Source organism: Lissotriton helveticus, chromosome 5_1 (assembly GCF_964261635.1).
Source record: "Lissotriton helveticus chromosome 5_1, aLisHel1.1, whole genome shotgun sequence".
NCBI lineage: Eukaryota > Metazoa > Chordata > Amphibia > Caudata > Salamandridae > Lissotriton > Lissotriton helveticus.
The window spans coordinates 995,405,776-995,549,954 of NC_136065.1; positions in this window are offsets into that span (position 1 = coordinate 995,405,776).

The window sequence follows — 144,179 nt, forward strand, 5'->3', positions numbered from 1 at the left end:
TTTTCTTCCCCTGCAGAGGCTTGAAGAAGTCTGGTGTGATAAAAGACTATTGTCCAACAGATAACCAACAGAAGAATCCTTCCCTCCTGAGGCGGAAGCCGGGAGGTCTCTTTCTTTCACTGTACTTGGCACCTTAGAATCTGTGTTTTACTTTGTTTGTTGCTCGTGCTTGACTAAAAAGCATTTTTAAATTGTGCATTTTACTAGCGTGCTCGATAGCGCTTGAATAAAAAGCGCCCGAGATTAGAGACCCCCTCAGCGCTCCTAAGCACTCTGTGCTCTTCCCCCCCCTCCCCTACCCCGGACCGCCCTCGGCCGAGCATCGATGCCGAGGGCTGGGATTCGAGCTTGGCGGCCATATTGGTTGTGGGCCAGGCGAATCGCGCGCTCTAGCAGCGCTATAAAAAGAACGGTCATGACTCCGCGCAGCGGACGCGTACTGCGGACGCACCGGACCTGCGCCAGAGTCGTGCCAGAGTCCTGCCCGTTTGCGCCCGTTCGCGCCCAGGCGGGCCCACGGTCCGGGATCCCTGAAACATCAGCCCCACTTCCACTAACATATACACGCTTGGCACTCCTTACTTTAAAAGGGGTACTTCCATCTCCCTGTAGCCACTCTGTGGACCTTGCGCTTGGATGCCTCTCTTGCAAATACTGTTCCTTTAGGGGAACTGAGGCTACCATTAAAACAACACAGGGTCCTAGAAAAAGTAAAGCTGAGGTCATTTTAAAAATCAAAACCTTTGCAGCAGAACTCTGGTGCAGAACCAATCGCACAGCTTCTAGAGAGCACATCACATCCTTGTTTTTGATTAAAGTTTGTTTTATTCAGTCGTTTTTCTCCATATGTAATCACACTTGTCTTGTTTAAACACGATGAAAACAGTCAAAATGTTCTTTTTCGCTTCACATAAAATAGTTGTGCCAATCCAGGCTTCGTACTACTTCACGTTAAGAACATATAATTTATGACAACAGCTATAGTCAAATTCCCAATGCATTTCGAGCCCCTTTTTTTTTTTTTTTGGCCCTTCGTCAGGGGAAGCTGTTCAGATTAAAAAAGATAAGAAAAAGCCCATGTTAATCCTCCATACAACAACGATATCATGAATATTCCCCACAAGTTATTTAAACATTGTGAATTGTCAGTTTTCCTGATTTCACCCAATAAATAATAATAAACGGACCCCTAACCCTCAGTGTTTATTCTATAAACATGCATGGTTTACCGAACGCGCTAACCTCCCCTACTCCTTCCTCGATGTAAAACCTGCCCATATGATCGCGTTACTAAGTAAACACTAAACACCCCATTTGTTTTAAAAAAACGTGTACCTCATACCCTTTGTTTCTAGAAATCAATACTTTCCTTAAATCCTTTTACCTCGCGCCCCTCCTGTCCCTTCATCCAACAATTGCATTACCCTAGGTTCTCAAAAGAGCTCAGACCCACCTGCTTCTCAACATTATCGGCACACCGTCAGTGCTACAGCATTTATCACGCCCTTAAACAACTCTGAGGCTGCTAGCTGCGCTATTTAAACATTTAGATTCGCGCCACTATCTTCTTTTTAGTTAATCACCTCAGCTGGATTGCATCTAATTCAGTGTTATGCACCCGTGCCTCTATCCAATAGCCTGACTTTCCTTCCTTTATCCTCTCCAAAACTACACCTCCCATAATTCTCTATCCCTTTACAACACCATATAAACTATGAAAAAATATATGGACATTCAGAAGCAAATTAACAAAAATAAAACTAAAGGTGCTGAACTCCAGTGATCGTTAAATGTTAAAAAATGTACATGACTGAAATAAAGGCAAAACGAGGTTGCTGAATTGATGGTACATGCATATTCATTGTGGTTTCAAGTGAAAACAATCGCTGTTCATGTAATTGATACGTTATGATATGGTGAAACAACTTAGTGTAGACAAATTCATCAGTCTCTTATAATCGTTCATAAATGATGACGGTTTCCATCGTGAAAATGTTGCTTTTCATTGTTGTTAATCTGATTTCCTGCGGGTGCACACTGCTTGTGCGGCAAGCAAGTCATTGACAATGTACAAGGGGGAGCAATGGCACACCTGTTACTCGAAATTTTATCCAGTTTGGGGGAGAGGGAATCCATTTATGCGTGCAGACTGGTTTACATGCCTTGCCTGGGTGCATGTGCATGAACTCAAATCAAAACCTTTGCAGCAGAACTCTGGTGCAGAACCAATCGCACAGCTTCTAGAGAGCACATCACATCCTTGTTTTTGATTAAAGTTTGTTTTATTCAGTCGTTTTTCTCCATATGTAATCACACTTGTCTTGTTTAAACACGATGAAAACAGTCAAAATGTTCTTTTTCGCTTCACATAAAATAGTTGTGCCAATCCAGGCTTCGTACTACTTCACGTTAAGAACATATAATTTATGACAACAGCTATAGTCAAATTCCCAATGCATTTCGAGCCCCTTTTTTTTTTTATTTTTTTATTTTGGCCCTTCGTCAGGGGAAGCTGTTCAGATTAAAAAAGATAAGAAAAAGCCCATGTTAATCCTCCATACAACAACGATATCATGAATATTCCCCACAAGTTATTTAAACATTGTGAATTGTCAGTTTTCCTGATTTCACCCAATAAATAATAATAAACGGACCCCTAACCCTCAGTGTTTATTCTATAAACATGCATGGTTTACCGAACGCGCTAACCTCCCCTACTCCTTCCTCGATGTAAAACCTGCCCATATGATCGCGTTACTAAGTAAACACTAAACACCCCATTTGTTTTAAAAAAACGTGTACCTCATACCCTTTGTTTCTAGAAATCAATACTTTCCTTAAATCCTTTTACCTCGCGCCCCTCCTGTCCCTTCATCCAACAATTGCATTACCCTAGGTTCTCAAAAGAGCTCAGACCCACCTGCTTCTCAACATTATCGGCACACCGTCAGTGCTACAGCATTTATCACGCCCTTAAACAACTCTGAGGCTGCTAGCTGCGCTATTTAAACATTTAGATTCGCGCCACTATCTTCTTTTTAGTTAATCACCTCAGCTGGATTGCATCTAATTCAGTGTTATGCACCCGTGCCTCTATCCAATAGCCTGACTTTCCTTCCTTTATCCTCTCCAAAACTACACCTCCCATAATTCTCTATCCCTTTACAACACCATATAAACTATGAAAAAATATATGGACATTCAGAAGCAAATTAACAAAAATAAAACTAAAGGTGCTGAACTCCAGTGATCGTTAAATGTTAAAAAATGTACATGACTGAAATAAAGGCAAAACGAGGTTGCTGAATTGATGGTACATGCATATTCATTGTGGTTTCAAGTGAAAACAATCGCTGTTCATGTAATTGATACGTTATGATATGGTGAAACAACTTAGTGTAGACAAATTCATCAGTCTCTTATAATCGTTCATAAATGATGACGGTTTCCATCGTGAAAATGTTGCTTTTCATTGTTGTTAATCTGATTTCCTGCGGGTGCACACTGCTTGTGCGGCAAGCAAGTCATTGACAATGTACAAGGGGGAGCAATGGCACACCTGTTACTCGAAATTTTATCCAGTTTGGGGGAGAGGGAATCCATTTATGCGTGCAGACTGGTTTACATGCCTTGCCTGGGTGCATGTGCATGAACTCAAATCAAAACCTTTGCAGCAGAACTCTGGTGCAGAACCAATCGCACAGCTTCTAGAGAGCACATCACATCCTTGTTTTTGATTAAAGTTTGTTTTATTCAGTCGTTTTTCTCCATATGTAATCACACTTGTCTTGTTTAAACACGATGAAAACAGTCAAAATGTTCTTTTTCGCTTCACATAAAATAGTTGTGCCAATCCAGGCTTCGTACTACTTCACGTTAAGAACATATAATTTATGACAACAGCTATAGTCAAATTCCCAATGCATTTCGAGCCCCTTTTTTTTTTTTGGCCCTTCGTCAGGGGAAGCTGTTCAGATTAAAAAAGATAAGAAAAAGCCCATGTTAATCCTCCATACAACAACGATATCATGAATATTCCCCACAAGTTATTTAAACATTGTGAATTGTCAGTTTTCCTGATTTCACCCAATAAATAATAATAAACGGACCCCTAACCCTCAGTGTTTATTCTATAAACATGCATGGTTTACCGAACGCGCTAACCTCCCCTACTCCTTCCTCGATGTAAAACCTGCCCATATGATCGCGTTACTAAGTAAACACTAAACACCCCATTTGTTTTAAAAAAACGTGTACCTCATACCCTTTGTTTCTAGAAATCAATACTTTCCTTAAATCCTTTTACCTCGCGCCCCTCCTGTCCCTTCATCCAACAATTGCATTACCCTAGGTTCTCAAAAGAGCTCAGACCCACCTGCTTCTCAACATTATCGGCACACCGTCAGTGCTACAGCATTTATCACGCCCTTAAACAACTCTGAGGCTGCTAGCTGCGCTATTTAAACATTTAGATTCGCGCCACTATCTTCTTTTTAGTTAATCACCTCAGCTGGATTGCATCTAATTCAGTGTTATGCACCCGTGCCTCTATCCAATAGCCTGACTTTCCTTCCTTTATCCTCTCCAAAACTACACCTCCCATAATTCTCTATCCCTTTACAACACCATATAAACTATGAAAAAATATATGGACATTCAGAAGCAAATTAACAAAAATAAAACTAAAGGTGCTGAACTCCAGTGATCGTTAAATGTTAAAAAATGTACATGACTGAAATAAAGGCAAAACGAGGTTGCTGAATTGATGGTACATGCATATTCATTGTGGTTTCAAGTGAAAACAATCGCTGTTCATGTAATTGATACGTTATGATATGGTGAAACAACTTAGTGTAGACAAATTCATCAGTCTCTTATAATCGTTCATAAATGATGACGGTTTCCATCGTGAAAATGTTGCTTTTCATTGTTGTTAATCTGATTTCCTGCGGGTGCACACTGCTTGTGCGGCAAGCAAGTCATTGACAATGTACAAGGGGGAGCAATGGCACACCTGTTACTCGAAATTTTATCCAGTTTGGGGGAGAGGGAATCCATTTATGCGTGCAGACTGGTTTACATGCCTTGCCTGGGTGCATGTGCATGAACTCAAATCAAAACCTTTGCAGCAGAACTCTGGTGCAGAACCAATCGCACAGCTTCTAGAGAGCACATCACATCCTTGTTTTTGATTAAAGTTTGTTTTATTCAGTCGTTTTTCTCCATATGTAATCACACTTGTCTTGTTTAAACACGATGAAAACAGTCAAAATGTTCTTTTTCGCTTCACATAAAATAGTTGTGCCAATCCAGGCTTCGTACTACTTCACGTTAAGAACATATAATTTATGACAACAGCTATAGTCAAATTCCCAATGCATTTCGAGCCCCTTTTTTTTTAAAACAAATGGGGTGTTTAGTGTTTACTTAGTAACGCGATCATATGGGCAGGTTTTACATCGAGGAAGGAGTAGGGGAGGTTAGCGCGTTCGGTAAACCATGCATGTTTATAGAATAAACACTGAGGGTTAGGGGTCCGTTTATTATTATTTATTGGGTGAAATCAGGAAAACTGACAATTCACAATGTTTAAATAACTTGTGGGGAATATTCATGATATCGTTGTTGTATGGAGGATTAACATGGGCTTTTTCTTATCTTTTTTAATCTGAACAGCTTCCCCTGACGAAGGGCCAAAAAAAAAAAAAAAAAAAGGGGCTCGAAATGCATTGGGAATTTGACTATAGCTGTTGTCATAAATTATATGTTCTTAACGTGAAGTAGTACGAAGCCTGGATTGGCACAACTATTTTATGTGAAGCGAAAAAGAACATTTTGACTGTTTTCATCGTGTTTAAACAAGACAAGTGTGATTACATATGGAGAAAAACGACTGAATAAAACAAACTTTAATCAAAAACAAGGATGTGATGTGCTCTCTAGAAGCTGTGCGATTGGTTCTGCACCAGAGTTCTGCTGCAAAGGTTTTGATTTGAGTTCATGCACATGCACCCAGGCAAGGCATGTAAACCAGTCTGCACGCATAAATGGATTCCCTCTCCCCCAAACTGGATAAAATTTCGAGTAACAGGTGTGCCATTGCTCCCCCTTGTACATTGTAAATGACTTGCTTGCCGCACAAGCAGTGTGCACCCGCAGGAAATCAGATTAACAACAATGAAAAGCAACATTTTCACGATGGAAACCGTCATCATTTATGAACGATTATAAGAGACTGATGAATTTGTCTACACTAAGTTGTTTCACCATATCATAACGTATCAATTACATGAACAGCGATTGTTTTCACTTGAAACCACAATGAATATGCATGTACCATCAATTCAGCAACCTCGTTTTGCCTTTATTTCAGTCATGTACATTTTTTAACATTTAACGATCACTGGAGTTCAGCACCTTTAGTTTTATTTTTGTTAATTTGCTTCTGAATGTCCATATATTTTTTCATAGTTTATATGGTGTTGTAAAGGGATAGAGAATTATGGGAGGTGTAGTTTTGGAGAGGATAAAGGAAGGAAAGTCAGGCTATTGGATAGAGGCACGGGTGCATAACACTGAATTAGATGCAATCCAGCTGAGGTGATTAACTAAAAAGAAGATAGTGGCGCGAATCTAAATGTTTAAATAGCGCAGCTAGCAGCCTCAGAGTTGTTTAAGGGCGTGATAAATGCTGTAGCACTGACGGTGTGCCGATAATGTTGAGAAGCAGGTGGGTCTGAGCTCTTTTGAGAACCTAGGGTAATGCAATTGTTGGATGAAGGGACAGGAGGGGCGCGAGGTAAAAGGATTTAAGGAAAGTATTGATTTCTAGAAACAAAGGGTATGAGGTACACGTTTTTTTAAAACAAATGGGGTGTTTAGTGTTTACTTAGTAACGCGATCATATGGGCAGGTTTTACATCGAGGAAGGAGTAGGGGAGGTTAGCGCGTTCGGTAAACCATGCATGTTTATAGAATAAACACTGAGGGTTAGGGGTCCGTTTATTATTATTTATTGGGTGAAATCAGGAAAACTGACAATTCACAATGTTTAAATAACTTGTGGGGAATATTCATGATATCGTTGTTGTATGGAGGATTAACATGGGCTTTTTCTTATCTTTTTTAATCTGAACAGCTTCCCCTGACGAAGGGCCAAAAAAAAAAAAAAAAGGGGCTCGAAATGCATTGGGAATTTGACTATAGCTGTTGTCATAAATTATATGTTCTTAACGTGAAGTAGTACGAAGCCTGGATTGGCACAACTATTTTATGTGAAGCGAAAAAGAACATTTTGACTGTTTTCATCGTGTTTAAACAAGACAAGTGTGATTACATATGGAGAAAAACGACTGAATAAAACAAACTTTAATCAAAAACAAGGATGTGATGTGCTCTCTAGAAGCTGTGCGATTGGTTCTGCACCAGAGTTCTGCTGCAAAGGTTTTGATTTGAGTTCATGCACATGCACCCAGGCAAGGCATGTAAACCAGTCTGCACGCATAAATGGATTCCCTCTCCCCCAAACTGGATAAAATTTCGAGTAACAGGTGTGCCATTGCTCCCCCTTGTACATTGTCAATGACTTGCTTGCCGCACAAGCAGTGTGCACCCGCAGGAAATCAGATTAACAACAATGAAAAGCAACATTTTCACGATGGAAACCGTCATCATTTATGAACGATTATAAGAGACTGATGAATTTGTCTACACTAAGTTGTTTCACCATATCATAACGTATCAATTACATGAACAGCGATTGTTTTCACTTGAAACCACAATGAATATGCATGTACCATCAATTCAGCAACCTCGTTTTGCCTTTATTTCAGTCATGTACATTTTTTAACATTTAACGATCACTGGAGTTCAGCACCTTTAGTTTTATTTTTGTTAATTTGCTTCTGAATGTCCATATATTTTTTCATAGTTTATATGGTGTTGTAAAGGGATAGAGAATTATGGGAGGTGTAGTTTTGGAGAGGATAAAGGAAGGAAAGTCAGGCTATTGGATAGAGGCACGGGTGCATAACACTGAATTAGATGCAATCCAGCTGAGGTGATTAACTAAAAAGAAGATAGTGGCGCGAATCTAAATGTTTAAATAGCGCAGCTAGCAGCCTCAGAGTTGTTTAAGGGCGTGATAAATGCTGTAGCACTGACGGTGTGCCGATAATGTTGAGAAGCAGGTGGGTCTGAGCTCTTTTGAGAACCTAGGGTAATGCAATTGTTGGATGAAGGGACAGGAGGGGCGCGAGGTAAAAGGATTTAAGGAAAGTATTGATTTCTAGAAACAAAGGGTATGAGGTACACGTTTTTTTAAAACAAATGGGGTGTTTAGTGTTTACTTAGTAACGCGATCATATGGGCAGGTTTTACATCGAGGAAGGAGTAGGGGAGGTTAGCGCGTTCGGTAAACCATGCATGTTTATAGAATAAACACTGAGGGTTAGGGGTCCGTTTATTATTATTTATTGGGTGAAATCAGGAAAACTGACAATTCACAATGTTTAAATAACTTGTGGGGAATATTCATGATATCGTTGTTGTATGGAGGATTAACATGGGCTTTTTCTTATCTTTTTTAATCTGAACAGCTTCCCCTGACGAAGGGCCAAAAAAAAAAAAAAAGGGGCTCGAAATGCATTGGGAATTTGACTATAGCTGTTGTCATAAATTATATGTTCTTAACGTGAAGTAGTACGAAGCCTGGATTGGCACAACTATTTTATGTGAAGCGAAAAAGAACATTTTGACTGTTTTCATCGTGTTTAAACAAGACAAGTGTGATTACATATGGAGAAAAACGACTGAATAAAACAAACTTTAATCAAAAACAAGGATGTGATGTGCTCTCTAGAAGCTGTGCGATTGGTTCTGCACCAGAGTTCTGCTGCAAAGGTTTTGATTTGAGTTCATGCACATGCACCCAGGCAAGGCATGTAAACCAGTCTGCACGCATAAATGGATTCCCTCTCCCCCAAACTGGATAAAATTTCGAGTAACAGGTGTGCCATTGCTCCCCCTTGTACATTGTCATTTTAAAAATGGCATTGGTTAACTGCCGCTCTCTACCAAAACATGCCACTGAAATCTCCTTACTAATCAAAGACCTGGACGTGGACATTCTTTTTCTAATAGAAACGTGGCTTGGATTGACTTACGGCCCCGACATTGTCCGAGCACTACCCTCCGGTTATCTGATCCAACACAGGGATAGAGGACTGAAGGTTGGTGGAGGGATCGCTATACTATATAGGGAACACCTAATTTGTCGCTTGACTGACAGTGCCATCCCAGACTGTGAGAATACACAATTCTCCATTACACTATCTTCAGAACTGTCACTCTCTGGTCTCCTAATTTACCGTCCACCTGGCCCGATAGGTCAATTTGTAGAAGGGCTAATTGAAAACACTCTGGAGCTAGCCAGTACGGTCTCTAACTTTATAGTGTTAGGAGACCTGAACCTCCATTTTAACAATCCTTCGGATACCATTGCACTGGAATTAACGAAAGATTTAGCTGCCTGCGAACTACACCTGATTGTCCGGCATCCTACCCACTCCAAAGGGAATCTCTTAGACCCCATATTTTCCAACGTCGCAGAATTGACCACAGCTGAACCATATCCAATTCCTTGGTCAGACCATATGGTAATCCCTTTTTTATGGAAAACAAATAGACCCAGCTCCATTAAACCCTCCCATAAAGTCTTAGGTAGGCGCTGGACGAAATTAGAATCCAATGATTGGATAGAATCATTAAAGCAGAACGAACCCCTGGCCAATCAGAACATCGATAAGGCGAACACAGACTTCAACCGATGGATCGAGCAATCACTTGATAGTGTGCTCCCCAAAAAATGTATTACAAACAAAAAAGGTCCTAATAAACAGCCCTGGTTTAATTCAGACCTAAGGTCCCTCAAACAGGAATGCAAACGGGAGGAAAGGCAGTGGCGAAAACACTTCGACGAGGAGAAGAAAAATAAATACAGATCTACCTTAAAGAAATATAAATCTGCCCTCAATATAGCCAAGTCTACCTTTTATGCTGAAAAAATTGAGAAATCTGCTAATGCCCCTAGAGAGATGTTCAAGATAGTAAAAACTCTGGTAAAAGCCCCTGATCCACCATCATCTGAACTATCACCTGAGGAATCTGGTGTTCGCTGCAATAAACTAGCAAGTTTTTTTGCCACGAAAATCCAAAATATCATTTTCTCTCTTCCTCCCCTACCGATGGTCGAATCAAACCCTTCTCAGATAGGTGATATTGATTCTATCTCACCTTGTCTCTCATGTTTCTCTCCACTTAGTGCCGAACTTTTACCCCCTCTGTTCAACTCTATAAAAAGCGGTTCCCCACTTGACCCTGCTCCCATGACCATACTGAGACTGGCTTTACCCCATGTCAGCAAGCACATTACTAACCTAGTTAACACCTCGCTGGAATCTGGTATAGTACCACAAGACTGGAAGCTAGCCATGGTAAAAGCCCTGTTGAAAAAACCGAATCTTAATCCTGATGATTTTTCCAACTACCGCCCCATTTCCCTTCTTCCCGGCATCAGTAAGCTTACCGAAAAATGGGTGAATAAACAGCTAGCATCTTATTTGGAGACCTATGATTTGCTGCACCCCACTCAAACAGGATTCCGGAAGGGACAGGGAACCGAAACAGCTCTGCTGAGGGTGGTTGAGGTCTCCAGGAGGATTTTGGACGCAGGTGGCAGCGCGGCCATTGTCCTCCTGGACCTCAGCGCCGCCTTCGACACGGTTAATCACCGTGTCCTTCTGGCTCGCCTGGAGAGGGTCGGAGTCACGGGCAAGGCCCTTAAGTGGCTCGGGTCTTTTCTCAGCGACAGAGCTTTTAAGGTTTTCTCAGAAACCAGCTGCTCCCTCTCAGAGCCATTACAGTGTGGGGTACCACAGGGTTCTTCCCTTAGCCCCAAACTGTTCAATGTGTACATGGCACCCTTAGCAGAGGTAGTAGCCCCCTTTGGCATCCAGTTGGTAAGCTACGCTGATGATACTCAGCTAGCGGTCTCCTTAAATCAGGTGGAACCCCTTCTAGCCAATCTTTGCAGCTGCCTGGAGGCGGTTGCGAAGTGGATGGATGCGTCCCATCTGAAGTTGAATGGGGGGAAAACCGAGCTGATGCTACTTGGGAAAAGAGCCACTTTTAATAACTCAACCTTGTGGCCCTCCTGCATGGGGCTCGGGCCCACCCCAAAGTCCGAGATAAAAAGCCTCAGCTTCTGGCTTGATACGGAACTGTCTTTTAAAACCCAGGCAAGAAAGACAGTGGCTACCTGTTTTGGCCTACTGAAGACAATTCGTAAAATCCTTCCCCAGTTACCCGAAGCCGCCAAGAAAACCATAGTCCAGTCCCTTATTCTATCAAGGCTGGACTATGGGAATGCGCTTTATCTAGGAGCCCCCACTTCAGTCACTCGACAACTCCAGATTGCCCAGAACTCCGCAGCAAGGTTACTTACTGGTACCAGCCGCCGCGCATCAGCTGCACCTTTGTTAAGGACCCTGCATTGGCTTCCAATACAGGAGCGGGTCCACTTCAAGACCCTTTGTCTGGTCCATAAAACTCTTTATGGGAAGGGCCCTCCCATTCTAAATGACATGGTCAGACCATATAAACCATCTAGGGATCTTCGTTCAAACCAGCAAAACCTTCTAATAATCCCCAGGACCAACAGGGCCCGAACAGGGGGCCGTCTCTTTTCGCGAAATGCGGCTAAGATGTGGAATGCTCTTCCCTTACCACTCCGTCAAGAGCCCAACCTGCTCGCATTTCGCAAAGAGTTAAAAACAGCGCTGTTCCCTAAGATTTAGATAAGTAGGTCCTCTCTACTTTAGGCTCCTGATCTCCTTTCCTCTGTTTAATATCAAGCGCTGGGATGCTTCCGAGTAGCCATGCGCTATAGAAAAACCTTTACAATTACAATTACAACAATTACAATTGTCAGGTTCCTTTGTGGATGTGTCCTGGAGATAGGCCTTTAAACATGTAAGTGGGGCAGGGAAAAGCTCTTCCCTCAGCCATTCTGACAGGATGGCCCATCCTTCCCACACATAGTTCATTAATAGGCTCAGGCAGCCTGAAACTTCTAAACTGCCTTAGAAGCCTTTAGGACAGGAAAATGCTAGCTTTCTAAAAATTGGCATTTTCAACACTGTAATTTAAGATCCAATGTTGCCATTAACGGGGATTTCGAATTGCAGTTCATTGCAGTGAACTTCATCTTTTCCAGTTCAAGTAGGCCATCAATACATCAATGGGTCCACTATTTGAAATACGTACACAGTTAGATTAGGCAATACATTAAATGCAAGGAGTCCAAACATGACATTTCTACCTGCTCTTAATCAAAAGGGAGTACTTATTAAATGTAATAAGGTAACCCAATATTATCCTATGGGAGAGGTAAGCCTCACAGTAGTGAAGAATGAATGTAGGAGGTTTTCTCTACCAGATCAAGTGAAACTTAAAAACACAGGTCACACTTTTTATTACAATGCACCCTGCCCAATGGGCTTTAGGGCCTATCTTAGGTGTGACATACATGTTTTAAAAATGAAGGTTCAGGTCTGGCAAAAGGTTTATTTTGTCAGGTTTAAATGGCAATTTAAAACTACACTATAGGCAACAGTGGCACCCCTGAAACATGCCTTAACGAGCTACTTTTGGGGTGGCACAATGTGGGCTGCTGCCCACTAGTAGCATATAATTTACTGACCAAGGATATCCTCAGTAGCATATACTAGGGAGTGACAAGTACATTAGATGTACCAATCAGGCACAGGATAAATTTACCATATTTTATGGAGAGCACACAAGCACTTTAGAACTGGTTGGCAGTGGCAAAATACCAACAAAACATGTTCAGCAAAGGAAGGGAGTGAAGGCAAAATGTTTGGGACTCAAAGTTTAAATGGCACACATGACTAAATTGCCTGGCATGAACTGGCTGTACTTCCCAATTTAAAGGCATCCCTTCCAGAGATAACACCAGTACAGATATCCAAGTACTATTCCAACTTCAACTAAGACAACATTGAAAGAGGAAATCCCTGAAATCCATAATACCCCACTTAGGAATATTATCAATGGAGCAGCATGCCCCATCAAAGGCCTGTGGAAAGTTGAAAAGACAACACAAACAGGCTGAGAGCTCCATTGTCTTCCTTTTTCTGCCTGTATCACCTTCAAAATGTGTTGCCTAATCTACAATTAAAGTACTATTCCTAGCATCCCAGATAATAAAAATTGAAGGACTATGCTAAATACTTAGCAACAACATCACCAAAGTCAAAACAGGATTCTATGTACCAAGAGAACACATTTTCTCCCTGCTGTAAATATAAGACAACTCACCTCTACTTCAGGATAAAACTCAATAGCTCTTCAAACAACACCTCTTTCACACCTCATTATATACAACGCCTCTGGTTCATGATGCCACAGAAGAATGTCATCATATTCACACCCTCTCTCCCCATCTCGACTGGCTGAGTCTATCTCCCCTTCTGTTGTCATTCTTCATCTTATTTGACATAAGTGGAACCGCCCAAGTCAGGCATAAATCTCCACTTAATTCTGAATAGTCCTGATACATGGACGTATTTGTGAAGCCAGAAGGTAAAAAAAATACAATCAGCGTGGTCATTGAAGAGTATACAACCTGGTGATCACTGGCACTAGATGTATATTTTGAGGTGAAATAGTGATAAATAATATCTATATATGAATTGCATGATAAAGAATGTTATTCATGTCATTGTCTGCCCCTGTGTACTAACATATGTGGACAAAACAGCCAGAAAGTGAAGCCTGCATTACACAACACAAATCTCAGATCCTGTACAAGAAAATTATAACAACCAAGATGGGATACTTTCTGGAAAATAGACATAGCAACAATGAACAACTACTAATATGTTGAGAACCATGCAAGTTCCTTCAACTATACATAGTGAAACCTGATCTAATTAAATGAGTGAAACAAAGCATGTTTGAATTGTTCTCTCCAGAATAAGCATCATCTGAAAGTAAAGCAAAACTACAAGGCAACAGCCTAAGTGCACTTCATCTTTACCGGTTCAAGTAGGCCATCAATATATCTATGAGTCCACCATTTGAAATAAGGGCACAGTTAGATTGGACAGCACATTCAATGCAATGCTTCCTTTCAGAGACACTGACAGCTTACACCTGGTTGGCATATAACAAAGAAATGGATAAGTGTACCTGCTCCGCTAATTTCTAGCCTTGATGACAAATTGCTAAATACGCAATCACAACCTCCTCTGTTGGATTGTTTCAAGCTTTTAGGAGAACAGCCCTTTGATGGCCCAATCATCCTTGGATAAAAGTTCCACAACATGGTACCCCATACATGTTAAAAATTTTATCAAAAGATAAACTCCACTGATAAAACTATGACCCTGAATTAACAGACCATAGTTTCCGGTAAGAAGATGCTATATTCCACCCTATCTTGCTGCTCCTTCAATTAACAGAAAAGACAAATTAATGCTAATCCAGAAAGGAGACTTTGTGGCACATATCAGCATTAAACCCTACCTTTAAGGCTCCAACACTAGGACATCATGCAGTAGAGATCAGTTCCTTAACAAAGGACTCAAATATCTAGGACTCTCAAGGTGCTCTCAAAAACATGGATCAAAGTGTGCATGTACATCGTTACAATGACAATGTGCTAGAACTATCATCCTTGCTACAAAGGAACTGGTCTGTCTCAGTTCTTCTGTTTGAACAACTAATACCTGGTAATTGTGAAAAAACAAAATAGGAGTTGAATGAATGTTCCCTGCATCAATAGAGAGATATCCTCATCCAGAGCTTAGCGAATACTTCTGAAACTCAACCAGAAGAAAGAAGAGAGCTAAAACCCCAGTTTTGTGCCTCCATGAGCAAAATGAGATCATATGCATTATTAGGAATGACATCGGATGACTATCCTTTTGAAGTCTTAGTGAAGAAGGCATTATGGGGAACCTATTTTCCTAACTTTAAACAATGTTAAATAAGAACCCCTAGTGTTATATAATATGGTGTGTTAAACCCTCAGTGATTGCACTGTTCATTTAGTTTGATTTAACACAGTTGTGGCACAACATTCCTGGCACAGCAGGCCCGGTAATTCCTCTTTGTTGATTTTTATCTTGCCAGAATAACTTTTGCCTTATTTAAAGAAAGACAATAGAATGTGTCTTACCCTGTGACTAGGAACTAACTCTGGCACTTGCCCCGGGTCCCTCTACCTCTCCTACCTCCTATTCCACTGTGGATCTTGTGCCTGCACTCCGGTGCCTTCCTTTCCTCCTGGAGTTCTCCAGTTGGCCTGTTATACTGCCTCCAAGTGTCCCGAGGGAGCGCCCACGGAGCCTTTGCCATCATGGCCGCTGGCTCGGCGGTGAAGCCTCACTGCTGGGGACTTTGAGCGGGCGGCTCTGCCCCCTCTGATCGCCACCCTCCTCTGGGATTTTTCCTCTTGGTCCACGCACTTTGGGTGGCATGGAGTTTGACGGGCCGATGGTGAATGCAGAAATGATGGCGCCGAGATCCGACGACCTGAAATGGCTGAGTGGGTCGTTCTAAAAACAGAGGGATCTGGTGGCTTGTCGGAGCCCCTGATTGTTTCGCCAAGCATTGGATTTGTGAGTTAATGGCCGGCCCCACACTCGATGAGGTACTTGCATCTTTTTCTCATCTTTTTGGGGGCTTTTGCGGTGTGTGTTTGGGGAGTGCTGCCTGATTCTATAATGGAGGCCACATGCATTACGCGGAGCTTCTTTTACCAGCTCCGCACCTCGATTGTATGCCAGCAAAGTGGTGACCAAGTGTAAAAAGTGTTGGTTGTGGGTGAGGAAGAGTGATTTCAATGGGGTTTGCCATGGGGTCGTGTCGACCCCCAACGGAGCTGTGCCTGACTCTAAAATGGCGGAAAATTTAGATGAAGTGATCGGCTTTATCTACTCGATCTACTTCAGCGTCTTCGTAAGAGCGTGAGTATTGAGGGGAGCATCGCCTGCATTGCATGAAGAGCTCTCAATGTGTACACTGCATAGCTGATTTGGCTCCCACATCATTTTTTTATCCTTGCGCTGAGCTTACAAGGGGCCAATTCAAAGGCCTCCCCTCCAAGACTCGACCTCATGTTCTGCCTTCTGTGGAGCCTGCCCGGAATGACCCGCAAGGCCTTCACTCGTCTACTGCGGAACCCCCCTCCCCAGTTCAAAGATGGCTGCCTCAGTGGTCCCTTCCACCCTGTACTACTACTCGGGGTCTAAATCTGGACTTCAAACAGAACTCGAATCATAGCCTCTTTCTGGCCTACTCTTCTAGTCACTGAACCTGCGAGTGTCCATGGAGACCTTACTGTTTGGTCGAAGCTCGGTGGAGCTACATGATAGCTATAGAGGAGATGGGCCGCGGACTTCCCCTCTGCCCTCACCTACACACCCGGACTTTGGGCAGACTTTCCATTGTCTCCTCGTCATTCTCGCCCTACCACCCCTTGATCCTATCCATCCCCCTCTACTTTCCTTTTAACCTATTCGCTTTGCTCTTTTGTTTTCCCACAGAAACCTAGTGTTCTGGCCGTTGCTTGATGGAGCTATCTGATGGCTAAAGAGGAGATGGGCTTTGGACTTCCCCCTCTGCCGTCACCTACTAAGCCGGTCTTCGGGCAGATATTCCTTTGTCTCCCTGTCCTATCTTCCCCTACACCACCTTCCCTGCCCCCTTACCCTTCTTCACATCCATGCTATCGAAATGTTTTTCTAGCAACTGATGTTACCCAATTCTAATGTACTGTGTAATTTTGTGGAACCTTATGTAAACCTCTCTGATACCTTCAGCACTAGCCAGCGCTGTATAAAACTCTTTAAATAAAAAATGTAAAATAATTAATGTTGTTGTCGTTAGGATAAACCTGTGTAATAAAGATCACATCAGACTTCATGAAGACTGATATCAGGATAGATAAGGATGGTATGTGCACTGCACAAACTTGGTGAAAAATTGCAACTCTCCTATGTCCACTTGGATGGACCTGTTTATCTCTAACTGAGGCTAAAATCACTAATTCAATTACATTTCGATGATACCAAAGCAGATTTTGCCCCACTGTAATGAATAAGAGGAGTAATGTTTGCAAACCAAGAATGTTTAATAGCAAACCAGCTGTAGCGGCCCACGGTGGGAGTGCTGCTGGGTGCTGACGTGGGGCAGGGGAGGGGCAGGGTGGGGGGTAGTAAACTACGGATTATGGCCAATTAGAGGTAAGTAAACGTATAAATAAATGTAACTAATTTTGTTGCGCGGGCTGCATCGCATTTGGCGATGCAGCGGCGCAACGCAATTCGTTTTATTTATTTATATGATAAATAACCCCTAAACTGCCGTAATCTGTAGTTTACTACCCCCCACCCTGCCCCTCCCATGGCCCATATCAGCCCCCAGCAGCACTCCCACCACGGGCCGCTATTGCTAATCAGTAAAGTTACAATCTCAAGTCAAATTAATGAAGCATACATCTATAGTCATGTGAATACAGAATGTAAGCATATCATCCAGGCATCTCAAATTGGCAAATGCAAGTAAACGTTTTTAAAGACATCATATGAAAAAATATATAAAATTCCGTTCACATAAAGGTTGTAGGTAAGTCGGGAAATTTATAAGAAGCAGGTGTTAGATAATATAAAATAAATTTAAAACCAAATGAACGTTCTGATTAGATAGAGAAGGAATGTGCTAGCTCTAGAGAGTTACTAAAATAAGGAGCATTAGGTCTCAAGAGATAGAAAGGGATATCTTCCTGCAAAGGTACACTGGGCAATGTCTTCTCACTCAAAAGATTCACACAGTTAAAACATCGCATTTCATCCAAGTGACACATTCTACATGTTCCCTTCGATTATGAACTAATTAAAAACCAGTGTTCCCACTGTGCTTGATGTTGGCCTTTTCCCACTAATAATACAATGCCAGCTCCATCCCTCATCATGGCCTTCAAAATAGCTCACCAACGAGTATTCACTTTCCCTATCTCCCATCCCATGCAGGTGCTGAGATTTATTGTTAAACCAACTATCTAGGACAGGCATTCCCTTTAGACAATAAGCTAACAGAAAATACTACATTTAATAGAAGCATGGAGGCGACTCTGGTGTCTGAAAGGAAAAGAAATTAATGCAAAGCAAGCAGAAACGCAACAATGGCTTTTCTAGTTGGAGTTGGGCACTTAGGCCCACTCATGGCCATGTAAAATACATACACCCTAAATATAATTAGACAAAACATAGATATCAGTTGTTTTTCTAACTCTAAGTGTAAAATAATGTGCGCACACATGTAATTAATGGTTATGAGTTACAGGTTAACATTTCATTAAACACAAAAAATGATGATGACACTGCATCACCAAGACCACCCAAAATATTAATATACACTCAACAATTACAGAGTTCAACTATTAACTGAAAAATGTATTTTGCATGAACTGGATTATCCCAGGTGAACTTTCAAATGTGACAATGACCATTTAAATGCTTGTGGCACTGTCCATTGTGCAATAACTTATAGCAAACTATGGTCTAGCATTGGTTCAAAAGGAAGGGACCATTACCTCAATTTGATTTGATTGTTACTCAAAAGTATCATGATTTATGGCATCATTACTTTTAATTTGAGCCTGATATAAAAATGTAAACATTGTCCTCTTTTAGCAACTATATTTGTTTGGGACACGCAATATGATCAGGGGTGAATTTATTTTTGGTGAATGAGCATTATCATATACTGAACACATTTACTATGCCGCAGCACAACTCCAGTAGTAGGATAGTGGAGAGTGTGGTGGTCTGGGAGGAGCGCCATTGCACCAAGGTGCTGGACTGGCTGATTGATCAGTGTGGGTGGCTAAGCTTTGCTGGAAGAGGTATGTCTAGCCATGGCGTCACCAGGTACCATATGCCCGCAACTACAGCTATGGAGTATACCGAGTTCAAGGGACGTGTTGGTTAATCATGACCTGAGACTCCATAGTGCGAGGCAGGGGTGAATCAAGTAGGTTACTCATATGCAGAGGGATTTCTGCATCCCTTTCAGGATCTGCAGTCCACCCATCACCCGGGGGCAGGCTTTTTCCTGGCACTTGACGCGTTTGTGCTGGTGGTGCAGGACTTTTTCCTGGCACTTGACGCGTTTGTGCTGGTGATGCAGGACACCTGGGGTGCTAGCCAAGGGGAGCCAGTGCTGCATGCAGAACTGCAATGTGTTCTAACTCATGGACTGGGTACAAGGGTGGTCATGGTGTTGTATGGCTTATTGCTGGCTGTGGGCAAGAACAAAGCACTGCGTAGTGAACCCAATTGGGAAATATGCCTGGAAGTGGCCCTTTTGGATAAACAGTGGGGGAAGGCACTTGAGCATGTTAACCAAGTCTTCTATATTGCCCATGTGAAATTCATGCAATTTAATTACCTGCACCAGACCTACCGTACGCTGCTGCTGCAGGCACCAAGATGAAACATTTGTGCATATGGTATGGAAATGCCCTATGCTAGTACAGATGTGGGTGCGGATGGTGGTGCTTGTCTCGGAGGAGATTAATGTTCAACTGGCCCCAGACTCCTTGCTGGGCCTACTTAGGATAACACGGAGGAGAAGACAAACTAAACAATGTAATAAATTAGCAGTCTTGGTTATGATCTTATTCAAGCTCCAGATAGTGATGTCCTGGAAAGCTGCTGCATCTCTCTGGAGCTGAGCTGACTCAGGACAGTACATAAGTTGGCAGTTGTAGAAGCTGATGCAATGTCCCGTAATGTAGAGCAACAGAGAGCGGCAGGGGCTGCCATACTGTGGGATACATACATGCTTAGATTAATGGATAACCCAGAGAGCCCCAGTGTTAGAATCAGTGGGGGAATATACATAGTAAGAGTCGAGGCCCAGTTTAGAACTCATCCCATGTGTCCTATCCCTTTTCCTACTTCCCCCTGCTTTATTTGTGGCCTGAACCCCCAACCCCATGGGACCCCCTTGATATGCTGTGATTATGATATGAAGATTCTCCTCAACAAGTGGTGCTGCTCCCCGGAAACTGTTTTGTTTAAGTTAAGAAGCATTTGATATGTCTATCTGTGTTTGTCTATCCCCAAGGTGTGTTTGGACACTGCTGGGCATGTAAGTTGCTACACCTTGAAAGCATTGACTCTGATGGAACACCAAACTAATAAGTGTATTGTCTATATAAGAAACACACAAAAGGTGATGGGAGTCTACTTGCAATAAGTATAACCACTGACAATCAATCGAGGTAGGATTCCAAACCATTGTTCTTTTAACCACAATGCCACCTCTGTTTGGACCCAGCCAAAGGCAATTCAGCCTTGACCCTGCTCCTCATGGCAACAGCCCAGTCTGAAGTACCAAGCCAGGTCCTCCCTGAACCGGAGCAAAAGCAACCCAGGATGGGTTTACCCCTAATTATTGGCTCATCAGCCAAGTACAGCTTGGCTACAGTGACACAGTGAGCAAGGGATCTACCTCTGCACATACCCTTGCCACTTAGAGCGGTACATGAAACACACAAAAGGTGATGGGAGGCTGCTTGCAATAATTCTAACCACTGGCAATCACGCGGTGGCAGCACCCAAACCCATCGTTCTTTTGCTCACCATGCCACCTCAGTTTGGACCCAAGCTGTACCCAGCTGATGAGCCCAGAACTAGGGCGAAACCAGTCCTAGATTGCCTGTGTTCTGGTTCAGAGAGGATCTGGCTTGGTAGTTTGGGCTGGACTGTTCCCATGAGGAGCAGTCAAGACTCATTTGCATATGGCTGAGTCCAAACTGAGTAAGCATGGTGAGCTAAATAATGATGGCTTGGGATGCTACCCCAAGCGTTGGTCAGTGGTTAGACAAATTGCTAGCATTCTTCCCAAAACCCTTTATGTGTTTCTTGTCTATATAAGTACTGATATGTGTTGTCCAAGGTAATCAATGCTAAAGTATAAAATGGAATTTCTATGCAGACTGTATTACTATGCAAATGCAAATGAAGATGTATTTTAAAAAAAATATATATATATATATATATACTGAACACAAAAAGCATGTTATGATTGTGTTTTAATGTATTTCGGTTATGTGATTAATGGTTATGTATTTTATGCTATTTACATGACAGAACAAATGGAATATAAATACACTTCAACATCAAAATAAGTACGTAAAGTAGGAACATTCAGAAATAGTTAATGATTTATGACCAAATGTGGCACCTATACTCATAGTTCGTTTATTGCTCCAGCCTCACAATCACTTGAAGAGCAGAAGCCCCCCACACACACACTTAAGACTTCTCCCTCTTATTGTACCAAGCTCTACTGCTTTGTAACAAGGTTCGCTCAATTTGAAACAGCACTCAATTTCTGAAACTTGAATTTGCACCTAAAGTTTATATCACAGCACAATCTAAGCAGAACTTTTGCATTGCCACTCATGTAATAGCAGCGGATTACTGAATGAAGAGAACTCTGCTATTACAGCATTGTTTCAAACAAATGAAAGTTCTTCATTGCCAAATAAAATTTAATTAACATGTGATTAGCTTAGATTTAGTATTATTTATGCTTCTTCTATGCAAACGTTCACTATTTGGAGTAGGAACAAAGGACATTATTAAATGTCCTTGCGTTTTTAAATCTTGTTCTTTGCATAGAATTATTTTTGGGCTGTTTTCTATTCTGGGAAGAAATTAAAGATTCAATAGAGCTTGCACAAATAATTTTGATCACGCTACTTTTGTTCCCCTCCGATTTTCTAATATTCATTTTGGGTTGTTTTCAATGAGCCTTTGAATTTGTTTTACAAATTATTACACTTGTAACAATTGTATTAACAAACTATATAGTTACAATGTGTTTACTTTTGCTTACTTACTTTTCAAATCAGGAAGGAACCCTACCAGTTCGGGTTGGATTACTTAAAATGTTCCTTATATAGTTTCAGATAAAACACTGCCTTTCCATGTACATTCTGTTGCAATGTTCTGCAGAATGGAGCTAAAGTTTACAATAATATGGAAGAAATTTTAGGTGAGAGAATAGTTGTGTGGCAAAGGGTTAAACTGGATGAAAGCTGCAGTATTTGTCCATTTCAACAAACAAAAGCCCATGAGGTACATCACTAATCTTCAGGCTCTTCCTCTGACTTTGTACTGCTGCCAGCATCACGTCTTGAGAATGCAGCACCGTTAAATGGAACTTTTGATACTCAGAGATTGCACTCTTATCACACAAATACTCGGCTCGAATATCCAGCTTCAAAACGTTTAAAATGAATTGTTTTTGAATGTTTTGTCGTTTGCATTTTTGCCGTCTATCTGAATATTTAAGAGTGGCTGTAATTGTGGGATAGATATTCTAACCAGACTTAATATAACCTTTATATGCAATATAAAATTATTTTAAGGAGAGTGAGAACTTGTATAGAGCCAGTATTTAACCTTCCTTTCAGAAGTTTTCAGTTTTAAATATTTCACTCTTTATGTAATGTTAAAACTCTAATGTGAAGTGGGGATTTTCTGTTAGAGTAAAGTACAGTATTTGTCAAAATAATAAGTGGTTTTAAAATGGATTTCAATGTCTTTGAGAGCCAAAATGAAGTAACCAAACCATACATCAGTGGCAGCTCTACGCCAGAGAGCATTACAAGAAGGATTTAATGTATAACTTTTCTCTATCAATATCTTAGATTAGTGAATTTCTAATGATGTCATACTGAATATGGAGTATGCCGCCTGAGTTATTGTACGAGCTTTGCGCCAAGAACCCAGAGCTCACTGTGATTAGTGACACATCCATTTTATTTATTTGAAATGATTTTCAGAAGCTTTGCAATAATTATTATTGCCAGCAGTTAACGGTGATAGACTCGACTAGGCCTGTTCCTTCATGTGAGGATTCAATCTCGTTTGTATTTTATAGAGAATTTTCATTTTCCCACCAAATCATGTGTCATTTTGAACTAGTAACTAACTCAAGTAGAGTTCAAAGGCTCTTTGTGACTAGGTCTCAAACTATCTGTATTCATCTTTCTTACCTCTGTCTTTGTATATCGTGGCTAGGCCTCAAACCATCGGTATTCATCTTTCTTACCTCTGTCTCTGTATATCGTGGGTGGGCCTCAAACCATCTGTATTCATCTTTCTTACCTCTATCTTCGTATACCTTAGTACAACTGGCAAACAGAATGAGGGGATGGTATGGCATTCCAAGAAAGTGAGAGACACATATTCCCAGCAAATCCATAGGGTAAACGTCATTTTTTTTCTAAACTAACTTGGGGTATGCTTTTTATATCAGTGCTGACAGGTTATATTAGACTAGTTCAGACTTTTGTGAAAAAGGATGAACGTGTCGACATTGCCTGAACCGACGTTTGGCTTCAAGCAATGTCCGAAGGCGGTCAATTAGTATCCGATGTTTCTAACCCCTGAATGGCATCACCGAAACAAAATATGCTAGTGATAAATCGTATTTTTCTTCAACAACCTGGAAAGGACCTGTTGGGGCTCGGGAGGACGGCAGCCACAAAGTTGTGCTCTTGTGGTCTGCGCAGTAGCAAAAACATTCATATTGCAGTGCAGGGACCTTTCTTGCAAATCTTTTTTTTTTAATTTGTCAATTTGAAACGTAGTGACACTGGTGATATATTTTAACAAAATTCACAAAGTTTAGATGCCGCAAGCGTCATAACTAAGTACACCCTAAAATGCCTGTCAGGGGTATTCTTTCCTGGATCTCAAGTTAGAAATACTTGCTGGATTTAATCACGGTCCTCACGACAAACGTGTATAAAAATATATACAATATGTTAAATACTCATTAAAATACCACATATAAGAAAAGTATTGTGAAAATTAAATTTATTCAATTTTCCGTGTTAAAGAAGGGCTAAATATATGGAAAATCGACACTAAAATCAATCACTCACTGTAATTTAAAAATGCATAGAACACTTGGGACATCAATTACGCAGGTAAAGCAATCAATGGGTTTCTCCTATTGGAATATATTGTCTGTCACATCAGCTAATCTACTTGAAACAAATCCACAATTTATGGCATAGAATATAAACACAAATAAAGAAAATCATTGCTTTTACAGAAATGGTCACTCACAATAGCAATATACTGATCATATCCCTCGCCCACATCCTCATTAGTTTGCAACTTGCCAGGCAAAAATTTACTATTATGAATCGGAGGTCAACATATTAAAGCATTATTTGTGCAAATGACTGATATGCTTAATGAGATGGGTCTACAAACCAAAAACAAACGCAAAATTGAGAGTCAATATTACCACAACCTCAAAGCATGGTCGGAAAAGTTAGACACATTTAAAAAATATCAGCCAGTAAAGGCCTATACACAAAACTAAAACTTTTTTAGAACTATTTGATTATGTAAGTCATATTCACATTTGCAAATAGACTAATTTATGAGTGCAAAACCGTTGTTCTCGTTCATTTGTAAATTGATTGATACGCAAATAGATTTGCATGTGTCTAAATCTACTTCTGTGGGTGGACAGTGGCTGCTCCAGGAAGCGAGTGTCCTGGAAGTTTGTTGGGATTCACAAACTATTTTGGTATTTTATGACCCTTTCTTACCATGAAATTGGCAAGACATTCGCTCCTGTCATAGGCAGGAGTAAATCCCTTTCCATGGTTTAAAGGAGAATGGGCCCAGTCCCCTCAAAACTGGTAAGTGTATAAGGGGAAGTATTTTCTGGATGAGAAAAGTATTTTCTGAAAAATATTACCAAGATCATTTGCATTTCCTTTTTTCATGGAAAAAAGTAATTCACAAAACATTTGTAAAATAGTACACTAAAATCTGTGGGACAAGTAAATGTACATGCATGTGAGGTTGGACAGCCTCCAGGTGTAGATTTACCTATATCTTTCAGATTGTGACTGGCGAACCCTGCTATTTGTTCTGCCCTTAGAAAGCCCAGTTCAAAAATGCTTTTGCATATTTGCCATGAATTGCTCCTTTTAAACCCAAATATAATTTGTCTCTAGCATCAAACTAGGCAAGCATACATTTTAGTGTTGATTTGGGTTGAGGTGTTGCACATTTTATTATCAAGAAACACCAAAGGGCCTTGATTCTACTCAGTAAGGCTGAGTCAAAATAACAACAAACCAAAACAATTGCCAATACTGAGTACTATCAACTAGATTACCTAGGGCCAGATGTAGGTCACCAAATACCGGTCGGTAATGGCCGATTTCGGCCGTTACCGACCGGTATTTGGTTTGTGACATGTAGGGGGCCTGAAATGTACCGATTCGGTAAATTTATCGATTCGGTAAAATACCGAATCGGTAAATCTACATGTAGGTGGCACTGAAAACAGTGCCACAGGCCCTTAAGAATTCGTTATTTACCATCAAATACTATTTGATGGTAAATTTTCAATTCCTGTGTACATGCTCTGTGCCATGTGGCACACATACATGCCCTAAGGGCATGTATGAGTGTCACATGGCACACAAGCCTGAATCAGGGGTGCAACAGGGTGTCAAAGTGACACTCTGTCCCCCTTGTCAATTCAGTAATTTTACCGAATCGGTATTTACCGATTCGGTAATTGCCATTGGTTCCTATGGGCCTCAAGGCCCATAGGAACCAATGGCAATTACCGAATCGGTAAATACCGATTCGGTAATTACCGAATATTGCCGAATCGTTAATTTATTCGGAAAATATACCTACATAGCATTTACCGATTTGTAAATACCGAATCGGTAAAATTCGGTATTTACCAATCGGTAAATACTAATTACCTACATCGGGCCCTTAATGCTAAGACCTCTGAAAACCAATCATCAGGTCCACACTGTTTAAAGTGCCATTATTTACTTTTATTTGGCAGCAAACCTTTTCCATATATATAATGCATGTGAAAACATCTCAATACAAAATGTATATTTACAAAACAAAATCAAAACAAAATGTGTGATGCAAATAATTACCCATAAAGACACCCACATTCATTCTACACATCCCTTCATTCACTCCTTCATACAATCAAGCCCTTTCAAACCACAACTCACACACTTCGCCTGTCAGGTGTTGCCGTCGCTCCTCATGTTGTCTTTTCCAATTTCATATAATCCCCCAGGCTCAGTTTCCGGGGATCAGTACGCGTGTCTCAATCAATACCAGAGTTTGACGCCGAGTTTCCGACAGTCTTCTCGGATCTCGGGGCCAACGGGAACTGAGCTCATATGAAATTGGAAATGACAACATGAGGAGCGACGGCAACACTTGGGCTTTGTAGCTTCAAGGCACCACTACGTGATTAAGCCTCTCTGTAGACACCACACTACACCCCTTCACTTTGAGCTTCTGTGAGACTAGCAGCTTTATTCCTGCAGTTACATTGAGATTCAGTGGTCCTGATGAGAACCTCTGAACTTGTTGGATTCGAAACGCGTCGACCCTTGTCTTTGGTTATTATCAAACAAACCTAGTTGTTATATAGGTCTGTCTAATGGTGCATTTAAATATTTGATGGACATTGTGTATTATTAGATTTTGAGCTAGGTTTTGCGCCATTGTGAGATTGTTATACGATTTGGTGATTTGTTGGTTGTTTGACTGTGGAGTAGGCCTTCTTGGCTAGTGGCCAGCCTGAAATTTGAGTAGCTTGAGGCGGCCCTGCCCTGACAGGCGAAGTGTGTGAGTTGTGGTTTGAATGGGTTTGATTGTATGAAGGAGTGAATGAAGGGATGTGTAGAATGAATATGGGTGTCTTTATGGTTAATTATTTGCATCACATATTTTGTTTTGATGTTGTTTTGTAAATATACATGTTGTATTGAGCTGTTTTCAAATGCATTATATATATATGAAAAAAGTTTGCTGCCAAATAAAAGTAAATAATGGCACTTTAAACAGTGTGGACCTGATGATTGGTTTTCAGAGGTCTTGGCATTAAGTAATATAGTTAATAGTACTCAGTATTGGCAATTGTTTTTGTTTGTTGTACATTTTATTATGTCATGTTTGTTTCTTTGTCAAACTATAGAGGTTTCATGTGAGTTAATTACTATATGCTTCATTTGTTGCTTACTGTGCATCCAATACTATGAAATAATAGTACACATGTGTCATAAGAACTTAGCATTGAAACCATGTTTCAATACTCAACGAAGCAAGATTAATATGAAGAAAATAACATACTCTCCACCCTACTGTAAATTTTATTTTTAGATTCTGTTCTACTTTTTATAAAAGCACCTTCCCAACTATTCGCATTACGGATTTCCACGTTGTAGACAACTATTGAATATTTTGACAAGCTTGTTATATGGCCAATTGGAAAAATGATCTGTTAAAGTCTGTACACAGCACTCACAAGATACAGTTGGTCTAAATATTGTTAGTAATTGAAAGTTCTTCTTCAACCACATGCATCCGCATACATGTGGTTTAGTGGATACACGCTTGTATGAATGTTAGAAAGATTCAATAGTTGAGAGGAAAGTGTGTGTTAGGGGATGAATGTATGAGGCATGGATGAATGAGTTTGTAGACTAATTGATAGGTGTTATCCAGTTAACCATAACCAGGCAACCACTTACATATTCACATACTTATCACTCTAACCGCTTAACCGCAGAGGTAATTCCGCCGTGATGTGGTGGTTTAGCTAAGTGGGCGGGGCTGCGTCAGCCAACGGACGTGCGCAACACTACAGAGGTAGTGCTCGCTACGGCTGTTGGCCGAGAAACGCATGGAAGGGGTTAACAACCAACATACAATCTATCCAATCCATGCTCCCAGTATTTGTACCGTACAAAGGTTGTGTAAACATCACCTAATTTTCCCAAACTCATACATTCAGGTCAGGCAGTTCAATTAAACTTTTTTCAGCCATAAATTGCCATAAAAGCACACAGATAAAAGTTAAGACAATTCAAAATAACATACAATGAATACAATACTATGTTTAAAAAGTTAATTATGCAATATTTCATCACTAAAACGATTTTATTTTACAAGTAAATAATAATAAACACTTAACACATTAATGTACTCATTCCTCTGTGTTTATGTGAGCATGTATGCATTTGCTAAGTTATTCTTTATGTGCTTGCCTATCTGTTCCTTGGCCTCATATATGCCCTTCTATGTGTGCTGTTTGTATGGATATGAGTGTATATATGGTGGTCCATGCTTTAGATGTCAGACTGGAAGCCGTCATATGCCAAATTCATTGCAACTTTATTTTATTTTGGGCAGGTGATTTTTATATTCACTGCTGCTCCTTAACCTCTATGCAGGTTTGTGGGTTTTCAAATTCGGATGGTACTGACAACTTGCATTTTTGCCATAATGATTATGGCAATGCGATGATCTTATTCATTTTTAAATATGATCTCCTTATGCTTAAGAGTAAAAGTGGAATGAATGGGGAGCGGATCCCTTATTTTTCTGGTAGAGCTGCCTGTATGGTAATTGATCACATGCTGGTGTCTGCAGCTGTTAGTAATACAATTGGTACCCCTTGCACTATCCCACCTATATTAAGTGACTACAATCAGATTCTACTACCTGTTTCTTTTTGGGGTCATAAAGGGGTGGACCCACCATTAGCCACTAATATTATTTCAGCTAGGCCAAATGGTGTTTGAATTAAATGGGCTGGAATCTAATCGAATAGTTTTTTACAAAGAATTGTTAAGAGGAATACAACAGAGATCCGCTATTGCTTGGGTGACTTAGTAACCCAGTAGAAAACGCTAAATACTTTAAAAAGTATTATCTGTTGTGTTAATACCCTTCTGCAAGCAATTCCGGTTGGGCATGAACTAAATGTAGGGGTTGGGTTTATCAATCATGTACACAGGCACACACCACCTAACAGTGGCACTACATAGATCGCCGAGGGATGCAATGTTAAATAAGACCCATCATTATAACTATGAACAGGTACTTACAGACAGGAACAGGCTTTACAAGAGGAGGTAGGGTCTAACTTGATGCGAGATCCTGAAACTAAGAATAATAAGTTGTTTTGGGATACAATGAATGCCCCTTTTCTGAAAAACAACAAGATCCTGGAGTTTAATTCTTTTGTTCCTTGTGAGGCATGGATTGACCATTTCTCAAGAATATTTAATGACAATCCATTTGAGGGCAGTGAATTAGGGCTAGAAACAACTTGTAGTTGGCATCCTCCCCATTAAATATTTCTATTGCTGAAGTTATTCTTGCCATAATATCTACTGCCAGTGGTGGGGCCCCTGGTCCTGATGGGGTCCCAGTAGATATTTTTTAAGGCATTCCAGGAACTATGGGGACCTATTTTAACAAGGGTTTTTAATGCAGCTACCGAAGGTATAATCCCAAATTCTTGGACTGTCTACATTATCATTCCCATTTATGAGAAGGGTGATAAATTGGATCCTAAATGTTATCGCCCTATTTCCCACCTGGATTTCTCTGTAAAACTGATGAGCAGGGTTTTGTTAAGGAGCCTGGAGGAATGGGCTCAGGATAATTCCATTTTATCACTGGCTCAATATGGATTCAGGAGGGGTCTAGGGACAATGGAGCAATATGTTAATCTAGACTTGTTAATAGGGAAATATACCAGGGCTAAGCAGGAATCTCTTTATCTCTGCTTTGCAGATCTTAGCAGTGCATTTGACTAGGTTAATCATTCCATCATTTGGTCAACCCTGATTACACTAAGTGACCCTTCTGCAAATATCTGTTTCTAGGCCTGGCTCTCTGAGAATCTATTGAGCAAAGTTTGCTATGGTCCCTAGGGTGAATGCTCCCCTACTTTTAGAGTATGGAAAGGCATTAAACAGGTCTGTGTACCAGCCCCTTGATTTTGTTCACTTTTTATGGGGTGGTTGAGGCCTTACAGGCCATACAGGCATATGCACTTCTTATTTCTGGACTCTGTATTCCAGTGTTTTTATACAGCAATGATGCTGTATTCATATATAGGACCCCCCATTGGACTGCAGCAATTGACGGACGTCGTTGGGGAGTATATGGCATATAGAAATATGATAGTTAATAAAACTAAGACCTTCACAATGATATGGGAAAATCCGACACATAAATGCAGACCCTTTTATATTGAATGCTTCTTAATAAATAGAGTGAATACATTCTGTTATTTGGGTGTCCAGTTTATGAGTAATAGCTCATAGGCACAACAGATTTCAAATGCTAAACTAAAAATGTGCTGGAGCTGTGCAGGGATTTTTAAGCTTTCAACTAAATTGGGTAAAGGCCCAATCAAGGATTTTGGTCTATAAGACCAGAGGACTATCAATTGAACATTTGGGGCTGGACTGTGGGGCTACTCTCCTAGCAATTCACTGTAAGTTGAGGAAAATTCCTATTTAAAATGGCTGCTCTGTCTTCTAGTTTTAGGCTCGTCTTTGATTGTACATAAAGAGGTGGAGTTATCTTATCTAGAGGACCTTCTTTTAATGAAACCATTGCTGTTTTGGCTCTCTATATGGTCAGAAGAAGAATCCAGTTTTACAAACTGATTATACTTCATTTTTTTTAATTGGATTATGTTTCTCGTATTCCATGGTTGACTTATATAGACTCTATGTTTAGCTCTATATTTAATCTGCCAGTAGGAGTGGAGCCATCCCAGGTTCTATCACTAAGATTCTCATCAAGGTCACTTTTCTACAACATAGGTCTGAACTTAGATTATGAGACTAGATGATGAAAATAACGGACAATGCGCACCTCCGGGGGCGGGACAGGATGCGCGCCCTCCTTGGCGCAAGTGATGCTGGGGGATGTAGTCCCCGAAACCGCCGCCTCGCCGCGATGGCCGGGAGGCGGCAGACAACTGTAGGCAGAAGGGCTGCAGGGAACGGTTACTTTTTACATGTCTGTGATAGATAGGGAGGGCTGCCAGGAGTATGTGATGTATGTTAAGAATATCCAACATCGGTTTGCTCTAACTGGATTTAGATGTGGCATGGCTCAAAATGTATGAAATCCTGACCCCCTCAAAAAGGATTCCTTGCCCATGCGAAGGAACGAGTAAACAATGCTAAGACCACTTTAAACTGTTTTATAAGGAATTGCTGTGCCAATATTTGAAACCCCTTTTTGCTGCACAGAATATAAGAAATAATAAAAATGCACTGATGTTTCTGTATGTACAAAATGATCATTTTGTGGGATTTAATGTTGCCCTTTTTATTCCAAAAGCCATTTTTATAAGGAAACTTATTCTATAAGAAATTGTACAGGGCGCATGATTGTCTATGTATTCTATGTAATGTATAACCAAGCTGGTTTACGAAGGAGTTTTATTTATTGTATTTTATTTGAATTATATTTGATAATGTATGATCATTTTTATTGCACTTTTATGGCAGTTTTACTAGCCAAATACATGTCTGAATGAATGAACGTGCGTCCATATGTGTACTAATCTGCATACGACAGAGTGTAGGTGTGTCTATGGCGGATGTATGACGTTACAACGCATACTTTTACCACGCCTACCATTACCACGCATTTTTTACAACGCAGGATCCATTACAACGCATACCATTACCACGCATGTATTTACAGCGCATATACCTTTACAACGCATACAATTACAACGTAAGTATTGGTAAGTATATAATATTTTTAAATATGTAATTTAATTAAAATTAATATAATGTAATTTAATTTAATTTAATTTAATTTAATTTAATTAATTTAATTTAATTTAATTTAATGTAATTTAATTTAATTAATTTAATTTAATTTAATGTAATTTAAATTTAATTATATTTAATTTTTACCCTGTACCCTTTTACCCAAAAACCCAAAACTGACCCTGAACCCAAAAAATACCCCTTTTACCCAAAAACCCAAAACTGACCCTGAACCCTAAAAATACCCCTCTACCCAAAAACTGAAAACTGACCCTGAACCCTAAAAATACCCCTTTACCCAAAAACTGAAAACTGACCCTGAACCCTAAAAATACCCCTTTACCCAAAAACTGAAAACTGACCCTGAACCCTAAAAATACCCCTTTACCCAAAAACTGAAAACTGACCCTAAACCCTAAAAATACCCCTTTACCCAAAAACTGAAAACTGACCCTAAACCCTAAAAATACCCCTTTACCCAAAAACTGAAAACTGACCCTAAACCCTAAAAATACCCCTTTACCCAAAAACTGAAAACTGACCCTGAACCCTAAAAATACCCCTTTACCCAAAAACCCAAAACTGACCCTGAACCCTAAAAATACCCCTTTACCCAAAAACCCAAAACTGACCCTGAACCCTAAAAATACCCCTTTACCCAAAAACCCAAAACTGACCCTGAACCCTAAAAATACCCCTTTACCAAAAAACCCAAATAATATTTTTAATAAAATAATATACTTACCAATACTTACGTTGTAATGGTATGCGTTGTAAAAGTACCTGCGTTGTAAATACATGCGTGGTAATGGTATGCGTTGTAATGGATCCTGCGTTGTAAAAAATGCGTGGTAATGGTAGGTCGTGGTAAAAGTTGCGTTGTAAAGGTTGTATACCGTCTATGGCTGCCTACTTCTGTACTTGTACCTGTTCGTCTGTTGCTCTGTCCAAACAGTAAGGAGTCAAATTAAGTGTGTGTGCCTTTCCAATTAGAAAGGAGCATATCCAGCTGAGAGTGGGTCCATGGGTTCCAATTTCATGCAGTCATCAATGGGGATGTGGTGGGATACCATGTTGAATGCGATGGAGAGGTGCAGGAGGATGAGGGCATCTGTGTCTCCTATGTCCAGGATCATCTGGATGACATCTGTAGCAGCGATGAGGACTGTTGCCATGGTATGGCTGGGCCTAAAGCAGGACTGAATGATGTCTAGGAACTGGTGGTCATTGAGATGGTTGGTGAGGCAGGTGTTGATAAGTTTTTCCAGGGTTTTGGTTAGGTACAGAAGCAGGGAGATGGGTCTACAGTTGACATACGTTGTTGGGTTCGAGGAAGGTTCCCTGAGCAGGTGGAGTGCTATGGCATGTTTCCAAATAAACTTGAAAGTGGCACATATGACAGAGGTGTCCATAATTGGGTGAGTGCTCCACTGATGCATCCCTTTGAAGATAAATACAATAGGTTTAGGTGAAAATGGCAATATGATTTAAGTTTGAAGACAAAAAGTGATTGAAAAGTAAAGCATCATTGAACAATAGCTGGGGACTGGGACCTAGGTGTGACTTCAGGCTGACTGTGATAGAGCAAAGTTACAATACACAAAGCAGGTCCACCCAGTCAAAGATTTTACCTTTGGATGTGTTCTCAGAAATGGAAGTCTAAAGCTTCCAACGGGGCATGGTCCAAGGCTGTGGCTGGGAATAGTCTGTCAAAATGTAATCAGCTGTAATGAACCTCCTACTAAAGCTGTTGGTTTTGGTGCCAAAGGTTCAGAGCCAGACAAAGTTGCATTTGATAGCCACTGAGGGTGCTTTTCTATCTTGCCCTAGTCTAGGATTTTAACTTCCGATTTAGACACTTTTTTTAAAAGTCAAAATCCTCCAGCAGGGCTGGGCTGGAAACTGTAGCTCTCTATTTAAACAACAAGGGGACCCCAATTAGTATCAGCGAGGGACCTCGGGGAGCTTATCATACAGAAACAACAGTGGTCCCAAGCAAGGAGACAGGGATTAATCACAATAAATATAGACCCAGTCAGTTCTATATTGTCGAAGACATGCCCAGCCGGGCAGAGGTCTTCAAGGTTTATATTTAAATAAAAGTTTTGAAAGACAGAATTACGCCTTCAACAGTTCACGTGCGTGGGGCACAAGCCTGTACCCAACCACGACAATACATAGACACAGACAACATGCACAAAAGGGCTTTGTAAGGCAAAATCGACAATCTCTGGAAAGTTATAGAATTGAACAGAGAGATTCTAGTTGGTACCATTACATAATTCAGTGTAGTAAATCATTATATAAGTATATGGTACACAGAGTCGACGACGTTTCGGACCCCCTTACTAGATGACGGGGTCCATCATCAGGACAAAACAATAGTTGCCTTTTTAGAATATGAGCCTCTTTAGCCAAAGGGTAGTAGACTTAAAAGCTCACAGGCGAGCTTGGGATAAGAATTGGAGCAGGACCGGTATTTAAAGGAATTATCCGTTTGGAAAAACGAGAGAATTGGGAACAAGAATTCATTGGTCCGGGGGCGGAATGGAAATATTACCACGTTTCCGTTTGTACCGAATGGTCCCGGGGTTATCGGGTGCGCCGAGTCGCGCTGGGGTACTGGAACAATAGTCCGGAGGCGGAATGGGTAAAATCAGCCGAATCCGCTAGTACCTTAAGGTCCCGAAGTAACCGAAAGCGCCGAGTCGCGCTGGGGTCCTGGAACCAGGGGGTGACCCGGCCATTCCGCCTCCGGACTATTGTTCCAGTACCCCAGCGCGACTCGGCGCACCCGATAACCCCGGGACCATTCGGTACAAACGGAAACGTGGTAATATTTCCATTCCGCCCCACGACCAATGAATTCTTGTTCCCAATTCTCTCGTTTTTCCAAACGGATAATTCCTTTAAATACCGGTCCTGATCCAATTCTTATCCCAAGCTCGCCTGTGAGCTTTTAAGTCTACTACCCTTTGGCTAAAGAGGCTCATATTCTAAAAAGGCAACTATTGTTTTGTCCTGATGATGGACCCCGTCATCTAGTAAGGGGGTCCGAAACGTCGTCGACTCTGTGTACCATATACTTATATAATGATTTACTACACTGAATTATGTAATGGTACCAACTAGAATCTCTCTGTTCAATTCTATAACTTTCCAGAGATTGTTGATTTTGCCTTACAAAGCCCTTTTGTGCATGTTGTCTGTGTCTATGTATTGTCGTGGTTGGGTACAGGCTTGTGCCCCACGCACGTGAACTGTTGAAGGCGTAATTCTGTCTTTCAAAACTTTTATTTAAATATAAACCTTGAAGACCTCTGCCCGGCTGGGCATGTCTTCGACAATATAGAACTGACTGGGTCTATATTTATTGTGATTAATCCCTGTCTCCTTGCTGTGGAAACTTTAGCTCAGCACACCTCCTCAATGCCTGATACCTTCCCTGCTAGGACATGATGAATCTGTTTTTGGTACAGGAAAACCCCTGAGTGGGTCAAACCTGGAATTCCTCCCTGCTTACGGTGCCTCATTCATGGCAAGCCTCAGCACCTTATTATGATCCTCACAAGGTAGAAAGAATGACTAGGTTCCAGTCATGGGGGGACTTGCCATAGACACAGACACCGACCTGGGAGGCCATTGCTTGGGCCGTTGATGGACGCCGGGTTCCCTGCAGCCCTTCTGCCTACAGTTGTCTGCCGCCTCCCGGCCATCGCGGCGAGGCGGCGGTTTCGAGGACTACATCCCCCAGTATCACTTGCGCCAAGGAGGGCGCGCATCCTGTCCTGCCCCCGGAGGTGCGCATAAGGCCAGCGCGAGCCCCGGGGGAGCGGGGGACTTGCCACAGACACAGACACCGACCTGGGAGGCCTGGGAGGCCATTGCTTGGGCCGTTGACGGACGCCGGGTTCCCTGCAGCCCTTCTGCCTACAGTTGTCTGCCGCCTCCCGGCCATCGCGGCGAGGCGGCGGTTTCGGGGACTACATCCCCCAGCATCACTTGCGCCAAGGAGGGCGCGCATCCTGTCCCACCCCCGGAGGTGCGCATAAGGCCAGCGCGAGCCCCGGGGGAGCAGGGGACTTGCCACAGACACAGACACCCACCTGGGAGGCCATTGCTTGGGCCGTTGACGGACGCCGGGTTCCCTGCAGCCCTTCTGCCTACAGTTGTCTGCCGCCTCCCGGCCATCGCGGCGGTTTTGGGGACTACATCCCCCAGCATCACTTGCGCCAAGGAGGGCGCGCATCCTGTCCCGCCCCCGGAGGTGCGCATAAGGCCAGCGCGAGCCCCGGGGGAGCGGGGGACTTGCCACAGACACAGACACCGACCTGGGAGGCCTGGGAGGCCATTGCTTGGGCCGTTGACGGACGCCGGGTTCCCTGCAGCCCTTCTGCCTACAGTTGTCTGCCGCCTCCCGGCCATCGCGGCGAGGCGGCGGCTTCGGGGACTACATCCCCCAGCATCACTTGCGCCAAGGAGGGCACGCATCCTGTCCCGCCCCCGGAGGTGCCCATAAGGCCAGCGCGAGCCCCCGCGTCGCGGGATCGCGCGCGGGTCAGCGCCCGGGGCTAAGCCCGGGCAAAGGGCGGGCCCTCTGTGGCCCTCAGAGGACCTGAGGAGGATGGGGCAGGCCACCCCACTTGGTCCCATCATAAGAAGAGGTACAGAGACATTATACCTTATACATTATTATGTTCAATTGCCCAGTGTCGTAATCGGGCCTTTTGTAGTCCAACCACGATGTCTATTTGGGAAGAGCTTAATGCCGTGTGTGGCACAAACTATGCCCCTGATATATTAACCCCACCCAAAGTGGGGAGAGACACTGATCTCATAAACTGTACCACCCAGGCTGTACCCTTATCCCCTGAATAATCCTGTTTCAAGCTAATACACTATCCCGGGAGTCACCCAACAAAATGAACAACGAGGAGACTCCATTAAATGTCGATCTAATGTGCTGTAGCTCATCACCTTCCCCTGCCAATCCAATTGTATTAACGCCATATAATGCGGGGTCTACATTAAATGACTCTGTTCTCCCCCTTCAATCAACCCTACTGGCCCAAATTGAGCGATTGTTGAACGCAGCTCTATCACCCCTGGTCATTAAAATTAAGGAGTTGGGAGACAGGTTGACCAGTGTTGAACAAATAGTAAAAAGGATTTACCCACCAACTGTAAATTCTGCTGTTTCCCCACGATCCACGCTCTCTACAAACCCTGACAAGCCTACTTCCATTAAATACAGGAAAGCACGAACAATTGATTCTTCTCTGAGCACACCCTTTCCAAGGGACCGTAATAACACTTCTAAGCCTACTCGAGCCCCTTTTAAAGCCCCTAGGTATCCTCAAGTAAGAAGGCATCAAATTAATTTACCCCCTGAAGCTGCCCCCTACGTGTCCGTTCTCTCCGGGGTCCCTGAACTAGGTCAGGGCAATCACGAAACAAGCGAGGATCTGCTAAATAAGACCATCTTTTGGCTTAACAACAACAGACCGCTGCCGCCTGCCTTAGATGGCGGAATCCTGAGCGTCAGGAGGGTGGGGTGGCTAGGCAGATTGCCTAAAGACATTTCGGGAGACCTGATATTAATCAGATTTAAACACAGGAACATTGTCCCCTATTTAAGATTTTCTCAACCAAAACCTGGAGATGGCCCTATTTCTACTTGGGACTTGTTTGATTTTTACCCTGGCCCTAGAGTACCGAACAATAACACTTGGTGAAAGGGGACTCTGTCTACCACGTGTTATTACTCTGCACCAGATTTGATCTTAGTTTGTTTTTAAACAACTGATGAATCTTATACACAGGCATGTAAAATGGAAAAGCCTAATATGTTCTTAATAATTGTATTTATGTATCTTGTCGTACATGCTATGTTATTTCTGAGTATTTTATGCATGATTTTATTCTTGTTGTAGCTTTTATGATTTTTTAAACTTACAAAAATCGAAATAAAGCTTTAAAACGGAACAGACTAGGTTCCAACTGCTAGGAAAGATCATTCTGGTCAGTCCTGCAGTTTCTAGCTCCTCGTGGCAGGCTTCAAGGCACCAAAGCTCTCTAAAGCCAGATATCCTGAAGAGTGCAGTCCTGCAGGAGTCCACTTGTGTGTGTGTCTCTGAAGCAGGCAAAATGGAGACCAACTACATGACCTCTTGAGGGAGAAGGATGTCAGGGATGAAGCCGACACAGGAGTTGAGGATGTGACAGGCCATGTGGAACAAGACAAGACAGGCCTTTTATTCCAATGGGCATTTCCCAGCTGGACCTGAGTCTTTGGAGGTCAGTTTTGAAAATCCAACTCTTGTTGCCTCTGTCACTCAGGCCCGGAATCGCCGATGCGGGCACCGCGCAATCCCCCGGTGCGCCTCAAGGGTGGGGGCCGGTTTTGAGCCCAGGGGGGCGTTTTTGTTACAGGGCCGTTTTTGCAGCATAGCTGCAAAAGCATAGCTGCAAAAGCAGCCCTGTAACAAAATCGGCCGAAAACCGGCCCGACAAAGAGCTCGGTCGCAACCCCAGGGGGCCGACCGAGCACTTTGCCAGGGCCGGTTTTGGTTCTCAGTCCGGCCCTGCTGTCACTTTGTCCATCTCCCCGAAGTTATTTGGATCAGGCACGATGAGGCTTCTAGAGGGAGATAAAGAGAGGGAGGGGAAAGGTTGAGAGAAAGTAATGAGAGAGAGGAGAGAAGGTGAGAGAGTGAGTGTGAATGGATGAATGGATGGAAAGCAGAGATTGTGATAGGAGATGAAGGGAGCAGTGCTTGTTTGAGCATTTTTGTCAGGGCTGTTTTTGCTTCCCTAGTGCTGCCCTGCTGTGGAAGACTGTGTATTGGCATGCTGGAAGCTGGTTCAGTGTCATTGACAGGCACTCCAAATCAGTCAGGCTGCTGGGGGTTTTGGAACAATGGAGGGGAGGACCAGGGACTCCAGTCCTCTCCACCCTCCTCACATCCACTGCCCTGGGCAATCTGAAATTACTGTTTTTTTCTTAGCTACTCCTTGAAACAAATTTTACGCCCGTAGAAGGTAAGCAAAGTTGTGATCCATGACTCATCAAAAGCCATTATTTTACATTCGGCTTTTTGCTTTGATCCTTTTTTATGCCATAAATGATAACAGATTTGTGCTGCCTGCAACGATCTTGCATACTAGGACCTTCCACAATGGTAAATACCCATGTAATAGCTGAAAGTGAAAATATTTTTAAACTTAAAGCGATGTTTTGTTTGCAAAAATGAACAAGAAGCAGCCGCTACATGCGTGCACTTTGTTACTGTCTCGAGGGGTTTAATATTTTACGACAATGAATGAGATCTCAAAAAACACTCCCATATGTGCGTGTTTTTGCTAAAATGTAGGCCATGTGTCTTTTATCCAGATCTATTTTTCTTGTATTGGTTGCATGTTACCTGTATTATGCAGACCAATGCATCTTCTCGGTAGAAGCCAGTCAGCACGTCCAGACAGATTGGTGTTCTGTTGAAAGCAGTCCACATGAATCATGTATTAGTTCATTTAAAAGCACTTTGTAGACAAACATGCTCACAATATCAGCAGGCAAAAGGATGCAAATACTTCACTCAGAGCACATGAGTCCTGACAGTGCATCCATGATATATGGAATAGGAAGCGACTGGCTCCATAAGAGCAGACAACATCACGCAAATGGCTCACAGAAATTGTAATGTTCACCTAACCATTAACTTTACACTGGAATATGCTTGTAGCCTGATTGTTTAGTGAAAAAAGCAAAAAGCTTCAACAGCTGAACATCGTATGTTTGTTTAAGCCTTTCTTAGTTTTAAGGTAAAAACAAGTTTATAAACAGCCAAATTCATTTTTTCGATTAAATAAGAACCCCTTTTGTTGAGTTGAATACCAGGCAGCACTAATGTTCTACCAACAACAAATGATCACATTAGGAAACAGAGAGTAAAGGTATTCATAAAAGCAAAACAAACACTTAGCAAAGTGAATAGGAATCTAAATGGTTTTCCGTTTTAGGGAATAGTGTGTCTGTGTGTTTTGACAAAATAATATACATTATAGTAGTAGACAATGCCGCATGCAAAAGCATTCTATCCCCCAAATGCACATGGCATCAGGAAAATAAATACTTTAGCGCCGCGTGACTATGGGGTAATACTGAGCATCATAAAACATTGGCACAATTTGCACCTGTTTTAATTTTTAATAATTTACCTGGTCAAACTTCTTGCAGTGAGCTATAAGTAGCAAATGAGATATAGATTAAAGGGTGTAGCATGGTACTTTTCCAAAGCTTTACTGGGTCCCGTTATTAATCTATAGTTATTGGATTTTCAATTCAATTTTTCAGTATAAAACATTTATAAAGAGCCACATGGGTTAAACAATTTTTCAATATTGACAGAACTTGCATTTCAGTTATTTCATGATCAGTGGAAATGGATTCATCGATGTCAGATGTGACTAGGATAGACACCATATTGGGAAATGTATTGAGGACAGTCTTTAGCTGCTCTGGAAACAACATAATTTGTCAAACAGTAATATTTTAATGTATTCCAGGGCTGAAGGAGGTGGTGCACGGAGAGTAGTAGATGTAAGGAGCACGTCATTCCAGACTTTCCAGTGTGCACCGAGCAGGGTAGTGCCTATTTTGAAGTCATTTGCCTACGGCACTCTGGATTTTCAATTAGAAAAGTTTGAGATTGCAAATAGCACTTGTACCTCATGTGTTCGTAAAGTGTGAGGTATTTTCTTGACTCTTATTTGCCTTTCCTTGGCCGGCTCTTGGGATACCTTTTTCACTTGTTGGCCATGTGATGCTGTCTCTTTGCAATCAACTGGTCATTTTATGGTATTTTGTAATCGGTATCGCTCATTAAGAGTCCAGTTTTTACACCCTATTTTATTGCACAACCATTTTATCTCATATAAAGTGATTGGAAAAAGTAAAGCACCATTGAAACAACAGCTGGGGACTGGGACCTAGGTGTGACTTCAGGCTGACTGTGATAGAGCAAAGTTATTATACACAAAGCAGGTCCACCCAGTCAAAGTTTTTACCTTTGGATGTGTTCTCTGAAATGGAATTCAAAATCTGGGATATATCTGCAATCTAGCTACTCCGGACATTTGTTTGTCTGTACTTAGTTGCATTATTGTTGCTATAAAGCTACGAAAAAATTGAGGGGCCTATTATCAAGGACAGACGATACATTATCGCCGCTTTAATCGGCAGGAAACTGCCGATAAAACGGTGATAATGGGGTTGATAATATGCTCTATAGAATTCCTATCGAAGCCCATGTTAGATGTGAAGACATCTAACATGGGCTTCAGTAGGAATTCTATAGAGCGTATTATCAAGCCTATTATCACCAATTGTGGTGCTTTAATATGCTGTTTTTTTAGGATTTGTCACATTTTTATTTTACTGATATTTTTTATCTCTGCTATAAATGTGAAGATTGTATTTATTAATGTACTTTTATGGCCTTTAATTTGCCCGAATAAAGATCTTTGGATTGAGTGATTGACTCTTCGGTCAATAGGTGATTTCTGGTCTATAACAGTGGTGAGTATTGTCTTTTAACACTGCCATCCCACAATATTCCTTTTGTACACAGATTCTTCACAGGTAGGTATTCAAAAGACAAGGATTACTCAAGATAGGATGCTTGGAACTGGGATACAGTCACAGAATGCACATTTTATAGCTTATAAGAATAGTACTTTTTACACATCGGAAATATAAAGCATGTTGTGGGGTTGATAAACAAACCAAAGATTGTTATAGCTCTTTTAAAGGAATGTACAAGTCAAATACATGTATATTTTTTAACAATGTTATCCTGTAGGGACAAATTGTGAGTTCACAGTTATCCTAGGATATGTTTGAGTCTTCTCAGGGAGGATTTGTTCACTTTTGCAGATGCGTGGAACAAAAGAGGCAATGATTATTGATTATTGATAGGCTTCTCAATGGTGCAAGTTTACATCTGGACCAGTCTTCTTTAGAAAGTTAGCAGCTACTCTGACAGACTTTCAAGGACTGTGCTCATACAGGAGCACTACTATTGCTTTAATGAACTCTCATCTGTGTTAAATTTCTCCGGGGACCCCAGGCTTAGGTTACCATTGTTTTGTGAATGTAGTGTTGTTATAAAATTGTTTATGCAATAGGTCTGCCCACAAGAAATGGCAACATCTGGACCCTCTGGGTTCCAGAGCTTGCAGGGAAACTGGGATTTAGAAATAACAACATGTCCTAATTTAGAGTGTGGTTGCTCAGAAACCTTAAGAACTAAAGAGATGGTTCCTATGATTCCAGAATTAGAATAATGTGCCTTAGACACAGGAACATGAAAGCAAGACACTGGTAAAAACAGACCAACATGCTAGTTGTATTCCTAAATATCTGAAACAAAAACATTGACACAAATAATCTTCTCCCAAATATCAACTTCTCTATTTACAAGTAAAATTACCAAAATATATGCTACCAAAATATCCACATTCAAAAATATATAAAGTTTTAAAATTAATAAAGAATCAATGTTACCAAGTGGCTTGACATTTCCTGGAAATGCACAGCTCCAATGTAGTGTGTCTGATGTTTTTTGTGATTGATGAAATCCTGCCTCAAAGGAAGGGTTGAAGCAGAGGGAAGATCCTAAGAAAACAGGAATCAATATACATCCTCGAAAGCTATCAGTGCTGCTGTTTGGGCCGGGGGAGCGCTCTTCTAAGGACTTCAACCTCCAGCCCACCTTGTTCCAAGTAGGTGCCGGGCCAAAGTCATCGACCGCATTGCCGCTTAAAGTGCTATAAAGTGCTTCCTTACATCTCATGGCGGGGATATGCACGGATGCGCTCGGGACACGCCCCGGTGAGGACTGGGCCAAGATGTGCCCATCTTCACCCGTCATCGCCCAGAAGAGGCCAGGCCAGGCCTACGCTTTTGAGTCATTTCTTGACTTGTGGCCCTCGTCACTGACAATTCTCTGAGCTCAGCGATTTCCAATAAATGCCTTGGCACATTAACCGGAGTAGTGTTTCTAATGAGAAGCCCAGCAGTATTTCCCAGAGTAGGTATCTCACTCTGGCTTGCAGACTTAGCAACTGTTGATACCTGCAATTTTGATAAAAACCTGTAAGTTTTCAATTTCATTCATACCATATTGATGTGATAATTATGGTGAAAAGAAAAAATCCGGACACAGAGAACAGCCAAAAGGGGAAGATTGTCAAGAAACCTGCCAACGGCAACAGCACATTAGACACAATTATTGTACTAATGGAAGCAATGGAGGGCATATTAGCTGATGAATCAGATCAGACTGAGGGGCTGGGAACTCAGACCAAAATAACGTTTTATTTTTAGCTGAGTAAGAAGAAGGTCACTGGAAGAGAAGGCCCTCAACGTTTTCTTACTACCAACATCAGCTTGCCTTTGTAATCAAGGGTTTTTGTCCAATAGCCACCCCAATAAGGTACCATCACTGCCCGTCTGCCCAAACCAAGTACAAACAGAAGTTGATCCAGTAATTAATATCCCCTGTCTAAATCGGTACTCCCCCTTATGAATATAGGGGAAGAAACTGAGGAGGCCATAGCCTCTTGGCTATCCAAAGAAAAGGGTGCGAATTTGAACTGTCCATAGAACAGATCAATTACTTAAAAACGATCTTAAAGCCTTGACAGGGGCTGTGCAACATCTGAGTTCCACAAAACAGGAGCTACAAAAATCTTATCTGAAGCTACTGCAGAAACAAGATTTACTTATTGGTGGAAGGTGTGTAGATAAATGAAACCAGGCAAAGTGGTAGCTATGCAGATGTCCTCCCTTTGTGGAGGCAGTGGGAAGAAACCTTCCCTAAACCCCCCCCCCCACGCATTTGCTGAAACACCACAGCCCGTCTATTCCCACACAAGCCTAGGTGAACAAACATCATCAAATATCTCTACCGGAAGAGGCAGTGTCCAGTACTGAAAATCAAGTGATGGAAATAATGCTCCTACTCCAACGCCCATCACTTATCCATTGCCTGGTAACCCTCAGTGGTCACAAACTGATAGATTTATCCAGTGGTCATTGCCACTTGCACAAACAGCTCGGCCCAGCTCACAAAATGGCAACTGGCATCAGTACAATCCTTCAAACCTGTATTCTTTCCCTAATATACCAACACTCCCTTCAAAAGGGTGCTAACATACACTGCTACCAAACCTGCAGGGTGAAACTCTACACATAACAAGGGTCCCTAGACTAGCACCTGATCAGAGGGAGACTCCCTAATTAATAAGATCACCCACTGGATTCAACACAAAAGCAAGTGCCTCTCAATTAAACACTCAGATGTGATTTCTGCCCAGCGCATATCTAACAACTTTTCTCCCCACGGCTCCTCAGTCCAGTTCAAAACTGTGCCAGATTGTGCAAACTTTACCATAGATTCTCCTCATAACCAAAGTTGTACAACTTTGTGCTCATTGATACGGCATGCTGAGCACCTCCAGAAACAGTTCTACATCACTGCTACAGGGCCAAAGGAGCAGGGTCTTACGTTCAGTTGGTGGACCTTCAAAAAACATTGGGAATGAGGGTCATATACATTCCTCGATGAAAGAAAATGATTGTGTATTAACCCTAACAACATCTGAATCTTGCTAACTCAATTAGTCCAGCAACTGCCAGTCATGCTGTAGGACCAGCATCAATTTGTCGCAAAACTCATCAGGAGGAACCACTGAGTGCCCCCCCGGAACGGGCCCGCCACCGCAACGGAAAAAAGGGATCGCCCGCTATAAGTGTGGCGGTCCCGCCATGCCAATCAGGATGCGACCGCCACCATGGTGGTCACATCCCACATTTTATTCATTGGGGCGGGTGGTGCTGTCAGCAGCACCCACGGCAATGTGAAAATGCATGTTGTGCATTTGCATGCTCAACGGGACAGGCACCGTGCGGTGCCTGACACCTTGTGCATGCAAATGTAGGGGGCTACCATGGGTACCCCCCATGTGCACCCCCCAACACCCTGGGGGCCCGCAACAGACTACCAAAAGCAAGTACTGCAAGCCTTTCCATGGCGGCATCGCCTCCATTGAAAGGAGATCTTCCGCCTGCATCATAATATGGATGGCGTTGTCTTGCAGACACTGCCACCATATTGTGTCCCTTTTCCGCCCGGTCGAGCATTCGACTGGCGGAAAAGCGGCGGACGGGTCTTTCCGTCCACCACGGTGCTCCCTGCCATACTAATATGGTGGGGGAGAACCAGGGACATCAGGCGGGAGGATCGCCACCGCCGGGCCAGCGGTGAGCACCGCCGACCCGGCGGTGGTGAGCTGCCCACCATCATAATGGGGCCCTAAGTTCTCTGCCCCATAAAGCTTCTATAATAGTGTCCATAGATTTTAATGTGACAATGGAACTATTGCATAATTGCATTTCGTCCTTAACTGATGAGGAGGACATCTTATGACATATACCAAGAGTAGGCATTTCCCAAGCAGGGAAATGCTTGAGCTTGTCACTACAGCTGTTTGGCAACACATTGAGATCCGGATTAAGCGCTTACAATGAGAGGTCTCCATCAGATCAAAAAGTAGCTATGACCTACAGGTGCTCAAATAGTACAGGGAGGATAGACTACATATTTCTATTCTTGAGTCTCTGGACTCATATGAGTGATATGACTGTAATAACATGGGGGGGGCAGTGACCACAATGCCTCGAAAATGGAACTTATTGGGCTAATTAAATTATTTTCAGAAGCAATAAACATAGTTTTCTGGGGAATGTAGTCCTCTTTAATAACAAAAAAAATGGGAGGATGTGCAGGCACAGTCGGTCATCTTGAAACATGTGTATGTAAATGTGGGGAATGCTATTGAAATATGGAGAAACTGCTTATTGAAGGGGTAGTTTCCAGCCAAACTTCAAAGGTCCATGGGAACCTGTTTGCATTTATGAGGGATTTTTTTCAAGAGAACACAGGAAAATAACAAGAAATTGTCACAAACAGCATTCATGGAACAATGCTTAGTGTAGGTCAGCAAAAGCCTCACTCTTCAGTCGCATATAAGCAGCTGATCAGTGTAGAATGCCAGAGGCTTTGAAAATCTACAAATATAAGCTCAAACAAGCAAGCTAGAAATGCCTGGAAGGCGTAAGTCTGGGCTGATTTAATACAATGCTTCAAAATTGGAGGACTCTAAAGCATTCTGTGCCATGGTGCTGAATTGTAGTGGCTCCACAGTTACTCCAGTAGCTTTCCACATTGAACCATATAAGTGCGTCAACCATTTTGCAGGGTTGTTTTCCACAAAGGACATTGTTAGTGATGCTGGTGGGAGCAGCGATAATCTTTACAAGCAGAAATGTTCAAGCAGAGAGGCTTGAAATTTAGGGGCATTATAATCAGTTGTAGCTAATAAGCCCCAGTTCCTGACTGTAGTGATTTGTTTTCTATGTCTAAACTTAGATCAAGAGTCTAGCTTTAGTAGTAGTAAAGTTAGACTTTTGGTCTAAGTTAGATATTTGGCCTAAACTTAGACCAAAAATCTAACTTCAGTAGTAGTAAAGTTATACTTTAGGTCTAACTCAGACGCAGGTCTAAACTTAGACCAAAAGTCTACCTTTACTAGTAGTAACGTTAGACTTTAGGTCTAAACTTAGACTTCAGGAATAAACTTAGACTTTTGGTCTAAGTTTACCTTTGTGAACCAGGCCCTCTGTATTTTATTCTAGTAATGTATTTTTTAATATATGTATTGAGTATTTAGATGTACGTTTTATGGATCAATAATCACAAATGGATACACACATACATCCTTGAATTTGAAACTTAAAACCCTGATGAACTTAACGTTGGGGAAGAGCTAGCAGGACATATTGGCTGAATTATTTGAGTTGTAACTGTAATGGATGTTATGTGACACAGCTACATTTACACATAGGCTGGACTGGAATTTAGGTTGAGTTACTTGTTGGTAAATACACTTGTATTTGAAGGCCAGGAGAATACATTTATGAATAATTTAAGATGAGGCATGAGCTGTGGCATGGAGCTCACTTACTAATCCATGTTAGGTCCAATTATTAAATGACTTTGCTTTACTTTGGGGGAGCAGTTAGCCCACTGGGGCAGTTGGATTTGACCTTACACCTTATAGAAGTCCATTTAGGTAGCTGAGTCATGGAAATCAAGCCATTGGCCATATAACTGACTGAATTATTTTTTAAGCGCTCTTATGCCGAGGCGTCTTGGCGCTGTAGAACGGAAGGGAGTGCAGAGGTGTTTAGGGCATGGTGAAAAGCCAGGTTTTTAAGGCTCTCCTGAAGCTTGCTCTGTTCTTTTCGGAGCGCAGAGTGATGGGCATGCTGTTCCACAACTTGGATGCTTGATAGGAGAAAGACTTTCCGCCCCACCGGGCTCTCTTTATTCTGGGCAGTTGGATTAGGTCTTGACTGCAGGATCTTAGAGAGCGAGCGGGCACGTGCTGAGGGAGGAGGTTGGTAAGCTTCTCCGATGTATTCCCATGACATGCAGTCTTCAGCATAATGTATATGGCACTCTATAAAGCTAATGTAGGAAGCCCACAGTGATTGTTTTTATGACATCATCCTTTCACTTTCTGACATGATTCAATTGATAGATTGATGTGCTTGCATCAAAATTGCCAGTTTTAATAAACCATGCATAATGACTGTTCCTATGAGATGTGCTGTTACTTTTCCCCTCACCATGCCCAGTAATTTTATCAACGTTATTGAACATGTCATGAGTGATGTAATCTGTGAAGTCATAGGCAGAGCATAGGCAGAGCATAGTGGGGCCACACAATCTAGTTAGCTCACTAAACTATAATTGCTATATTCCAGAAGATTTTCGAGATTAAAATGTTACATTTTAAATGACAATTTCATCTAACTATAATGTCACTCTTTTGTTTTTCTCAGTGCATTTCCGCCACAACATTTCTTTTTAATCAGAATGTCCACTCTGAAAAAGTTCACTCAACCAAACAAAAACTTTTCATTTCAGTCCCACGTCCACTTTTCTATAACTTTTTAACCTACATTTCTCAAAAACAGATACTCAAAATCACTCCCTTTTTCTCGGTTAAAGCTGATGTGAGTTAACTTTTTGGGGGAAAGTTGTGTGATGATTCGTCAATTGGAGCTTAGGTTATTGGCTAAACAAAAACACTTCCTATGGGAACTAGGTCCATCAAGCAGGGCTGCGAAAAATGGGTTACCCAAAACATCGATTTTCATTGTTCGGCCCCATAGAACAATTTTCTCTCGGAAACAGAAAAAAATGGCTAAACTGAATTATCACAAATTAGGCAGAAAGTTAGAACTTTACTCAGAAAATATGCTTTCTGTGATTTAGTGTAAACCCGTCCAGCCATTTGTGAGAAATTGGCAGGCCAGGCTCTTCACCACACCCTTCTACTGCAGGACAACTCCTGTTGCTCATGGGCAAAGGCCATGTGTCCCAGTGAACTTGTTGCAGGGTCCAGTCGCTTGCACTCATCCCCGCTGTAGGTGGCCAACCCACTGTAGTATATGACCAAATGATATGCACAGCAGGGATGGCCGCAGGATATAGCTGTAGGCCGAACCCTCATAGACAGTCAACCGCCTGCTGCATACATCGTTCCCCAAAGAAGCTCACACTGTACTACTGTACAATGTGGATGATATTTGTGTAGTAGCTCTCATGGGAGCACCTCAGTACCACAAAAGAGGGCCGTACTGGGTCCTGTGGATTACCACGTGCCTTCTCCACAAGAAAAAAAACGAATTGACCAATGGTTCCCCTCTCACAAGTGCTGGGGGTCAGGTTATCACTACCCTGCCCCTAATACTATTTTCAAAAAATAATTCCATGTTGCATGTACTGAGTACCTTAATCCTGTAATGGCGTCCATAACATTTTGTTGTCAGTTGTGACCAGCCAATCAGATCCCTGAGTACTGTGAGATTGGTCTCAATCCCGCAATACTAAAATGGTCAACAGGAGAACAAGCTACCTCAGCCAATCAGAGGGCCCTATTTTTCGTCCATTTAGTACCGCAGGGCTCCTGCGGGACTCCCACGGTATTAACCGTCCCATTATACCATACATTTTAAATCCTTCATACCAACTCCAAAAACCCATTCAAATGTGAATTTCACTGAAACACCTGAACAGAGTTGCATCAAATCATAAAAATCACCCTTTCTGAGTAAAGTTCTACATTTTGTGCAAAATATGATATAATTCCATTCAGCCATTTGTTTTCTGCAACAGAGAGAAAAGTTTCCTATGGGAATTTACATGGAAAATCAACGTTTCTTGGGCCGCTTGATGGATCGACTTGAAAATTTCCATGCAGTATTCAAGAACAATAAAGATTTTTTGGAAAGCTATCGCCAAATTGTTAGAAATGGGGGTCTCTAATTGGCAGAGGTACGTACATTTGTCCAAGTAGGGACCCTGCTTCTAGTCAGAGTAAGTGGGATACACACTTTAGATAACCCCTGCTCACCCCCTTGGTAGCTTGGCACACGCAAACAGGCTTATGCCAAAGGCAATGTGTAAAGTATTTGCACTCAAACACACAGTAACACAGTGATAAGACCACAAATAAACACCACACCAGTTTAGAAAAATAAAGTTCTTTATCTAACCTCAACAAGACCAAAACGACAAACATCCAACATACATGTAGTTAAATAGCACTTAAAAACTGTTATTTCCAAAATACAGCTTGTATAATTTGTCAGGTCGCTATAAAAAAAAAAAAAACGCTATTTGCAACAACCTGTGATTGACTACAATTACACGGATGGTAGTCTTCAAGGAACAGCAGATTACCATGACTGTTTGTATTTTCAATGTGGAAACCTTTTTAAAGCAGCCCTTGTTCCTTAAAATAACATTTGCTGATTTTTTAAAATATTTTTTTCCATTTTCAGTCAACTTTGGGGGAGCAGATTGTGATCAACTGGGCCACTGCTTTCTCCCCCGCAGAGGAAAGAGTCTCAAGGAGACACCTTCCCCTTTGCAAATCAGGTACTGCCTCATTTGAGGTGTGTTAGAAATTGGATTTTTGATAGTCTAGGGCATGTGCCAAAGCCAGGCAGAAACCTCCACTCTAGTCAGGATAAGGGAGTGACCCTCCTGAAATAACCCCTGCTCACCCCCTTGGTATGAGCAGTCAGGCTTATCTTAGAGGCAGTTTAGAAAAATATCCACTATTTTTAAATACTTAAGAAAAGATCCAAAACACATAAAAAATGCAATACTACAGTACTTATCTTTAGTTATTAAAATAACCTTGAAAAACAGTTCCTTGAAGTCGATAGCTCCATCCTGGGCTATTCCGGCGTCGTGAACAAACAAATCCAAACACCTCTGGCTGACCGCAGAGAGGCGGGGCAACTACGGTGTCCGGAAGACCAGCAAACAGTACCTTTTAGAAATGCAGGGTGTCGGCGACCTCTCTTTGAGCTTCCGACAGCAGGGCGTCTGTAGGCGTTGTTCTGGAGGTCGGTGCAGGAGTCGTTGGGGCCCTCGAAGTCAAACGTATTGCAGATCAAACTCCTCTCTGTTGAAGTCAGGAGCGCTGGAGTCGGAAGGCGTCGGGAGATGCGGGGTGAAGTGCAGCGGTGCCGCGTGCGGTGCCCTCACGCCGTGCGAGCTGCGGCTTGGTGGCGGCCTCAGATGGGGTTGTCAGTGAGACCAGGGCCGCTTTGCGAAGTGAATGCGGTGCTCGTCGCAGTGCTGGCAGGTTGCGGTGTAACCAGTGGTGTCATAGTTGCTAGAGTGCTGTCATCTGGAGTAGATGGCACCGGCGTCGGTAGGCTTAGGCTGCGGTGCAGGATGAGGGCGGTGTGTCGTGTAACTTCACAAGCGGTGCCCTCGAACCATGGTGCAAGCAGCGGTGTCAATTTTGGCATGGAGTGGCGTTATCGGGAAGGCCAAGGCGTCATCGTGAAGTGAGGCGGTGCGGAGTGCGGTGCCCACAGGTCGCGGTGCGAGCAGGGGCTCAGTGGTGGCAAAAACAGGCGTCGTCAGTGAGACCAGAGTTGCATTGCGGCATTGTGGCAGTGCCCTCTGCGGTGCCTTCAGGACACGAGTCGGCAGCATCGTAAACGGTTTTGGGTTGCTTTTTCCTCTGTTGCAGCACAAAACACAAAGAGCCTCATTTGTGAAAAGTGACGCATCGCTGCGTGAAAACAGTGATGCGTCACTTTTCATTGCGCCCTCCTTGCGACATGCTGGATGCATCATATTTACTGTATGACGCATCATGTCGCAAGGAGTTACAGATACGTCAGTATTTCTAACGTATCCGTAGGGGCAAAAATGACGCATTGCTGGAGTGTGTCACAAAAGTGACGCAACCCCAGCAATGTGTCCTTTCACATGGGGCAAGCCCTCATGTGAAAGGGCCTGCCTCAGTCTTACGCCTGCTGTGAGGCAGGCGTTACATATTGACGCAATGGCGTCCTAGAAGGGACGCAGTGAAATCTCATAGATTTCACTGCGTCACTTCTATGAAGCTTACTTGCCTGGGAACACTCCCCCTGCATACATTATACCTGACACTGGTATAATGTAGCACAGGGTTTTACAAAGTGACGCATCTGCTTAGATTCGTCACTTTGTAAATAGAAGGGAACAGGGGTTATGTTTTACACTGCTGTTGCGTCACAAAAAGTGATGCAAAAGCAGCGCAAAACTGACGCATGGCCTCATGAATAAGGCCCAAAGTCCCCAGTGCTGAGGTCAGAAGAGCTCCAAATCTTTGCTGTTCCTGATACTTTTTGAACGGGGGCAAGCACTACCTCACGTCCTTGGAGAAACTTACAAAAGTAGATTGCAGAAAGTTCAATCAAGTCATTTCACTGTCCAAGACAGAAGCAGCCACTGCAGGCCAACACAGCAACACACACCACAAAGTGGTAGTTCCTCTTCACAGCTTCTCTAGCTCTTTTTCTTGGCAGTCTTCTTGATCCAAAAGAGATCTAGAGTTCACGGGTCTGGGCCCCAATATTTGTATCCCCAAATCATTTGATCTCTTAGGCACAGAGTGTCTATGCCCAGCCAGTACCAGTTCTGCCTTCTCTGGTATGACTTCCTGGCAGGAGGTGAAACGGCAGGGTCAGAGGCAGACCAGGCCCTTTGAGGTGCAAGGAAACCTCCTCTCCCTTCCCCAATTGCAGCCCAGGTCTATTCAGCCCTTTCATGACCCACCTAGACTATTTGGAGCCACTCCTGCTCCCCAGCCTTCTGTGATCCAAAACTCAGACAGGCAATCCATATTCCAGCAGAGGCACACGGGATGACTAGGCAAGAAAATACCTACTTTCTAAAAGTGGTATTTTCAAACACAGAATGTAAAAATCACCTTCACTAAAGATGCATCTTTAAGACTCTGAGTTCAGGCATACAAAACTTTATTTTCCTACCTAATTCCCCGGGCAAGTTATGTTTATAAGATGTTATAAACAAACTCTCCATTCTGTCCTATGGGGAACAGGTAGGCTTGCAATAGCAAAAAACGAAATTGGCCGTAATTCACTATCAGGACATGCCACACACACCAGGGCATGTCCAACCTTTCACATGCACTGCACCCGGCCCTCAGGGGTACCTTGGGACTACCTTAGGGGTGTCTGACATGTAAGAAATGGGAAGGTGAGGGACTGGCAAGTGTGTTCACTGGCCAAGTAGACATAGCAGTTACAAAGTGCACGCAAACTCCGCAATGGCGGGTCTGAGTTACCTTTTCAAGGCTACTCACTTGGGTGGCACAATCAATGCTGTTGGCCCACTAGTAGCATTTGATTCACAGGCCCTGGCTCACTCGGTGCACTTTACTCAGGACTAACAAGTAAATCAAATATCCAATCATGGAAACACCAATCCATAACACAATTTACCACAGGAGCACTTGCACTTTACCACTGATCAGCAGTGAGAAAAGTGTGCAGAGACACTATGCCAGCAAAAACAGAGTCAAAACCGGGAGGTCAGAAAGTCTAACAAGGTGTTGGTAAATGATCAGTGGTTTGCAACTGGGAGCTGCAGTCGCAAACCATTGGTACACCCAATATCATATTACAGTTAGAAAGGAACTTGCCTTTAATGTAATTTCCTTACGTTAATTTGATATGGGTCGGAAACCCCATTTTTGGTGTTGTAAATGCATTCCCAAAAAGCCATTTTGTGATGCAAACAGTGTGATTTTGCGATTCAAAAGTGTTGCTGGTGCAAAATGCCTTTACACATCATACCTCTAGAGTCAGTGCTGGAAGATTAAGATTGGAAACAAAAGATAACACTGTAGGGATTGTCACATTTTGGCTTAGGATGAAAGCAAGACTGTATATATACCATTCCCTATGAGTACTTTGCACCTGTGATGAAACATGTTAACAAGAAAAATACAAAGTATTGTAAATTCTATCAATGGAAAATTCAAGTAATTTTGTGCGTGCAGGAGTAAAGCAAATGGCCAGAATGCATTTAGCTAGCTTTTGTCATGCCATTTGTTATTTTCATGCTATTTTTTCATGCAAATGTGTCTTTGCATCAAAACTTGATGCATGGATGCATTTTACACAAAAAATAGTACTAAATTACAGATTTACATTTGTGTAAAAATGCATTATTTTCAATATTTTCCAAAATTAAGCAAAGTTTGCAAAATTAAGCAAAAGCAAATTGTGCAATTTCTTTTGTACCACTATGAGTGCATTAGAAATTCCAGAGCACACACTTCAGTCCCCAAAAGTACGTATTTCTTAGGGATCAGTCCTTTTGAAATTTGGAATAGCACTACGATTATCCGCCATCAAATCACAAATTACCAGGACGGTAGGTTTTACCATACGCATTTTCAGAAATAATTTCCTCTTACCAGGTTGGTTTCTGAGGTCATATTCCTCCAAAATACCAGGAAATCTAAAGGAGGCTCTAAATTTGAAGGCCCTTGACTATACTTAGTTAGATTTACATATCTTGTCACTGTACTATTACTCCTATTGGTCAGAAAGACCCTCCTGCTCATAACCAATCAGCGGCTCTTATTAGTGTCAATAACAACAGGATATTTCGCAAAGACGATACCTCCTCCTTCAAGGAATGGTAGTAGACATTTCTATAAACGGCTTCTGTACATGTCATAATGCCCAGATCACAATCCTTTGATGCAACAGCCACTCTGCTCCCAAGCCTGAATGCTCTGCCAATATACGCACATGAGCCGCCAATCACTGTCAGCGGGAATAGGGCTGGTTAGCTGGAGTGCACGAGCAGGAGAGGCAGGCAGTTTTGTAGACATCTGTGGACTTCTGGTTTTGACAGGGCACAGCGCCTTCAAGAAAACACACAAAAAAAACCAAATAAAATGTATTATGTTCTGCTGCACACAGTCGGTCTCTTACGTGAGCAACAAGGGTACCCTAGGACCCACGGTATTATACACTCTGCTGGTGTCTGTTGCATAGTCCAATTATACCAATTTTGATATATTGCTGTGGCGAAGCATTATGCCGTGAACATAAAAACAATCGCAGTCATTTGATGTACTTTATTAATTTACCCTCATGACAAACGGCCTAAATATATAAATCTGATCATTTTAGTTCGCTTGATAAAGGAAGAAAGAAATACAGCTATGCAAAGTACGCAGGGTAGGAGAATTTATTTTGAAAGCCGCCCTTAAGCTATACTATTAAACGGAGATAATGGGTATGAAACACCTTAGGCATGCAAGTGACTAATTAATAAATTACTTGGTAAAACAAAGTCAGATGCTCCACTCAAGCAGAAACAGCCCTGAGTAATGTGCTTTTATAGCGGAGGCAACGCAACGAAAGGTTCATGTCATGTGAAGAGACCTGGAAAATGTATGATAAAATCTTACATTACCATGCACCTGCTCTGAGAGGACTTCAAGCGCTCTTCAGACTGGAGAGCGCGCGTGCTCGATACCACGAACGCCGCGCCGCGCGCCCGCTTTGTAGGATGGAGCGCGGGCAGTGACATTCTCTGTCACACAGACCCATCAGCACACTCCTTCCTTTGTGCTTGACACACAATGACTCGCTATTGTGAAAGAGCGAATTTAACCTTTTGGCGCAAGCGTTCATTTTTATTTGATATTTTACTTCACCGAATAGACTACAGTTGTGTAAAGAAAAGTGCACGTAATATCAAAGAATGTCATCATTTTCAAAGAATACACATTTCGCCTCTGATATTTCCGTGCATACATTTGTAAGTCACATTTTCCAATGAACAATAAAAAGGTAGGATGTTTAGTCTATAAAATGATGCTATAAAATTGCCTTATTACTAGACAGTTAGGTTATTGCTCATTATTGCTCGCTCTCTCTATACGCCCATAGCTTCCATCTGCCAAACAAGCTGGCCCCGTCTGTCTCTCTCACATTCCACATTGTAATTGTTTCATTAATTATATGTTTCTCAGGGAAGAAAGAGTCTGTTTACCTTTTATCTGGTTAACCCTTAAATATTTCCCACGCACATGTTGGTGAGAGGTAGTGCGGGTTGGCGATATGCGTGGGCTTTTAAGTCAAATGTTAAAATCTGATCTCCGTGTAAAGCGTGGAATGAGAGAAAGTCAATTTACCCCCCTTGCCAGTGGTGATTAAGAAATACCAATTTGAATTAAAAGCACTGCAAAAATTGTGCCAAGTTAGAAAACAAGTCACAGATAGTACAGATGTGAAATTAAATAAATGAGTCGGGTTAAAAGAAAACTGGCGTAGCGGTCCCCCTTCATTAAGCGAGGGGAGTGTGGGGGGGGGAGGCACGGGGGGGCTGTTGGCATCTCTCTTTTCTAGACTTCATGTTGCGCTATCACATCTTCAAATATCTTGAATTTTACTCTAATCAACAGCACGTTTGCAATGGCAATGTTTGTTCAGGTAATAAACCTTTGACACTTTTTTTAAATATTTAACGGACCACAGTCAAGACAATTACTAAAATGTCTAATGTGATTTATTATAATATTTTGTTTAGGTCTGACCAAGTTTGAAAAGCAGGCTCTTCCTAAAGCTGGCAAATGTGAGGTTGTAACATATCTGATACACTACACAGAGCTCTTACTTGCCTTACGTGGAAAAACGTGGCTCCAGCAGCGCTTGGATGCCTGGCTTCAGGAGTGGACATTTCACAGGAAAGCCAGGATGGTATGAATACAGCGCTATGAGACCTCTGGGTAGAAGTGCGCTATATAAATACAAACATATTTTTATATGAAAACAATACATTCACATATAGAGGCAGATTTACTAACATTTCACGCAACGCAGCATAGCAAGGCAATTTGCAGCGTTGTGTTGCGGGATAAGGAGACATCAGAAATGTGCCATATCTACATAGATATGGTGGCGCAGTTCTGCTGCCTTCTAGCGCCAAAGCAGGCCCCCTTCGCACCATGACATAAGGATACCTGCATTACGGGGAGGATTGTTTTTGTGCAAGAAGTGAGGCCTGCGCAAAAACAATCCTTAAAGGCATTTTCATTTTTCTTTTGTGTAATGCAAAATGTTTCATCTATAGAAAAAATAGGTAACAAGGAGAAATAAAGATATTTTTCCTCGCTACATTGGAGTCTGGCGGGCGTACGATTTTGACCCATTCCCAGATTTACAATTCTTTGTAAATCTGGGAATTTGCCAAAATCCATGGGTAGATGGATGGGAATGCCACACCTGACCCATGGAATGCCTTCCTGCCACTAGGTAAGGCAATGCAGTGAAATGCTTTGCCTTGCATTACCTTGGATTTAGTAAACCTCGCAGCGGCAAGCCAGGTGGCTCTGCTAGCTTTGTAAATCCCACTTAAGGGCTTGTGATGCCTTTTGTGATGCAAGCTCAATGCAGGCCCTTTGTAAATCTGGCCCATAATTCATTCGGGACTGACTTTCTAGTTTATTATGTGACCAATTATGTATGATTTATCATCTACTTTTCAGTTATCATGGTTCATATTTTGATAATAAAGCATTAATGATGTGCTTCTTTAAATAATTAACCTGTCGGAAACTGTTCTTTTTTCTTTTTATAACAAAGATGTAAGGGTCACTAGCACAAAAATGTAGATTTGGAATTCTTATCAAATCACAATTAGAAGATCACAATTCCTCATGTAAGAAAATGTACATCTTTCAAATAGCGATTCCTGGTGGATGGTAATTCAACCTACCTCATGAACATTAATTAGATAGGTTGCAGTTTGTGACCCATTAGGACTCATAGACATCAAAGGGATGGTGGCCTTCTGGGTCGGAAGACCATCATGTCTGTTATTGCATTTTAATAAAGCACTCCTTTTTTATGCAGCCCGTTTTCCTTAAATAGAAATGGGCGGCATTTAAAAAAAGAAAATGAAACTTTGCAGTTTCATTTTTTTAAAGTAGGCAGTGGTCTGTGGCGACACTGCCTTCTCTGGACAAATATTTGTTTTCCATTTTCAAAGGGGAAGGGATCCCATTGGGACCCCTTCCCATTTGAAAATGGATTACCACCCCCTTCAAGGAGTCAGTACAGTATTAGGAGTTAGAAATCTTTGTGGTCCACCCACAGACTCTCCCTTCTTGCCTGTAAGGTTTCACTTGACGGAAGTTGTAAAAGCAATTGAGGACTCGGCAGGACGTAAGGCACCAGGGCCAGACGGGGTTCCCTCAGATATGTATAAAGCCAACCCATTGTACTTGGCCAACATCCTGACTAACGTTTTTAACTCCTCGGCCTGTGTTGGTTTCCCTAAATCTTGGTCCCGGTCAACTATAATCCCGGTCTTTAAGAAGGGCCAAAGGGCTGACCCTAGATGTTATAGGCCCATATCCTTGCTAGATTCCTCCATAAAAATTCTGAGGAAGGTAATTCTAGCTAGGATAACAGGGTGAGCCTCTGACAATAACATTCTGTCAGATGCCCAATATGGCTTTAGAGCTGGGAGGAGCACGGAGGATCAATGTTTGAACCGACACTTAATAACAGCTAAGTACACCAAGGCTGCCAGGGGCTCCATTTATCTGGGTTTTATGGACTTGTCCACAGCTTTTGATTTAGTTAATAGGTCAAAGCTGTGGACCATGCTCCTGGAACTGGGACTTGACCGGTCCCTTGTGTATTTTTTGGCCGAGCTGCATAAGGATCTGAACGCCTCAATCAGGATGACAAAAGAGGGGAAATGCACGTCCAGTTTTAAGTCCGGCAGAGGGGTGCGCCAGGGATGCATCTTGGCCCCTATGTTATTTACTTTATATGTAAATTCATTGGAGGTAAACCTGTTAACAGCGACTCCAGACATTCCGCGTATGGGAGGAACACCAGTTCCTGTGCTCCTATACGCGGATGACGCTGTCCTGTTGGCGAGGACCCCGTTGGGCCTGCAAAGACTGCTGGAATCGTTTGGAGATTTTATGAGAAGCCTGGATTTGGTAGTAAACAATGGCAAATCGCATGTTATGTCTCTGGGGCCCTCAAAAAACAAAGTTAAGACCTTTTTCTGTGGTAGTGAAGAAATCACCAGAGTGAAGGTATTTACCTACCTGGGAGTAGTTTTTGATGATAAGGGTTCATGGTCCCCTCAACTCTCAATTAAGGTAAATTCGGTGAGAAATTCTTCAGCCGCAGTACTAGGCTTTGCTAAAAGGCTAGGGGGGAAACCCTATGAGGCAATCTTAACAATATACAAGGCCAAGACCATTTCCATCGCAAGGTACGGGGCCTCAATATGGGGATTCACTAAACCCGACGTTATTTAAACTGAGGAAAACAAATTCCTACGGTCCCTCCTAGGTCTCCCTCAATCTACTGCTACCCACTCTGTCCATCTAGAATTGGGGATTGGTTACCTAGCAGATATAATTAAAATAGCCCCAATGCTGCTATGGATTAAAACTTGGTTAAACTCGAACCTCTCCCTAAACCATAAGATCTTAAAGGACTGTATTTTGCTCGATAATATGAACAAAATCCAGTGGTTGTCTTACATAAAAATGTTAGCAATGTATATGGGGCGACCAGAGATCGTTTTTAACCCGGAGTCTCTTTGTAAGGCAGACTTAGAGTGGGTAAAAACTAATTTCATCAAGCTAAGGGAGGCTGAGCGGGAAGGAGTAGAACTACGTAAATCTTTGGTTAGGGGCCATGTTTTGGTTACCCAGTCAATAGCTATGTCACCTTACTGACGAGCCTGGGATCCCGCACCTACGCGCCTGAGTGGTACTATACCTGGCAGATATTGGCAGCCATCGGCAACCCCAGTACACGGCCTATCCCTGCTGATGAGGGGTAATACCCCGAAACACGTGTCCAGGGATGGCGAAGACAGCGAAGATAGCAGAAGATCGAAAGATGATGCATCGCGAACACTTTACTACATTGACCAGAGTCCTTAGGGGTGACACCGCCGGTGTGTGAGTAGTGTGCGACCCCACCCCCATTTGTAACTTTAAAGCTCCCTTGAGCAGCGGGCTGACGAGCCTGGGATCCCGCACCTACGCGCCTGAGTGGTACTATACCTGGCAGATATTGGCAGCCATCGGCAACCCCAGTACACGGCCTATCCCTGCTGATGAGGGGTAATACCCCGAAACACGTGTCCAGGGATGGCGAAGACAGCGAAGATAGCAGAAGATCGAAAGATGATGCATCGCGAACACTTTACTACATTGACCAGAGTCCTTAGGGGCGACACTGCCGGTGTGTGAGTAGTGTGCGACCCCACCCCCATATGTCACCGTACTTGACCATTGTAACAAATTCTTTTCATAGATGGTTATTGACTAAACTTCGGTTTAACCAAATTTACACAGTGCTCGGGGATTTGGAGGGTTGGAGTAGACCTGAAGATGCTGCTCCATGCAAATGTGATGACTTTTCCCCGCAAGACACTATGCACTTTATGATCTTTTGCCCATTGTACCAAGATGCCAGGAAAAGGTTTATTCTTCCATTACTGAAAAAGATGAATTTTATTCAGTGTAAACCTGCTTTATTGTTTTTACAACCGTTAGAATCCCCGGTAACTATGTTCTGTGTCGCCAGCTTTCTTGCCGCGTCTGTCAGAAATAAGAGGGTTAGACAGAAAGCTATCCAAGAACTTGAATCCTCTTAATATACAGACAATGTATTTCTATCAATTGCTTAACCATGGGTTTGAATGATCATGTATTTTATTCGATTTTGAATTGCATTTTTATCCTGTATACTACATTTTTAACAGATATTTTAAACGTTTTTGTATTTGTATATCATACTTTTATGATTTTAAATAATCGAATAAAGTGGTTTTGACTTGACTTGACTTGACCAGTACAGTATTAAGGTTTCACAACTGGAATTATGTCACAAAACATTAATACATCCCATTCAGATTCAGTATTTGAAAGGCATCCCCAAAACACACCCCTTTCAAGTACGGAATTGCAAACATAAATTGCACATGTAAAAGCATTTTTGCAGTTAGGCATGGCCCAACTGGGATATTTTTGACTGCAAAAATGAATTGTACATATGGTCCCTTATTAGTGCAGAGAAGTTCTGCAAAGAGACTACTGTGGAATGCTATTCCAGCAAAAATCGTGACATTACTGAATAGCATAAATAGTCAGCATGGAAAGTATTTTACTCATTGGCATGAGAACAAAGAGCCCTCCAGACTCATTTAAGATGGCTGTCAATCTTTTAAATTACATCTGCATGACTTTACACATTGCTTCTTGTGCAGACCACCAGAAAACGTGGGTCAGTTGTGGTTGATAAAATCAGTAGAGTCAACATAAGACAGTAACTATGACCACATTGTATATATGTTTATCAATTTATATGGTATTTCCATAGTGCAACCTAGCCAAAAGGCAGTGGAGTGCTTCAGGGTCAAAGATAAGCATACTGTCAATGAATGATAGGTGAGGTAATTGGGTTGTGGATGGTTAATGCATTGTGATGTAGTGTTCTTAAAAGCGGTGAGTCCTTAAATCTTCCTAAAAAATTAGCAAACTTGGGGTGTTCATGATGAATACAGGAATATTTTTCCAAATCATAGATCCATGATTGGAAAAGGGTTGCTGCCTAATTGTTTTCTTTCTTACGTTTCATAGTCTCCAGTATGATGGTTTTCCACCTGCGAGTGTGCTGAGAAGTACTAGAGATGGAAAGCTTATCTGCAAGGTAGATGCAGGTTCTGGTTGTGATGGCTTTGTGAATGATGCAGCTGGTTTTGAAACTGTTGCAGCCTGGCAAGAAGAGCCAATGGAGTTCCCGCAGGATGGAGGTGATCTGAGCCCACATTGAATCAGAGGAAATGCTTACTTTGCTGAATGCTCTATCTAACTTCACCTACAGGTGATATGAAGGACATCTGCATGTATTTATGCTAATATAGCTGTGCAGAGGCACTGTTCTTTTTCATAATAGCACAATCCAACACCAAGGCACGATTTCAGAAGAGTTTATTGATGATGGACTCCTTTCTTTAGAAAAGGAAATAACATCTGTCAATAAGTTAACATGTGGCCTCTTTGTTCCTTGTGCAAATAGGGCTAAGTTTGGCTTCTATTCTGTCACAACTGTAGCGCAGCATTTTTGTTACATTGCTCAGCTGTATGATCTGAAGCTGTGGCCTGATGATTTCAATAAAAATGTGATATTAAAATCTATGTCCATTTTGTCATTATGTCAATCAAACCACATTTTTCACAGTGCGTGCTGAAATTCCCCAAGTGCATGACGCAGAACTGGTTAGTCATCTACTCATACGTGACCTTGAGAACATGGGGAGAACATTCACAAAAGTCAATTCGGTCAAAAATGTAGGTTTATAACCAAAATGAAAATTTTAACACCTGTCAGGAGTCCACACAGGGGTTCCAGGTGTCAGAAAATCTATTTATGATTTGTATTTCTCCACCCTGAGTGCTGAGAAATCAGAACGCGTAAATCCCACTCAAGGGAATCTAGGTGAGTCTTCCAAGGTGTATATTTTTGGGGAATGGCCACAAGTATGGACATTTTTTGGTATTCCCACAATCTGTTCAAACCATTTTCCACTCATAAAATGGTATGAGATTTAACCCAGCATAGGACTGGACTAGTCCCCTTTCCAGGGTGGGAAGGAGAATGGATCACCCCCACGTTTGTTATGTTATGTTATGTTAAAATTATTTGCAGAGCGCGCTTACACCAAGCGGTTTCATGGCGCTGAGGGCGGGAGGGGCAGCAGAATGATGACAGGAGCTTGATTCGTATGCTTGCGAGAAGAGAAGGGTTTTAAGAAGTGTTCCAAATTGGGTGTAAGAGGTTACTGATCTCAGTCGGGAGAGCGTTCCAGAAATGAGGGGCCAGAAAGGAGACTCTGAAGCCACCATGATTTTTATGTTTGAAGGTGGGGATCATGAGCAGGTTGAGGTGGGAAGAGCGGAGTTCGCATACGGGGACATAGCGATGGATCCTAGAAGAGATGAAAGATGGGCCCTGGCCGGCGAGGGCTTTAAAAATGGTGCAGCCCAATTTGAATACACAGCGTTTGGCCACCGGGAGCCAGTGGAGGCTCTTCATCAGGGTGCTGACATGTTGATGCTTGGGTTGATGGAAAATGAGCCTGGCTGCTTGGTTTTGTACAAATTGTAAGCGGCGGAGTTGGTATGCTGGAACGCCAACATAAAGTGAGTTGGCATAGTTGATGCAAGAGATGACCAAGGCCAGAGTGACAAGGGTGAGGGCCTCGGTGGTCAGAAATCTGCAGATCTTCCGAATTCTGCGTAGGTGGAAAAAGCAAGAAGATACCACTGCGCTAATTTAGCGTTTCAAAGACAGGTCATTGCAGATTATAACCCAAAGGCTTTTTACAGCATCCACTGGGTGAGGGGAGCTGCCCAGAAGTGGGGGCCAGAAGTTAGAATCCCAGGGGTTAGTGGTATCTCCAGTTAGGATCAGCTCAGTTTTGTCGGGATTGAGTTTTAATTGGTTGGCGTACATCCATTCGCTGATAGAGGTCATGGTGGATTAGAAATTGGAGACTGATGTGTTAGAAGAATCAATTTCGAACACCAGCTGGAGGTCGTCGGCATAGATAAAAGTTGTAGCTGGACTATTGCGTAATGACACAATCAGGGGTCGCATGTATAAATTAAACAGGAGGGGCGATAGGGAAGAACCCATGGGAACCCCGCAGGTCAACCTGTGTTTTTTGGCCGAGAAGTTGGCAAGGTGGACTGCCTGGAATCGATTGTGTAAAAAGGAGGAGATCCACCTGAGAGCCAGACCCTGGATGCCAGCATTGCTGACACGATCGATCAGAAGATCATGATCGACCCTGTCAAAAGCAGCTGACAGGTCTAAAAGTACCAGGGCCTGGGTGATGTTTTTATCGGCTCCTCTCCTAAGCTACTCCATGACTGCCAGGATGACTGACTCCGTGGAGTGTGCTGGTCTAAATCCTGCCTGCAGAGGATCGAGAAACTGAGGGTGCTCAATAAATGAGCTGAGACAGTTCGTTACGTGGGCCTCTAAGATCTTACTAAGGTAGGGGAGTAGGGAGATTAGGCGGAAGTTGCTCAAGATCGACGGGTCGGCGTTCGGTTTCTTCAGGATTGGGACAATCGCAGCAAGTTTGAAGATGTCGGGGACAATGCCTAGTTTGAGGGAGTTGTTAGAGGAGTGAAAGGGGCGTGTCAGGGAAGGTATGGAAAGCCTCTTGTAGGATATGTGGAGGGCAGCAGTCGTTGGGGGAGCCAGATCCCACTTTTTTTAGGAGGACCTAGAACTCTTCTCTGGAAATCAGAGGAATTTGGTCCAGCGTAAGGGGAGATTTTTACATGTAATAGGAGGGGTGGTTAGGGATGTGGGGGTGGGAATGTTGTTTTTAATGGAGGAGATTTTGTCGATGAAAAATGAGTTCAGGGAGTCGCATAATATTTGTGAAGGGGCAGGTTTGGCTATCACTCTGTCAGGTTGCGCAAGCTCATCGACTAATGCGAAAATGTCCTTAGTCTTAGTGGCTGAGTTCATAATTTTCGAAGAGAAGTAGGTTGCCTTGGTCTGGAAGATAGAGTCTTTATAGTTTTTAGCAGGGTTACATAGATGGTTCTTTCCCCAGGGGCATAATCTCGCCACCAGCGGCGCTCTGCTTGCCTGAGTGCCAGCTTTTTCCTTTTCAGGTTGTCGGAGAACCAGGGCTGAGCATCATGGGGGCGTTTAAGTTTGGTTCTCTTAAAGGGGGCAACCTTGTTGCTGGCTGATTCAAACCATTGATCGAGGTTTAGTGCCTGATTACAGAGAGAGCCTTGTTCAATAGGTGATGTGGCTTTTAATAATGTGCCAAAGTCGCCAATATTGGCCCGCTTCCAGTTTCTGGCCAGGAGATTTCCCACCAGGGGAGGTTTAATAGGAGGGATGCAGGCCATGGTGAATGTAATAAGGTGATGGTCTGACCATGTGCATGGGGAAACTAGTGGTGATATTATTTCTAGGTTGGAGGTCCAGACCTGATCCAAAATGTGCCCCTTAGCTTGGGTGGCCTTATACTCATGTTGGATGCAATTCATGCCTGACAGAAGGTCCGTGAACTCAACGGAGCTGGCACTCTTGTGTGTGTCGGTGGGCCAGTAATTGAAGTCTCTGAGAATGATGATCCTGGCGTGGTTGATGACTAGTTGGGAAATTGTTTTGCCTAGTAGTTGAGAGAATGAGGGCATGTGGTCTGGGGGTCGGTAGAAAAGGGCACAGATAAAGGGGGATTTGGGGGATTCAAATTTTAAAATAAGGCTGTCAACCAGGGGTATGCCAGCGATCCCTAGAGCAATAAACTTATGTTTCTGTTGAATAATAGCTGCCACCCCGCCCCCAGACTTGCCCGATGACGTATTGGCCTGGAGTATGTAATAGCCTGTTGGTATTGCTGCGAGGATGTCGGGGGTGGATTTGGCAGTGAGCCAGGTTTCTGACAAGAGGAGTATGTCTGGTTTGTCAGAATCAAGTAATTGGAAGATTTCCAGTTGGTGCCTCACCATAGAGCGGGTATTTAGGTAAGTGATGACAAGGGTCCCCTCTGCCGGAGGCTCAGGGCTGGTAGGTTCAGGAGGGTCCTTGTAGATAATAAGAGGGCTCTGCCCGGTAGGCCAGATAGGGAGCTCAGGGAAGGAGTCTCTAAGGAGCAGGATCCCTAGTATCCTAGCAGACAGGGCGTCAGTGCTTGTGCTAATGGGCCAATCACCTTGTAATCACCTTGTAAGGTGGTAAAATGGGCATAATGGTTGGCACCTGGACCCGGTCGGCCGCGGATGGGCGCAGACGGGCTTGCCTTTGGCGCGCCTTCGGCGCGCCTTCGGCGCTTGTTGGAAGTGTGCAGGAAAGGCTTTCTTCATGGTAAAAGATATTTTCCACATTGAGAAAAAATTAAAAACTTTGCGTTTTCACAGAGCGCTGCATCCCACTTGCATGGCCATATGCAAAGAACTCTGCATGGGGAGGGAAATGGGTACCCTTGCAAAAAGTCTTGCTAAATTCCCAGAAGTATGCCAGGAGCTTATGCCCAGTGGAGCTTTCTAAGTATACTTCTGAGAATGTTGCTGAATTCCAAAAAGTGCACCCACATATAGATGTAAATCTACAGGAGCAGATTTACTACTTTTTCGTGAACCAGGCTCCTGGTCTTATGACCAAAGAATGCTTTTTGTATGTTTCTGTCCTTTTCAGTTGTGAACTAATAACCACGGTTATATGACGTAATAACGCATGCTTTTACCCTGTATGCCGTTACAAAGCAATTTTTTACCCCGACTTGCTGTCGGGGCTCTTCTGGAGTTTGGAATAGTATAATTTACTATTCCAACTCCAGTCTGTGCAACAGTAGGGAAGGTGTTAGAGTTAAAGCCAACAAGTTATACCCCCTACAGCAAGCGGTTTTCGTTGTAATGGCATGCGGGGTAAAAGCATGCGTTGTAATGCATGCTTTGTAACGGTTGTTTCCCAATAACCACGGCTCCTTTATTGTATAATTTCGCTATGCCTAGATGCCACACATTGTTGCTGGATGGTCAGGTTTCAGGTTTCATACGTCTTTATTTCGATTTTTACATCATAAAAGACAATTTGTACAATAAAAAATATAGGATACATAAAATGAATAAAATAACACCATATGTGCTTAAGACATTTCATCATTAAAAGGAATTAAACAGTATATTAAAGACCCCATGTATGAAATACCCAGCTAAAATTTTCAATCAACTGGCTGCAAGTGTCTGGCTCTGATAATCCATGCCCACCCCAAATACTTAGCCACACCTATTACCACCATCTCTGAGGTGTTGGTACGTAACGCCCACAAAGCTTCAGTGCTCCCTTTGATTTTCATTTGACAACAAATAGGCCAAATCCATTTCATTCTAGGGGCATAATAAGCTGGACATGCAAAAATAAAATGACCCCCACTCTCCCTTTGATCAACACACCAGGGGCAAAGATCATTAGAATGAGCAGACCAATTTTTGGTAAAAGACCTTACTGGTAGGGACCCGGCTCGAAACTGATGGTATAGTTTTTTATCAAGAGATTTTGTAATTATGTCCCAATAGTTCTCCAGAAGAGGGTCTAGTTTATGGGCCAGAAATCTGCCTGACAAGCTGGTAGCATCAGATTGCACAATGGATAGGGGTTTAACAGATGCCCAGTAAAGTGCTTTAAAGGCTAGCTTCGACGGAAAAATGGTGGACCCCGGAGATACCCACAGGTTGTTAAGACCCATGTCCTCCAAAATAATTTCACCTCACGTAGCCAAGGAATGTTACTAGAACCCAGTGCTGATCTCACGTCCGCCAGTTCGCTGGCAAAGAGACTTAAATCCGGTGACGTCCAGATCCGTCTCCACAGTGCCACTAGTCGATAACGCGCCATCTCGTTAATCGGTTTGCAGCCCATGTCCAGCAAGAGCGGTTTGGTTGGTGTAGAATGGGGGAGACCTACCAAATTTCGCATGAATTTATTTTGTACTTTTACCAATGACGATAGGTCCTTGTAAGCCCAGAGGTCAGCCCCGTACAAAAGAGCAGAGCTAATCTTGGCTTCATAGATCCTAAGTGCTGGTTTAACCCGTTTAGTTTGTGACATTTTGTGTTCCTGAATTAAACAGCCAGTAAGGCGTGCAAATTTTAAGTGAAGCACATCAATCTGGCGTTTCCAGCGGAGGCGATAATCTATAGTCACTCCAAGGTATGTCATAGCCTCCACTTGTTCAAGGCTGGCACCATTCAACGTAACAGAGCTTTCAATGGGACGATTTTTGGTTAGGACCATGAATTTGGTCTTGCTCACGTTAATTTGCAGATCATATAATTTGCAGAACTCCTCAAACCTATTTAATGCGGTTTGCAGCCCTGTGCGTGTCTTTGAGAGGAGTAAGGTATCATCTGCAAAGATGAGCATTGGGAATTTGGACCCACCTAAGCATGGTGCATCCGTAGGGGTATCAGCAAAGAACTTCACCACCTGATCAATGAACAATAGGAAGAGGGTGGGTGCCAGGACACACCCCTGACGGACACCTCGTGTTACGGGAAAGCTGTCCGTCACCTGCCCTTGGCCACCCCACCTACCCTGGCAAAATTGCCCTTGTGTAATCTAACCACAAGATCTAGGAGGTCTAACGGTAAACCCAAGTTTCTCAGGACCGCCCACAATTTAGCCCTTGGCACAAGATCAAAGGCCGACCTCAGATCTATAAAGGCGGCGTAGATGTGTCCACCGCCAATCAGCACCACCTTCCAGTATATCAGAGTAAATCTGAATACCTGGTCGATGGTGCTGGTGCCTGATCTGAAGCCCGCCTGTAATGGGGAAAGAATGCTTTCCATCTCCATCCAACCCTGGACTCTGGCAAGGACCATCCTGGCAAAGATTTTTTGTAGTGAGTCGATTAAACTGATGGGGCGGTAATTCCCCGGTACCGAACGGTCCCCTTTTTTAAAAATGGGAAGGATTTCCGCCCCTTTCTAAGACTCTGGGATCCTTGCCACTTTAACGATTGCTTTGGCAACCAGGGCTATGTAGGGAACCCAAAGTTGGAGGTTTGATTTAAAAAGGTCCGCCGGAATAGAATCCATCCCTGGGGCTTTCCCCAATTGGACCAAGCTGAGAGCAGACTCCGTGTCAAGAGTCGTTAAAACCAACGAGTGGCTATGGATAAGGTGTATTGATGGGATTTGGGAATCGGGGTTCCTGCCCCACTTCACAATTTCCCAGAATTTTGCCTGGTTCGTGGATAAGCAGGCCTCAAAGAGATCGGACCAATGGCACTCATCCCACTCTCTCTTCGCCTCCCACTGGACTTTTTTTATACATTTTGCGTGCCGTTTTAATATCACTAGTGACCCTAGATTTGATAGCTTTAATTAGGTTACTATGTCCAGCCCTACAGTTCTTATTGTACCATTTTTTCCGGCAACCCATTGCCATCTCTTTCCCTTTTTTGAATGGTAGAGTCAGGAGGGCCTTAAGTTTAATGAAACACTGTTCATGAAGATCACTGATCTGGGGAGCAGCATCCAAAATGGATGATAAATTCAACATGGCACTCAATGTCGTCGAAACTTCCTTTGATATGCCATCTAACAGAGTAGCATCCTTCACGGCCCTACACCATTTGACCCTTCTTCTGTCATTGGTCAGGACGGCCTCGGCCTTTATGCATGGAGCTAAAAGGGGCCTATCCAGATTACCTGGGAGCTTCAGGGTTAAGAACAGTGGGTTGTGGTAGCTTTCTGGGCGAACCACAACTTCCATGTCGACCAGGAGTGACCGATATTCCATTTTAATCAGGCTATAATCTAGTCTACTTTTGCTAACCCCATTATCAAAGGTGGGGTAGCCAGCTTTGTCGGAGGTCGAACGCCCGTTTGCCGCTCTCAAACCCCACTCCAAACACAACCCTGAAAAGTGAAGAGCGGCCTCAGTCCCCTTCTTGATATTATTCAGGGTCAACTTCGGGATATTCCACGCTGCATCTTCCTCGGACCCCAAGTCCTCCCCCTCGCTGAACAGGGGTTCGAAGGTGCAGTTTAGGCCCCTGCTACAAGAATTAATTTGTCTCTCCCAAATAAATCAAGGTAGGAGTCCAGTTCGTTGACAATAACCGGACATCGCCCACCGGGGCGGCCTCGGGCATAGATATTAATAACTACTATGTCCTGATGATTTTTCTTTCGTAGTTTAAGTCCCAGGAGATCTAGGTTATCCACTACAATTTCTGTTGGATTGTAACCAATAGACTACCTGACCCAGATCACTAGATCCCCTGAAGCTCTACCTTTGGGACCCTGAATCGCTGGTTTATAAAAATTTAAAAACCCTACCCGATATATTGGATCAGGAGCCCAACTCTCTTGAAAGATTAGAATAACAAAGGTGTCAATAAAATCTATCCAAACCTCAGAGCCTACACGCCCCTTTAGCCCACGATGTTTCATGAGGCCATTTTAAGCGGCACAACCTGACTGGCGGGTACAACATAATCCGGGGAACACTGTTCTGGACTTAAATTCCTGTCAATGCTTGAAGGACAAACAGCCGACCGGATACCTTCTACATGTCTTGCTAAGGTTGTGACCAACCCCTTCTCAAGGTTTTCTCCTTCCATACTCGCGGTCACATTGCCTACTCCATCACCCCTACTACCATAATTGTCACATTCACTCCCTCTGTCACATGTGGAATAGAGTCAATCGATGCCCTCCAGGCCAGAGAGAGATTCAAAACGGTTAAACAAGCGTGGGTAAAAGGGGGAATGTGGGAACCCAACCGCTTGGGATCTCCCAACTAAACTGTTCGGCATCAGAGAGTTGGCAACGGGCACACTGTATCTTTTGGGGACCCAGAGACTGCACATCACCCACCCTCCCAAACCTTGCTTCTCTACGTATGTAGTCCACTACCCAAGGGTCTCTAAAGTTTATAATAATACAATCCCCTTCTAAATCCTTTGCACAATGTCCCACCCAATCAACTCTTCTCACATTCAATATGTCTGTGGCAGAGGACGGTGGGAGGGGACGATTTCTGTTTAACCAAAAAACAACTTTGTTTTTAAGTTCCCCATAAGCTTCGTTTTGGCCCTCCCTACAGGGTGAGACACCTGTTAGGATAATCGTATACGGGGTAGCTTCAATGGGTAAGTCTGTGCAAGAGGGTCCCCGTTTATTAGCCTTCAATGGTGGAAAGACAGAATTAGTAGTTACACTCCCCACTGCTCTCGAACTTATTTTAGAATGCGCAGAAGGTATGGAGCCACCCCTCACATGGTCCTGGGAACGAGTTATAGATGTAGGCATGGAGTTACTTTGCAAGGGCGGGGGATTGGATTTAGAGCTAGCCTTCTTTGGTTTCAAAACCTGTAAACATGGTGCTGGTGCGGGAATAATAACATTATGAGGATTACTGTCCCCAGGGCCCGTACAGGCAGAATTATTTGTAGCTGGCCGGGTAGTGGCTGACTTACCAGAAGCTAAGATGTACTGCTTACTGATAACAGCTACTCCCTGAGTTTTGGACTTACTAGAGCTAATAGAATTGGACAAAACCACTTGGTCGTTAGCTAACTTTTTTAACAGACCAGTGTTAGTATTAACAAAGTTCTCAAGGGTGTCCAATTTTGAGTGCATAAGTCTAGTTCTTTCCAATAAGGGCAGCATAAGTGTTTTAAATAGTACTTCCATTTTACCCATTAGGCCCTCATCACCACTACAACTCACGGGATATGAATCCGAAGAACCAGATTGTGCTTGCGAGGAAGGTAGGGGATCCCTAGCAAACAGAAGAGACTGTGAACAGGTATAGGCTTCAGGAATAGTTGATGGCTGGGGAGAGCTAATTATTTTAGTTATTTTTGAAATACCTCCCCTCTGGCGATCCTTACTTCGTTTTCTTCATTTCCTTTTACAGGGTAAATTCATGGGCAAGTCCCCGGTTGATGAAGAGTCTAATTGGGATTGACTTACCAAGTGTACACTCCCCCCCACCATACTCCTAGATGACTCACTAGAGCTCGTGTCACTGTCAGAGGGAATCAAAGACAAGCCATCCGCCTCACAGTGTATATCCACCAATACCGGAACCAGAGATGGAATAGTGCCTGGTGCCGAATCTTTAGGACTAGGTGCCATGGCAAGGGGGCCTAACGAGGACCATTTCCCACTAATCAGGTCAAGTGAGAGCCTTTTTTCAGCAAAAGCTATCTCCTTTTCCAGAATTCCTGTCGCCTTAGTAATAAAGGCATCCAGGGGGCCAGTAACCACCCCCTTAGTAGTCTAATTGAACAGAACGTTCCTTTCCAGAACGCAAAGGCATGATGGCATCAACCAGTAGCAAAAAGCGGAACAGGTGTTTAGTAAATCCACAATAACTCGCTTTATAAGGTGAAAGAACCAGGGGGGGTGGCCCAACCCAACCTCGCCCGACCGCGGACAACCGCAGACGGCCCCGCTCTTGTCCCGGGCTTCTCCCGGGACGCTCCCGGGACGCTCCCGCGCACTGACGCGCAGCGGGGAGGATGACCTGTTAATATAGAGGATATAGTTGGTGGGGGCGGGGCAAGCAGGGAGAGCGGCCCATGTGTCTCGGGTCAGGCTAGCAGGGACTCCTGGGAGATGGAGTCCCAGGTCCCACCGCTCGCAGCCCTGCTGCTACACTACACACCCCACAGCAGTCTTCAAGGACCCGACCCTTCCTTTGGTCCAAATCCACAAAGAGCATGCACAGCGAAGCGGGAGCCGCAAAGCAGGTCCGGCGAGGTGCAGCGCTTCAGGGAGAGCACACAGCAGCAACAAAGGACCGAAGCTCAGCGTCCCGGTAGAAAGGCAGAAATAGAGTCCCAAGCAGGTTTAGGAGGCAAAGGTTTTTAACAGCGTTGGTGGGGGCGGGGCAAGCAGGGAGAGCGGCCCAGGTGTCTCGGGTCAGGCTAGCAGGGACTCCTGGGAGATGGAGTCCCTGGTCCCACCGCTCGCAGACCTGCTGCTACACTACACACCCCACAGCAGTCTTCAAGGACCCGAGCTTTCCTTTGGTCCAAATCCACAAAGAGCGTGCACAGCAAAGCGGGACCCGCGAAGCGGGTCCGGCGAGGTGCAGCGCTTCAGGGAGAGCACACAGCAGCAACAAAGGACCGAAGCTCAGCGTCCCGGCAGGTAGGCAGAAATAGAGTCCCAAGCAGGTTTAGGAGGCAAAGGTTTTTAACAGCGTTGGTGGGGGCGGGGCAAGCAGAGAGAGCGGCCCAGGTGTCTCGGGTCAGGCTAGCAGGGACTCCTGGGAGATGGAGTCCCTGGTCCCACCGCTCGCAGCCCTGCTGCTACACTACACACCCCACAGCAGTCTTCAAGGACCCAACCCTTCCTTTGGTCCAAATCCACAAAGAGCGTGCACAGCGAAGCGGGACCCGCAAAGCGGGTCCGGCGAGGTGCAGCGCTTCAGGGAGAGCACAGAGCAGCAACAAAGGACCGAAGCTCAGCGTCCCGGCAGGTAGGCAGAAATAGAGTCCCAAGCAGGTTTAGGAGGCAAAGGTTTTTAACAGCGTTGGTGGGGGCGGGGCAAGCAGGGAGAGCGGCCCAGGTGTCTCGGGTCAGGCCAGCAGGGACTCCTGGGAGATGGAGTCCCTGGTCCACCGCTCGCAGCCCTGCTGCTACACTACACACCCCACAGCAGTCTTCAAGGACCCGACCCTTCCTTTGGTCCAAATCCACAAAGAGCGTGCACAGCGAAGCGGGACCCGCGAAGCGGGTCCGGCGAGGTGCAGCGCTTCAGGGAGAGCACACAGCAGCAACAAAGGAACGAAGCTCAGCGTCCCGGCAGGTAGCCATAAATAGAGTCCCTGGATGGTCACTAACAGAACCTAACAAAACAGAGATGTAACCATGGTTTGTGAATCATCTCTCAATACATGCTTAAATGAGAAACTGGCCATCAGTGCACAAAAATATTATTTGAATGTAACACATGGAACAAGATTCAAGTTTTTTGCACCTTTTCCTCTGCTCATGATCTGGCTATTCTTTTTTTAAATATGTATAACCAGATCATGGAAACCCAAAATATTTTCAGAAATGCTTAAATGTTTGTTGTTAGCCCAGAAATCAGGAGTCTTCACAGTCACACTCAGCAAGACTCGCACAGACTGAGGTATTAAGCGTTACACGTCATCCGTTATTCATCTACTTCCTTATTTATTTCATTTTTTTCACACAGATATAATTTCAAATGATAGTTGAACAGTTGTAAAATCCAGCAAGACAACGGAACATTCACAGTTATACATTTGTAGTAGTGGTTATGATTACATTTAAATTGGTGCTTAGCAGTTTTTATTTACATATTTCACTGAAATATCAATGCAGCACGCAGTTAGGCTGGATGCCACTCTGCAAATTTAAATGTACTTTAGTTCCTAAACATTTAGCCTGAATATTGATATGTCACACTATCATAGATGATGCCACTGTAACACAGGAGAGCTAAGCTTTTGTGAGGAGTGTTCTGTAACAAGAACACAATTCAAATAGGCTAGCGTAAGAAGAAGCAAGGTTAAATGAAAGAAATAGAAAAAGAGGAGAAAGTGAGTAAAAATAACGAATAGCAGAGTATGGCATCCCCCCTCTAAGAAGTCACGTTTACCCGTGCATCCCTATTCATAGAACAGTAAAACACAGGACCCCCCCATTCCTCAAGGTGGGGGCAGCATATTCGAGCTTCATGAGAAAATAGTTTAATTTAGAAGTGATTCACCAGGTACACATAGAAGGATGTGCATGAAGGGTCTCAAATTATATCAGTTACTATGTAATTGGAAAAAGTGAGTTAATCCTGAGAAACTTCTTCTTCAGGAAAACATTCAGGTGTTTATCTAATAGTGGGAAGGTTTTTCCAGAGCACTGGCTTGTCGATTTTATTTGCACAGGATGAGACCAAGATATTCACTATTATGTATCATCTCCGAGCAAAACCATCTTCTTGGGCTTTCATTCTGTGGAATCTGGGAAAAGAGTAGTGGTATGCTCATTCCCAGAATTACTGATAATCATCATATTCCACTTAGAACCTTGAGGTGCTCCGTAGACATGCAGAATAACCTAAGTAACTGGTCTCACAAGCCCCATGATCCCATAGCTATTTGTCCTATATCTAGCCAATTTTCTGTTAAAAAATATCACTAGCTTTCAGCTGATTAAATATCAAGTGAAATGTCCAGGTGTAAAGAACAAGGAGTGCAATGTTCCAACATCTCTTATAATTCCCATGTCGGCCAGTAACACTAGTTACTAGTCAAATCAGCCATTATTCGGCCTTTGTAATGAAAGCCTTGCAGGTTTCACTGCATATCTTTGATATGCCACAGTTAGAGCATGGATGATGATAAATACATCCGTGGGGCCAACTACCCCTCCTGGTACCTCAAGTAAGTCCCTGCAGCAGGATTGCTGAGACCTGGTAGGAGGCCACACCCCCTTTCTCACCACTTTGCAAACATTCCTCCTGGTGCACCACTAGTGAGGGGATGAAGTCCCTTTCGCTGTTGCAGGTCCTTCGGGGCCAACTACCCCTCCTGTTACCACCAGCAAGTCCCACACAGTGGGTTTGCTTGCTGAGAGGTCTTTGGAGGCCACGCCCTCTTTCTCCTCCACTCTACTCTACAAACACACCTCCTGGCACAATACTGCTTGGGAGAAGAAACCCACTTCAGTCCTGAGACCCTCAGGAGGCAAGGGAACCTCATCTCCCCACCAGCAGTGTGCCAAGGAAGTGGCGGTCCCCGGACCCGATTGGCCTAAATAAGGATGAGGAATTATCCGTTCATCTAGGCTGAGGACTTAAGTATATGCTATGTCAAATCAATAGATATCTAATCATCTCTGTTTATTTGCTTCTTAATGCACATTAAAGTATTGATTTTAAAAGGTATTAGCAGATACAATGATCATGCACATGTTTTTATTTTGTAGGAGACTTGGATACCATCATGTAAAGATAACGGAATGCAAAAAAGCTACAAATATCTGGGTCGTGGTTTGAATTGAGAAAATTGGCTGTTAAGGTTTGAATTACATGCATGTAATTAGAAAAGAGCCCACTTGGGCAGAATTAACATTGTGTATTAACATCATTGAATCATAGGCCCACTGGGGCAGAATTGAATCATAGGCCCACTGGGGTAGAATTGAATGTCATAGGACAACGCCTATACTTTGGTTGCTATAATGGCTGTGGCCAAATAGCTTTTTGTCCTCAAATATGATTTGTATGGGAACTTGGCATGAATTGTCTATAAATGCTTATAAAGCCATTACTAGCTCTACGAAGTATCCTAACATTGATAAAACCATTACAAAATGGATGCCATTTCTATTGGGAAACGATGATTATGTTGTAGTCCTACTTCTATGTTCACTATTGTGCACTATATGTTAATGGTGGTAAAAAATATACTTTGACCCGTGATCAAGGAGCGGCTGCCCCGAAACGCGTCGGGCGTTTTTAGCTGTTTTCGATTAAATAAGCATTCACTCCAAAAGGAATTGGGCTCAGCTCTGGTTTTATTTATTCACAGATGAATATATATATATATATATATATATACATATATATATATATATATATATATATATATATATACACAGAATTGTAGCTGGTCCTTTGCCTCTATGTCGGCGGGCTCACGGCAGGGGTAGCCACCCCCTTAAATTCAACACGATCCACCAGCGTCTTCCTTTTAGTGATATCAAAAAGAACAACACGGGAGCCGTGGCCTCAGTAAATGGTGCAGTTTAATGCAGATGCAACGTCCTGCGCGTTTCGGAGTAAGCCTACTCCTTCATCACGTGATGAAGGAGTAGGCTTACTCCGAAACGCGTAGGACGTTGCATCTGCATTAAACTGCACCATTTACTGAGGCCACGGCTCCCGTGTTGTTCTTTTTGATATCACTAAAAGGAAGACGCTGGTGGATCGTGTTGAATATATATATATATATATATATATATATATATATAGATAGATATATGTATATATACTACTGGCAGTTAGCTATATTAGGGCTTAGTTTGTTTTCATAGGAAAAGCGCTTCTTGTTTCGCCAATAACTTTAGCCATTTGAGGAATCCTTACAAAATTTTCAAAAGTAGTTTGAAATGCACTTCAGCTGCTGTCCTCAAAGTTTCAGGGTGATCCATCAAGCAGGGGCCGAGAAATAGGGCTGTTCACCTTGTTAATTCCATAGGAACTTTACACACAACTACGGCCTGACCTGCTGAAAGGAATTACGCTATATTTGACAGAAAAGTAGCTTTTGGTCCAGAGAAGTGCCTTTTTAGGGCTCGCCCTTGCATTGCACTGTGTAGCAGTGCTCGTGCAGCGAGAGTCCTTTTGTCTGGGGTTCTGAAACAGACCCTGGAATTGTACACGCTTGTGCGTGTGTTTTTACTTTTGTGGTCAGCTATCGGCCTTTGCCTGCGTGTTTGTTTTTAAGAGAGCACGCAATAGGCCAAAGGTGGGCGCATAGCTCCACCCTTGGCCTTTTGCTGTCTATTACGCGCATTGCTGCCTTATGGTTTCAAATATCGGGCCCAGACACGGGCGCGATAATTGAAACCATATGGCTGTATGTGGCGCGCGCGTGCGCACCACTCGCGCTTTCTATGTTTCCAAAAGCGATTGTTCGAATCGCTTTACTTGTTTTTCTTCCCCGTTTCCAGTCACCACAAGCCGTCGGCTGGCAATGCTGCCTTTGATGCTGGTTATCTTAATCTGCAGCATCGCTCTGTGTGCTCACACTCCACAGAGCTCTGTGTGGGTATTGTTCATCCCGGTGCAGTTCGTTTGTTGCCAGGCAGGTGTGAATTGTCATTAACAATTCTGCACAAACTGCATTGTGTTTCTGGATATTTTGCATAGCAGTTATGGTGTTGCCAACTCTGTATAGTTCTAGCCTGAAGTAAAACGATAGTGTGCCGTGTTAATGCAAGTATAAATACTGCCCGTTTTGAAGAAAAAACACCTCGTATAGGCCAAAAAAGGATATTCGCTGGCAGTGAAAAGTAATGCATAACTATTAAGTTCCCTCAAGAGGTTGACACCTTTGCCTGGGCCTCACAGTTTATTTAATACCCTATACTCACGCCTACTTTACTTGTCCAGTTCTGCGGGGCTGTCATTTTACCCATATGATGTATTTACTACACTTGACATAGTTTCAACAACAACAATGATTATTAGGTTAAACAGATCAAAAGTTACTAAAAACTTAGTGATGCGCGTTTGCAGATAGTTTCCTAAGGTTGGATGGTCACCCTTTATTTGCCGATTGTTGTATTCAGGTGTTGAACTGGTACTAATAAAATGGACAATTTTCAGAGACACTATTGTTGTGGATCAAAATAAAATAGTGAAATAATACTTCCAGAGAATGTGCCACATTACGCCACATAATTTTACTTTGCCGCATTATTTACTGCACACTGCCGCATAATTACATCCTCCATTTTGCCCCATAATTTCAATGGCCATGTCTGAACTACAGAGTACAAATACAAGCTATCTATTCCTACCATATTCAGAATTCTGTATTGCACTGTGGCAGTGAAACAACTTTTTCACTAGTGTTAAAACTTGCACAACGCCCCTGAAGTTCTGCAGTACTGGCTCCGCTGGGGGCCTGGGAGTGGGGGCCTCCAAGACAGGTTGTGCTGCATTCACAGGTTTGACATGACATGGGTAGTTACGTCTCCCTTTGCCGAGAGCGGCTGAGGTATGGATTCTGTCTCGGGTGAGGTAACGAGAGCCTCTCAGGTGAGGGGGCAGGGCTCGCCGGGGGCTGGTAGCTTCACTGAGCTGCGAGGAACAGGGTGAGGCAGCCCCCTCGTGCTGCAACTTTTATAGTTTCTTTTTGTTTTGTTTTCTCCCCTTGTGCCGCAGGAGCTGATCGAGGTGGACAGCGATGCCGTGTTTGAGCTAGCTGCATACATCCTGCAGGTAAGGACCCACCCTTGCTTCACCGGTGGATTGATACTGCATCTGCGAGAAGAATACACATGAAAAGTTGTGCATCAGTGTACAGTGACTGAAGTGAGTGATGCCTGTCACACCTCACGCATTAAAATACTAGAGGGCTTATTTACAAACCCCCTTGCGCCAATTTAGCGTCATTTTTAACAGGGGAAAAGTGATGTAGGGGTGGCGCAAGGGGCTTGTAAATAAGTCCCTAGGGATTTGAAAGGGGCGGCAGTGAAACTATAAAACTCAAAATGCGTCATCCTGGTTTAAAGTTTGCACGATACATAACTGCCAGGTGCCTGCGTGTCTTGTCCGTGAGACCAAAAGTGATGAATAAGAATGATTGACTTACTCGTAATTACTGGAAATTGTTCTGGGTGTGTTCCATTCCATCAGCTTTTTTGCTCACTGTGCCATCCAAGTAAAGACTTCTTGCCTGAGCGGCTACATTGTGTCTCTCTTGTTACGCATGTGTTAGTGATGCATTTATCAACGGATGTGAAATATGCGAGAAGCTTATTTACAAGGCGATCCTCAAGGTTTTACAAACAGGAATGCCCTTTCTCATATGAAACAAGCATTTGCAATGCAATAGGTCTCGCATTAGTGAATGTTGAGCTAATGGTGTTGCATTATTATTATAGAGGAACAAGAAAGGAGAGCAAGGGTTGTGTTCACCAAGGTGAACGGGGAGTACTCCTGTACCCCTGGGTATATCAGTAGAAAACAAATGAAGGAGTACCACCAGCAAGAATTCACAGATTCCTATTGGGGTGGAAGGTTTAGACAAAAGGGAGAAAGTCTCCTTTTGTTAGAAACCCCTCACTCATCACCTAGTGATGACATGCTTCATCATCGGGGTCCACCCTAATGACCTAGCGTCATCAGGGTGTGCTACAACACCTGATTACAGTGGAGCAGGTTGTGAGTGATGGTGCATGAAAAAAGAAAAGGTAAGTGTGTTAAAAATTGTCCTGGTTTGAACTTGAAGAAAATTTAATTTTTATTGGCAAGCAACTGGACAATGTTAAAATCGTGGTGAGATAAAGTGAGGGCAGTAATGAGCCCGTGTATCTCTGTATGTGTTAGGTCTACATGTTTCAACCATGGGGGTTATAATGAACCAGGTTTTCTTCAGGACCTTAAAACCAGGTTGGTGGACGGTCTGCTTCCCCTAAAAGACGCACCCAATCCTACCAACTGGGACCACTGGATGGCAAAAGTGTGCCCGTGGTATCAGCTCGCGCCGCAGTGGGTGAGCTACAAAAATAAAAATGCTCTCAGTGGAGTGTTCGAAGACTTCATAGGGCAGGGGAGGTTACCCTCGCATTGAAAGTACTAGTTAGGCAGCGAGGACTCTGGCCGGTAACCTACTACCTTCACGGGGCGGATACCACGGGCACACTTTTGCCATCCAGTGGTCCCAGTTGGTAGGATTGGGTGCGTCTTTTAGGGGACGCAGACCATCCACCAACCTGGTTTTAAGGTCCTGAAGAAAACCTGGTTCATTATAACCCCCATGGTTGAAACATGTAGACCTAACACATACAGAGATACACCGGCTCATTACTGCCCTCACTTTATCTCGCCACGATTTTAACATTGTCCAGTTGCTTGCCAATAAAATTTTTATTTTCTTCAAGTTCAAACCAGGACAATTTTTAACACACTTACCTTTTCTTTTTTCACGCACCATCACTCACAACCTGCTCCACTGTAATCAGGTGTTGTAGCACACCCTGTTGACGCTAGGTCATTAGGGTGGACCCCGATGATGAAGCATGTCATCACTAGGTGATGAGTGAGGGGTTTCTAACAAAAGGAGACTTTCTCCCTTTTGTCTAAACCTTCCACCCCAATAGGAATCTGTGAATTCTTGCTGGTGGTACTCCTTCATTTGTTGCATTATTATTAGCAATGCCAATAGCTCAAACTTTAATAATGCAAGACCTATTGCATTTCAAATGCTTGTTCTAATTTGGTGTAGATCCGTAAGTAGCTGAAGAGTTTTTAAAAGAAATTCAAATTTGTATATATATAGGGAAGCGAAGGCTCCATGACACTGCTCAATGTCATGCTGAGATCTGATTAGCTAACAACACTTCAAACTAGAAAGGATTGGCAGCCATCTTGGGACTCAACTTGATTTGAATCCCACAAAAAGCATTTTTTAAAGAGAGAAGGGGGCAGGGTAGGAATACTCTGACCCTTTGTCCTCTTGGAGGGATCCCAGAAGGACCCTGCTAGGGTACCGAACCTAACCAAACTAGAGCCGTAGATCTTGTAGATTCTTTTGTAATAAAAGAAGTGCAGGATCATGCACTTCCATATTATGAAGTTCCCGGGTGAGCCAGGTCCCTAGGGAGCGTACATGGCCTTCCTTCTTGTGCCCTCAGGACCACCACCTCACCAGGGCTTATAGTGTAAATACTGCACGGGGCCGTACCGACCCACCCAGTCCAGGGATCACCATCTCCCCGGGGCTAATACAAAATAAATGGCGGAAGGTCTCATAGATCCCCGTGCCCTGGGGACTTCCTCCTCCCGGAGGCTATTGAGTTTTGAATGGGGGATCATCACGGCCCCCCCGGCTCCTGGGACCACAACTTTCCTGGGGCATGGCCTACTGCATTAAAGGAGGGGGCTGCGCATGCCCCCGCTCTCTGGAACCAATAAGGGTCATGGGGACCACCACCCCTCAGGGCCAGCTCCTGTTATGTGCCAGGGTTCCCACCCCCTGGACATAGCTGTTTGCAGTGGCTTGGTGAGAGTTTTAACTGCTCACGCCAAGTCACAGCAAACTCTCCGCTTTCAGAAAGTGAGAGCAGAGAAATGCTCTTGCTTGCTAGAAGCGGAGCATTTGTCTATTTCTCTGCATGCTGTGAAACAAGCACGGAAAGAGACACATTGCTTTCACACACAGGGATCAGCACGCTTACCAGCACCCTATGTGTGAAAGCAATGTCGGCTCCCGCAGGAGGCGGGGAGCCGGCAGGGACCACAGTGCCTTGAGGCTACCCGTTGTCCCAGGGAAGAGCAGAAAGAGGCTAAATAAAGGTCACAAACGAGCAAAGAGAGTCAGAAAAAAGGTCAGAAAGAGGCATGATGAATGTGTTTCAAATAAGTTCCCACGTCACGAATGGAGGCACCCGTCCTGAGTTCAGTGGTTGTGTAGGACTCTTAGGAAACAAAGATAAATGCATACTGCTAGCACTGCTGCGGACTGGATTCTCCGTCCACCGGGAACAAGGTCACAGGTTATACAAACTTAAGGATGTTAGAGCCATATGACAGACACCTACGGGATAGTAACTCCTCGTGTGTGAAAGTAATGCTGGCTCCCGCAGGAAGCAGGGTGCCGGCTGGGACCTTGGTGCCTTGAGGCTACGCTGTGGTTCCGGGGAAGAGCAAACAGAGCATAAGTAAAGGTCAGAAATGAGCAAAAAGAGGCAGAAAAAGTCATAAAGAGGCAAGATGAAGGTGAGAACTGAGAAGAAAGAGGCAGAATAAAGGTAATAAATGAGCATAAAGAGGAAAGATAAAGGTGAGAAACAGCAGAAAGAGGAAGAATAGAGGCCAGAAGCAAGCAGAAAGAGGGATGATGAAGGTCTGAAATGAGGAGGAAGAGGCAAAATAAAGGTCAGCAATGAGCAGAAATATGAAAAAATAAGTTGAGAAACGAGCAGAAGGGGTGTGAATAAATGTGGGAAACAAGTAGAAAGTGGTATGATAAAGGTGTACAATGGCAGAAAGATGAAAAATAAATTTCAGAAACAAGCAGGAAGAGGCAGAATAAAGGTCAGAAATGAGCAGGAAGAGGCAAAATAAAGGTCAGAAATGAACTTGCTCAGAACTGCTGAGATCTTGTTGCCCCCTTTCTGCACAGGGCTTCCTGGTAAACTAATGGTTGGAGATGAAGTCCCCTTGGCTTCTGAGGGTCATTGGGGCCAACAACCCCTAGTATTTGCACAAGTTAGTCCCTCACAGCAGGTTTGCTGAGACATCTTCAGAGGCCCTACACCCTTTCTCTACCACTCTGGCTGAGGGCATCAACCCAAAGCACTTGCAGTCTGGCAAAACGGAACAAGGAGACAGTCTGATGCTAAAGGCCCCCTTTAAGCCTAAAGGAATTCGCACTAGGAGATAAGTGGTGCTTTGATCCGGGGGCCACACAACTGAACTGCAGAATGGTAAAATTTCTTACGCTGTCTGAACAAAAAATGCCTAAAACGACAATCCAACAGCAGCAATTTTAGTAACAAGTTGCCTGTGTAGACATTGGCTCACAAGCTGGATGCTGCATTTCTTTGTTGTAATAAGAAAAGAGCATCATTTTTATGTATAAAATATTAGCTGGTGCCATATTCATTAGGTGCCATCACCAAATATGTATGCACTATACAGCACCTTATCGCATGTATTCCTGGTTCTACCAATGTATTTTAACGACTGCACTGCACTTTATTATGTGTATTATTGATGCACTCTAACGACTTCACTGGCTATTTTAACCACAGTTAAGTACGTACTGTACATCATTTTATTATGTGTAGAATTGGTTTCACTGGCGCATAACAACAGTTTTATTGGCTATTTTAAAATTTTGCAATGGTTTTTAGTAACTATGCAAAAATAAAATAAACTTGAAACTTTTTCAACCACTCTGCAGAGGGGCCTGCTGGTGCTCTGCTACTGGTTGGGGGACAAAGTTCCCTTGGCTTCCTCGTGTCATTGGGTGCCAAGCACCCCTATTATTTTCACCAGTAAGTCCCCCACAGTCAGATTGCTGAGATGGCATATGAGGTCCCATCCCCTTTCTCAACCACTATGCACAGGGGCCTCCTGGCTTGCTATTGTCTGGTGGATGAAGTCCCCTTGGCTGCTGAGGGTCATTGGGGCCAAGAACGACTATTGTTGTCACAGGTAAGTCCCCCACAGCCAGATTGCTGAGATGTTTTCAAAGCCCCAAGCTCTTTCTGGTTGGGGGATGAAGTCCCCTTGGCTGCTGAGGGTTGTTGGGGCAAGAGCCCCTATTGTTTTCACAGGCAAGTCCCACACAGCCAGATTGCTGAGATGTTGTCAGAGACCCAGCCCCTTTCTCAACCACTCTGAAAAGGGCCTGGGCATCCTAGAGAACTAGTCATTGCAGCCATGTTCACTCACGCTAGATCACACTCACCTATGGCACAAACAAAGTCTGCTTCTTTGCAGATTGCAGAGTTTATCTGTAACTTCACGTTCTCCGTGGAACGGGGAGTGGCAGAATTCAGCAAACTCCGAAAGTTGAGCAGAATTGCATGCCCAGGCCTAGTTACCATTACCACTCAGAGACTCACGCACCTTCTCCGAGACCCACTCAGACACTTACGGACCTACTTACAGACGCACTCTGAGACACGCACAACCACTCACAGACCCACTCAGACATTCCTGCACCAACTCACCCGCCCACTCAGAGACTCACACACCCACTAATCTATCTATCCAGCCATTCACACATCTAATCTCAAAGGTTATAGGTCACAGTTAGAAAATACAGTTTTAAAAAATACTGAAATTCACTGAAAAAATCAAAGGCTACAGGGGCGTTATAGCTAGGAAATATAATTTTTCTTAAGGTAGAACTTCACTGAAAAAAACAAAGATTACAGGAATATTATAGTTATGCTCAGATTTCACTCATGCAAAATCAGAGAAATTCAGCAGTTATAGTTACCTGAGCTAACTATATCTAGCGCCCTCACAATGCACACATATTACATCACTCATGACATGGACAGTGACATCACTGATGACATCATAAATGGCATCATATATATATATATATATTTGATCCATGATGGCATACATCAGGGAAAGCATAACGCCATCAGTGCACATTGCTGCTATGATTACATAAGGTAATCCCCATTACTCTTAGTCCTACTCGTCCTCGACCCAGTCATCACTCATGAGGTATTCCACACGACAGGAAACAAAACAGGAAACGCTTTTAGACTCCACCCACCCTCCTGTCAGGTGCTATAATACACCCCACCACCAGAAGCAAATCCTGATGTACCAAGCACCAAAGGCCTGGAAAGGGAGGGCGGGCGGGTCGTATGACTGGGTCGAGGACGAGTAGGACTAAGAGTACTGGGGATTACCTTATGTAATCATAGCATTACCTCTACGTCCCTCGTCCTCGACCCAGTCATCACTCATGAGGCATACCAAAGCAACCCCACAAAGGCCTTTGGCACACCACCAACAGAAACAGAACAGACACCAAGGAGTGCAGCAAGACACAGTTTTTTAACAAACAGAAATAAACAGAATCAAACAGATGGGGGGATCCCCACAGCTTGCAACACACCAGAACCAAAATTAGGGCGGCTAGACAGAGCACAATTCAAGCGATAATGACGTACAAAAGTGGACTCGGACGCCCAGGTACCCGCCCTACAGATCTCCTCAAGGGGAACCCCATGGAAAGCAGCCCAGGAAGCAGACACACCCCTGGTAGATCTCGCCTGAACCCCTGATGGGCAAGGCAAACCAGAGCCCTGGTATGCCAACAAGATCACAGCCTTGATCCAGCGACCCAAAGTAAGACGAGAGGCAGCCTTACCCCTACCAGCCAAACCAAAGGTCACGAAGAGGGAGTCAGAAGACTGAAACCCAGCAGAACGATCAACATAAACAGACAACACCCTCCTCACATCCAAAGAATGGAGTAAGACATCAGAAGGAGAGGAAGGAGAAGGACAGAGAGAAGGAAGAACCAACTCCTGGGAGGAATGGAAACGTGAACGAACCTTAGGCATAAAACCTGGGTCCAAGGAAAGGACCACCGCGTCGTCCAGAAACCTCAAAAAGGGGGGAGAACAACGCAAAGCCGTAAGCTCACCCAACCTCCGAGCAGACGTAACAGCCACCAAAAAGGCAACTTTGAAAGACAGGAACTTCAACTCCTCGGAATCCAAAGGCTCAAAAGGATGGGACTGCAAGGCACCCAGAACCAAAGAGAGATCCCAAGGAGGAACCGGAGAGCGGACAGAAGGAGCAGAAAGAGAGAAACTCCGAAACAGACGAGAAACCAACAACCCGTCCGAAGGAAGAAGAGAAGCCGGATCACGAAAGGCCCGAATAGCAGCCCACTGACCCTTCAAAGTGGACAAAGCATAGTGTTTCTGAAAGCCATCCAAAAAAAACTGCAGAATAGAAGAAACAGCACAGGAGGCAGGGGACAGGCCCAGGGCAGCACACCAAGAAGAAAAGGATACCCAGTGCTTGGAATAGGAGGAAAGAGTGGACTTCCTACGAGAAGCCTGCATCACAGTGATGAGGTGGTCGGGCAAACCCCGGACTCCAAGAGACAGCCGTTCAACCTCCTGACCGCCACGGTGAGAGGAACCAACAGGGAGGAAGACGGGGAACTCAGAGGCGATGGGTAGCGCGGCAGGATCCACGGAGGGGCCACCGCCAGACTCAACAGCAGAGGAAACCAGGAGCGGCGAGGCCAATAAGGGAGAACAGCCACCACCTGAGCCCCCACCCGCTGAACCTTCAGCAAGAAAGCAGGGATCAGAGGAAAGGGGGGAAGGCATAGAGGAACCAAGGAGGCCAAAGGACAGACAAGGCATCCACACCCCAAGCCCCCGACTCCGGAGTCCTGGAGCAGAACAGGGGAAGCAGGGCATTGGTCCGGGAGGCAAACAGGTCCAGCACTGGAGTCCCGAACCTCCGGCAGAGCAAGCGGAAAATCCGAGGGGCCAGACACAGGGAGAGGGAGGACGGGAACCTCCGACTCAAGGAATCCGCAACCACGTTGTCCACACCCCGAATGTGCAGAGCAGAGAGGCCCACCAGATGACACTCGGCCCAACTCGCAATCGCACATGCCACCAAGTTCAGGGAAAGGCAGCGGGTACTGCCCTGGTGGTTGATGTAGGCCACGGTCACAGTGTTGTCCGACCTCACCAACACGTTGCACCCCAGAAGACGATCCTTGAAAAGGCGGAGAGCCCTCTCCACTGCAGACAGCTCCCTCCAATTCGAAGAACGGCGGGACTCCGAAGGAAGCCAACGGGCCTGCACCGCCCAAGGGCCCAGAGTCGCACCCCAACCTGAAGCGCTGGCATCCGTCGTCAACACCAAGGGGGATGGAGGGTGGAACCACATGCCCTTCGACAGATTCGAAGAATCCAGCCACCACTGGAGAGCAGACACCAACTCCGGAGACACAGGCACAGGAATCGAGAAGTCCTGGACAGGAAAGGGCACCCACCTCTGAATATGCCACAACAGAGGCCGAAGATGAACCCTGGCCCAGGGAACCGTGAACACAGTGGCAGACATGCGGCCCTGAACCACCAGCCACTGCAGGAGAGGAGCCGAATCCCGGGAAAGCAACCTCCTCAGCAACAACTGAAGACGCAGAATCCTGGACTCCGGGAGAAAGACCTTGCCCCGCACCGAGTCGAACACTGCCCCAATGAAGGTCCTCCGAGTAGCAGGGTCCAGGTGACTCTTCGGCAGATTGACCAGGAAGCCATGATCCCCGAGCGTATGCATGGTCAAGGAAAGGTGGCGAGACATGACCTCCGGAGACGGAGCCTGCAGCAGCCAATCGTCCAGGTACGGAAACACGGACACCCCCAGGAGATGGAGATGAGCCACCAAGGGAGCAGCCACCTTGGTGAACACCCTGGGGGCGGACCGGAGACCGAAGGGAAGGACGCAGAACTGCCAGTGTTGACCCTGCAGGCAGAAGCGCAGGAACTGCTGATCCACCAACGCCATCGGAACATGTAGGTAGGCATCCTGGAGATCCAGCGAGGTGAACACCCAACCCTCCTGGATCAGGGGAATCACCTTCTGCAAAGTTTCCATCTTGAAAGGGATCTTCCGTACAAATAAGTTCAGGGCCCGAAGATTGATGACAACACGGAAGCCCCCCGTGAACTTCGGAACCACAAACACGATGGAAGAAGTCCCCAACCCACGTTACAGGGGGGGAACCGGGACAATCGCCCGTTTGACGAACAGCAACTGAACACCATCCAGCAACGCCAGACGGCGAGACGGGTCCGAAGGCAAAGGAGTCACCACCACACCCGAGGGAGGAGGAGGAGACAGGAACTCCATCCGGTAACCCCGTGAAAGAACATCCAGCACCCACTGGTCGGAGGTCGTCAGCAGCCAAGCATGGAGGAACAGCCGCAGTCTCCCACCAACCGCGGGCTGACAACCAGCGAGAACGGGCACCGGAACGGCGTAGTCAGGAACGAGGAGCGCCAGACCCACCACCCGGCTGGGGCTTCTTCTGGAATCTCCGAGGAAAGGTCCTACGAGCACCACGCTGGCCCTGAAACGAGGACTGCTGAAACCTGGAAGGCTGGCGAAAGGACCGGGCATTCGAGAATGAGGACCCCTTATGAGAAGGGGCAGGACGGAAGGACAACGAATGCTTCCTCTCCTTGAAGACTTTATGGAGCTTGTCCTCCAGGGCGTCCCCAAAAAGATGAGTACCAGAAAACGGCAACCTCAATGCCATAGAACGCTGCGCAGCATCCGTCTTCCAACCACGCAGCAGCAAGTTCCGACGGGCAGCCACAGAGGAACCACAAGACAGAGCAGAAGCCCTGACCGAGTCAAAGGCAATGTCCGAAAGGAACTCCGACTGGCGTTCCATAGACTCCAGCAACTCCGGACAAGTGCCCCCCTCTTGCATAGTAGAAAACAAAGTCTTGAAGTCAGCCAACAAAGACTGCGCAACATATGCACCATACACACCCGACCTAAGAGCCATGTGAGAGCCAGCATAGGATCTCTTCAGAGCAGAGTCAATCTTCTTATCCACTCCATCCTTCAGGATATTATCATCAGCCATGGAAGGTCGACCCACCAGAGAAGCAACAATAGAATCCACCTGCACCGAATCAGGCAGGGCAACCTCCGAATCCTGCAACGGATAAAGCTTCGACATGAACCTGGGCAGAGAAATATGGTCCGGGTCCTTCCACTCCTTAAGGAGGACATCCATGACAAAGGGGTGGACAGGCATGGAAGAAGACACCGGCTTCCGAAACTGCGGCAGAACAGAGTCCTGGGAGGTGCTGGGCACAGAGACCTCTGGAAAACCCATATTCTCCCTAACATGACAAAGGAGATCAGGCATCAGTTCCTTGGAAATGTACTTACCCTGCAGCTCCGCTGCGCCGAAAGAGGACTCATCTGAGGATGCAGAGGACGAAATATCCGAATACAGGGGAGCAGCAGCCTCAGAGCGACCCCCAGAACCCTTACTGGAAGCCTTGAGTTCAGACAGCGTCTCCAAAATTAGGCGCTTCAGATGCTTAGAGTCACCCAAACTGCCACTCCGAGCAGCAGGGGCAGAATCACCATCATCAGAGGAGGAGGAAGAAGACCGAACAGGAGAGACATGCTTTCTCTTCCCGTGATGCTTCCCCATAGCAAAGCAGCAATTCACGAGCCACAGCAACCCAGCAGACAGAGCAGACGTGAGACACCCAGCGGAATCATAAGCAGCCGAAGGAATCGAAGAACAGCAGAATCCCGCCAAATAAATACGAAGAAACACACACCCATCAGCTGAGCCACAGAGAGGAACAGACGAGGAAGAAGGAGGGGGAAGGAGGGGCCGAGCAGCGGCCGACGAATGAAACATCAAAGGAAATGATGACACCACCTCCATCCACCAATCAGGACGGAAGACAAGCATCCCGGAGCCTACCCGGGTGCTTGCACAGGCCAATGAGGTACAGAATCCAGGACCGGCCTCCCAGCCGACTTCCGCACTTCCCAGAGCCTCCAGCCCCCCGCAGCCGAGGAACGGACATCCAAAAACGAGCTCCGTCCAGAAAGAGCTCCGAGGCAGAAACGGCCCCCGTCCCAGGGGGCGATCGCACCCAGCAGAAACAACACCGGCATAGAAATGGCTGGGGCGCGAGGAGCCGCGGCGTGCCTCACAGGCACACCCATCCAGGATCCGAAGAAAGAACCGGAGCCCCTCCCGTAACAGGCAAATCCGATCCGGTGAAAGACCTGAACACCGGACTCAGGGAAAAAAGACCACAGCGGCATGCGAGAAGCCATAGCCACGCACCCAGCGACCAGCCAGCACAGCGAAAGGAAGAAATCCCCGAGGACCCGAGAGGCCCCGCAACCCAGGTCCCCAGCAATCCAGGAAAGCACAGGAAGCCCAGCAGCCCGGTTTCCACATCCCACGGAGGTCCACGAGCACCCCCAATGCCCAGCAAAGGAGGAAACCACAGGACAGGCGTAGCAGGTAAGAGCCCGGCACTCACCCAAGCGCCTCCCATCAGATTCCAACCAACAGGAAACAAAACAGGATTTGCTTCTGGTGGTGGGGTGTATTATAGCACCTGACAGGAGGGTGGGTGGAGTCTAAAAGCGTTTCCTGTTTTGTTTCCTGTCGTGTGGAATACCTCATGAGTGATGACTGGGTCGAGGACGATGGACGTAGAGGTAATGGCATGTCTCCTTACATGCCTAAAAAATCCACAGTCTCCTTACTGAACTCGATGAGCGATTCCAAAGCAGTGTACTCTATTGACCTAAAATGGGTAAGGTACACGCACACACACATGCACACACACACACACACACATATATATATAGCTTGCATCGTTCTTCATTGCTTCCCTTTACTTGGAAAAGGACGGACACAAACCCAATTCTTGAGCTTGCAGATATTTTTATTTCTCCACCTCCACAATCTCCCTGACGCGTTTTGGCCAAACACGGCCTTGAACACATGACGCGCTTAGGGAGCCCAAGTATTCTATTTAAAGTGCAAAGTGCCATACACGTGATGAACAATATGTAAACATAGAAGAAACATGCACATTTTTCTATTTTCTTATTTTTTTGTTTCGTGTAATACAATCATTGCCATTGGGTTTGTGCAAACTCAGTCATACATATATATGATACATATTATTAGGTTAAATCCATACAAATGCATAATAAATACATTTAAAAAACAAATTCATGTAAAATATATCAAAATATCTTTTGTAGGTGTTATAAATGACATCATTTAAAACACGTACTTTAAAACATATTGTTGTAAAATCACATGTTTTAACAGGGAAAAAGCATGTTGATTGATATCTGTATAATACAGTATTTGCCACAATGCTTTGACCCAACTCAATATGGCTGGCCCGATCGTATTTAATCCATAAGGTGTGTTTTACCCTATGGATCTTCCTTTTTATATATTCAGATCTTCTAAGGTGCTCTAATGTGCTTAAAAAGTGTAAAGAATCAAGTGCTACCTTAGGAACTAAACCCTGTTCCTAAATTTAAGGTAAAATAAATTAAAATGAAAAAATCTTAAATCCAAATTTAAAGTCTACTCGACATGTATATATATATATATCTATATATCCACAAGAACCACTCCCAATTGAGGGCCTCACGCTTCTTGTTTGTTTTGCCATTTTATTGGTGGCATCAGAAGGAAAGAGCGGAATCCTTACACAAAACAGAATCTCTTAGCCTTAGTTTGTCCATACGCGTTTCTGGAGTTTGTCTCCTGTGATCACTGGCTCAGACATTGAAGGAACAGCAGAAATAATGTGCAGTTGCAATAACGCACCCCACTGGGTGTGTACACCAGTTGCATTCTTGTAAGTGAAATCTCTAGTCTTTTACATCCATAGGTGTTTGCCGTTATATCCCCCTAAAACACTTAAAAATCCACAGTGGGCTGTTATTGAAGAAAACCTCTCTCATCCGTATAATTTCAGCCACCAACCAGACACGAAGCTCCCTGAGCATTGCCTTGTGCATTATGCTCCGGAACCACACTTCAGCTGCAGGGCTCCTCACGATCAAAGCCGACCACTTATAAATCCAAAAGAACCACTCCCAATTGAGGACCTCACACTTCATGTTTGTTTGTCGTTTTATTGGTGGCATCAGAAGGAAAGAGCGGAATCCTTACACACAACAGTGTCTCTACGCGTTTCTGGAGTTTGTCTCCCTTTATCACTGGCTCAGGCATTGAAGAAACTGCAGCAATAATTTGCAGCACAGCTGTGCAGTTGAAATAACTCGCCCCACTGGGCATGTACACCAGTTGCATTCTGGTAAGTGAAGTTTATATTCTTTAACATTTATAGTGGTTTGTCGTTATATCCCCCTAAAACACTTAAAAATCCACAGTGGGCCTTATAATTTCAGCCACCAACCAGACATGGATCTCCCTGAGCGTCTCTTTGTACATTACACTCCGGATCCGCACTTCAGCGGCAGGGCTCCTCACGATCAGAGCCGACCGGTTACAAATCCACAAGAACCACTCCCAATTGAGGGCCTCACACTTCATATTTGTTTTGTCATTTTATTGGTGGAATCAGAAGGAAAGACACAATCTTTACACACAACAGATATATATATATGAACCAAACATCATAAAGTATAATTAGCAATAATGTATCAAAACCTAAAACACAGAAAAACTTAAAAAGAGCATTAAAAGAAAATATTTATAAAATAAAATGTAAAGGATACATTAAAATTAAATTAGAAAATATATCTGAAAAAAATCAGAAAAAAGCAAAACATCTTTGGAGGGGTCATATTCAGTATTCCTGTTCCAACCTGAAAGCAACAGTAAAAAAAATGCCAGATTATTGAGGGGGTCATAATTACTATTCCCATTCTGAAAGTAATCAACCGTAAGGAAAGAACTGGACTTTTGAAGGGTCATATTTACTAAGAGCACTACTGTCTGAGCAACATCAGAGAAAGTGTTGGACTTTGGAGGGGTTAGATTTAATATTCAGATTACAAGTTAATAAACAGAATGGAAAGTGTTGGATATTGGAAGAGTCATATTTAATATTCCCACTTCAACATTAGCAACATTATAAAGAGTGCTGGCCTTTGGAGAGTTAGATTTATTCGGCTCTGCGCTGGTTCCATTCTTTTTTGCAGGATAGGCAGCAGGCAGTTTCCGGGCCTCCTTTTCAATCATCCTTTTCCCCGGTATTGCACGGAGTGCCTCAGGGCTCTGCCATCAGCCCAATTCTTTTTAATGTATACCTCAGGCCACTAATCTCGCTCATTAAAGGATTCGGCATCAGAATTGTTAATTATGCCGATGACACGCAGATGATCCTCTCCTTGGAAGGAGAGGATTCCATCTCTGTGGAGGTCCTACACAACTGCCTACGGAATACGTCAAGTTGGTTAAAGGCCAACTCGCTTCAGTTTAATGCCGGGAAAACCGAAGTGCTTTTCAGCGCTGGAACGAGGATCCCTCGACCATTTCCTAACAATTTCTGGCCCCCGGAATCTGGCGCCAACGTACGGCCTGCGGACTCTGTCCGCAACCTAGGGGTCATGCTGAACCATGGGCTCAGCATGGACACCCATGTACAGAAAACATCGGCTTGTTGCTTTGCCATCCTTCGCTCACTTAGGAAGGTTTTGCCCCTCTTGCCCCTCCATGCTCGCGCCCAAGTGGTTAGATGTACCATCTTGAGCAGGTTGGACTACTGTAATGCCCTCCTGCTCGGGTCCCCTGAGTATCTACTGGATAGACTCCAAAGGGTCCAATCTGCGGCTGCTAAATTGGCCTTGGGGCTGCCGAGAAGATCTCATGGACCATCTGCCCTGGCAAAACTACATTGGCTTCCTCTTAGACAGAGGATCCAATTTAAGGCCCTCTGTATAGTTTTTAGGGCTCTCCAAGGGTGCGGTCCAGCCCCTCTAAGATCCAAGTTTGTTTGGTATGCCCCTACCAGACAGCTTCGCTCATCTGATGCTAAACTGGTAGTTGTTCCCAGATTTAGGAAGGTCAGATCTGGTGGTAGATCCTTCGAGGTGACTGCCGCCAGACTCTGGAACACTCTCCCCATCGAGATTAGGGCCACTAATGAACTCTTGCAGTTTAGGAAAAAGGTGAAAACCTGGATTTTCCCTGGCTAGCCTTCTCCCCCGGTATTTCTGCTTTCTTGCTTCTCTTTGGGTTCTGTTAGCGCCAGGATGCCTGCAATGGTGACAGCCGCGCTTTATAAATGCTTAAAATAAATAAATAAATTAAATAAATTCCTACCCCAATCGAAGCTACAGCAGAAAAAGTGCTGAACTTTGCAGTGGTTAGATTTACTATTCCCACTCCAATATGAGAAAAAATAAGGAAAGTGTAGGGTTATGGTTTGATCTGATGTGATAACCCTGTCAAACCTGAGTACAATTGGTGAAAATGTTAGACTTTGGAGGGTTTACATGTACTATTACCAATCCAACCTCATCAGCGGTAGAAAAGGTTTAGACATAAAAGAAATCACAGTTATGATGACCAAACTGAATACCAAATTGCATGGAATCAAATACAAAATATATAAAATACATTTTTTTAAATTAAAAAGTAAATTTATAAATATTTCAATAATAATATTGAAAAAAGCAAAATAAAAATTATACATGAACAGGCAAACCATGCAAAGCAGACTAATTCAACTTATTTAAAATGTACAGATAAAATAAAAAATGAAAAATAACATATGCATAAAGTTAATATAAATGTTAAAATTATTCAGTGCCTGATTCACAAAGGTAAACGTACACTTTCTGGTAAGTTTACGCTGCTATTGACAAAGGGTTTTAAGAGTAGTTTCTTTACATACAAGTAGTATCTTTATGAGTGCAGAGTCTACACACATAAAAGACCTATGGCTTTATATACGGAGAATCCGCACTCCTAAGCAACATCTCAGAAATCCCTTTGTGAATAGTCAAAAATCGTAAAATACATGAATGTGTACGTTTATCTTTGTATATCAGGCTCTCAATGTAAACATTTATTTAATGTTTTCACCAACTAATCAGTCATGAACAAATGTTAAAATTAAGTAAAACATATATTTAAGAACACTTCCAACCTTCTTTCATAAAAACTAAACAACCCATCAAAATAACAAATAACAATTATTCTAATTAGCAAACATAAATTATAATTATAAATAATACAAATATTTGATTTTTGTAGCATGTGTACTATGCAACTACATACTTACAAATCTGCGCAAAAAATAGTTTAATTTATTTGTATATGCTCTAAACAAATTACCTAATTAAAAAGTAAAATATTAATTTAAAATATTAAAAATATTCATACTTAATACAAACAATTCTACAAACCCAACAACCCATCAAATTGTTTTAAATAATGTTGGAACATTCTAAAAATGTTTGCTTGTATTGGCCTTCTTAGGGTAATCAAAAAAATTCTTCCCCTCCTTCCTTTCGAGGCCAGACAAATTGTCATACAGGGCCTGATCCAATCACGGCTGGATTTCAACAATGCCCTTTATCTTGGAGCCCCGGACTATACTCTACAAAAACTCCAGCGCACTCAAAACTGTGCTGCTCGGGTGCTCCTGGGAATCCCTCGGAGGACCTCAATAAAATCCGGCCTAAAAACTCTACACTGGCTGCCTGTCAGGGATAGAGTAAAGTTTAAGGCTCTCTGCATTGCCCACCAGACTTTCTGGAGAATGGGCCCAGAAATCAACTCCTCCCTGATTTCCCCATACCAACCTAATAAAACTCTACGCTCCTCAACAGCTACTCTTGCCATAATCCCTCGAATATTTAGAGCCAGAGCAGGAGGACGCTCATTCTCATATAACATTGCCAAACTGTGGAATACTCTCCCGCTGCAGATGCGAAACAACACAAATCTCACCAGCTTCAGGAAACAGCTCAAAACCCTCCTGTTCAACAACTAACCACCTTAGTGGTCAGGTTTGTTAGGTTTAGCTCCAGCGCCTGGACGCCTCAGGGCAACTGCAGCGCTATATAAGCCTAATTTTCATTTCATTTCATATATATTATACAGACATTAAAATAAATTGGGATTTAATAAAAAAATCATTTTAATATAAAACAGAAATACACAAAAATATACACAGTAAATGTATTCAAACTCAATAATGTTAACTTTCCCCAGAAAATTATTTAAATAGTAATAGATTATTAAATTAAAACAATTACATAAAAAAGTATTAAATAGTATTGCATAATATGATATTAAGTATGTAAGTACTTTTAACAAAGTACAACAAAAAAACTATATTCTTACCGGCATTATTTTTCTTACAATACTATAGTCATCACAATTTTTTTTAACAATATTAGTGTACCACAGAATAAAGTAGAACACAGAATCAAGCATTGCAAAAGCACAAGGTGTGTGTTCTAGGTGCCACAAAGGAACCAATGAGAAAATCTCAAAGTATTTTTTCTTGAATGATAATTGATGGTTGTTACAAATGGGATTTCTGGTTGGCTAGGGCAACCGCCTAAGCCAGGCAAAAACCACCACTCTAGTCAGGGTAAAGGAGTTGCACAGCGACGATAACCCCTGCACAGCCCCTTGGTAGTTTGGCACGAGCATTCAGGCTTATCCCAGAGGCAATGTGTAAAGCGTTTGCCCAATACACACACACAGCAGCGACACACTAGGCACAACACAAAAGAAACTCTACACAATGGTATAACAAAAATAGCCTTTGTATTATCCATAAAACGCATCAGAACATAATCACGTATGTACACTGTGTTCACAGGGGTGATATACATTGCAAGGCCAATTGGGCCACTGTCATAAATACCTAAACCACAGTTAGGCAGTAAAAATAACCAGTAACTATTGGTAACATTGTACATTGCAAAACATACTCAGCAACAGTGCACCGTAGTGAACACGGGTCACGGTACACATCTCATGAGGCATGAACATAGAGCACCCTAACAGTAACCAGCACCATCAGCAGTAGTGCACACATGGGTACTAGAGTACACCCTCATAATATGCACACATTATGGTAACACCATGCCCACAGTAGGCCTACCACCATTACATCACCATACCCGTAAGGCAAAATCCTGGCAACCTGACATTGTCTACCTGTTCACATCCGGGTATCTCATGTGCAAATACAACCTAGGGCTGCTCTCCTTGTGGGGTACGGCGATACCTGTCCACCTACCACAGAAAATGCAGAGATTCAGGTTGGTTCCTCCCCACTCGGGGGTCTCCAAGTTCACTCCTTTTCCCAGATGGGGAGCAGGACCTCCATTGAGGTTTACCCCAAGCGGTCCGTAAGGCAATGTCCCCGGTATGGGCATATACATGTGGGGAAATACACCAATTCTTCCAGCAAGGAGACCTTGCTGGCCCCCCCCGCTGTTCACACACAGAGTGCGGCTGTCCGCAACACGCGGAGCTATCGCCACTGAGTTCTGCTCCCTCACTGTAATGGCTTAAAAGAAGCCATGCCCCCAAGCAACAAGCCTGTGTGGCGCGGAGAGCCCCTCTCTGCAACACTGACAAGAGGCTCAGCTTCTACTGGAGTTGGCAGACATGTCAGACCGGAGGACTGAGGAACTACCCCCTAGGTGAGGAAGGGGCAGTCCGCCTCTCCCGACGCTGTTCACCTCCTTTCCTTGGGGTGCTGGACCATTGCTAGTCCCACAACTTCCTCTTCTCTGACGAGAGCTGGCTGTCCGAGCCTGCTAGGCTCTGTCTCCTTCCAGGAACCTTGGTGGCGGGGCCGTGCTGATCAGAGGTTCTTCTGGCTGCTTCCTTTACTTGGGTTCTTTTTTCGCCCTAAGTTGGCAGGGTATGCTCAGACGTGAGTCCCTTGCTCACGTTGCCACTGGAGTCAAGCAAGCCCGGCTGAAGACGGCTGTAATGCCAGAAACCGGTCCTGGGAAGTTTGATTCCGGTCCAGGGATGACATGGCTTGGCAGTTCGGGCTGGTCTGTTCCCATGAGGCACAGGGTCAGACTGATTTGCATATGGCCATGTCTGAACTGGGGTGGCGAAGTGAGCTAAAGAACAGTGATGGATTAAACCCAGATCAGTTGACTGGGGTGAGTGTTTGTATTGTCAACGCTCCGTCCATCACCACCTTTGGTTTTTCTTTGTTCGCCCTAAGTTGGCAGGGTATGCTCAGACGTGAGTCCCTTGCTCACTCTGCCACTGGAGTCAAGCAAGCCCGGCTGAAGACGGCTGTAATGCCAGAAACCGGTCCTGGGAAGCTTGATTCCGGTCCAGGGAAGACATGGCTTGGCAGTTCGGGCTGGACTGTTCCCATGAGGCACAGGGTCAGACTGATTTGCATATGGCCATGTCTGAACTGCGGTGGCGGAGTGAGCTAAATAACGGTGATGGATTAAACCCAGATCAGTTGACTGGGGGTGAGTGTTTGTATTGTCAACGCTCCGTTCATCACCACCTTTAGTTTTTCTTTGTTTGCCCTAAGTTGGCAGGGTATGCTCAGACGTGAGTCCCTTGCTCACTTTGCCACTGGAGTCAAGCAAGCCCGGCTGAAGACGGCTGTAATGCCAGAAACCAGTCCTGGGAAGCTTGATTCCGGTCCAGGGAAGACATGGCTTGGCAGTTCGAGCTGGACTGTTCCCATGAGGCACAGGGTCAGACTGATTTGCATATGGCCATGTCTGAACTGCGGTGGCGGAGTGAGCTAAAGAACGGTGATGGATTAAACCCAGATCAGTTGACTGGGGGTGAGTGTTTGTATTGTCAACGCTACGTCCATCACCACCTTTGGTTTTTCCTTTACTTGGGTGGCTGGTTGCCAGGCAGCACCTGATACAGCTGCGGCGCTGGCTCAGCTGACGGATTGCTGCCTCTGGCTTTCCCCTACATTCTGCAAACACTCCACAGGTATTCGTGAATATAACTGGCTGCAGGACACAGCGCCCTTGAGTGCAAAAGGATAAAAGCGCTCCACATGATCTTTGGTTGTACAGCCACACTGCTCCACACACTTGACTGCAGGATGAGCCCACACCAGGAGCTCAGGCCAATAACCTCAGCACACACCAGGCCCAGTACCAAGACCCTCCAGTCTGCTCAGGCCAGGGGCACAGCAGCACTCCTGGAAGAGTGCTGGGGATGCCTGCGGGGCACAGCCAGGCAGGGCAGCACGTAGGGACCCTACGCAGGGGGGCTGTCCCTCCAGCCCCTCTCCAGCAGGTAACGGCTTGGTCCCAGACGGAGGTTCCTCCTAGCAGTCCTGCAGCCTGCTGGCTACCAGTCCCTAGTAAGCACCCAAAAACCAACAGCCCTATACATGGGGGTCACAGCCCCAATATTTATACCTCATTTGTCTTTATTTTTCCTCCTGGCAGAGGACACTGGACCTAGTCCAAACCAGTTCTGGGGGGTACTCAGTCATTTCTTTACAGTGCTCACACACCCTCATTGTTAGGTTAGGCTCTTGCCCCAGACACACCACAGGGGGGCTGAGCAAGCATTGCACAAGGCAGGCACAGACCTATTCAGGGTCAGGGGCTACTCCTCCCACTATGCCAAATGCAGATCTGTCTATTCAGCCAAGTGCTGACTCACCCAGCCCAACTACCAAAGATGCCTACATACCTTCAATAGAGTGGTGGGGTCCTGAAAAACTTTCATCCAACAAGGGATGAGAAGTAGGCCTGGGCGGTGAACTTCGCTCCGTTCACAAGAGTTTGCAGAGTTTTCTGCACTCCGCGGATCTCACAAAGTGCAAAAAACTCTGCTTCGCGATGTGCAGCGGAGTATTTTCCCCGCTTGCGATCGCGAACAGAAGGTTCGTGAGCGAGAACGGTAACTTTGCGATCGCGAGCTGCCGTGGAGTTTTTTTTAAACTTTGCGGAGTTCTGCATAGCAAAACTCCATGAACTACGCCCAGGCCTGATGAGAAGACCTTTCCTGTAACAAACACTCACCACAAAACATACCTTTCAAATAGTTATTTACTAATAAAGGCTTGGGGTAGCACAAAACCCTTCATTCAGTGGCGCAGGTAGACCATGTGGTGCCTGTATTTGCCACCCGTGAGCACAGCATGTAAGAGTGGGTGATACTGACACTTCACGCGGCTCCTGCTGTTAAGAGCGGGGAAGGCTGCCTCTGACAATACCCGTGCCACCCCACACCCTATTGCTATACCACTGCCTTCACTGCCATTGATAATAGCAGTGACAATGTTCCATTAGCAGTATACTGAATAGTTTAGAAGGCCCCGCAAGTAACCCTACCCTTAGTCAACAAGTTGATATCACCCATCAATTTTAAGACCTACAGTGACATGCTGCACCACTGAGTAGAGCATGACCAGAAACAAGTATAATCTAGCCCGGGCAAGCATGAAGCTTCTGTACGCTTCCTGAACAACATCCAAAAAAGTGTTTTTGAAAAAATATATGGGTAGATGTCCCTTTAACCCAGAAATCTCCAACGCGCTTCATATAATAGCAGCAAGCCTGCAATATTAGCCATCTTAACAATAGCCTACAATTCCTATGTAGAATAGAGTGCACAGGCAAAAAGCCTTTACTTAAAAACTGTTATGACATTTGGGGGGGATATTCTCAAGAACGTGTGATAAACATCGCAAAAAAAGCTTAACGCAACTTTGCACATTACAGTCGATCGCAAAAAAATAACACTGTTTAACATTGTATTCCCAACCCAGCAGCACCATACGATAGGAGCAGGATAATGTGCCAAATGACCGCGTTAAAATCAACGCGACACCGCAAAAATGCAAAACACGAACACGGAAAAAGTTGCGATGGCCCAAATCACGATACAAAAATCAGGGACAACCAGCAACAGGCCAGCAATTCCCATGCGCCATGTGGGAAAATGCACCATAAAAGCAACAACAAAAAACCACACCAAAATTAAATCAAACTGTGTAGCAACATGGATGCACCCGGACCGAGTGCAGAGGACAACCCGAACCCCACAAGCCCCACGGTGGACCAGCCAGGAACCCCATGTTCTTGGAAGGGCAAGGAGAAGAAGAAGAGGAAGACGGGGTTCAGTCCGCAGGAAGACCGGATCATCGTCACAGAGGTGATGGAACACTACCATCAACTGTTCGTCACCTCCACTGCGTCATTGTCAACACAAACAGAAATATGGCAGTCCATCGTCAACAACATGAATGCAGTCGGAGTGTTGAGGAGGTCGATGGAGGATGTCAAGAGGTGCTGGTATGATGTGCAAAGCCAAACTAAACAGAAACTCGCTGACAACAGGAAGGCAGCAAAGGCGACTGGAGGTGGGAGTCCTGCGCCACAGGGGTAGCTGGATGAGCTGGAGGGAATGGTGACCACAGTCATCAATGTGGAGACGGTGCAAGGAGTTGGAAGCCCAGACACAGCTTGACATGACCTGACCCAACTGCAACAGGGTGAGTAACGACCAGTGACTGGGGGGACGAGGGAGATGGGCACAATGGCAACCATGCACAATCAATTGTAGTACACTGCATGCCCACAATTATTGTGGAACATGTCCTTGATACCCTTGGCACACCGCTGCACACATAGAAACACCAAGTAGGCCTCCATCCACAATGTGCACAATGTGGCCCCCTCCCTATCACCAATCCCACAACCTACCCATGCACATGTGATGACTCCAGCAAAGCCTCCGCTCTGTGAGCCACACTGACAATGCAAGTGACACTGCATGACCAATAACATGGCGGCAGCCAAAATACATAACTTGGTGCACAACACAACACTGAGGTGGCCCAGTGTGGACCACATTCTCAAAGTAGCAGGTCACACACTGACCCATCCACATGCAAAAACAACCCCTGACGTCAACCACACATCTGCAGACAAACAGAGCAAAAGAGTACAAAGACCGTCCAAGAGCAAAAATGACCCAAGTTGTCCACACCTCAGCACCCGAAAAGCACACAAGTCAAAGGCACACCGCCTCTGAGGGATAAGGGGCCGCTAAATCAGAGCTGCAGGGGTGACTCTCCCACAATGCAGCACACATACATAGCAATCAAAGCACATCAACATTGTCAAAAATGTGGTAAAAAGTGCAACACTTATACCACAGGACAAAGGATACAACTGGTGCTGCTTGTGTGTAGAAACTGGCCAATCACATCTGGCATTGCATGAAACTGTAAGATGATAATGTACGAGTACAACCGCATATCTGTCATGTTGTCGAAATATCCACTGTCTCCCATCAAATAGCCAGCTGCTCCAAAACAGTCACAATGTACATTGGCATGCAGTCTGTCTGGCAACATGTACAATGTGTCAACATACATGGGAAACACTGTTTATCTGCATCTCCCATTTATACTGCAGCTGGAAAATCAACACCTCCTGCAGAGCAGATCAGACATCTATTCAGTGATGATGAACAGACCCCCTGGCCATCTGTACTGACACCCTCCAACGTATCATAGACAGCATCCGAACCCCACCTCCAAGAGCTGGGCTGCCCAGCTGCATCAAGGTGACCCCAACCCCTGCACCTACCACACAGAAGGAAGCACACACCACCACGGCTGGCTCACAGGACCCACATGACCATGCCAATGCCATGTGTTTGGGTGCCAGGAGAAGATGGCTGATCAGCTGCTGGTGGGGTTCAGCATCATGGCAGCCAAATTAGATGCCATAAGTGTGTGTCTAAGTCCCATCAGGGACCACTTTCAGTCCCTAACGGACACCCACTGTCCGCTCCATACTCTCCAACAATCCTTGGCTGATCTCGCTGGAGCCATTACTCAGATACAAGAACTGTCTAGTCAGTCAGGCTCCAGCGATGACAGCACAGAGTTGGCACAGATGCGGAGGACAATGTAGACCATGGAGCCGGTGCAGGTTGGAAGAATGGCTGCCACGGCTGAACACCTGCGAGATGTAGCTGGAATCTTTCATGCCCTGCAGGTCCTCATCTTGCCATTGCTGCCACAGAGCCAGTACCAGATAACTGCTGCAGGAACTTCGACACACACATCCCTGCCCCTGATGTGTCATTGGCACATAGTGATGCAGCCCTACCACCTCCACCCCCTGATGTGTCAGTGGCACACAGTGATGCAGCCATAACACCACCACACATACCTGACACACCGGACACAGAAGACATATCAGAGGATTAAGATGTGGATGGTAGTGACTGTGTGAGGAAGGAGGTAGTAGAATCCATCCCCGCCATATGGCCTGTCCCTGCCCGGTTCAGCCCTCTGCATCATGCCCTGGAAAAACACCTCCCACTGTCCCCCAAAATACTCTGCGACATTCACCTGGACCCCGACATGGACTGCCATATCTGCTGTGGTTACCAATGACACAGCAGTCCGGCTGCGGACTGAAATCTTCCTCTTCCAATTAACTTGGGCAACCATGTTATGTTGGCCTGGCATGGCCATGTACTACTCCAGCTCCGACAACCCACAGAATATGAATAAAACATTCAAAATCACACAGATGTGTAATGTCTATGTTCACTCAAGTATAAAAGAATGGAGGTATGTAGGGACATTGATTGCACTAAAAGGTGCACCCTGGTAAATTACATCAAGGTGCATGTTTGACCCTGACCCACAAGGCCAATTAGATGACTGTGAAGGTGTGAACTTGCTGTGGCCTTATTGCACATGAACAACAATCTCGCAACCCCCCCAGCGTAGCCCCACATCCATGTATTAAATAGGGCTGTGTGTAGAAATGTCAAAATCAGTAGCAGGCCTGAAGCAGTGTCCCCATCACATGTTGCAACAGAACATCTCTTTGCATGATCTACTCACACACATCTGTGTGGACACAGCTTGTTTTGATGGATCACATTGATCCACATGGCAAGAAGTTGGACACCATACTCACATTGCTGAAGACACGTAAGAGCACAGGTATGCCAGCAACTATCACAACCACAATGTCTGGCTCACAGAGATGGAGTTGGCAATAGGGACTCACCCCAAATGAAAATGCATCAGTCAGTCCCTCCTGTGTACAGACAATGCTCATTGAGGCACACGATTTGTCATACTAATCAACATTCATCACAGTTACACACTGGTGAAGTTGCGTAGACTTTATTAGCATGTGCCTGTCAGTTCGGGCAAGGCATTGTCCTCAACATGCAGACAAATGCTTAAGACACTTACAGGCAGCATGAGAACATGTCGAGGTGCAAGAAATGGGGAGGTAAAAATAAACACAAATCATTCAGGATGGCACCGGTCTTAGCCCACCTTGCCTTGCTGGAGGAGTGATGTGGTGGTTGATGTCAGCTCATTGCCCCGTGTCAGGGGACACTACTCACAGCCCATGGGATCTACTTAGTGCTGTACCACCGGACTGCGCTGACTGTGTGCTCTGCTGACAGTGAGCTGGTGAAAGGGTCCAATAATATCACATGTCGTACTACATTGTCATGTGTGTAGTCTCCCTCCAGCAGTATGTCAGATTTAGGAACTTTGCCAAACAACGCTATGCAGCTCTGCCCATGGGACTACATGCCCTTGCACAGGTGTGTACCAACAAGCGTAGGTGCACACACATGCATTCCGAGCCCGGGCAAATGTAGACATGTCCACTGTTGTTCTGGGATATGTGACCATTCCTCCAAGATGCAACAAGGTGTTGGGATCTGTGCTCTGGGTGTAAATCAGTTGTGGCTGCAGGAATGTAGTTACTCGTCCATGAATGCGAGCGCAGCTTCATGGGCAATCAGTTCCAGAAGTACGTCGTTCTCGAGTTCAATGAACACGAGGGAGAGCCAATCCATTAACTGGTCCGGACAGATGTGCTCCGTCCATGCAGTTTCACCAATCCGCAACACAGCCCAATAGGGGAGCGCCTCGATGTGGTCACTGCACACGATGACTTGTACAATCTCCCATCCACTACTGCCAGTAGATACGCCACATATTAAGGCATCCCATGCAGGGGTATCCCGCTTGCTCTCCTGTTCGTGGGCCAACAGGTGGCACACACACAAGTCATAATCCAGTTCAGCTACTGTTGTGTTGGATAGGCAGACCTCCATTGGCCACTCGAATGTGCATGATCAACAGTGGAACCAGGGCTGGATGCATGTCACGTACGCAAGACGGAAACTCAGACGGTAACTGACTCGCAACACTGCCAGTGGGAGTGATCCCAACAGATGCAGCATTCTTGCATGGTACAGTTCCACATGACAGGGGATGTGCATGTGCCTGGCATTGCCTACCATTGCGTTTGTTGGTCTCGTAGCACCAGCACTCCTCAGACTGGCTGCAGTTCTGTGGCCGATATGCCACAGCGCAGAGCAATGAGTTGTATATGTGTGCAACGTTTGGACATATGGGTTGTTTGTTACTAATGTGTCAAGGACACACCTTCTTTTCTTGGATATTGTCTTGCAGACTGTGACTTACAGATTGTCCAGGGATGACCCGCCATGACTCTTCCAAATAGTTGTTTGGAGTCAGATTTGATTGTGATATTTTGTTTGGACTTTCAATGGTGAATTAATGATTCTGCTTTTTCTGTACTCACATGAATGTTATTTGTTGTAATTGTGCGACATTAGGCAAATGATTTTGTGACGATGTTGTGCAATATCTTGGTCCGGGGAGGTGCGGGGTGCCAGGGGTAGGGCTCTGGGTGGGTATTCCTGGGGATGGTGGTGGTGGGTGTTGTGTGGCTCTAGGGTGTCCGACCTGCATGATTGTTGGCTCCATGGCAGCTGTTGTTCTTCAGGTGTGGCTCTGGCCTGGGCTCCCTTTTCTGGTGCAGGTTGTCATCCGACTTTACACCAGGTAAGAGCAGGTGTTAAATTCTTGCTGCTAGCATGCCTCATCGCCTGTTTTGTGATCTTATCGCAGATCTGGTGGGTCGTTGAGTGGGTCGTTGAGAATGTTGTGACGTGGTATTGTCATGACTTTTGGCACAGAGATGCCTACTCTGAATCTCATTAGCGTTAGGTGCCGGGGTAATCTGTGGCGATGTTTTTTTGTGGCTGCTATCGCAGGTATACTGGTGATATGGGTTGTTAGCACCAGCTTGTGAATGGGGCGATACATTTATGGCGACTTTGGCTGCGATAAAGTGCTGATAACTCGGCGATACATCCAAAGCTCAAGAGAACAAATGATCTCAGTTCATTGGGCATTTGTAGAGCTACTGCGGATTCAATCTAACACACAATAGGTGATGGGAGGATGGTTGCAATAAGTGTAACCACTGACAATTGCTTAGTGTAGCATTCAATTCCATTGTTCATTTGGCCTGATTCACAAAATAAATTATGTATCTGAACTTGCAGATTTACACCAGTATGCAAGTGGGATTACCTAACAATTACAGTGGTCCACATGAAAAGCTTCACCAGATGAGGGTTCTCCTGTAGATTCCAGTGAAGATTGCGTGACATTCCCATCAGTTTACTATTCCCATTGGGCATAGTTCTCCATAGCGCAGAACTCAATAAAGGAGCGAGAGGATCCCCCATGAAAAGGCCCATTTGTTTCACATGGAAAATATTTGTTTCTGTTGCAAAACCCCTTTCCTCCCAGCAAATCTAGGATGTATTCATTCCCCAAGCCAATCTGGAAAGTGTTTGAAGCTAGACACTGTTTGGACTAAAAAATCATACTGTTTCATAAATGGAAATTAGGAGTTTGAGATTGTCCACAAAGGTGCATGTTTGTGGGAGTTTACAGACTGACAAGGCTGACCATTCTTTTGAACATTCAATTTCCTACCCCTTGAGGCAGATTTACAGGTACAGAGAAGTCCACACTCATGGAAGAAAATGCTGCACATGTTATGGGTTTATGTCTTCCAGGAACCTCATTGTGAATTACTGGAAGGCATAAAACAGTTGCATTCGGTTCTAAATGTACGTGTCCAACTAAATTTACATTAGTGAATAGGGGCCTTGATTTTGTAGGTGTGCATTGTGGAGCAAGTTGCTGTTACGTTTCAAATATAAGGGCACACACACAAAGCTTTTCCTGTGAGTAGTTCTGTCCGCTACCAGGCTGGGAGTAACATTCATCAAGACGCCTATTAATAGAAGATAGTGTTGTTCCTCAGGCTCATAGTGATAAATTAAGAAAAGGAAAAGCGTGTCTTTTTTATGAAGCCAAACTGAATTATCACTAAGTCAAGCTCTCTCACAGCATTAACCAGATTTTGAAATTCAGCAGTTTTAGATGATGATATTCATCTAGATTTTCATCAGCTGCTAGCCTTTAATAATTAGAAGCAGTTTATAGAAAGACTATAAAATATAATTAAGGACTTTTAACAGGTGAGTGTGTAATTCAAAAAAGAAACTTCTAATTGGTCTGTTTGGCAATGTGTTGAATGAGCACAGCAAAGGCAGTTTTTACTAGTCAGGATACGTTCTTTCATCCACCAAGCTACAACTGTTTTTGAAAAAATCCATGATTAGAATCATTACATAGGAGATCACTAATCCACAATAAAGGTAAGCCAATTATTAGCCAATTAATAATGGCAGTATTCATCGATGACTCAATGGATCAGCTAGCTGCAATCTCAAACTCTGCTTGCTATTGTGTTCACAAAATGATTTTTGTCTGATAGAGGTATGGTAGGTAAGGGTTCATTTTCATCAGACATGATATAAAATACAATGTAGACGGGTGCATGATATAACCCCAAAAAGGCACAAGTGATTTCAAAATGTATTTACTCTTGGGTACAAAAATTGTACATGAGTGATTTAAGAACAATGAATATATATTTCACAAAATAGAAGCACTCCAATTTAATTTCAAGATCCAAGTTATGACATATTGAATAGGTGTCTTAATCTTCTTGGAGTACAACATTTGGGCAACGTCTGACGTTCTCAAATTGCCTTTGTTAATATTAGTGATTATTAGTGATTATTAAGAATTTCTCTGGGCAGGAAGCAAAGGGTCATCAAAAATGATTTGCTATTTCATAAATCATTCCCCTTAACTGGGGACACCAAATACAATTACATACGAACAGCTTGATTATTTGGATATGTTTTCTATGGTCTACATTGGTAGCATTAATTCCAATAGTTAGTTGTAATCTTACTGTAGGAAAATGCCTCTTTTTGCATGATCACCCTCATTTGTTTAGAAAGATGTGCCTGTTTCTTTTATTCTGCTAACCAATCCCCAGTGCACGAGCTCAGACCTCTAAAACATGTTGAGGATGCCTGTACTCCAAATTGGCACATTTTACTTACCTTTAAGTCCCTATTATATGGTACAAAGTGAACCCAGGGCCTGCAAGGTAAATATTACTAGTAAACTGCAGCATATATTGTGCCACCACTAAAGTGATAATGACAAACATGACTGCATGACTGCCACTGGTAACTTGACTGTGCAGGTTTAAACTACAAATTCAACATGTCAAAATACACTCTTATTACAGATCTAAACCCTGCTTTTAAATATTAGTATGATGGCCCTAATTGTACCTTAATTGTCCATAATACAGATTGCATGGTATGTAGTAGGACAAGTAAAATGTAATGTGAAGCTTGTATATACCATGAAAAGACATTAAACACTATTGTCAAAGTAGGAGGGTTAGCTGTTCCATAGGAAACAAGTAGAAGTTAATATACACATGTAATAATGTCATCTCTTTATTTTACAAAAATGTACTTGGAAAAAGTCCCCTTTTACCTGCCTAAAATCTATTGTAGCCCATTTGCCTGAGCTTCCAAATGTCGCTCAGGCCTCTTGATGAGGTGTTTATTGGACCCCAGAGCTCAGGCAAAGGATTTGATGTGAGGCGTCCTGTTTCTCTGACAGAAGGATCATCTGGACAGTGCCTAGAAATTGAACTTTAAGGGTCCTTCCATGTTACAGTCAGATGTAGCTCATACCTGAGTCTGCCCCCTCTATTGTTCTTTTAGATAGCCAAGCACCAATTCCAGTGGGATAAAAAAGCTGACCCAGAACTTTTTTGAATTACCAAAGGATGGTTTACTCATTTCCCTGGCTACACCCGCTAAGGTTATCACAGGAGCTCTGTGCAAGTAAAGTTCTACTATTTTGCAATATAGTGGAGAGGGGCACTGTGGGATTGCTTGCAGTATGGCTCAAAGGAACTTCTGCAAAAGTGAGTAGGGTTACCTCCGAGATTTTTTCCTATTGGTTAGAGAGTGGCCAGAAGTCACCCTCATCCACTAGCTAGTAACAAGCATGAATGTACCAAGATATCCTAGCCCTTTCTCCACAGGGCTTTTGCCTGAGCTACAGTTAGCAGTGATGGTGTCCAGCCATGTACAGCTCTGCTCAGTTACAAAAGTCAGCCTCGCTCCACTGTGGAATTTAGAGTAACAAAAAAAGTGACTAAGTCCAAAGCAAAAGCATCAGACTGTGGTAAGGTGGCAAATCTACTCTAGTGCCAAAACACGCAGAGTGACTGTGAAATTTTGCTTTGTCCCACTCTGCGTTTTTGGTACCAAAATATAAGGCTACTTTGAGAGATCAAAGTGATACATCACACATTGATGGATCCTCTCATGCTACAGCACCCTGCAGCAGATGCTAGATTATTATGAGAACCAGAAAATCATCCAAGTCCCAAGGTAAAAACTTTGATCAGTGGAATGCACTTTACTACACAGTTTTCATTATGTTGCTGTCAGACTGAAATCACCCCTAGTGCCCAGTCACTTGTGACCAGTGACTTTCAATTGGTGCTTTGTGATTTCTTCAAGACTGTTGCCTAACATTTTGCAAACTCTGTATCTCCTTTGGCTATTACAACCATTGGTGATTTTCTAATTTGTTGTTTGAATTTTATATTATGTTGTGTACTTAACTTTAGTGTTGTTTAATACTGGTTAAATGTAGCACTCATTTCTCAGATGAACTAAATTCACCTAGTGCCATAGCTTTCAGAGAGTCAGCAAAGTCCCAGGCACCACTGACACTGAAAAGATTATTATTATTTTTTTTAAATGTAACCAGTTTTCCTTTAAGGAAAATGGGATGCTTTTAAAATAAATAACTGCTTTATTTGAAAGCAGTCGTAGACTTGGTTGTCTGCTCACCCCAGCAGGCCCCCATCCCTGTGATTGCTCGCCATTCCTAAATGGGGTCGCAAATTGCACCTGCTTTATTAATATTAATGGGGCATACAATTTACGGCCCCATTAGGAATCATACACAGTGTCTGAGATACTGTTGTAAATCCCAATTTGCGAGTCGCAAATGTGACGTAATTTGCGAATCGCAAATTGGTTAATCGTACATCTGGCCCTTAGAGCTCTATTCTGACCTGACTGGCATGGGGCATTTGGCTAAACAGAAAATACAAACAAATGTGAAACCAGGCTATGACTGAAAATCATCTCACTCTCGATGGCTATGACAGTCTTTACATGATGCCCTCTACACCTCCCTAAAAAGATGAAATAATCTGTTTATAAATAGTCCACTTATAGACCACCCCCCACATGTCTATTCAATTGAGTGTATAAATTCAAGATTGGTAATGTAAGTACCTCAAGTTCTTTGCCTGCTCTCTGCACCACAGAATATCACCATGGTCAGTGATTGGCTGCCGCCCCCTCCCCATGACCACACCAACCCCCGGACACAGGGACGTGAAACATGGTTATCTTTGGAAGGCGGGGGATCGCAAGACCCCCAGGCCGTATTTATTAAGATATAAAAACAATAAATTTTTAATTGTACGATAATCAGTTTATACAAAAATCAGCAGGACATTAGATACATGATTGTCAACAGGTGTGAGAGACTATCCTTAACAAAAACTCTAATACAGATTGTTTCCTAACCGAATCTAACATCCTCATCTGAAATTTAGTATACTAACATTTCTGGCCATATGGCAAGGTCGCGAACCGGTGTCAGGTCCTACTAGCTGCGCCTCACCACAAGATGTGCGCATGCGCAGCCGGGCCCGGTAATTACACGGTCCACGGCGTGAACTCCATTTACCCACTTAAGGAGGGCCCTTACTCAGCGCCAACTGTCGACGTCATAAGTATGCACGTGCGGGGTGGCTACCAGCCTAAGGAAAGCGTGACTCCTCCCACCCGCGCCCCTTTGAAGCACCAGTTACCTTGCCCCTGGGCGGGAACCTCCATAGGATGATGCCCGCCCCCTCAGACCTTAAAATAGCTGCTCACCGGTCATGACCTTACCGCCACAGGCCAGCATTGTTAACCGACGATCTGGCCCCCCCTCCTATACCTAAACCATGACCGACTTACTTAGCAAATCCCTCTAACCAAGCCCAGAGATTATTAGACCACAGGACATTCCCTGCCTCAGGCAAGTGTACCCCGTTCCCCAGGTGGAACTGCTTGCCCCAGATACATCCGTGTGGAATCGTCTGCAACCGGGGGGCTCGGAATAGTTTGTCCAACTGTGTGTTGATCCTCTTTACCGAGAGATTCAACGCCCTGACAGAGTCCCCCCCTCGCCACTGCCACCGAGGGATACGTTGCGACCATACTACTGTGCAGCCCGGGCAAATCCTAGCTACCCACCCGCAGTGGAGATGATCTCCTCAATAAGGATGCACCTCCCTAGTTTGGCCAAATCATTCTCCCCCAGGTGAAGTATCACCACTGACGGGGGCGGGCTGCTGCGCTAAGAGTCCCTGGAAGAAGCTCCTAAACTGGCTGAGGCACAGACCCCCTCTTCCGAAAAAGGAGATATGAAACCCCTTCTGCGCCGCCCTGTTCCTACGGTCTCCTGAAAGAAAAACATGTTCAGCACGCCTCACATAAGAGTGGCCCACAATCCAAGTCACCAATTTCTTGTGTCCTTCCTGTCGCTTGTGCTGCGATGGTGTCGATCGTTGTCGCCCGGCGGCGAGTTCCTCCCCTGCGTCACAGGTTTGAGAAACTGCAAAAAACCAGAAAGACACCAGGCGTGAGCACCATCCTGTCACAACATGTCAATTCGCACATATCGTTTGTAACATTCCGACGACCATCTCCCTATTCTCTTTACATTCTCAACTGGTAGACCCCTTGCTACTGCTTCAGTTGCTGCCCCAATCCTAAATGAGTGAGTGCCAAATTCCCTGGGGTCAAAACCTGCCTGTCTGACCGTCAGCTCCAAGACTCGCCTAAATTGATACCTGGTCAATGGTGTACCATCGGCGTGACACAACAGTGCACCCCCCGACGTGCCCTCTCGCTGCCTGTGGAGGAACTCCACGTGGGAAACCGGGCAGCAAGGGTTGGCCCGGGCCCGGTGGAGCACTATGGTGTGACCCCGAGATTCCTGGTCAGTTTTTGATCTCTGAATTGTCACCCACATAGTATCCTCTCTGATCTTTACACAGGTCCACTGCAGGCCGCCCAACTTATCTCCTTTCGACCCTGCAACTAATTCACCAATTCTCAGAGCCCCATAGAAAGCCAGGGAAAATGCAGCCTTAAACAGAAGTACCTCCCACTTGGAGCTACAGACACTGTGAAGCGCTCCCAATAAGGCTGTCAGCCGAGCCAGCCCAATGGGCCTTTTTCCATCTGGAGCGTGACCTTGTAGACGGCGCCAACCCCTCAAAGCCTTGCGCACCATAAAGGTGTTAGTAGGATCCCGCATGCCCTTAGCCTGCGCAAAGAAGGAGACCGCCGCCCTATGTCTGCTCGCCGCCGCCACTGAGCGCCCTTCCCTGTGCATTGATTCTAAGTAGGCCGCAAAGCTGTCCTCCTGAGCCCACCTAGCCTCCCATTCCAGCCCCAAGAAAGCCCGGTAAGACAAAAACGCCCCTTCGTAAGCTGTCTTGGTCCTGGGGGCTAAGCTAGCAACCACGAGGTCCTGTAATCTGGGGCACCAATCTGCCAAAGTACTGCCGGGAAGTGCGCTGGCGAGGGGTCTGCTGCATGAAGATGTTCCCTGAAAACCTGCATTTTAAAGCGAGAAAGGGAATCAGCTGCATTGTTGAGGATTCCTGGGACATGCTTGGCTCTGAAAACCACATTCCATTTTAAGCACTGTAACACAATCTCCTTTATCAGGCGCAGTATGAAGGGACAGCGTGCCTCCTGTTGGTTTATACATTCCACAACTGTCATGTTATCCGACCAGAACACCACTGATTGATTACATAGGTGTTCCGGCCAGACCTTCAAGGCCACCCATATTGGGAAGAGTTCCAGGAAGCCAATATTGGCGGTCAGACCCCACGCTTTCCATTCCTCCGGCCACCGCTGGGCGACCCACTTGGTCCCCAAGATGGCACCGAAGCCCACGCTACCAGCAGCGTCTGTCCATAAACCCAACTCTGCTGATGTGGCGGGAGGACCGGACCACCCTATCCTGCCATTAAAATCCTCCAGGAATGCCATCCATATAAGAATATCCTGGCGAACCTCAGATGACAGCCTCGTGCGGTGATGTTTCTCCCGTTGTCCTTTCATAGCTTGGGCAATGGAGCGTGAGAATGGGCGTGCCATTGGGATAACCCGCAGAGCAAAGTTCAGTTGCCCCACCACTTCCTGCAGCTGTTGCAATGACACCTTGCCTTTGCGTAGGCATTGACAAAGCGCTGCTCTAAACCTAGACACTTTGTCCCTGGGCAACCTGAAGCATCCCTCCACTGAGTCAATTTCGATACCAAGGAAATCCAAGCAGGTGGATGAGCCGACCATCTTCCCTGGCGCCAGCGGGACCCCAAAAGCCCGCATGAGCACGCAAAATTCCTGCAATGCCCATGCACACTCCTGAGAGCCCGCCGCACCTAAGAAAAGGAAATCGTCTAGGTAATGCATGACCTGCTGGTGGCCCGTCGCCTGTCTCATGACCCACTCTAGAAATGAGCTAAACGTCTCAAAGTAAGCACATGAAATGGAACAGCCCATGGGCATGCATTTGTCCATGTAAAACTTGCCTTCGAAATTGAAACCTAGGAGGTGGTGATCCAAAGGATGGACTGGCAGGAGACGGAAAGCATATTCTATGTCGGACTTTGCTATCAGTGCCCCTGGCCCCAGAGCCCGCAATAAGTCAACAGCCTTGTCAAATGAGGCATATTTTACACTACAAATCCCTTCATCAATCGCATCGTTCAAGGATGCTCCTCTTGGTGCCGACAGGTTGTGGATCAGTCTAAACTCGCCTCTCTCTTTTTTGGGTACTACTCCAAGGGGTGAACACACAAAATTAGGGACAGGCACCTCCTGGAAAGGGCCAGCTATCCTGCCCAGTGACAGTTCCTTGCTAATCTTAGCACCCACCACTTCAGGGTTATGCTTTACTGACAGTTGGTTCCTGCAATGTGCGCTACCAGTGTACCCCACCGCCGGGATCCTAAAACCTTGTGAGAAACCTTCCTGAAGTAGAGTGGCCGCTGTGTGGTCCGGGTATCTATTCAACCATGGGATCATTGCTAAAACGTCTATTGGCGTGGGGGGGCCCGAATCGTCTGCACTACTCTGGCTTCCCCCTTCCCTTCTGACCGTGGTTGCCTTGCTTGGACCTGCAAGTTGTCTCGGGGTGGGATGGGTGACCACAGACTGCACATGCATGTCTAAATCTACAGGTGCCCTGGGCCCTTGTGCAGGAGCCCTTATTAAAGTCCCAGCATACCCCTTTCCTCTCTGACCCCCCCCTATTCTTCCCCGGGACCTCACTCCCCTGGGCTGACCGAAAGGGCTGTTGGGGTCTGGCGGAGAACACCCTGACTGCACTGGCGGCCTGGGATGGGGCTGTGTCCCCTGAGAACTGCTTATGCCAAGACATAGAGTCCACCCTGTCCCATGCCAGTGATGTGTCAAATTCCTTTGCTTTCCTGAAATTAACATCATACTCCTTCCACGCATCCCCGGTGTATTGATCGCTCCACCCCACAATCCTGCTCTGGTAGCAAGCCATTGCTGCCTGCACATTAGGGGGGCGCTCGGCCGTGATAGCCGTAAGGACGGAAAAGGCCCTGATCCAATTCTTCAAAGTCTCATCTACCCTGAACTTGGAGCACTGCGCCCTCCATTCACTCGGATGCATCCATTCCTTCAATAACTTGGCCTGCTCCATTTCCCTATTGTCTAGCAACAACGAAAAAATGTAAACATATTTTCCCGCCCAAATCAACTCTTTCACTGCCTGGGACACATGTTGTGCCAAATTTTCACTCCTGGATGGCACTGAGCCGTCCACCAAGAGAGGCAGCTCCACCTCCTTACCATTTACGGGCACCTGGGCCGGTAGACCACCATCTCCCTTCGGTTGGGCGGGACTGGAACCTGTAAGTGTAGAAGATGAGGGCACCGCAGTACTTTCAGCCGCAGTTGCAGCTTTAATCTTTTCTACCAACTTCGCTGCTTCTGCCGCATGATCTGATGAGGCAGGAAACACACCACCCTTTTGCACCCAAGGTAATAAGGCGGCTATTTGAGATACCAACTCAACAGGGACCGGGTCCAGGTTACCAGCTGGCACATCTGGGACCCCAGGGGGCATGTCCGGTGGCACTGGCGTGGTAGGCAAGGGAGCAGGTGTCGGCGGCACACTCGGGACTGGTATCGGTACCTCGGTGGAGGGGTAGGCCCCGCAGGAGGGGGTGCCGGCGGCATGGCAGGCACCGGTGCCGCGGGCGCAGGAGTTACCGGCAGAGGCGCAAGAGGAACCGGTACCGCAGGTACGGGAGTACTCGGGACCAGAACTAGAGGTACGGGGGCTGGGGCACTGTACCTCGGCTTCTTGGCCTTAGATCTTTTGGGTGGGGTAACAAAATCACCCCTCGGCAAGGGTGCCGCTCTCTGCCGCATGGGCCTGCCTGATGGGCCCGGGGGGTCGGCAAACCTCTCATTCATGCGGGCCTCCAATTCATCCACTTTCCCCAACCTCTTATTAATTTTGCTCATCTCACGCATCATGGCGTGCATCATAACCTCCATGCTGGGCCCTCCTTTACCACACTTCGGCCCCGGCATGTTTGCACACCCCTGCCCTATGCTCCTAGTGTTACAACTCAGGTGACCGTGTGCTTTGTACCTTCACCAGATGGAGGATGCACAGGGGGCTATAAGCACCATGCAACCGCAACCGCAACGCCCCGGCTTCTCCGGTTTGTCAGGGGTGAGTAAACTCTAACGTAGACCCACCCGGCGGCTACTAGAAGCTATGAAATGCAAGCCCCCCGCTCTCCACTTACCGAACCAATCCTACGCCCTTCCACAGCCGATATCGTGATTGTGACACGTCTGCCACTCCCCACTCTGGGCTCGCCGTGTACTCTATGCTGACAAACTGCAGTGTATTGCCTGGAATAGAAAAAGTATTAATATCCAGAAGTGGCACTCAAACATACGCTGCAAACTGTAATTAATACCACACTTAAATGGGGGCTCGAACCCTTGCTGCCCACCCCCAGGCTGGCCCTCACTGTTTAAAACCGCACAGCCTAGCACAGGATTGTAAATTATAAGTTCACTAACAATCTTTTATCCCTAAATAACGAAAATTAGCGTCAAAATTAGATATATCACGGCAAAATTGTTTTAAATTCCAGGCTGCCACAAGAAAGAGGTTCTGTTTCCTCACAGGTCTCCCATCCAGGTCCTGCCCTGGTCGACCCTGCTTCGCTTGCTGCGCCTGTATAATCAAATCACTGTAGAGCTCGCCGTAACCACCTGCTGCCCAGGTTATGTCGCACCCGCCCCGAGAAAATACCTCTGTGTCAGGCAAGGCACTCCTTCCTTAGTTCAGACCGCGTGGCAAAGCCGACCCCCTACGCCAGCCACTCGTTCCCCCTGTCCAGACCGCACCGCGTGGAGAGCGCCGACCCGAACACAAGGAGAATCGCCTTGGTAACCGGCCGGCTGGATTGCTCCCCTTCCCTCTTATGAAGCTCCTCGTGGCAGATGTGCTGGTCCGGACACTGCTGCCGCACGCCGCCCTACTCCGCGCCGCTCCCGCTCCGCACCTAAAAGGCAAAAAACAAAGGATAAATAGAAACAAGAAGCCCCGAGCGCGGGGCACCACCGGTGTGGGGGAGCATCCAGGCAACAAGGAGTCCCCTGGGCGCTCCCCGCTTCTTTATACTCCCGGGGGCTGGGGGGGCGGCACGCCCCCCCTCCCAGCCCCTCCTGCAGCCCGCCCTCCTGACCCGGATGTCGCTTAATGCCATCCGGGTCAGGGAGGGCGCCCGCCAATAGGTGGTAGGGCGCGCCCCAGAGGACACGCCCCACCACCGAGAGGCATTGATGGAGAGGAGCGGTCGCCGCACCGCCATGCGGGCGGGGGGGCCAAGAGCCCCCCCTTTTCATTCTGGGTGCAACCTCAAGGCAGATGGTGTATAGCAATTTGAAACAATACTCTAGGTAACAGCATACATAAAGTAGAAGCGCCTGTGCAAAACAGTGCAGCAGAATTTCCCAAATGTGCATCAGTGTTCCATTGCTGCACTAGATAACAGCTTCACTGTCCATGCGCAGCACTCAGTGGCATCTTGCATCTATGGGGAGTGGTGAGGTGGACAAATTTGTGGTGGGTAAAATAAAAAAAATCCACTTACATTTGACATGTCCTGCTTCTCGCTGCAGGTCTTCCTCCTGCTGCTGCAGTCCAGGGTTCAGCACGGGCCTGTCAACATTCTTAACCAATCCTGGCGCTGCATGAGAAGAGCCAGGATTGGAGGGAGCAATGTCTCTGGGCACTCTCGAGGCGCTGCAAGGTTGAGCTTGCTCTAATGCAGCTGTTTTAAGACAGCTCGGTTAGAGCTTTCAAAGTGTGCATGGACATGCGCACTTTGAACTGAAGTGCCGAGAAAACCTACCCTCCTCCCTGCAGCTGCCACTCGCAAACTCTGCCCCGTCCTGACCCCTGGTTTGGGATGAGTGAATATAAAAAAAACAATGGCAATAAATGTACTTTATTATTATTACCATTTTATTTTTCATCTCTGGGGCTTTTGGGGGCATTATTATTGGCGGGGTGACTGGCGCTGCTCCGCTCTCACAGAGGAGCCAATCCTGGAAGCACTTCAATCACTTATTTGTCTAAGGAAACATGAAATATGTGGCTACATTCTGCCTTCCATTCCGCGAAAGAATTTACTCAAAAAAATTCTGCTTGAGGTGGCAGAATGCTACGATTACAAAATGTAGGCGAGGCCTTAAAAATCATTTAATACTGTGCACTTTCTCAGCTGATGTAGCTGTCTAGTTATTAGTATAACGTGCGTGCCATGCTGAGGAGAGGGCACATATTCTTTGGCAAGTCTATAATCTTGAATGTTAGCTGCATCTAGCACCACAGTTCACGAAACGAGGCAAATATGGGCTTGAAATGGAAGTATTGAAAACTTTGTATGCTATCGTACGTAGCTTATGGAGACAAAAATATCTTTTTAGACATTCTCGCCCAGCCTGGAGAAAAAGGTAGAATCACAGGTCAAAAAGCACTTGAGAGCAAGCACGCATTACGCAAACTCACGCAGTTATGCCCCTGTGACGTTGTTCACTTTTACCATTGGTTTATCTCAGTAGACGCCATCTTGCTGTGCAGTGAAAGAACTGTGGCTGAAAAAGTATGCGTATGTGCATTTAATTATAGCATCTGAAAGGCATTTGAGCGTTAGTGGCGGCTGTGTCCGTTTGTCTAATGTGTTTGTGATACCCCGCTGTGAAAAAAGAGGAGGGGAGAGGAGATCTGCATAAATCCTGTTGTGTCCCCTGAAGCAACTTCACAATGGGGGACAAGGGCTGTGACTGAGAGTTCTGGTCAAGGACAGCCCCCAGCATTATTTGCATGCACACTCTCCTCCCACAATGCCAAAGCATGACTATTCTCTTTCTTGAAGTTAGCAATTCCCAAAACATAGATTATGCTTTTTTGTACTTCTTTTGCAATAACTGAGAAGATTTTAATTAGGCGTTAATCTATCTTGAAATGAGGTATACATAGTGTGAAAAATCAGAAACTTGCTGCATTTTTCGGAAGGCACAGTATGATCCCTATATAGAACTGCCATAATTAACGGTTCTGCGGATATTAACATTATCAATGCCAGAAATAATGTTTTTCTCTGAAATAAACATTGCGGTTACTGTTTCTCTGTAATTTAAAATATTATGTCACTTACGTTATAGAAAGCACAGGCTTTTGTTGTTACTCAAATTCCTCTGCCATCATAAGAACGAATATGATATATAATTTGAAATCTATTTTGGAGAACTTAAATGTGGTAATGCAAACTGATTGTAATCAGCATAATTCTTTCGATAACAGGTAGGTAGGTCATCAATGCTTTCCCAAAATGTTAGATATTGACCGCTGTGAAAAGGCAATGTGACACATGTGAAAAAATATTTTAAGAACAAATATCGGAGAAGCAAGCTGTTTCAAAGTGATGCAAACCAAGATGTGGGGTGCTTAAAACGCCACGTCCACTGTGACCAACTCCATTGAATTTATTATTGATGCAAACTTTACAGCCTCTGTGAGGAAATTACACCAAAAAACAACAAAGAAATCCCTAGGTGAAAAGTTATCTTACTTCCATGCAGGTTGAAAACGGCATATCCTCTCTTCTGGAATATGATTTAAAATATTGACTTGATAAAGAAAATATACAGAAAATATTTGGCAAAGGTGGAAAAACTATAACTAGTTTGTCACACTAAACTAGTGCAAGCAACCTAACAGACCTACTGGCATCTCACAAAATCGAGTAGTTGTAAGTCCAAGTGAAAAACCACGCGGAAAAATTTTAATTACATTTGATCTGATCATGGGGCGTTTTGGACAAGATATTCACAACGGTCAAAAATGAGGAATTATTGCTTTCAGTGCATTAACTTTTCATAGACTACCCATACATTAACTCATAACATCACTAAGTTAATGCATGATTATAGCATAGTTTGAGACACAGAGTGGGAATCACAGATCAATGCTTACGAGCTGTACTGTCTGCACACCATGTACTGACTTTTTTAAGTTAATATATGATCTATAGACGGTGCGATTTCAGAGAAAGAAAAAAAACAGACCCACCCTTGTCTGCGCTCCGCTTGAAGACATAACGAATTGAGGAAATTCCATTACAGGAGCCTTAAGCTGACCTAGCACTTACTGCTGACATGTGGCCGAAAGGAGAACTGTCGAAATCTGGTTCACAAAATACATTCAATGAAGTTGGAAAAAAAGATTGGGGGAACCCCAGGTGCTCCTGTGAGTCTGCAGGGCTTACTCTGCATCCACTTTAAAACTAGTGTTCACAAGTGTGGAACCAACTTAGTGGCAGTTGCCCAGCAGGCACTGTGGAACAAAATGCTGTTCTTGACAATTCAGTGCTACACCCAGTCAATTTTTGCTTCCGTTTATCTTAGATAAGAGTGATAAAACTGCTGTTAATCAAGTCCTACCTCACTGCAATACACGGCTGGAGAATGTTCAAAGACACTCGGATCCCAATAAAGTCAGAGTAGGAACTGTATGTCATTCTTGCCTGAATAAAAGTGTTAGTTTGTGGTCTGGATAAGGAGGCGAAGAGATTTACTGAAAGTGTAGGCCAGATGTAGCATATCTTTATCAATGCCTGTAGTCTCTCATTTTTCTGTACACATTTATTTAAAACTTGTACTCACCTTCCTATATATTAACATGCCCTTCATGTCCAGATTGTTTCACAACCAGACAAACAGAAAATCAAACAACTTCTCTGATTCACTAACTTTCTCCACTCTCAGATTCCTAGCCTCTAAAGCATCCTCTCTCTTGACGTCTAAAGCTAATGGACGCAAAGACAATGCTATCGTCTATTTCATTTAGAAGCTCTGACATTACCACACAGTGGTAATGAACCTCACATCACCAACTTAATTAATAATATGGTTTGGTCAAACTCTAGAAAAAATGGAACAAATAGAAGGCAATTTTCTGGGGAAATGCATATTTTGTTCAAGAACTGCCAACATTATTAGTTGAAAGACCTGAGCCCTTACACTAGACGAGCCTGTGAACCAATGCACAGGACCCAGCCTTTGCCCTTCAAACGACAAAACAGCTCTCCAAACAGGGAAATGTACATACCCAATTGGGACCCCAAGACTGGAACCCTTAACCTTCAGAGTCAGAGTCCACTCATTGTCAGTGAAACTGCTCTCCAACCATCTCAGCTCCACCATTAAGTGAGGCCCTGACAAGCCCCTGCACTCCCTTAGTGTTAGGTGTTCGAGGCGCTCCTCCACCCACAGGTTATACCTGCATCTCATCCCTGGTGGTACAGTGGACCTCTGGTTCCTTCTCTTGCTCCACTTTCTGCCCCCTTCACTCTCTCCTTTCTGCTCCGTTTCCTCCCTCTCCTCTCTGCTCCGCTTTCACACTCTGCTCAGTTTCCACCCTGTGTTTTCCGCTCCGTTTTTCACCCTCTCTTTTCTGCTCTTTCACCCTTTACTTTCTGCTCCGTTTTCACACCCTGCTTTCTGCTCCATTTTCACCCTTTTTGCTTTTCACCCCTTGACTCTTTATAGCAGTTATCTTCTGCTTTCCTATCCATTTTCACCCTTTTAGTTTTTCACCCCTTCACTCTTTATTGCAGTTCTCTTCTGCTTTCTGCTCCGTTTCACCCCTTATTCTTATCACCCCCTTCCTCTTTACATATTTTTCTTTACTTTTTTCACCCTCATTCCTCTTTCATGTTTCCCTTCTCCTGCTTGCTTCCCTCATTTTTCCTGCCGCTGCTGCCCCCGTGGCCCCTCCCCCCAGAGCGACCAGCCCGAGCAAGTTCCCCTCCCCGCTCCGGCCTCCCAGCTGTCCATCCCTCCCCGACCCCTACTTAATGGCGGCTGCTGCAGGAACAGGCAAGCAAGACCACAGACTCATTGTCAGCGAAACTGCTCTCCCACCCTCACAGCTCCACCATTAAGTGAGGTCCTGACAAGCCCCTGCACTCCCATAGTGTTAGGTGTTCAAGGCCCTCCCCCACCCGCAGATTATACCTGTGCCTCATCCCTGGTGGTTCAGTGGACCTCTGACTCCTTCTCTCGCTCTGCTTTCTGCCCCCTTCACCCTCTCCTTTCTGCCTGTTTTCCACCCTCTGCTTTCTGCCCCATTTTTCACCCTCTCCTCTCTGCGCCGCTTTCGCCATCTGCTTTCTGCTCCGTTTTCACCCTCTACATTCTGCTCCGTTTTCACCCTCTGCTTTCTCCTCCATTTTCACCCTTTTAGGTTTTCACCCCTTCACTCTTTACAGCAGTTCTCTTCTGCTTTCTGCTCCGTTTTCATTCTTTTAGCTTTTCACCCCTTCACTCTTTATAGCAATTCTGTTCTGCTTTCCTCTCCATTTTCACCCTTTTAGCTTTTCACCCCTTCACTCTTTATTGCAGTTCTCTTCTGCTTTAAGCCCCATTTCACCCCTTATTCTTATCACCCCCTTACTCTTTATTTCTTTCTCTTGACTTTTTTCACCCTCATTCCTCTTTAATTTTTCCCCTTCTTTTAATTGCTTCCCATGTTTTTCCTGCGGCTGCTGCCCTCGCGGCCCCTCCCCCAGCGTGACTAGCCTGAGCCAGTTCCCCTCTCCACTCCCGCCTCCCAGCTGTACAGCCCTCCCCGACCCCTAATTAATGGCGGTCACTACAGGAACAGGCGAGCAGGACCCATTGTCAGTGAAACTGCTCTCCCACCCTCGCAGCTCCACCATTAAGTGAGGCCCAGACAAGCCCCTGCACTCCAATAGCGTTAGGTGTTCAAGGCCCTCCTCCACCCGCAGGTTATACCTGCGCCTCATCCCTGGTGGTTCAGTGGACCTCTGACTCCTTCTCTCGCTCTGCTTTTTGCCCCCTCACCCTCTCCTTTCTGCTTGTTTTCCACCCTCTGCTTTCTGCTCCATTTTTCACCCTCGCCTATGTGCGCCGCTTTCACCCTCTGCTTTCTGCTCCGTTTTCACCCTCTGCTTTCTGCTCCGTTTTTCACTCTCTCCTTTCTGCTCCGTTTTCACCCTCTACTTTCTGCTCCTTTTTCACCCTCTGCTTTATGCTCCATTTTCACCCTTTTAGCTTTTCACCCCTTCACTCTTTATAGCAGTTCTATTCTGCTTTCTGCTCCGTTTCACCCCTTATTCTTATCATCTCCTTACTCTTTATATCTTTTCTTTACTTTTTTCACCCTTGGTCCTCTTTAATTTTTCCTCTTCCCCTGTTTTATCTGCCGCTGCTGCCCCTGTGGCCCCTCTCCCCATCGCGACCAGCACAAGCCAGTTCCCCTCCCTGCTCCTGCCTCCCAGGTGTCCAGCCCTCCCGACCCGACTTAATAGCGGCCGCGGGTGCACCAATAGCAAGCCTGTCTGCGCCTGTCTGCGACCAGTGCCAGGAACCCTGGACCTTCGCACCGCCAATGCTGCAACCCAACGGCACATTGGGGAAGCGCGGTGTCCGGGCGGCATCCGATCTGCAGGGCAGCGACTGGGAAAGTGACCCGCTCACTGCCTCGCATCACCTTTTATGGGGGTGGCCTCCCTGTGGCCCACAATGATCCCATAAGCACTCTAGTGCTTCTGGGTCATGCCAGAGAGCTCCGATCCAGCCACGCCCTTCCTGAGGGCCATGGCGTCTTGCCCCACACCCTGAGTCTGGCCACCGTCACGCCAGCATTTGTTTGCTCCCCCAAGTAGGGGGGGCCTTTGCAAAAACATGCTTATCAAAAGATGTCACTCCCCCAGAGCTCACATGCAGCAAATGACTCTTTTGTGGAAAGGAGGAACAATACTAATGGACACAGATCAATAAAAACCTTGATGTTCTGATGACACCCCCAGCAATTTATACAAAAGCAAGGCATCATCCTAAGCCAGCATCATAAAATACAGCCTTGGAAAAGAGCAGCATCCCCTTCACAGCCTTCAAACGCCGCATGAACCCCTTCTAAAATCCACACTTTTATTACACGACTGGCAGATGCAATAGAAACAAAAACTTTTCAAAGAAGAGAATTTCAGGATTAGAAAACACATCGATAAAATACAAACACCAGGTTGCATTCCAGCCTTACCACCCCTCAATGCATTTGGATGAATTTATAAGCGCAGGGAATTCCGAAATCCCTTGCATTACTTTCATTTCATATAAGTGCCAGAGATTTATTCATTAAAATGCACGTCATGAAAAAGAATATCTAGACAGGTAGTGCAACATAAAAACAAGCATTTGCAATTCAATAGGCCTTGCATTTGCGAGAGTTAGAGCTATTAGTGCTGTAAATGACTAACCCCCAGATTCATCTAAGTCCCGTTTTGCGAGTCCTTAATAGCGATTATTAAGGAATCGCTATTAAAGACTCGCAAAACAGGATGCATGTACAAATCGCAAAATTTATAGCGATTTCTACATCTTCCTTATTTGCGATTCGCTAATTGCGAATCGCAAATAAGGAATGACTCCCCATTCATTCCTATGGGTCAAAGGCCCATAGGAATGAATGGGGAGTCAATCCTTATTTGCGATTCGCAATTAGCGAATCGCAAATAAGGATGCGATTTCAAGGGTGCCAGGGGTGTCCAAAGGACACCCTGTAGCACCCCTGAAATGTAAATGTAGACTGATGTTGGGCACACACATGTCCATAGGACATGTGTGTGTGTAACATCCAACTTAGAAAAATGCACTAAAGTGCATTTTTCTGAGTTTTCGCTATTTACCACGAAGTTACACTTCGCGGTAAATAGCGGCCCAATATTGCGATTTCGCAATTTTTAAAAGGTTCATGAATAGCATTTAAGGAATCTCTAATTGAGATTCCTTAAATGCGATCGCAATTTGAGAAATCGCAATTATTTGCGATTTTTCAAATTGCGAGTTCATGAACCATTGATGAATCTCAAATGCCATTTTTGCGGGCGCAAACGCCCGAATTTTGCGATTCGCACCGTTTGCGCTTGCAAAAATGCTTGATGAATCTACCTGAATGTCTTTTACCCATGTGTTTTGCTTTGGAGTGGAGTGGACATATAAAGAAGCATTTGCAATGCAATTGGTTTCGCATTTGTGAAAGTTAGAGCACTTGGCGTTGAAAATGACAATGTTTTTTTACTTTTTTTCTAAGAAGTGGAGTGATGATATTTGCATAGCGCTATTGCAATTTGTATGAACTCCAGGTGCTGGAGACCCAGAATATGGGAAATTAGTGATGAGGGAGGGGAGACAAAAGTAATATGCTGGCTGAAAAAAATATTAACCTCCTCGAAATACCAATCACTCATAGGGAATGCAAGATTAAGTAAAGCATGTGAAATGTAAGCAGGACCAACATAGTTATCTTAACCCTTTTATGGTTGTTATTCATTAATCATTGAGTGTTTTTGACTGTAAAGTTAAGGACATGACTACAGGGCCAGAAGGGACCTGTTTCAGAGTCCCTTGCTTATTTATATCCTTACAAAATATAAGCAGTATGGTTTAAAAAGACCACATCCCTGAACACAGAGCAGCGGTACACATTTTATAAACCAAAACAAGGAAAAAACGCTGATAAGGATCACGGTAAACATTTTCCACTTTATGCATCAACCAGGTATTGCAATGCCTCCAAGAATGGTGTACTGCTCCACCTGGGAAAACAATGTTGTTCAAAGAAAGAGGAGAATATGAAAGTAGCGCTTCACTGGCAAACTCTATAAAGTGGCACTAATGTGTGTCGTTGTGAATAAAACCAATTTGGCCACTGTGCGACCACTCTGTATTGCTCTATTTATTTATTTTCAGTTTCTTTTTTGAACCATTTTTTTTCTCTTTGTCTCAATACTACTTTTTGGAATCCAAAAATGTCAGAAAAAGATGACATGTGCAGCTAAAGTGTTTCTTTCTTTCTTTTTTTTTTTATTTTATACATTTTTATTGCAAACAGGCTGACACATAGAACCAAAGAAAATTACATATATATATATAGGACCAAAAAAAAACGAGAAAAAAAAAAAACAACACAGAAAATATCTTCTAAAACAAGGGAAAATCATGTACATACAAATTGAATATCGTCCACGCAAACAACTAATAGAATGTTTCACATAAATTCTCCCCTTCTTCCTCCATTCCCTTCTTTCCCTGTTTCCCTCTCATCATATTATGTTAAACAATAAGTCCCCCAATTTCTCTCAAATTTAGCCAATGCTCTTACACCTCTAATGGTTGCTAAGGCAGATTCCATAGAATGTATTTCCATTACTAAGGCCCACCAGTCCCAGGCGGTGGGTGGATCTGTAGCAATCCAGGCTCTTGCGATGCTTAGTTTAGCGCAAGATAATAGTATGGTTACCAAGGAGGACTGTGAAGTTGAAGAGGGGTGGCAATCTAATAAAATTAAGGGAGCGGAGAGAGTGGGGAGAGCGATCCTTTTAATTTTACAAATATTTTGGACTTCTTCCCAGAAGGTTTTAAGCTTAGGGCAAGAAAATAGCATATGAACCAAGTTGGCGGCAACCTCTAAGCATTTAGGACATTTGGTGCGATCTCTAAACTCTGAATTAGGGGACCACCTTGAGATTCTTGCCGGAGTGTAATAAAGCATACAGGTTGTTCTAAACTGCTGTAGCCTAAGACTTGAGGATCTAACTAGTTTATTGATGTTAGACAAAGAGTTTTCTATTTGTTTTAGAGTAACATTTGAACCGAGTTGTGTCCCCCATTTTTCCTTTATTTTAAGCAAGTCATTGGTTTGGTGTTTTAATAGTAATTTATAAGCTATGCTAATCACTGATTTGCTTTTTTTGGCATATAAGCAAGTCCAGATATCACAGTCTGTAGCACTTTGGATCTTTTTTTTGTTAATTAAAAAGTCATGGATCTGAACATACTTAAATCTAGCATTTTCCGGTAAATCATATGTTGATTTGAGCGAATTAAAGTCAGCAAATCCCTGTGGGCCGTATAGATCGGACAGATTGTTAATTCCCTTCTCAGCCCATATGTTATTAATGTTATCGGCGAATACTCCTGGAAGACCAGGATTGCCCCATAATGGGAGCTTTGAGTGAAAAAAAGACGTCCCGCAGTGTGTCAGTAGGTTCCTCCATATCTTAATTATATCCCTAGCCGCCTTAAACCTTACCCTCTTAAAATAATTCAGATCGTTTGTTCTAAACAGAAACATATTTGATTCTTCCTTTAACATAAGATAATAAAAAAATATGGTTTCTTCCCTATATAGTAAAGAACGTAAACGTAAAAAAAATGAAGACAGATAGTACAACTTAAAATCAGGAAAATTAAGCCCTCCCTCATTCGTAGTGTTTTTCAGATGTTTCAGTGATCTTCTTGATTTTTTATAGCCCCAAATAAAACTATTTAAAACACCATCCAAATGTTGAAAAAATCAGTTATTCAGTGCCAACGGAATAGATCTGAATAGGTATAGGAACTTAGGTAAGATCTTCATTTTGATAAGATTAATTCTGCCGATAATGTTCAAAGGCAGCCTATGCCATTTCTTTAAGAGTGAGGCCGTGGACTTGATTAACCCATCATAGTTAATATGATTTATGTCTTGTATTTGAGCCGAAATTTTAACTCCAAGATAGGTGACTGTCTTGCAAATCTCTGGAATAGCCACGGGGGAGAATAGTTGGCAATAACTTGCGTCTTCTGTATATTAAGCCTGTAGCCAGACACTTTCCCAAATTTGATAGCCTCATGTTTAATTCCTTTTAAGGCTTCATTTATATCTTGTGTATAAACCGCAATATCGTCCGCATAAGCGGTTAATTTGAGCTCTTGGAAGCCAGAACGAAAAGGGACAATCAAATTTTGAGAATTAAGAGCCGTTAGGAAAGGTTCCAAAGAAAGAGCAAATAAAAGAGGTGAGAGAGGGCAACCTTGGCGCGTGCCACGCAAGATTGGGAAATCCAAGGAGTTGAGGCCGTTATAGCTGGTGCAAGCGGTAGGATTATCGTACAAGGCCTGTATACTCCTCAGAAACTTCCCCCTAAACCCCATTTTGGACAGCGTACACCAGAGATAGTTCCACCCCACACGATAAAGTGTTTCTTTCTGTTATAGATCCATTTCACAGGGGAACAAATAAAGGAAAGGAGAAGAAAGAGAGGTTAAGAGCGATTTTTTGAAGTCCTAGATTTCAGCAAGTGAGGAGGAGCAAGACAGAGTCAGAAAGAGAGGGAATAAGAGGAAGAGGAAGAAAGAGAGAGGGGTGAGGGGCAACAGCAGAGTTGGAGAGTTGAACAGTGTTCAAAGAAAGAAGAGAAAACGAAAGTAGTGCTTCACTGGCAAACTTTGTACAGTGGTGCTAATGCGTTTGGTTGTGAATAAAACCAATCTGGCTCCAATTTTGTATTTTAAACCTTTTTTTTCTTTTAGTTTCAGGGCTGCACTTTGGAATGGCGAAATGTCAGAAAAAGACGACATTTGCAGCCAAAGTGTTTCTTGGTTTTTGGATCCATTTCACAGGAGACCAAATCAAGGAAAGGAGAGGGAAGAGAGAGTAAGAGCCTTTTGCTGAAGTGATGGTTTTCAGTGAGCCGAGTGTAGGAGAGTAGGATCTGCTTCTTATAGTTACCCCCACTTTTTGCTGATGTTTCACTATTTATTTTTTTTGTTTAAGAAGATTTTATTAAGTTTTTTAAATACATAATAGAAGAGAGAAAATGGAAACAATAAAATGGGGATGGGGTAGAAGCCATAATAAAATATACATAACATAATTAAAATAAACATTCAGGCAAATACCGTATGGTAAAATAGAAATATTATAATTGAAGAGAAGGAGAAGGAAAGGAAAGAAGGGAAGAGAAAGAAAGAAAGAATAAAAGAGAGATAGAGAAAAAGACAGGGGAGAGAGAACCAAAATGGTGTGGGAGAATAGTATAGAGAAGGAGATATAAAGAATCAATGTATAGGAGAGTATGAAGAAAGATAAGTAGTGAAAGGGAGCCAAAGAAGATCAGATTACATTTTTTGAGAAAGAGAAGACGAGGAAACAGTAGCAATCCTGTGTTCATCACAAATAAAATTCTACCAGGTTAGCAACGAAATTTTGGAATTGTCTTTCCAGGATGATAGAATACCTTTAAAAGCTAATGCGTTAAAAAGATCAAACAATCTGGGAACAGAAGATACAGCACCCACATCGGGTGATATGGAACATTAGAAAAACATTCTGTAGTGTCAAAGGAGCATTGAATTTAAATACTAACATGCAAATATTCTAAACAGAGTTCCAAAAGGATAAAACATTAGAACACTCATAAAGTTGATGCTTTAACGTGCCCGTTTCAGTGGAACATGACCAACATAATGGAGAAGAGGTTGGAGAAAATTTACAAATACTAACAGGAGTAATAATTGCTCTATGATAAATAAAACACAAAGATTGGGTTATATGAGCAGCAGCAGAAACTTTGAATAGTTTGGACCATAGTGTATCCCATGTAGTAATAGGTAAAGAAACTGACAAATCAGTTTCCCATGCAATCTCAATATGGGACTTAGGTCTTTCCAAACCATTTGCTAACAATAACTTATATACCAGAGCGGCTTTAGGTCTGTGAGTTGAGAATAAAGAGTATAGAGGTGTAGAAGGGGATATAGACGGTGTGTGAGGTGGAAGAGAAAAACTGGTGAGATGAGATTTATGGCATTTACAATAATATATTCATTGAGAAAAGAGTCAGGTAGTTGATAGCATGCCTGTAAGGTATGAAAGGGAACAATAGAGTAGTTGTGCAGAAATTGATGAACGAAAATAATAGCCTTTTCTTTCCAGTATTTGTAGTAGAATGATTTACCTTTATATTTAAGGAATTTATTATACCATACAGTGGAGGACAAGAAACACTGAAGTGAAGTAAAATCCTTAGAAAAAGTGTTATATAGTAAAGTTCAGGAGTATTTCAAAATAGGACTAGTAGACAAAAAGGTACAATTTGACATAAAGAGTACATGTTGAAAAGAGAAGTCTTTTAATAAGGAGCGTTCAAAAAGGACCCATCTGGGAACAGGAATGTCTACAAAATCATAAGCCAATGCAAAATATTGTCTAATCAAGAAAGCAGAATGATAAGCTGTAAAATTTGGGAAACGCATACCACCTTCATCCTTAGGCTAGGAGAGATACAGGGTTGACCAAGTAAGGAGGAGTGATTGGATTTTATTCATTAATGCAATAAACGTGAATTTAAGTGTATCATTTAGGGAAGATGAGAACCAAATGCCATGGTATTTAATTTTAGAAGGACACCAAGCGAAATTAGTATCACTAAACATAAATTGATAGTATGCAGAGTTTAAGGGCAGGACTTCTGTCTTCTAGAGGTTGAGTTTGTAACCAGAAATACTAGAATACAATCAAACTTCATTCAAAAAATGGGGGAGAGATTCAACAGGGTTAGACATATAAATCAGTATATCGTCTGCATATGCAGATATTTTAGTTTCTACGGAATTATGTTTGAAGCCAGCAATTTGGGAATTAATACGAAAGCGCTATAGGAATAGTTCAAGGCATAGGATACTTAATAAAGGGGAAAGGGGGCATCCCTGCCTTGTGCCTCTGGACAAAGAAAAAGGTTTGGAGAAGTGATTATTAACAAAAATACTGGCTCGAGGACAAGAATACAAAAGTTTAATATAAGAAATGAAAGAGGGCCCAAAACCAAACCATTGGAGGGTTTGAAACATGAATTGCCAATTATTATGATCAAATGCCTTTTCAGCATGTAAAGTTATGGCTGCAAGGGGAGATTTATATTTTTTGCCATAAGAAATTATATTAGCAAACATCCAAGCATTATCAGATGCCAATCTTCCCTTCACAAATCCAACTTGATCAGTTTTGATCAAAGGAGGAATAATAGTTTCAAGTCGTGAGGTGATAATTTTGGTAAAAATGTTACAGTCATAATTAATTAACGATATAGGGCGATCATTTTTACAATAAGAGTGATCTTTGTCAGGTTTAGGTATGATGACAATTAAGGCATCCATAAAAGAACCAGATGCTTTTGCATCAGCAATAAAAGAGTTAAAAAGTTGGAGGAGCTTGGGGACAAAAATGGAATTAAAGGTGTTGTAAAACTCTACAGATAAGCCATCAGGTCCAGGGGCTTTTGAATTTTTTAGGGATTTGATAGCATTGGTTACCTGTTGAAGAGTGATGTCTTTCTCTAATGCGTTAAATTCATCAGGTAAAGATGGAGGAGAAGGCAAACCAGAGAAAAAGGTATTTAAATTTTGATTAGTGGGGAATGTATCGTCAGAATAAAGAGATCGATAATATTCATGGAAAACCTCAGCAATGTCTTCATCTGACGATACTAGTTTTTTAGTGGATTCATTAAGAATAGGGCCAATAGTCTTACGTTCAGACTTAATTTTTAAATAATTAGCTAACATTTTACCCGCTTTATTTTGCCCTCCATGGTATTTGGATTTTATTTTAAGTAAAATATTACATGCTTCAGTCGTTGCTAATTTATTAAGTTCAGTTTTTACTTTAATCAAATCATGAAGGGCATCAGATGATCGAGAAGTAAAATACGTATGTTCTAAGCTTTTGAGTTTTTGTAGCTGATCTTCATATTTCTTCCTTGCGGATTTCTTCTTTTTCGATACATAAGAAATAGTGAAGGCACGAAAAGCAGCTTTAAAGTATCCCAGTTATTAGGATCAAAAGTATCCAATGGGTCATTTATACAAAAAACTTCATTAATAAAAGGGGTAGCTTCTTTGATAAAAACCGTGTCTGATAATAAGAAAGTATTAAGTTTCCAACGGCTAAATTGAGAGGAGGTAAGTGAAAGATCCAAAACAGCGTGCACAGGGGCATGATCCGATATAAAAATTGATCCAATTTCAGATTTTTGGATAGAAGGGAGCAACGATTTACTGTCAAAATATAATCAATCCTAGAACGGGTGTGATGTACATTAGAAAAAAAAGTAAATTCAAGTAAATCAGGATTACAAGTCTTCCAAACATCATACAATGAACGAGAGGCAATGGCCGATTGAAAAGCTTTATGAGATTTATCACGTTGAAATTTACAATTGGATAATCTATCGGAGAAGGGGTCTAACCATTGGTTGAAGTCTCCAGCAACAATAATATTAGAGCAGTCAATTGAAGAGAGTAGAATTTTAATATCATTCCAAAATGTAGGATCTGGCTTAACAGGTCCATAAATATTTAACAAAACTAGCGTTTTATCGTGCACCGCAATCTTTGCCACTACCCATCATCCATCAGCATCATTCTGTGTGGATAGAATTTGTGCTGTCAGTGCTTTATGAAATAGTATAGCAACACCTCCTTTTTTGTTGGAAGCAGGAGAAAAAACAACTTGGCCCACCCATTGCCTTTTCAACTTAAGAGACTCCACATCATTACAATGAGTTTCCTGAAGGAAAGCAATCTGAGAATTAAGTTTTGATAAATGAGACAGTACCTTTTGCCTTTTGACTGGACTCCCAAGACCACGGACGTTCCACGTGATAAAGTTACACTTAATGGAGGGAAGGGAAGGTATAACACAGTTGATACACTTCAAGGGTATAACTACAAGAGAAAACACACCACAAGAAAAAATTACATCCAACACACACCTGGAATAATGCAAATACAATTAACAGTACAGAACAGATATAAATAATGTGAGGGAGACAATAAGTAGCGAATGCAAAACCAGTAGATAAGTACAGAAGAAGCAGGGAAAAAGAGGAAGAGGTAGAAAAGAGAAAGAAAGTAAGAAGAGAAAGAAGGTAAGAAGAGAAAGCAAGTGAACAGATCAAGGCATAAGAACCAGATCTGTAAGAAAAGAGGAAAACAATGGAGAGGGAGCATAGTGACGCAAGGCAAAGTGGATCTCAAAATTAAGAATAGTAAAGAGAGAACCTCAAATTAGTGAGAAACAAAATGAATGTAGGGATTCATGTCAGAGAGAAGGAAGGATAACAGAACAAATGAGTCGGAAAAGGCAGTGCAGAAATAGGGGAGAGAGAAAGAAGAAATCAGGTGTTAGTATCCATTCCATTGGAAGAAAAGCTGTGAAGAAAAAGTTTAGGTTTTTCCGGATCATCAAAGAACGTGAGCGCCCATCATGGGTAATCCTGCAAAGGCAGGGATGGAGTATTCCATATTGAATATTAAGATGTCGCATCTGAGGATGCATGGTGAGGAATTCCTTACGACGTGCGTTAGTTGCATTGGGGATGTCCTGTGATATGAAGATATTGTGAACAGACCAAATAAGATGGCGTTTGAGTCTAGCTGCCCTCAAGATACTCATGATTTCAGTAAATTCCAGAAAAAGCATGATGATGCCACGAGGTTTGTAGCATTGATGTTCAGGCGCCCCAAGCAATGAGCTCTTTGTATGTTGAGTGAAGTGGTTGAAGACGAAAGACCCAGAAGTTCTGGAATGAATTTCTGAAGAAACCGAACCATATTTGACCCTTCAACATTTTCCGGAAGGCCATAAAGGCGTAGGTTGTTTCTACGCTTTCGATTTTCAAGGTCCTCTGTATGGAGTTTCAGTTTATTGATTTCTTGCTCTAGTGTTGGAATCTTTGTAGCTATGTCTTGTAGATCACTAACATGTTGTTCCAGTTGCGATACTTTGCCCTCCATAACAATCCATCGCTCCTCAATTTGTTTTAGTTTTTCATTTGTTGCAGACATAAATGGTTGAAGACCTCGAACTTCATCTAATATAGAGTCCAGGACAGGGTTCTGAGAGGAATGTATAGGAGACGGAGGATCATTTTTATGTCTCTTTGGTTTAGTACCCGTTACAGATGATCTGGCAGAATGGGAATCGTTGGCCATTATAACGAGTCAATGTATAGTCCAATGGAAATGGAGCTTGAAGTGCGGATACAAGTAAATAGCAGTTCAAAATGCACTATGACAGTTCCTCAGAAAGAGAAAAAGATAACGATGATAGAGGTTTCTTCCTTCAGCATTAGCGTAAGAAAAAAAAAAGGACTCATTGATCAAAAATAGGAGCCACTTGGTACTGGGAACACAATGCTAAAAACTTGACTGGTAAAGAAAGCATGGCACCAAATATAAACTTGTGAATATGAGTATAGCCACAATGCTATAAAGGAATGGCAAAGCAATGAAAGAACACGGAGACATGAGCTCAGCGACCAAAAATGGTGGCTGCCCCCGTCACCAATATATGAAGTATTGCCAAAAATTTTCAAAAATCTAAGATAGGCTTAGGGTGAGTGAAATGAAATGAAATGAAATGAAAAGGAGTCTTATTGAGCACGATTGCTGCCCTGGGGCGTCCAAGCGCTAAAGAACAGGGGTGCTACCTACTGAGCGCAGCTGGCGCAGAAAAGTTAGTCACATCTGTTAAAAAAAAAAGTTTTGAGCTGTTTATGGAAGGAAAACAAATTGGGGTTGGATCTAAGATAGAGAGGGAGTGAGTTCCACAGCTTTGCCGCATTATGGGAAAATGACCTGCCTCCAGCTCTACATCTTCTGATTCGGGGAACTGTAGCCAAAAAGGCGTAAGTGAAGCAAAGCTGTTTAATAGGACAGTGAGGGGTAATTAAAGAATGGTTAATTACCGGGCTAGTTTGCCAGTAAGCTTGATTGGAAATACACATGGATTTAAAATTAATTCTCTCCCTGACAGGGAGCCGATGCAGGCTCTTCAGCCCGGGCTTTGCTGAGAGCCTACGGGGGAGCTGAAGCAACGTGCGTGCTGCACAGTTCTGAATGAGCTGAAGTTTTTGCAGGGTGTATTCGGGTGCCCCTAAGTACAAGGCATTGCTGAAGTCAAGACGGGACTGAATCAGACCTTGAATAACAATTTGTTTGGCTGCAAAGGGTAGGAGAGGGAGAATGTACTTCAAAAGTCTAAAAGTCTGAGGAGACTAAAGCAGATGGCTGATAGCTTGGTTACCTGAGTGTTAAAGGTAAGAGACTTATCCAACCAGACCCCAGGACTTTTTATGTTGACTCTGGGAGTGAGTGGCGCACCCAAGTTAAGGGGCCATAAGGAGTCGATAGAAGGATAGAAGGTGAGGCAGGGGGCCAAGGAGCATGAGCTCAGTGTTGTCTCTGTTCAACTTGAGACATGATGCGGACATCCAGTTTTTTACTTCCTCCAGGCAACTCGTCAACCCGACCTGTGATGGCTGGCTGTTCTTTTGCATAAAAGAGACCACTAGCTGGGTATCGTCCACATACGTGATGATCTTAATGCCATATGGACGGACGATTCCAGCCAGCGGCCTCATATACACGTTAAATAACCCCACAGCCCAGGGGTCTACTGGAGGATACAGTATCTCCTTCAAAGACTTGAAAAGTCCTGTTGCTCAAAAAGGACTCAAGCCAGGCTAGGGCTTTCCCTGACTCTCTTAAACTGAAGAGTCGACGCAGTAAAGTTGTATGATTCACCGCGTCGAACGCAGCGCTTAGATCGAGGAGGATGACTGCCACCGATCCCCCCCGATCCAAGATCCACCTTGTTTCCTCTGTAACCGCCAACAGGGCAGTTTCCGTCCCATGTTTGGGGCGGAAGCCCGTCTGGGTGGCATCCAACAGATGGTTACTCTCGAGAAAAGTTGTTAAATGCGTATTAATGTGTTTCTCAAGGATTTTGCTCACCCAGGGCAGCAAAGAGAAGGGGCGGTAATTGTTGAGATTACCGGAGTCTAAATTCATTTTATTTAAAAGCGCTCGCACCATGGCTTGCTTCCAAGTAGGCGGAACAATGCCTGAGGACAGGGAGGCATTAAGAAGATCCGTAACAGTGGGGAGAATAACATGTATAGCCGCTACCAAAGTACACGGGGGGAGCCGGATGACAGAAACAGTGCATACTTAAATCGTTGCACATACACAGGAAGCCGATTATAACACTCCAAAAAGCCTATCAGAGTTGAAATAGTGTCTTGATAAGCATGAGGAGGTAATCGTCGAAGTTTCAAGCAGAACTATGCATTACAACCATGCAAAAAACATTGTGCCAATAATAATACATGACACAGGCTGCCAATCTTAAAGTTTTGTGGAAGAAATTAATTGAAGGAGAAAAAAATAGGTCGATGAGGAGACGTGAGCGTTGCAACCTTAAATGGCCGCGGCTCGAGTCTGAGATGCGATAAGAAGACCGCATTCCAAAACATAAAATTACAGGAAGGAAAATGTTCCTAATACGGTCCAAAGACTCACCGCATGTTCCGACCTCGAAGCCCAGCACTTTGGGGTAGAGAACGGCAGAATAGAGGCTCGAAAGATGATTACGAGCTCCGCCTGAGAGCAGAGCTCACGCTGGATCCGCCATTTGCTCTCGGCGTCCAAGCCACGCCCCCATGTTTCACTATTTATGACTTGGTGTGGCTGGGATCCTCCTATTCAGGACCCCAGCCTAGCTTCTTTCTCCTTTAAATTGATGGCATGCACTTTAGGTACACTCCAGATTGGATTCTGGGGTGCCCTTATAAGTCAGTAGTATATGGTATACTATATAGCTAGGACATAGGTACCCAAGAACCTACCAGGATCTGCAGCATGTATTATGCCACCCATTGTGTCTAGTCAAGTCATGGTTGGTATACCACTTTCTTAGTATATGGTTTGGTCTCCCCCTGGATCCCACTGGGTATTGTGCTATTCACTGTTGTTCTAGTGATTTAATATTGTGTACTTTGTGCTCTGATCTCATAAAGAGATTAGTAGAGAGTGTTTAGTAATAAATGCATATTTTTATAATAACACATGTGTGGTTCTCCTTTCATTTGGTCATTCAGGAGGTTATGGACTGGTAAAAAGAGCTGTTTTACATTCCTTCAAGATTTAGCCTGAAGGCTAGCTCTCCATAGCTACCACTAGGATAGCTTTCATTAAAGGTTGTCTTTAACCTAATCATCAGTAAGGGTTGTTTGCACTGGTACAGGGTGCCCACTATAACTAGTGGTCAGCATATACCAGGCCAACTTCTCACAGCGAGCAAACCTAATGCTGTCAGATGTCCTTTTAGGATACTGTTTGCACGGCAAGCTGCCATTTTGGAACTGGAGAAGTGGTGCTCAGTAAAGCACTCCAATACCTTGCAGTCATGTTTGCGCTACAACTGCAAAAAAAATAACAGGAAAGCAGTGCCTCCATTAGTGTGCGTAGACCCCCAAGCACTCCCGAGCTATGCACACCTAATTGCAAAGTAAAATAAAAAATGGCTTCATAGTAGTCCACAGAGCAGTTGCACTGATTATAATATAAATGTCCTCATTGGAAAATGTCAGTGCTACGGGCAGCCGCTTTGGAACTTGAGAACTGGTGCTTACCTACGGTGCTCCAATACCTTCCAGTTGAGTTTGACCTACAACTGCATAAACATAAAATAAGCACTGTTGTGAGGGTGCCGTACCCCAGGCTGTCACTAGGTGTCGCTTGGAAACTCTTTTGGACACATATGGTCTGCACCCTGCAACATGGGTAGGCAAAGGATATGGTGCATTGGTGAGAGCTGCTGACGGCTAAGCTTGGGATTAGAGTTGAGTCTGCTGTCTTCTCAACATATTGTGATAATAGGCTGATTGTTTAATGCCCCCGAGCCCATGGCTATGTGTGCTATACAAATCATAATGTTTAATGTAAAATAGCATAAGAATTTAATGCAGTGATATCAGGGGCGCATAAGCAGTGTCATGCTGAGGGGTGGGGGTAAACAGCAAAGGGATATTAAGCGAGGGCACTACATTGCAAATTATGCATAAAGTAACCAAAAAACAAAAAAACGAGCAAACAGCAGTGGCCTCAGAGGGGTGATGGGGGCCTGCAAGCAGTGTTGTGGGAGGGATGAGGGGGAGGCACAGGGAGATAAAGCAACAGCAAGCAAATGATGTGTCAGAAGTTTCATTGCACAAATAAACAGAACAGTTAACTAGCAAAAAGGCAGGTGAAAAAAAAGAGTTCTCTGTAAGCATAAATAACAGTAAGAACACATGTAAGAGGGCCAGTCCTCATGGGAGGATACGCAATTCCAAAAGGAGAGACTATTCAGTGCATGCACCAAAGAAAAGTCAGCATTTCTAAAGGACAGCAAGAGAAACCAATTGAAAAGATGGGCTTTTTGTCAAGCCTATATCCTAGATACAGCATGTCTCGAAGAGGCAGTGTAAGCGATGCCTAGGCGAAACCTAAAGGACAAAATCCAAACTCAGAATTATGTGAAAACAATCTAATTTGTGGACATCATTCAGTATAAAGAGAAAAAAAAGAAAAGTATTGATTCAATAGAAAAAAAATCGCACAGGTAAACTAAAGTTATTTTCCGACGTTTGGTCCTAATGTGTACGTAATAGTGATCAGGAGGAGCAATTTCAAATGAGGAATATAAGCATTTTACATGCCTATGCTAAACTTCATTTCCATGTTTCTGCATTGCTGTCATGGAAATCAGAAAGCTGAAAGTTGAGTATGCCATTTTCATCCCTGTTTATTCATGGAGACCATTTTCAGGCATATACTTTGCTGTACTACAAATTTTAAAACCAACCAGCGCAGTTGAGCTTTGATGTGACGCAGAAGTGGGCTTGAACTGCATAGGTGCCGAAAGTAGAGAAAATATTTTTGGAAAAAAGTTAAATGTAGCACTGGTGTGCTGAAAGGTTTTCCAAGAAACCTAGATCATGAGCCAGCAGAGGTAGGGGTGCTCGTAGTGCTGCAGCACTCCCAGAAATAACCATGCTGAAGTTAAGAAGGTGAATGTGCAATAAAGAGGTCTATAAATTCTGTAGGTATTTTGTCACATTTTCTGGGTCAAATGTCAGGCTATTTTTCCGGGGTAAAACGTCAGCCTATGTTTTCAGAAAAATTGCTGCTTTTTTGTTTAACATGAAGATTGGGCTTTTCTTTTCATTCTCTGACTTTAAAGTGAGAGAAGTTTGTCAAGTGAACTGTGTGACATAATTGTTGGAGTATAAGGAGTGCGAAAGAAAAAGCTATAGGATCTCAACTGTTAAATGTAAATACCTGTCAATAGACAGTAACAATATTTCAAAACAGATTAGCAATTTGGAAAACACAAATGAAACTTTTTTGTAATTCATAAGTGTGATGGAAACGATATTTAATAGGATCAAAATAAACCTCAACATTAAACCTGTCAAAATAACCACTTTTGACAGGTACAAGCCTTTACTTTTTATATTAATAAGTTCAAATTAAAGTGTGTAGATTTATACAGCACAGCTTATCACCCCTTGAGGGTATTCAAGCGCAATCCCGGGGCACAGGGAGATTAAGTGATTTGCCCAGAATCACAGGATGCTGTGCTGATGCCAAGACTCGAACCCGGATGCCCAGCTCCTGAGTTATTGGCTTCTATTTATTTATTTATTTATTTATTTGTAGGTTTATACCGCGCTGGAATCACTCCCGAAGGAGTATCTCCGCGCCATTTGCTGGAAGGCGCCGCTCAGTTAAACACACGACACCCTGGATCAATCCTCATTAGCCGCCCTCTCTCTTTGGGCCCCTCTGAACACCACAACATGGATTCTGCTGCTGTTTACTACAACCGCAGGCCCCCTTTCAGGATATGTAGACACCCCTGTACAAACTGGACATTATCCTCACTACCATAGCAGATTGCAGCACATAGACTCCCTGACCAATGATCTGGCTCAGCTACCTACAAGAGCATCAACTCAGACTATCGGAATTGATCAATTGTAATGCATAGGCCATTAAGGAAAGGCAGGCAGTTACCTTTCTGGTGCCACCTGTCGAATCTCCTGGTGGACTGGCCAACTGCCCCTAGATCATCGGGGTAACTTTTACTCTGTATTAGATGCCCATGTTGATAGGTCAACCTGCCACTTCCACAATCCTCAATACTTTTGAAAGTGACATAACTTCAACAGTGGTTAGCACACTGGGACCAGGAGGACATGTGGTGCTTACGGCAGCCGCACCACCACAAGTATTCTTTTTCTTTTCCGGCCCATAAACTGCATTCCAGCCTTGATGGGTTTGTTTGTTTTCACTCCATTCAAACCCTAATGATGGCAACCCCCTATCGCCCTCTCACTGTGTCCAATCATAATCCCTTTGATGGTGATGACGTGGGGCAGGACAATAGCCCCGATCCAAACTGAAAATGACAGGTACCAATGCTGGATGAACCAGTATTCTGACGAATGATCCTAGAACATATGGAGGTATTCTTTCAGGAAAATAGAGGTGCGCACTCCTTTCCTTTCCATCAAGTGGGAAATGTTCAATGTTGTTGCCAGGAGTTTATGTATCAAGACTACTGCAGGCATCAGGCAAACCTTAAATAGAGATCACTTTTGTGCTTGAAAGCTTCCCCTCGTGAACTCGAATGTCAGATCCAATCGTCGCCGGCCACCTTGACAATCCTCGCTCTGCCCAAGCCTTTTTTGGATAAATTAGAAATGCTACACTATCCCAATGTTTTGGCCTACCACAATAAAATTCATAATGAGGAGTTAAGCTCAGTCAGTTGTTGGTGCAGCTAGCCTCTCCCTGCCATCTAATTACAATACCTCTCAGTTCATTTCAAAACACAAAACGCAGGAGCCCTCGGGTCCGATAGGACAAAGAAGAGCAGAAAGACAAGAAAAGGCTGATTAGAAATTGTCCTTAAAGTGATGCCTTTTTCTAGTCAGCCTTTTCTTGCCTTTCTGCTCTTCTTTCTCCTATTGGACCCGAGGGCTCTTGTGTTTTGTGATTATAATTGGGAAGTTTGCCCTCGCTGGTCATAGAAATCTCCTCTGGCCCCCTTTTTTGTATGTTCATTCCCTGCACTCTCAGCTTGTTCCTTGTGATTCCAGTTCACCTTTTGGTCCTCTGTCATTGTCAGTGATAGCTTAGATCTCCCTAGTGAAAATAGTAGTGCTACTGAGTTTATTATATTACTTTATGAACCTTCCTCTATTCATCCCATGTTTCTTCTTCCAAGGCTTCAATTTGGTTCTCATTGCCTTAATTTTAGGGTCGGCCAGATGTACGAGAGTGCTCTCTACATTGAAGTTGCCGGTATGAGCTGGCGGCAAGACCCTTACAGACTTCAAGCGCTATTAGTTGGCTTTGCAGTCCAATGGTTGTCTCAATGGCTCTCCGGGCTATCCTCATATGTCTTATCAGTATATAAATGGAGAAAGAAGAGGTAGCTAGGTATATTCTCACTTTCCAGCCAGGAGGAAACCCGGACTCTCCTCTTGGGAGGGGATAGAAACCATCACGGGATCCTCATCTATATAGCTTTTACTCTTTCCTCCTTTGTAGTTACAGGTTCTTATTTATTTTCCAAACTAGTATCGCCAATCCATCTTGGCGAAGACACTAGTTATGTAAAAGAATCCTGTATTTACTAATGCTTAATCATTGGATTAATAAAACCAAAGAATAACAAAAAATAACAGAAAGAAGAGGGAAATTTAACCAAAAAGAATATACATAATTAAATGCATCGAAATTACAAATATTATGAAACTATTTGGGTTCCTGGATCCAGAGTTAGGAGAGGATTTCAACTAATGAAGACAGCGGAGAAAGAAATAGGAAGATTTAAGGAGGATGATCATTTTTGACCCAGTTTTCCCAGATACTCCAGAATTTCATTCTCTTGTCAGAGTGAATTGCTCTAACCATTTTTGCAAATCTATGAATTGAATTTAACCATTCATGTTCTAGGGGAGGGATAGGGAGAATCCACTTAATACAAAGTTCTCTTCTAGCTAGAAGAGTTAAAACAAATATGAGAGCTTTTAATGATTTAGAAACACTAAAGAGTGATTCTTCCTCCGGAATGACACTAAAGATTACCAAAGAAAGTACCGCATCTCCTGCACAGATTAGATTAGAGCTGGGGTTAACCAACTACGAAGCCTCTAATGTTGGTACATATCTCAAGCTTTGTCATAAATTAATACAGGCTGAACCAGGTACTCTAGAATCTCTAGTCTGGAAAGAAATTAATGAGATCAATCCAGGGGGATAATTTGGCTGCCTTTTGAATGATTACATCCATCAAATGTCTGCTGCCGACCTCTGGGCCCTTAACCCCAGTCAGACTGCCTTTAAAAACACAATTAAAAAATGTGTAAGATTGACATCCCTTGCTACAGACAAAACTCTTCTCACGAAACGTAGTCATTCCTGGGCAGTAGTCAACTCCTACAAATGGCTATCCCCTGCCACGTACCTCTGTACGACATTTTCACTCTATTTAAAGCATTGCTTTATTGCCCTAAGAATGGGAGACTGGCGCTTTCTCCAAAATCTACCCACCTGGCGTCGTAAGAAGGAGGACACAACATGTAGAGGATGCGGGTTAGCAACAGAAACAATTTTGCATGTGGTTTGTATGTGTCCCTCTTTCAATTCCCAACGCAGGTGCTTGCTTAGGTCAGAATGGAACAGGTTGGGAGTTCGGACTTGTAGGCATGCCATTATTGCTGCTTTGTCTTTGGATAATATTGTTTTAAATATAAAATTGGCCAAATTTATTCAGCAAGCGTATTGCAATTTAGATAAAATGGAAACTGCTAAGGCCCCGTTGCTCACTGTTTAGATTGAATATGTACTTTAATAGATCTTGTAACGACTGGGAGGGTCACACCACAAATTGAAATTTTGTAGCAAGTATGCTTATGGTCAAATTTGACTCTTTCTACTCTTTTAATTATTTTTATTCATAAAACTGTATATAATGTGATTTGGGAAAACTTTTAAAGATATTGTTTTTATATCTAAATAAAGAAATTATTATTATTACATTATTCCCAAAGAAAGACTAATCTTTACTTCTTGGCGCGCCAACTCTGACAAAACAAAACTTTACCCACTTTCTGCCAGAAAGACTGGATGGAGGGGCATCACCGGAACATGTGCACTCCATCGACATTGGGTTCACCGTACTTCTCACAGTATCTCACCAGTTGTTGTCCCATCTTTGCCAGTCTTCGCGGTGTCCAGTAAGCCTTGTGTATCGTAAAGAGATGATTTTTCTTTAGGGGGGAAGATTTCACAGAATACCATAATAACGATGTGGATACTTGCCAAAGTGACTCGAGGTCGATCTCCGGTAGTTCCCTCTTCCACGTCTCCATGTACCATGTAGCGGGATCTTCTAAAGAGTGTACTATTATCCAATACCATGCCGAGACCTCTTTCTGGATACCCGGGCGTAGGGCTATTTTGGCCTCATAAAGTTTGTTTTGACTGCCAGCGTTGCTCACAGTTTTACTCAAGGATTTAGCCCAGCCAAATAGCTGGCACACATCTCTCGTGGAAAATTATGACAACTAGGGGCGTGAAGCAGGGATGTGTGCTGGCCCCCCTCCTCTTCAACCTGTTCATAGCAGATCTCCCGACGACCTTGGATGACACAAACAGCCATCCCCCAAAGGTGGGAGGCCTAGCACTAAGCAACCTATTGTATGCCGACGACCTGGTTCTTTTTAGCCTTACGAGGGTTGGGCTACAAAGGCTCTTGGACAAACTGCTCAGCTATACGAACTTGAACCAGCTTGAGGTAAATTTAAAGAAAACGCAAGTTGTCCCCTTTGGTAAGAAACGTTACGCTGGCGGTGGGTGGTCATTTAATAAGGTACGCCTGGTCACTGGCCAATCGTACAAATACCTCTGTGTCCACCTGGATTCTAGACGCAACCTTTTAAAACAGCGTAGAGAGATCATAGTCAAAGCCACGACCCTAGCGGTGTCACTAGGCAAGCTCTATAAAAAACTCTCAGGTCCAACTCTAATGCCTCTTTTAGAAGTAATGAGAGCTAAAATTGGCCCCACCTTATCACACGGCATGGAGACATTCAGGGGTAAATTGAACACCGCTTTGAATAGGCACACGACTAAAATGTATAAAAAGGTTCTCCAGTTACCAAAGTCCGCATCTGCTGCACAGATAAGACTAGAGTTGGGGCTACTAGACTATGATGCCTCAGACATCGGGGTATAACTGAACCTCTGCCACAAACTGAGGCAGGTGGACCCTGGGACAATAGAATCTTTAGTCTGGTTAGAAATTTCCCAGAAAAATTCAGGTGGAACGTATGGTCCCCTCTTCAAGGACGCAATTCAGCAAATCTTAGCGAGTGAATTATGGGCCCTTAACCCCAGTCAGACAGCTTTTAAAATGGGGATTAAAACATGTGTGAGAATGAAATCTCTTATCATGGACAAAGCACACTTTTCAAAACGCAGCCATGCTTGGGCTCTTTTAAACTCATACAGCCAGTTAGTCCCTGCCTCTTACTTGGCCTGCACATACACACTGTATCTTAAACGTAGTTTTACCGCTATCAGAATGAGTGATTGGAGATTTCTGCAAGATCTACCCTCATGGCGACGCTCGGCAGAGGACGTAACTTGCAGAGGATGCGGTAAAGCAGCAGAAACTCTGATGCATGTGGTCTGCCTCTGCCCAGACTTTAACTCCGAACGTAGGTCCAAACTTAAAGTTGAATGGAACAACCAGGGCGTCCGATCCTGTAGGCAAGCGATTATGGTGGCTTTGAACCCTGAAAACACCGTTTTAAATATAAAACTCACAAAATTCATTCAGCTGGCATACCGCAACCTTAACCAAATTGGGTCTTGCTAACGCACCCCCCCATATACTTTTTAATCTTGATGTCCCCCACAACAGTTTTTTAATTTTGAGGGGGGATAAAACGAAATCTTAACATAGAGATTTGGGACTGTTGGCGGTCTTGCACATGTACGGCATCATGGACAACGGGTACTATACAAAAGGTTGATGGGAAAAGTATTTTGCACAATACGTTTTAACTTACTCTTTTTCTCATCATTACCGCCCTGTGTTTTTATGTTTCTTTTAAACCGTTATGGACTAAGGAGGTCCTAGAGCGGATAACCTTTTTTTTTATTTTGTATTACTGCTGGCTAATTAACTGTCACATGTTTTCTTCTTGTTTTTTAACAGTAGCTACACAATGTGAACTTTGTAACTTCTTTTAAAGATATATATTTATATCTAAATAAAGGTATTTTTTATTTGATTTGAAATAGCTGGCAGTACTTAAAACGAGAAACTGCCCCTTCCGAAATTTGATGGAAATCCTGCCAAGATATTAGTTGAGAGCCTTCCAGTAGCTGGCCCCATTGATATATCCCTTTTTCCCTAATCGGAATTGCGAGAACATCTTGTAGGCACTCCGGGGTGCCTGGAGAGTTTCATATTGGGGCATGATGGCTATAGTATGGGATATGAAGTATCTTTCTAATATGGTGCCATATAAAAATAATGCAAGCACATTTTAGTGTCTTTAATCTAAACTTTTTCAAAAATGTAGGATCTCCAAACTTATAGAGGAAATGATTGGATATATCAGGTGGGCCAAATGTCAAGGTGCAAAATAATGGGGAAATATAGTTTGAGCTCCTAAGTAGCTGCCGAATTTTTTTTAAATGAAACGCTCGCAAATAGCATAGAAGGTCTGGGCTTGCTATACCGCCATTTTCCTTTTTCTCCCTGCATTTCTTTGATGCAATTCTCGGCC